Source organism: Mycena indigotica (genome assembly GCF_014461135.1).
Source record: "Mycena indigotica strain 171206Taipei chromosome Unknown Mind.scaff0014, whole genome shotgun sequence".
Taxonomy (NCBI): Eukaryota; Fungi; Basidiomycota; class Agaricomycetes; order Agaricales; family Mycenaceae; genus Mycena; species Mycena indigotica.
In genome coordinates this window covers 956,911-1,072,773 of record NW_023503013.1, presented here as the reverse complement: position 1 = coordinate 1,072,773, position 115,863 = coordinate 956,911, and the positions used below count along the sequence as shown (strand labels likewise).

The window sequence follows — 115,863 nt, the reverse complement described above, 5'->3', positions numbered from 1 at the left end:
CACGCCGCTCTCTCATGGATGGACTTTCGCGGCACACTGACTGTGTCCTCAAACTGGAAAACAGGCAATATCGCACTGTCCCACCCTGTGCACCTTCAGACATATGAGAGTCGATTGAAACTTGGTACAAACAAGAAGCATTTACACAAGAACGCTGAACGCAGGCGAAACACTGTTGAAGTTGAAGTCATATCCGCTTACCATACTTGCACATGACCGCTTGGTAATAACCAATGCGCTTGGTAAGGACTGAATACTCGCTCAGTCATCCTCTACCTTTACTTACTCATCATACTTATAAATCGTAGTCAATGTAGTGTAGTCAGCATAGCTAGCCTGAGTATATATACTGAGTAGTCTAGCTCGTCGTCTCTCCAGTCCTGTTGTTATTCACACAGTTCTGGTGAGTTACTTACATGCTTTCCTCTATCTTACATATGCTTATGACTCTATGTAGATATCGTCTTGTCAGGTATATACTCAAACCAGTCCTGTTGTTATTCACACAGTTCTGATATCGTCTTGTCAGGTTATGGGCCCCGCCCCTTCTCCTGCATAAGGCAAGTCCTTCTTGCTCGGATCGGTGCTGCCTCTATTGTACTGTCCTTTATTGGACATGGCATGGCACTTTGTGTCAAGGCTAGTGTTGCCCCTTTACCTACACAAAGCCCCCTCTTTTTACCTATTATTTCTTAACCTAGTATTGCCATTGCCGGCCCTGCTCTCACTTCAGGTTCAAGCGCATAGCCAGTCCTTCCCCAGTGGGGTAAATTCATAACAGCAATATGACGGTTCAACACCGATCATTCTGGCTAGCGACCAGGCCCTGTCAGTGCATGTCAAACTCGATCAGACCTCTGCATAGAAGGGATTGTTGGGGACATCTCCTTAGGGAGTTGCGAGGCTGTGAGATGCTGTCCTGAACAGAAAAGGGTGGACCTCTGTCCTCGTGTGGCAGATGTGTCAAAAGGGAATGATTGCCCATTGTGGTCGTCATAAACACCCTTCGGCGGCATATACTATACTTAGATAATTACGTAGTCCTTGGGACAAGCCACCTAAAACAGTTCTTGGACGAACTGGACCATGTGGGCAACACAACTGCGTACATGGGGCATCTGGGTCCCTTGGATAGATAGACTTTATCTTTCTTCTGGGGCATTACATATTTGGGGCACACTATGCTAGGCCTTTAGTACTTGGCACTCTGTTGACTGTAGGGTCACAGAGCACTATCCACCTCTCTCTATTGTTTACAACCGATCTGACTTCCTTTGAAGTATCAGATTAAACTGGATCCATCGTCTACACCAATTCTTTACTGGTACCCCGGTGATTACGACGAAGAACACTCTTACTACAACTCTTTGAACACCAGTGGAGGATATAACTCTGCTGAGCTTTACGCTGTAGGAGACCACGAAAATCCAGATTTCGACGATTACGCCGAAAATTACTCTCCTGAACTTCATCGACTCTTTGGTACTCCTTACTATCCAATCCCACCAACTCTCCAGGAACTAGTTGCACTAGAAATGTCGCTTACTGGTACTGTTTCAACTGTCATCCCAAAGTTGGATGGCACCAATTATCAGGTCTGGGAGGAGAGTATTTCGAACCTCCTTATGATCCAGAAAGTGTGGGGGCATACTGAAGGAACCATTCATCGCCCTGCAGATGACCAGGTAGAAGCCCTAGCCAAATGGGACGAAGCCAATTGGGTCGCTGTTGGTCTCATGAAGGCCCATATGACCAATACCTTGCAGAGAGAATACGGCTCCAAGGTCAGCGGCACTACCAAGGTCAAGCGAAATGCCAAGGAGCTTTGAGATGCTCTAGCAGAAGCTTTTAGCAAAACAGCTGCAGTAGAAGGCTTTTTGCATTGGAAGCTGCTCAACTCCTACAAGTTTGTTGCGGGGGAGACTCTGGAGAAGCAAATCGACCAGATGGACACCCTTCGTAACTCTGCTATCACTGCTGGCATGGAGGTCACTGATACCCAGTATTCTCTTATGCTTTTGTCGGCACTCCCTGCTTCTGAAGGCTGGGTAACTTCCTACCTTGCTAACACTGCAGCCGACAAGCTCAAGCCTGGTGTGGTCAAGCAGACGATCTTGACCACAGTCAAATTCAACACTTCCCAGGGCGAAGGATCAGCCCATAATATTTCCACAGTCACTCGTCTTCCTGGCAAGAAGAAGTGTGAAACTTGTGGGGGTAATCATCCTTCGAACCAATGCTGGGTCAAGTACCCTGAGAAGCGCCCTAAGCATCATAAGGGCAAAGGCAAGGGTAAAGGCAAGGGCAAAGGAAAGGCCAATGGGGGTAGTTCAAATGTAAACAATGCTGTTGCTTCTGGTTCCGGTACCAATACACCTGTTTTCTCTGCTTATATCAGAGTGAGCGCAAGTGAAGCAGTAGCAAACCACGATCATATTGATGATCTTGTGGCTATATCAGAGAGAGGTTTCCTTCAGGATTCTGGATGTACGAACAATGTGTCTAGTTATCCTGAGGATTTTTACGAGAGGCGTGGGGACTTCCTTAGGCCTTATGTCGGAAACCAAAGCAGGGACGGAAATTGCTCCATAGCCATTCGATGGCCCGCCCCCGCGCAATACTGCGTCTAGACTCCGATCCGAATTCCATCAAACTCGGCTGATCGTCGTCCTCCGCAATGCCAAGATATCTTGGCAAGCCCCATGCTGATGAGGATAAGGCCCGTACACTGCCGAGTTTGACTTAGGCAAAGTTCAGGCCATGTCGGAGTCATCGCTCAGGTTGGCCGGCCCCGGTGAGAGCAGTTTACGGCGCCGGCCGGCCCCCGCCAAGCGCCTTCACCCCGGTCGACATGTGCGGCAAACAGCAGTGCAGCTGCAATGTTAGCATTGGCACCTGCCGCCACCTACAGCCCCACCTGGCCTCTGAAAAACCTTAGGACAGCAACCATACAGTGCTAGTAGTTGGCGCGCCGACCGGAGTGCTTCGCGGACCGGCCGGTGAGGCCGGCGGTGTGGAGTCGTGGACTCGGCCACCCGCCCTGTGTCACGACTGACGGAGGAGGGCTGTTGAGGGATTTCAGGCGCTCAAAAGACCTAGGAATAGGCATAAGACTTTGGGACTTGGGGTTATATGGAAGCCCACGCCCGTTTGTCGGGCGTGCCAAGGGGGACAAACGGGCGTGCCAAGCCGACCAATGGGCGTGGCACGCCTGATGGATGGGCGTGGGCTTTGATCGCCCGCCAAAACCCACGCCCACGCCCATCCACGCCCGTTGGCGCAAGCCCACGCCCATCGGGCACGCCCGAAAGTGAGCTCTCTGCGTCTGCTGAGTACCCGCTGTGGGGCGGGTTCTGCCGCTACTCGCCGGCGGGCGCGGGGCTCGCGCTGGGGTGGGCGGTCGCGTGGGAGAACGCGGAGCACGGGGACGCGCATTCGGCGAGCACGTGGGCGGGGCAGGCGTTCTTCGGGGCAAGGCCGGAGGACGATGTGATCACGACGCGGTGGCTCCTGGGGGTGAGCACGGCGCCGGAGAAGATCTGGGCGGCCACGATGCTGGGCGGGGATGTCTTCACCCGGGCTCGCCCCACGCCTGTGCGCTCGGCGGCCAGGGCAGCGGCTGCAGGTTCGCATCCCTCAATCGAGCAAATTATCAAGAAGGGCGAGGCGGTTGCGCAGTTGTAGGCTCCGTATAACAATTTAACTGGGCTATTTTACTCTTTTCACGTGCTTGATGTCTCTCACATGTACACTCAAAAAACCTGTGACAAAGCTCTGAGATCAGCCCGGATCATACCGGCATAAGAGTACCAGGTGTCTACGCTGAGCTGGGACTCGGAAGCAGCACATTGCTCCCTCCAATACTGCCAACGACAGCAGATGCCAGTGCCACCGCAGCTGCAGATGCAGACGCAGTAGCTGCACTCGCGGTCGCCGCCCCTGGGCCAGCGACGAGCGTCGCATGTATCTTCCGAACGAGCAGCACCAGGATCCAGTATCCGAAAGTCGCGAATATGTGATCTGCACCAGCACCTCGACCGGCCCGGGGGGCGGCGGGGGGCGGCCGTCGGGCAGCGACTCGGACTCGGGCTGTAGGATGCTGGAATCGGCACCCGGGCCGGAGTTGTCGGCGAGGGTCTCCGTGTCCGAGGCCGCATCGGCGTCGGCGTCGGCGTCGGCGCCTTCGGCCGACGGGCTGGCCGTGGGCTCGGGCCCTGCGGCTGGCGGCGCGGGCTTCTCGGGGAGAAACACCAATGTATGCGTAGCGATCGCTGCACCAGGAAAAAGTCTCAGCACAGGTCCCGGCCGCGGTCGCAACGTGCATGTACGCACCGCAGAGCATCTCGAGAAAGCCGAACGCGAGGATGATCCACTTGACGACGTCCTGCTGCGGGTCAAGGCCGGTGGCGATCGCGAGGAGCGCGAGGCGCAGCCAGAGGAGCGCGAGGCAGAGCCCGAGCACGTGGGCCGGGCGGCGGCGGCGGCCCCAGGCGCGGGGGCCGCGGGCTGGGGCTAGCAGAGCGGGGACGAGCAGGTAGAGCGCGAGGAGGCCCGACAGCAGCGCCTGCGCGGCGCCCATGTAGGAGAGCACGTGCGCGGGCGGGTTCAGCAGCGCGAAGACGGCAAGCGTCGGGAGGACCCCGAAGAGCACGGACACGGTCCGAAGACCGCGAGTCGAAGAGGGAGAGGGACGGGACCGGCGGCCCGGCCCGGGGGCCACCGTGGCGTCCGAGTCGGCGGCGGCGGCGCCGAAGCCCTTGAGCGCGCCGTCCGCGTCTGGGTCCCAGGTCGGAAGGAGGGTGTGTGGGTAGGTGGGCATCGGGAAAGATCGTTGCAGCGGTGATGAATTTCATCATCGGCTTTTAAGGTCGGAGTGACCCCTTGATCGCCAAGATCCAGGCCGCCCCTGAGGCCCTGCGCCGGTGCCGTGTTGATCCCACATGCCCAGCCCGGCGCGATCAGGTGTGTACACGACGCGCCGATCCTTGCCCGGGCCGGGGAAGTATTGTGCACTCCATACCGTCGTGGCGTGCGGCGTGCGCTCCAGATGCCGCTGACGCCGGACGGTGGTGAAGTCGAGGCTCCTGTTGGGTTGAGGACGGACGGTCACCGAAGCTCTGGCTAGGGCGGAGCTCAGCCAAGGAACAATCATGGTGCGTGCGTGTCACACACCTATGCCAAGTTGACCTTGCTCACACCGCTGTTTGCCGCATCGATCGTCCTGTGGGGTGGGCATGACGAGCGGCCATGAGAGCTGGAGGAAAGGAACGATGATCGCTGTCACCGTGACGTGGCAGCACGTGTGCCGTTGATACGCGATCGCCGATCACCTTGGTTGCTTCTTACCACCACCTACTCACGCCGGCGGTCCGACTTCAGTCACATCGCACTGTGCTGGAGCGAGGCTCCCTGTATCGGTCATGCCTCGACAGACACACACCCTGGGGTGCTTACTAGACGACATCCATCATCGACGGTGTTCAAGTTGCGAGCTGTTTTCCGCCGCAGGCCTAAACCCTTCCCGGGGAATCCCAGCTTTTTTTCGTTCATACAGCTTCTGTTGGACAGGGACACGATAGGTGGCCGTTGCGCGGGGGATAAAAGGGCCGGGTGCGCGTGTTCACGGTGGGCTGTCTTCTGGGCGAGCCCGTAATGCCAGTGGTTTCAGTTCCAGAGAGGTAGGTCACCTGCGCCTGCCGCCCGTCGTCCCAGTCATCCTCCTCGAACGGCCCGCAGCATCCACACCTGCGCTGCAGGCCGTGCGCGGGCTTGCTGGTCCGCGACTACTGCAGCGTTAGTACGGCGGCCTTCCGCGCCAGCTCCGCGGCACCCAGCTGGCACGCGACGACGAGTATCTGGACCGTGTGCCCGTCGAGCTGGCCCAGCTCCTCGAGGACGGCCAGCAGCGTCTCCTTTCCCGCGGTGACGTCGTATTTCTAGCTGTCCCGGAAGTGCGCCAGGAAGACCTGCTCGGCGGTCATCAGCGGGTAGTACGCGCCCACTGCCGGGCGCTTGTCCGGGGGCCCGGCGGCTGCCGCGGGTACAGCAGGAGGAGCACCGTGCGCAGGACGGCCTCTTTCTCCGGCAGCAAGACGAGCGGGAGGCCGCCCTTCGTGGGGTTCGCCCCCGGCCCCGTCGGGGACGGGAACGCGAACATGTGCCGGAAGAACGGCGAGCCAAACGCGAGGATGCGCTGGTGCGCGTAGAAGTCGACGCTGTCGCCCGATCGGATGACGACGTCCGCGGGGTTGTCCTCGTGCGAGTCGGGCGCGAAGGGCGGCGCGGCGTTGACGACGGTGTCCCCGCGGGGGCCCGCGTAGGAGTGCCAGGGAGGGGAGCCGGGCGGTCGTCGCGGAGGCGAAGGCTAGCGCAAGTGCCATGGTGGTGGTGAAAGAAAGAAAGAAAAGTGGCACAGCCGCAGGAATGTCATCTCAATCACGTCATCCATCGATGACACGTGTCATGCCACACTTTTACTCCTGACCACCACATGCGCCTCCCGCGGGGCCAGCGCGGTCCTGTGTCCAGCGCTCTTCGCCAGCGTCAGCGACCCCGGGGCCACTCGGCCTCACGGCTTGCTCACTGTCTACACTGGCACGGTAGTATCGAGTCGACCCGAGCAGTGGGACAGGTCACTTTAGTCTTTCCCACGCTTCCGAGTCTCAGGCTGACATTCCCCGGCCGGGCGTATACGTACGCGTCTCGCTGGTATGCGACCTCCTCCTCGGCACGTGCTCATGGACGTGCACAACACCCCCTCTACGGCTCACTCGTCAACGCGCAGTCCACCGGCGTCTTCCAGGTCGGCCCGGGGGGAGAAGAAACGTTCTGTCGCCACCGGCTGCCCGGGCCGGCGGATGATGGGGCACTGTCTGAACTATACAGTATCCGCCAGATGGTGCTGTGTCGCGGCTGCGTCGCCTCCAGGAGGTGCCAGTGGTGGACCCGTGTACCGAGCATGCGGTGGAGTCGAGGACGTGTCGGGACTGGACGATGATGTTTGAGAGTATCACGACGGTATCCTGGGTGAGTCATGCTGCAATCCATGTTCTCACTGTGAAACTATAAAAGCTTGACGTCGACATGTTTGCTTTCGCGCCAGCCTGAGCAACACACCGAAACCATAAATAGCATAGACACTCCGTGGGTCATGCTGCCAGGCATCACTTGACTTCCCGCTTCTTTCTCGTCACCGTCGGTATCTTGCAACGCCGGAAGACATGGAAGGCTGATGATCTCTGAGCAGCCTGCCTGCTTGTGTTCTGCGCTATTGGACTGCCAGCTAGTGGTTGTAAGGCCGCATCAACTCCACCGCTGGCTTCCTAGTCGCCGTCTGCAGTGTGTTCTCCATGCCGTCCCGCTGTCATGCCCACAGCCCTGCGCAACTCTCTCGCTCCGGGCGACATGGCCTCGCAGCTTATAAAAGCAACAGGGAGACAAGCGCACTCTACAGCAGCACGCTACAGCACTCTACAACACACTACAATCTTGACTACAATGAGCTTCAACGACCTCAACGGCGTCTGGCGCACCACGGACCCCGGCGCGGCGGGCGACTACAACTACGTCCTAGAGCTTTCCGCGGGGACGGACGGCGCGCTGTCGGGGTACATGCGCGCTCCGCAGGCGCTATTTTACCTGCGCGGCCGGATTGATCCGGAGCCGCGCCCGGCGGCCCGGCCCGACGGCGGCATCGCGTTCGGGTGGACCGTCTCGCGCCGGGCCGAGCAGGTCGTCGCGGAGTCCACGACGGGGTTCGCCGCGCAGTATTTCCCTGAGGCAGACCGCATCGTCGCGCAGTGGATTATCGCGGAGAGCACCACGCCCGCGGAGACGTGGAACAGCGCCAACGTCGGCAGCGTCGTGTACACCCGGTCCCGCGGGGGTCAACTCGAGGAGCCGATTGGCAGTCCGGAGCCGGAGGCACAAGGTGTGACGTGCCACGTCACAGGCCGAGGTGTTTACTGATTCAGACTTCAAACAGCAGCGGCCGCATATGACTACACGCGGCTGACGGGCACATGGTACAACGAGCTCGGGTCCTGCGTCGAGCTCGCCGCGGACCGCCTGTTCGGCCTCTCGGGCAAATACAACTCGAGCGTGGGCGAGGCGGCCTCGGAGTACTTCCTCGGCGGGACGTTCGACCGCGCGCTGGCCGCCGGCGCCGACGGGGGCAGCGGCAAGGGCGTGACGCTCGGGTGGAGCGTCGGGTGGAACAACGCGGCGAACGGGGACAGCCACTCCGCGAGCACGTGGGCGGGGCAGGTGTTCTTCGGCGGGGACCCGGCGGGGGACGTCATCACGACGCAGTGGCTCCTCACCGTGAGCACCGCTTCCACGCGCGTCTGGGCGTCCACCAATGCGGGCGCGGACGTCTTCCGCCGGACGCAGCCGGATGCGGCAACCGTGGCCCGGGTCAAGGCGGCCGGCTTCGGCGCGGCGCATCCGAGCGTCAGCGAGATCGTCGCGAGAGGCGAGAAGTATGCCAAGTAGCTTTCTTTTTTCGAATATGTAGTCGACGCAGACACGATTGCAGCAGTATGATGCACCATCCATTGAATGTAAAACCCGAAGCAAAGATTCTTTCATTCAGACCACACATAGTTCCTTACTTATTCTGGGTCGGAAAGAGAAGCGGTACGGGGCTCCGAGTCTCTGTGCAGGTTCCAGATGTAGATTGGATTGGTAATGGATAAGATCATTTGGTTGTGGCATTACACTTACATATTCGCGATCGCCTCGCCCTTCTCGACAATCTTGTCGATGCTAGGGTGTGCGAGCACGCTGACCCTAGGCACCGTCGCCGCCAACGCAGCCTTGGGCGCGCCGCGGGTAAACACGTCTCCGCCGAGCATCGTCGCCGCCCAGATCTTCTCCGGCGCCGTGCTCACGCCGAGCAGCCACTGCGTCGTGATGACATCATCCTCCGGCGTCGGGCCGAGGAACAGCTGGCCCACCCACGTGCTCGCTGAGTACGAGTCCCCGTGCGCGGCGTTGTTCCACCCAACGGCCCACCCGAACGACAGGCCCATGCCCTCGGCAACCGGCGCGGACACGTCGAACCGGCCGCGCAGCTCGTACGCCGCAGAGGCATCGCCCTTTTTCGAGTTATACAGGCCGACGAGTGAGCCTTGGGGCCACGCCGAGAGCAGCATCCACGAGCCGAGCTCGTTGTACCACGTGCCCTTCAACCGGGTGTAGTCCAGCGCCGCGGCCGCGGTCTCCGGATCCGATGCCTCCGGATCCGACCTCAGCATCTCGGCCGGGACGTCGGTCACGTGCTGCTCCTCCGTCTGCGCGGCCTCCTGCTTACTCAGCCCTGTGCGGCCACGTGTGTACACGACGCTGCCGACGTTCGCACTCCCCCACGCCTCTCCGGGCGTCGTGCTCGCGACGACGACCCACTGCGCGACGATGCGCTGTGTGCTGGGGAAGTACAGCGCGTTCCACATGGTCGTCGAGTGCTCGAGCCCCGTCTCCACGCGCGGCGCGAGCACCCACCCGAGCGCGTACCCGGCGTCCGGCCCGGCGCTGGGCCGCACCCCCGGGTCGATGCGGCCCTGCAGCGTGATGGCGGTCTCGACGTGTGTGTTTGGGGAGACGGCGGTCATGGACCCCGTGAGGCTGCAGCTTTGCAGGGCGTTGAGGACCAGCGTGTAGTCCGCGCCGCCGGCCGTGTCGGGGTTGGGGGCGGTCCAGGTGCCGCTGACGGTGGTGTAGTCGAGGCTCATTGCGTGGTGGGGACTTGGCAAGGGTCAGACGGTGTTTATGAGGCATTTATAGTAGGGTGGTTGTTTTTAGATGAGGGGCTGGGCAGATGACAGGTCGACGGCATATCGAATGGTGTAGAAACACATCTGCCAGTTTCCCTCCGGGTTAACTTAATCACGAGAATTCATTGCGAGAAAAGGCAAATTCTTTCTTGGCTCGTGTTGACGCCGGGCAACATCGAGTGTAAGATAAGAGCCGGTCCAAGCCTGCGCAGACGATGCTCACAGAGCACATCATCGCGTTCGCGCCCTGTCTTCTATGCGAAAATCGGCTCTACGTACCCTGCGTCAGCATCAAATCATCAACACTACAAAGGACGCACGACAAATGTGGGACCCCGGCGGCGGTGTGCCATCTAGCGGTGCGTCAGGCTCGGTGGTCTACACAGCAATCGGGTGGTACGGACTCGGCAGACATACGGGCCCCCCGGGGGCGCGGGGGCCGTGCCCATGGGGCGGCACGGCGTGTGGTGGGCGAGGAGCCGGAGCCGGGGCAGCGGAGGCGGCCAGCGCGTAGAGAACGATCGGAAGTGTGAGGCGGAGAGGAAGATGCATGGCAGGGGTTTTGGGGAATAAGATATCTGATGAGTGGTGGGGGTAAGCCTGGAGCGCATCTCGAAGTTTTATAGCTTGGGAAGGTTGTATTGGTGGGAGAAAGCCTCCGGGAGTCTGAGCGAGCGCAGTCAGCGGTATTCAGGGACGCGTAGTCTTTGCACAGGGCTTCAGGGATCGGGAATTGCCAGATGACGAGCCTGAGTATTTAGGTTATTATCGGGAGTATGTGGGCACCGTTTACACTGTCTTGAGCTTGAAATTGCGCTGGGTAACCAGCCTGGGTCGTTAAGATCATTGTGCAACTGAAACAAGCTGCCCCGGCCACTAGCAAGTCTGGTCGAGTCTGTTGATCCCTTCGGTATTTTGTGCAGACGCAGGGCCGCAGCGTAGGGCTAGTGGCAGTGGAAAACCTCTTGTGCGGATGTGACATGGTGGTCAAGAAGGAAGAAGCGTAAGCGAGATCGCCGATCAGTGGGCACACGTGCTGCCACGTCACAGTGACACGCATCTTTGTCTCCCCCACCCTCCCCCGCATACGAATGGCCTGCTGGGGACCCGCGTGTGTGCTTTGTCGTTTTTTCCGTTTATAGAGCTTCTCTTGAACTAGGCCATGATGCGTGGCCATTGCGCGGGGGATAAGAGGACCGGTGAGCTAAGTATTTTCCGCTGCAGCTTGCAGGCTAAACTCTTCTCAGTTGGTGCTTTGTTTCTATGGACTCGGGACTTGCTCAGGACTCAGAGGTTCTTGGTTCGCCATCCATTCTTAGTGGTTCGCTAAACCACTTTCAGTTGCTCTTCAAAGTCATTCTCAATCGCCCAGCCATCGCAAGAATGCAGACCACACACATTCGTCAATCATGATATTGGCTCGCCGCGAGCTTCCCCCGCCTTCCCATTCTTCATGTCGTCGCGCTGTCATCGACACAGCCTTGCCCTCAATCCTCCCCCGGTCGCGACAAAAATACCTTGCGAACCATGAGCTTATAAGCCGCCCCCACCCCGGATCCATCCAGCAAACTGCAAACACCAACCCTCAATGAACCAACAGCAATCCGACTACACCAGCCTCCCAGGCGTCTGGACGGCCGTCGTGCCGTCGACGTTCGGCGCCGTCGACTACACGCTCCATCTGAGCATCATCAGCTACGTCGTCACGGGGTTCATGGTCGGCACCGTCCCGGGCACCACCAACAAGATCTCGCTGTCGCTCATCGGGCTGATCGACCCGAAGCCGCGGCCGAGCGCCGGGACGGAGGCCGGGTACGCCGTCGCGTGGACGGTGGGCGGCCGCGCGGAGAAGGGGCGCGAGCACGCGACGACGTCGTGGAGCGCGCAGTACTTCCCCGGGCTGCGGCCCGGCGGCAGCGCGCAGGACCGCCTCGTCGCGCAGTGGGTCGTCGCGGCGAGCACGGAGCCGGCGGACGCGTGGGAGAGCCCGAATGTCGGCGCCGTGGAGTACAAGCGCGACCGGGCCGGGGACGCCGCGGAGCCGGCCCCTGGCACCGGCGAGGCCGTGCAGAATAACCGGCTCAACGGCCGGTGGTACAACGAGCTCGGGTCGTACATGGAGCTGCACGTGGCGCTGGAGGACGTGCTGGAGGGAAAGTACAACTCGAGGGTGGGCGATGCGTATGCGGAGTATGACCTCCGGGGCGGGTTCGACCGGTACCCGCCCACAGGCGAGGGCGCGTCGCTTGGCTGGGCGGTTGCGTGGAACAACGTCAAGCATGGGGACACGCACTCGGCGAGCACGTGGGCCGGCCAGTTGTTCTTGGGCGACAAGCCAGATGAAGATGTTATCGCGACGCAGTGGCTGTTGGGAGTTAGCACGGCCCCGGAGAAGCTCTGGGCGGCGACAATGCTTGGTCTTCACGCGGGCCCCGCCCGGGCCGACGACCAGCTGGAAGGCCGTGGCCGCGAAGGGTGCGCATCCCAGTGTCGAGCAGATTACCAAGAAGGCCGAGAAGGTTGCTCAGTTTGCAGAGGTGTAGTCCGAGTTTGTAATATGCAATTGATCATGAGCCATGGCCAATTTTTCTCTGGAGACAGGGTCAGTATACGGTAGCTATCAATAAACACAAACTTGAATTGGCAGCAAACACGGGAAGCACTGGACGACGTCCGCTGTCCCGCCTGAGGAAACTCCCGAGATGCCTTGCCGGATTCCTGTGTAGGGAAGAGTAAGTATTTAATGTGCAGGCAACTGCTCATTCCACTGTAAAACACCCACCCAGTCGTACCAGCACAGTGTCGGAACATCGATGAAGCTCCGCTCCGGCCCTCCTTGCAACCACCACACTCCTCTACGCGCTGGCCGCGACCGCGCTCTACCCCCCGCCGTTCCCGCCCCAGCGCCGCCCCCCGCGCGGGCTCAACGGAGCTGCACCTGGCGCGCACCCGAGTGAGGGCATATAATCGTTGTGACGGGGGATACGACTCGGAGGGCTCACGGACTGTCCAGCCAGCGCAGACGAGCCCATCCTGCCGCGCGCTGCAGCTTCAAGTTGAGAATCCGGGAATCGAGAAGCCGCCTCAGAAGCGTAGATAGAATAGCCCTGTTCACGTGGAACGTCGATGTCGTCTAGTGAGCCCCAGTGTGTGTGTCGAGGCACGACCGATACTGGGAGCCTCGCTCCAGCGCGCACAGTGAGATGCACTGAAGTTTACGGACCGCCGGCGTGCGTAGATGGTGGTCAGAGGCAACGAACATTACTATTACCCCGGCACACCGGGCTGCCGGATAGGTGGGTGTCGTCAGCAGGTTTGTTTGACTTTTGATCGCATCGAAACGCGTGACGTCGGTGACTCGGCTCTGACGTGGCGCTCATGTCGAATCCGGTCGCTTCGTCAACCCAGCAAAACCAGAAGCATCAGGCACTGAAGATTCATCCGGACTCTCTGCCAAGATCCGCGGCAACTGCTTATAAGTATATTCAAGTATATTCAAGGCAAGTCATTTCACGAAGCATTCTTCACAGAATATACTAACGATACGGGTATGATCTCGCAGAAGTAAATCTTCAAATACTTTGCCTCGGTACACAGCGGCGCCATTGCCACGCAGTCCGTTCTCCTGACTCGGACCCGATCGACGAGGAGCCTGTGCCAATAAGGGGGGCGACAACAGCTCGATGAGGGGCAGAAATGAGATGGAGGGGCCTAAATGCGGTGCGCACTTCCATTCACTCTATTGGGCCGCTTTAAAACCTTGCGCAGATGCGTAGCTTTGCCCATCTGAATGGCCGACACCGACACTCTCCTTCCCCTGTCCACCCGCAAAGCGTCTTTGGACGCTACGCCCGATGATGTCCAATTCTCCTCTGACAACGGCGACTACAGACCCGTCTGGACCCTCGCGGACGTCGCTCCTGTCGTGCTCAGAACCCTGTTTGGCGTGCTCCCCACGTTCCTGGCCTTCTGTTTGCTTACCTCCCCTTCCATTCCCTCCCCGACGCCGCCGCTGCGGGTCTCCGGCCTCCGCGTTGGCCCGAACTTCGTCTCCGCCGTCATCGCCATGTACATCCTGACCCCGCTCTGGTCGCTCCGTGCTGCACACCCGCCGCGCGTGCACATCACACAGTACTGCCTACTGTGGCTCCGTCTGCTCTTCCTCTCGATTGTGTTCTGCCTAGACCCCACCGAGAAGGTCACAGAGAACATATTCTTGCAGCTCGGCGTCTTCGAGTTCTTCTGCGGTGCGTATCGGGTCCCGTTTCATCATATAAGCACCGGGGACTTAGACAATTTCAGCATCCTGTGCGAATTCGCTAGCCATACTCAGCCCAGGAGTCGACGACGGCACGCCCAAGCACGTGCGGGAACATCGTCTCGTCCGTTCGGGGCTCACGACGTTCCTCATCAGCCCCGCGTACTTCTGGGCATTAAAGCTCCTGGTGCTGTTTTACACGGCCGCCCCTGGCCATGGCCCGCCTGTGTCGGATTGGGCGGCCTGCGCAGTCCTAGCGATTATGGCGGTGGTATTGCCGGTGTTAATGTGGGTGGATCACTCGGCACTGGCGGCAGTGCCAGCAACAGAAAAAGACGTTGTTGCAGATGTGTAATCATATGATAAGTAACGATTGTTAATTATTGAGTTGTAAATAGATGTTACCAGTTGCTTCCAATGAACATCAGGATGTGGAGTATGCCGCAACTTGAAATTATGGACGCCAGCACATGTAATATACACTGTTCCAGCTCAAACTTGACGGCTATCACCAGTCTGATGAGGAACAAAATGGTGTACATTGCAAACAGCGCACACTAACTCATAGCCAACCACATCCCTTAGCGCCGGGCCCTACATCTCAGATTTCATTGCTATAAACTTGAAACTTTGAGCTCTGGTCTGTCCTTCGTGGCATGTGCTGTTTCAATCAGTTTGCTCAGACTCCAGAGTGGTCATGTCGGATGGACAGAAAAGCGATGGGTGAGATGAGGATCATATCTAAAAGCACGGATAACATGATATGATCATATCATCTTGAACTGGGACTGTTGAAAACTGTCACTCAGGCTGTCACTCACAACTGGAATTACATGTAATCACTTCAAGGTGAACAACAAGCGCTGGGCGGCTGTCAGCTGCCACCAAGGATCAGACAAAAGCACCTGCAATCTGTCATGAGGATAGACTTTTCTCCAATCATTGTGATAGAAGTGTACATGTTGCGCCCACTGATCAACGAGTGACAAACTTTAAAACAGATAGGGGACATTCCAACGACGGACAAAAGGCATAAAGGCCTGCTCCAGTTGTTTGACTCTACCTCTCTGGATTACCATGTCCCTCATGCATATCCTCCTTCCTGTTGCACTAGCCATGCTTGCAAAGCTGCTTGGCTTCATCGTCAATGAACTTAATCACAGAAAGTTCTTTGAAAATATCCGCGGACCAAACTCCTCATCGTGGCTATTTGGTCAAAAATATTTCACATTTTCTTCCTGAGATTAATTTTTCTAAATTCACCCCAGGGAATTTGATTGAGCTATATCACTCTATGTCTTTTGAAGCAACAGAACATACTTGGAGAGAGGCCTATGGCAGTTTATACCATATCAAGGGCTGGCTTGGGGTAAGTCACAAATGAGTCTAGTTTAAAGCTTACTTACAGTATGTACAACTTAGTATCCAATATTGATGGTCTCAGACCCTGTGGCCCTGCAACATATCTTGAGCAGCCCCAACTTTGATCATGCCCCTGCCTACCAGACCATGCTTGAGTGTGGCTTCAGCCCCAAATTCATTACAATATTAAATGGTGGGTTTCACATATCATAACTCAATATAATATATATTATATTGTTTTTAATAGGTCAGGAGCACCGTGCTGTTCGGACCTTATTATCTGCTGGATTTGGAACCACTGCTGTCCAAGCATATACCGCACATTTTCAACAGCTTGCTGAAAGAGTAGGATATATCAGAAATTTATTTATTTTTAGTGCTGATACAAGTTCAGCTCACAGGAGATATGGAGGAACTCCTGCTATATTCAGATTCTTCTACTATTGATATCATGCCACTGTTGCAGCAGGCCACTCTGAAGGCTATTCTAGATGGTGAGCAGTTAATTCTGATGCAAATGCACTGATGTATATAGTTCAATCAGCTGCATTTGGCTGTGGAGAAGAAGGCATCTCAGCAGAATCACTTCATGGCACAGAGCACTTTGTGTATGTTTTGATTCATTCCCCATAATTTTTGATTCCTTTTCTGATTATATCCTTTATAGTAGTCAGCTAGTATCAACTCAGTCAAAACTCCAACTTGCCATTGATGGACTGCTGAACATAGGCTTTCTGCCACCAGGGCTTATCACATTTCTGGCTAGATTTCCTCTAAATGGCATCATGAGCTTCTTGCACCAATATCGGGCCATGATGAAGCAAGATGGCTGGAACATAGTCAATACCAAGCTTGAAGCTTTCCAGAGAGGAATTCCAAGTGATGATGTCTATGGGAAAGTGCTTCATTCTATAATATCATGTAAGCCTATTCTAATCCATTAATTATGGGATTTATACTCATTATGGAAATAGCCAAGAAACCTAACATAAATAATCTGGTAGGTCAGTTGGCAGAGCAGACTGGTGCAATCATGGTTGCAGGCCAAGATACTACAGTATGTTCTTTCCCAGTGGATAGATATATACATTACATAAAATTTCAGGCAACCACCCTGGCATGGATTTTGGTGGAATTAGCATATAATCCACAGATCCAAGAATCCCTAAGACAAGAAATCAGCAGTGCAAGAAACACACCTTACAATCAGTATACTTTACTAAATGCAGTGATAAAGGTATCCCTTAGCTAATATTGTATTGTGTACTAAACATAATTTCAGGAGGGTCTTAGATTGTATCCAGTTCTTCCATTTGCACCCAAGATTGCAAAGATAGATACAGTCATCCATTGCACACCAGAACAAGATAATCTGGGTATTGGAAATAATGGACAGCTGCATGTTCATAAAGGCCAGCTTATCACCCTCTCAGTAATATCCTATCACAGGTCAGAAATACAACAAAAAAGTCATTATATTTCATATTATTCACATTTACCATTAGAGACAAGAGTTTGTGGGGGGCTGATGCAGAGCAGTTTAATCCTGGAAGATGGATCAAGGGGCAGGTCCCCAAAACTTCTGTTTCAGGACCATTTGGACATCTGTGAGTGACCAAAAGTAGTGAACGTCATACACAACATATCTCTCAGGCTTTCCTTTTCAACTGGTCCACATCATTGCTTAGGGTATGGTATTTTATCCTATATATATATCTATTACTGACACCCAGATGATTTAGATGGCGATTTGCGTAAGTTAAACATCCTTTTTTGATGTGAATAAGGACTAATCAACCTTATTTTATCAATAGCTTGCTTGAAATACAGGTTATTCTCTGTGAACTCATTACAAAGTTCCAGTTTTCAACTGCACAACACAATGCTGTCACTCCAAAACTTGCAAATACCCTGATACCAACAGATGAGCAAGGAAATAAAGCAGTCATGCTGACTGTAACCAGATTGATATAGATAATAGGTTATCATACCATTTTACTTCATTTATGTAGTAGATTCTACAGTTGTGATGCTCACTCTATGATATTATAAGTGAGTATTTTATGGTGGAATATATTAAAAAATCTGTAATCTGTAATGGCAACCTATAGGCTCCTATAAAAGTCCTAGCAGGGGAGAATCCAAAACAAGGGGGGGTTTCAGATCCAAATCACAAATATAAGGTCAGAGAGTCCTTTTTCAAACCTGCTGGACCCCCCTCCCCTTCCTGCTATATAGGGTAATACTTATGTTCCCATGATTTGCTTCAAACCCCAAGGGTCCGCCTACTAAGACTAAGAATGCCAACTATAGACTGCCTGTCTGACATGCCAAGGAGGTTGGTTACTGGATACAGAAGGCCTATGTAAGGAGGTTGGCTGCGGGATACAGAAGGCCTATGTGACATCACAGGCCTTATTCTAAGGGGACAGGATAGTCTTGATGGATTGGTGATAGTGCAGACAGTAGAGCACTGGGATAGTTGAGGGATGCATAAATCATCCTGTGCCTGAGGTGTGCTTAGAGGGTTAGTGATGGCCAGGTCTGGTTCAGGATTCCGGTTCGAACCCAAACTGGACCGGACTAAATGCGTGTTTAGCATTCAGGTTCACACGGCAGACAACATTAAGTCCTTTGGCTGATCGATGCTGTCCTTTTCCAGTCTGTAGGCTTTGTTGGGGCTTTGTTTAGACAAAGCATACTGCAATTATATTTATGTTTTATTTATCCCATTCAAATTGTACTCAAAAGCCACTTTGTGTCCATTGACACTCTTCATTAATAGGCAGAGGTGATGAGTCACAAGTCCGGGCCCCAGGTCCGCACACATGCCGAGAATTTTCCTTCTAGCCATGGTCCACCATGTTGCACACAGAGGATGACTGCCTCCATGGCCCTACTGCATACGAGATGCTCTCATGAAGCTGTTACTGTTCCAGCTGGGGATGGCCAAGCATGTGCGGGGAATGCTCAGTGATGGGACAGTTGTCGGTTATCAGGAGGTGTTGGGCCGCATCTACGGGTATCAGCGCGCTGCGGCCTGTGCGGGGGGATTGAGCTTTCGCCGGCTGCGGGAGACGGGTCCATCGTCCGAGTTAGTAATAGGGAGGCCGGAGGTATCTCGTTACAGGGTGACGACCAACGGCCAGCTCCGATCGCTTGTCGAGCAAATCAGGTCTCTGGCAAGGACTGATGCTCATTTTGGTATTTGGGGAGGACGCTATCAGCCAGACACACTGGGTATGACTGGTTGAGCAGGTGGGCACAACTATCCCCAGGCCTTCAGCGTCTGATTGCGAATCAGGCGCGAAGGTGTCAGCCCTGATACTTGGTGGCCAGATAGAGTCAAGCAGCGGCGAGGCGAGGCCGGGAGGAAGTCGGTGTGGGTCATTAGACCATTGCACTGGTGCCTCGGCTTACGCGTGCGGCTGGTAAGTGGGCCAAGAGGGTTCAAAATCCTTATCAGGCACATGGGGTAAGGGGGAGGGGGGGGGTCTCAGGGGGGTAAAAAAAAAACTTTTTGTATAGGAAGATTTGGGCCTTATATGGGTGTAAAGACACTGAAAATATAGTGTATACACTCCAATTTCTAGAGTTCACAACTCTCATACTTATATCTATATACTTTCAGGCCCATGAGCTTGGATAGCCCACTCTGTTATAGGTCCATGGACAGGGAATTGATGAGAGGTGAACATGTTGAAGAGTTGATATGGCCTGCCATGTGTGTTTGAAGGTTCCAGGTACATACATACATATACATATACACATACACATATTTCAAAATTTTTGCAAAAAAAAAAAATTCACAAAGATTGAATTTTTTATCCCACTTTTTGATCGCATCAGTGGTCACATGATGCGAATCGTGGGAACATATTCAGCATTCACGTTTGGCAAAATCCCGTTTTGAACCGAACCAGTGGTCTGGCGTTTGGCTGAAAAGGGCCAAGAACTGGACCAAACTGGACTTGGCCATCCCTTTCGAGAGTCTGAGTGTGGGGAAAGTTGAGATTCCCCTGACATAATCAATCATGATCTATCATGATATATAGGGCTCCCCATGGGCCCATACAAGGCCATAGTAACAGCTCAATGGCAGCTGTCCAAAAAACTTTGTCAGTGGAAATTTTAGCTCTAAAATTATCTAAAAAAGGGGAACTTCTCTTTGTTTATCAGGCATATCACAGTTTTTAGGCATGTCACAGTTTTTTTGGGCAACTGGGGTTTTTTGGTCAAATGTCATTCTAGTTAGAGACTAGTTTGGGATTGTTTGACTTTTGATCCCATCGAACGATGTGACACAGTGACGATGTGACACAGTGACCCGGCGCTGACGTGGCGGTCATATCGCTGCTCCGCCGACCGCACCAGGTATTCAGGGAGCGACGAGGGGCGAAATATGGACAGGGAAGAACAGCGGCGGCAGCACGGGCTGAAGTCTCACCATCGAGCCGCTTTCAACACGTTTCGCCCAAGTTTTGCCTGCGGGCTGTCGGCCAAGCGGAGAACGTCCTCTGGCACAGTGTTGGAGGGAAACGTTAACGACGGCAGCTATGGCTGGATACTGGGCCCCGACCTTGCCAATATCGCGCCCAAAACACCGTTTATTCACGGGCACTCAGTCTTGACTCTTCGTCCTCCTTGCATGCATCCACTTCCCCTGAGGAGGGCATCGCCGTGTTCGGTCTCCTCGAGGCCTTCTGCGCCGCCGGCGCGGTTCGCCTTATCTCAAATCCTGCCTCACTGCGTCATATGATAGCAGCTACACACGATGTCTAGCCGCCGACACAAGCCTGAGCAATATGGCCCGCCGTGCGTACCGCAGGACCGCCGTTACGGCGACGCCGCGCTGCTCTGCCCGCGCCGGGCTCCCGGCGTTCAAGCTGCGCGCCGCACGCAACCCAAGCGGGGACCCTTCCCGATTTGGTCCGACTTATCCACGGCGCCGGAACGTTCTCCGCGGTGCTGGGGTTGGCGGGGTGCGAGCGGCACTGACGCATGTTAGGAGGGAATCATTCCTGCCACTGTAGCCGGGCCGGTCGTGGGGATGTGCTATGCCTGATCCTTCCCCTCGCAATTCGAAAGGGACGTTCGCCCAGGTGGAGCGTATTCTGGGGCTCGGGAAGCAGGTCAATTCGAGGGTGGATGGGCGAGCTGGGGTGCCTGTGGCGTGTGCGTCGCACTTGGCGAGTTTCCGTGAGAAGCTGCAGCCGACGCAGGCTCCAGCGCACGCATGGTGCTCTCCACCGCAGCCCTTCGCGAACCTCCCAGGTCTCCACCGTCCGCGCGCCACAGCCGGAGAGCGTCACCGCCGGCGCCATCATCGACATCATCGGGTGGATGCGGTGACGTCATGGCTCGTCTCGCCCTGGACCCAAGCTGCACTGACTTCATTATGACGCCGCGCCACCTGTCGTCGTGGAGCGGAGCCCGGGCCCTGGACGAGCGCAGGGTGGGTATATAAGGGGTGTCTCAGGCGCCCCATTCTGCACAAACACCCACCGCTCCCACTTCACTTACGAACACCCCAAACAAACAAACCACTCTCCCAACGTAACGAACTACTATCATGGTGCGTATGCCTGTGGCGAGGAGCAATACGCGGCTGACTCGCGGCAGGGCTCCATCTTCAGCGCGATCGGCCGCGGGATCAACGCCATCATCGGCGCGATCGCGAACGTGATCATGACGATCGTGAGCGTCATCACCACCGTGCGTCCATTCCCCTCTGTCTTCCCGCCTCGCTCACCCCGGCGCAGATCATCGTGACGATCTTCGACGTCATCCTCGACATCCTGTGCTGCCGCTGCTTCGGCTCGCGGCGCAGCGGCTCGCGGTACAGCCGCCGCCGCAGCCGCCGCAGCACGACCCGCCGCGGCGCGTTGTAGATACCCTGATGACGAATGACGAATATGTATTGTAGTAATACCTGTATTTTGGCGCGCCGAATTGCATACACGTCCGCGATACACAGTGACTTGGATAAGTAGCAAGCTTGCTGCACTCTTTGCAGTGCAACTTGGCTATCGCGGTGTCCGAAACATGATTCAAACATCACGTCCGAGGGGTGTTCGTCGTTAGTCGGCCTTCGACCACATGGCAGGTATGTTGCTGGGAAAACCCGGGCAAAAGACTGCCAATCCGCTCACTGCTAACTGTGATATCAGACACAACTTCACCCAAGTGGTGATGTGTTAATCACGAAGTGTTGTAGGTAGTAGCTTCCGGAAAAATGCAAAATTTCTGTCTTAAGAAGCCGCCTTCATGAGCTGCCCTTCCCAGCCGTCAAGTTGATCCCCCATGACAACAAATGTTGCAATATTTGATGACCACAATCCGGCCATTGTCTCCACTGGGAATTGGGGTCAGGGTGGAGTTACGGATGACTTCCAGGGAACAAACCAATGTCCAGAGGCTGATGGTGCCACAGCAATATTCACATTTACAGGTAAATTAAATTTTCAATACCAGCGGCCATTGATAAAACACATGCATATATAGGCACCTCTGTAGCACTCCATGGTGTGGTCAACCGCAATAACGCAGGACCAGCACCACTCGTTGCGACCCTCAATTTCACACTTGATGATGATACCTCCTCATCAACATTATACACTCCTGCAGCCAACTTCACCACAACGGTAACCCACCACGAGCCATTCTACATGTCTCCTCCCCTTCCAGAGGGAATACACACCCTCAAAGTCACTGCATCTGTCACCCAAAATTGCGTCCTCTATGTTGACTATTTTACTGTCAACTCCAGTTCTATTGCCGCCATCGCAGGGAATACTTTCTATCTGATTGATGATCGGGACTCCCAGGTCCGAGTCACCTACCAGCCTATCACAGGCTGGTCCCAGCTCAGCTCTGAGGCCGATGTGATGCACACATCCCAGCAAAGTACTGCGGCTAATGCAAGCTTCACTGTAGAGTTTGATGGTGCGGTCTTCTTATACATATATGGTAATTTTGTACTCATTGGTTATGTAGGCCGTGAAATATCTTACTATGGATCTCTGGATTCATCAAGTGCAACAGGAATATCAGTGGTCCTTGACCATAGCACACCAAACTTGATTGTCCCTCCCCCAGCCACATCACTGGTCCTGAATGTCCTCATCTATAGCTCAGGCCCTCTAGATGACAAAAGACATACACTGACTATCAGCGCCCAATCTACAGGCACCATCTGGACTGATTACTTCCTGGTTGTACCCTCACTACAAACAAATGGCTCCTCCAGTTCTCATTCAACTCTGAACTTGCCTAGCTGGGGCCCTTCTTCTTCTGCTACTGCATGGCCTTCCACATCCAGTCTGTCTCCCAGTGCAAGCATGCACATGGGGATGATTATTGGTGTCACTATTGGAGCAGTGATAGCTATTGGTATAGGGGCTGCTATCATAAGGCTTGGACTCAGATGTCATTGCAAACAGCAAAATCAGCGCCCTCCAAGCCCAAATATCATTTTCCCATATCCTGATAGTCCACCATCTCCAGCCCAGAGGCCCAATAAGGAAGCTGCTGGCCTTGCCAGTAAATTATATCCAGCAGCAGATATTTCTGACCAGAATCACTTATCCTGGGCCTATTCTGGAGACCACAGGCCTCAAGCGGGTAACCATGATGATCATCAAGAAAGATCCGAGCCATCAGCTCCTCCCACATATTTTGAATAGTTGACTATTATCTTTTGTACCATTAAAATTTTTGAAGATAAGTATAGTGCAGGCCTACTGCTCAGCGCAACAATCACTTTTGGTGGAACAAGATTACCAGCTTTAGCAACTATTTACTGCATACTATACTATTTTGATCAGTTCATCGGTTATGTGTCACACAGGGCTCAAACTGATAAAATTCTTTTTGTCAGTCATATATATCTGGCAGAAATTGGCCCCAAAATTGGTAATTTTTCATCCAATCCAGCACTGAAATTCCCTAATGGGAAAGGTGTGACAAAATTTTAGGTTCACCACAATGGGTATGCATGCCGGAAATCCCCGATATTGGGTTGGAAAAGTGGATTAAGGCCCACCAGACACCCCCCCTCCCTCTGTGATGTCACGCCACGTGACTACACGTGACTTCCCAAAAAGGTAATTCCTTGATTGTGCACCATTTCTGACAGATGTTCAGTGTGCATTCAATGTAGTAGAAGAAGAAGAAGACGAGATACATACCGTCTTGGCCGCGGGCATCGTGATTTGAGCAAGATTCGAGGCCAGAATGTGTGCGCTGGCAGGTGTGACATGGCCACGTCATCACATCCCAAATAGGAAATTATCATCAAATGCTCAGTGTTTCCCCAGAATGCAAGCAGAATGTCCTTTCAATAACAATTATATCTATTGTAAGACTATTGATGACATTCCCAACCACCCGAGAGCCTACAAAAAAAAAAAAAAGTGATTTAAGCCTTCCTAAGCACCCCCCCTCCCCTCCCCCCCGATGTCTCTAGGGTGGAGCACGGGTCCGGGTCCGGGTCTCAGAAGGCTGACCCTGACCCTGACCCTGACTAACCCTGACCCTTCCGGGTACGGGTCCAACCGGGTCCGGGTTGACCCACGGGTTGCAAACATGGAAGCAGAAGATGTATTTAGGACAATAATTTTGACATAATATACATTTTGCTATATGATATTGGCTCAGATATAGTATATGTAACCTTTTCCTCAAGATTTTGAGCATATTCAATCTGATTTACTTCTATGTCACATGTCACATGAGTGACATGAGTGACATATGATTTTTTTTTGTCTTCCAAAAACTGACAAAAATCATGTTTAGATAGGGAATTGTCCCATCACAACAGCTTATTGGACCCTCCGGGTTGACCCTGAAAGGGTCCGGGTTTGGCCGGGTTCAGAAATAGATGTACCCTGACCCTGACCCTGACAGACCCTACCCTGAAACCCTGCGGGTTGACCCTGACCCGTGCTCTACCCTAGATGTCTCGGCTTGCGCCAGCACATATCCCTTGGTTCACCATGTCACACAGATTGGCAGGTGACAACAAACTGATCGAAATAGTATAGTATTGCCATTTTGGGGATTACTGCTGTTGAAGCCTAATTTGTGAGAAAAGCTGTAAAATGTAACCAAGTCTAATTAGAATAACAAGCTGTCAAACTGAAATTACTGTTCTTAAATTATTCATACCATGATGAATGAGCAGTTAATATTATAGCCATCTCTGTGAATATACCCTTGTCATTGTAATTTGTCAGCAGCAGTATTGAATCAGGTTGTTTTGTCAGTGTCAGGCCCGGGCTGTCTTGAATCGTTGGCATCCAACTGCAGGGGTCTCAGAGAATGGATGATTATAGCCTAATAACTACATCCTGTAGGTACATATGGCTTTTATACACTACAGCATTAGGAATAGGATTAGATCCCAGGGCAGATCAGATAGGCACTGTGTAAAAAAGAACTTTTTATATATGAAACAATTAAGCCTTATATGGGTGTAAAGACACTGAAAATATAGTGTATACACTTTAATTTCTAGTTTACAACTCTCATACTAATATCTACATACTTTCAGGCCTATAAGCTTGAACAGCCTACTCTGTCATAGGCCTATCATCAGGTAATTGATGAGAGGTGAACATGTTGAAGAGCCTAGCATGTGTGTTTGAAGGTTCCAGATACATATATACCTACCACATATACGTATACACGTAGTATTTTACTCAATCTGAATGCCATTTTTGGCGTGACAGTGTACATGAAATTCGCAAATCGGATGATGACATCAAATTGCCTAATTAGGCAACTTTAGGCACCACAGGCACAGAAAAGGGTGATACTGTAGTAATTTATTCAATTCGGCGCCCCAAAATGGTGTGACATCAGCGCTGAAATCAAATTTTCAGCGCTGCCTGTCGATGTGTGTGACAGCCGAAATCTTTCGGCCCGGAGGGCCGCCAAAATTTTTTTGATGCTTTGATGGGCATTTGACATTCGGCATCTGGCTGTGGGCCCGTGACACGCCAAAATATTTCGGCGCCGGAGGGCCGGTGTGACACGTGACTGCCGAATTGAATAAATTGCTACAGTAAATTACCATTTTAGGAAGGGATTTTTGAAGATTTGCTGTGAGATACAAAAAAATTTCGCATAAATTGACAGGTGTGATATGTGACATGTGAAATGAGTAAAATACTACAGTGGATGACTTCCCGTAAGGGCAAAGGAATTGGATGGAATTTCCGAGCGGTGCCAATCTGTCACTTTTTAGCTTAAAGTTCATGTTTAAAAGACGGTGGCTTCCTGTAAGAATAAATAATTTTGGATGCAATGCTCGAGCTCATTCCATTATTCAAACAACACATCAATACTTAACTATCATGAAAAGGGGAGTGATGCCCAACGACGAGCTGCACCAGGAACAAAATAGCACATCCTAGCACTAGTAGTAGCAGCCACAAGCACACAACTATGCTATGTTTTCTCATCTCAAGCGAGATGTGGCAGTGTGACGCATGTGACTATCTGTGACAGTGATCATGCTTGTCACAAACTGGTAAGTTTTCGTGATGGAGGCAAGAAAATAGTTTATTTAGGGGGTCCTGACCCTCTGAATAAATCTAACCACTTTTTGAAGTTTATTAGAGGCCCAAATGGGGATTTCAGTCCGATGGGGTCCTGATGGGACTGCCGTCATCTGAGCAAAGGAGTTTATTCATGCAAAAACAATTACTTTTGTCTTACGGAAAGTCACCCAGTATATAAATTTTTTGCAAAAAAAAGTTTCACAAATATTGAATTTTTTATCCCACTTTTTTTTTGATTGCATTAATGGTCACATGACATGAATTGTGGAAACTATCATATGATATAATCTTTCTTAACCAAACCAGTTTACTCCTTAGTTTACCTTTCCACTGCAGGTGTCCATTTGGAAGACTGCTATTGGGTTTGCACCCAGTATTACTACTGACCCATTTCCTTCAATTAGGCCGGTCACGGTCACATGGGATTTTTTGGCCGAAATATTTCGGCGGGTCACGGGTCACAGCCAAATTTTTTGGTCCCAAAGTGTCCCAATTAGGATGATTTTCAAAATTTCCGCGCCTGCGGGCGTGCCGAATTTCCTAATCAGGCAATAGGTCACGCGAAATTGAACATTTCGGCCAAACGGTCACGGGTCACAGGCCCGCTGAATTGATCGAAATAGGTCAGTATGAGAAAGCTTTAGTGAATGTATGGATTCCTTTCACGAGTGACTCTCATTGTATGCCAGTAGCCGGTGGTAGTACCGTGGTACTTGACTGCCAGGCTGGCCTCAGTGGTTTGCATGGCTGAGAACCACAAAGAAGAGTTGAAGTGAAGGAACCCGCTTCATACGCCGCACCGCCTCGTCACTCAGGGGCTCCCCAAGGCAGTGAATCCCTTGGCGATCAAACTTAAAACGACTCCACTCCGCCCATCATCATCATCCTCATCATGGCGCCCCCCATATGCCCACGCCCGCCTCCTGACGTCGGACCCGGACGAGCTCAAGGACCTGCATGCCTTTGAGCTCGACGACTCCTCCCAGCCGCGGCCCTGGCATGCCGGGCGTCCGCCTCGGCCTCACGGCGCTCCTCGCCGTCCTCCCAACGCTCGCTGTCCTGGTGCTGTTCAACCCGGTGCCCGGCCTCCTCTCCGCAAAGGGCCTCGCGCAGGCCTTCCTCTCGCTGCCGCTTGCGGCCTCATCAGGAAGCACAGAATTTCCAAGGTAGGTCTAGGTTGCCTACATTGCACTGATTGGCTGGTAGAAAGGGTGCCGATTAGATTGACGTAGGTAGTAGTCGGTAGCAGACTCTCACATTCCGGTAATGCAACACTTTGTTCCGGTAGCGGCTGGTAGTGACCATAGCTACCGCCAAGACTATGGTAGCAACCGGCCTATATGTTCTACGTAGACGAACAACACATAAGTATTGCGTCCAGTTGATAGTGAGAATGAAATAACAGTGAAACAGAATGTATTCAAAAGAAATAATATTAGAGTAGGGTAAGCCTATTCGTCATCGACATTGCCATCACCTCCGTCGTCCTCTGGCTCCGAATCGGTATCTCCACTCCGGCCTGCGATGTCGGGCGCGTATGCGGGCCTCGACCTCTGCTGTCACTACCATGTCAGCCGCGGGTTCGGCATCATCAACACCCGCGAGCTTGCTGTTGAGCGCTCAGTCATGATATAGGTAAGAGAAAGTAGAAGGCTACACACCGAAGCTTCCTCGACCACTTGTTACGCAGGTTCTTGCTAAACGTTGGGTCAATGTCGTCCCACTTTTTGACATCGGCAAGCATGCCCATATACTTGGCAGCAACAGAGTCTTCCTCGAAGGCAACTTTGACGAGCCGTCCGGTTGACCATTCTTCGATACAGAATTGGACCTGACAAGTATCAGTTTGTACTTCATAAAAAAGTAATACGCACGGCTGTGAAGATAAATGCCATTGTAGGAAGAGTGATAGGCATAAACATGTCTTCGAAGACGATCCCCATGGACCGGACACGTTTACCGAAGCAGGCGCTTTGTAAGATATTGAGGAGGATCGGGTTTTCGAATAAGCACGTCTGTGCTTCGATATCCTCGACAGCCATTAGCGAGAGCAGTTGAATGAATAGATGATCATGAATGTGTACCTTATGTGCAAAGCGCTTATTGCCCGAGAGCTTGGTGTACAGCAACTTGTTTTTCTTGCGTGTTGCCTTGTCGTTGCCGTCCACAAAGCCATAATGGACCTGAGTTTTAGGACGAACATGGTCGCTTACAATATCGCCCCGAATCCGAGATGGCCGTGCCGATATCTAGACAGAATCAGTAAGTGGATGTCGAGAAAGAGAAGACCCACAATTTGCCCAATGGGAGTGGTACAGGAGTAGTTTGTACCCGCTTTCTTGTTGGAATACTCCCAGGCGGCATTGCGAAGTTGACTGAGGAGAACGGCGCCAGGCCGGCTGTCGGTAGCGATTGTCGGCGGAAATGGTTCCCTCGTGATGACCGCGACTTCGAGATGATGAGCAGCAGTAAGGACGACCGCTTTCGGCTCTGGTGCATAATCTTCAGCCTTAGGACGACGGCCAGGAACCCATGAAGGCGAGAAGGGAGGGATAATCTTGCCGTTTGCGTCATGTTGGACAGGATTGACAGGCGATGGTGTTGTCGAGGGAGGAATGGGGGCTGGACTAGCGGGGACGGTGGACTCGTCGCCCATCAAGCTTGTGATATCGCTGGGTGTGAGGCTCGGTCGAGAAGGAGGGAGCTCTACAGACTGGTTATTATAGCGACATGCAAAAAAACTACGCACCAGGTGACGACGAAGGCAGACTCATGCCCCCCGCGGAACCTGGTGATTCCTCTGTCCGTGCTCGCTTTTCGCGACCCATATTGTCATAAGAGTCGGAGGACCTTTTGCGGGAGTAGGAAGCCAAGGGCGACGATGAGGCATGAGGGTCGTCGAAGTTGCTACGGTCTCGCAGGGCAGCATTAAGCTGAACGCGAGAAACCGTCTTGAGTGCAGGCTGGGGCGTCGTAAAAGTTGGGCCACGGACAGTCTATTTGACAGATGAGCAAGGAAAGTACGGACTAAGACACATACTGAGGTGGCAAAGTTGATGAGTGGGTGTGTCGAGCCGGCTGCGCTTGTTACCTCCTCTTCCTCGTACTCGCTCTCGTTACGGAACACATGCTCTATCAGTGCAGGTCAGTGAACCGACACTCTAGAAGAGCATGATACGCACGCTGTTCTTGCCTTTCTTCAAATTCTCGTTGCACAAGATGACGACGAAGCTCTGCGATGCTGATGTTGCTAAGGTCATCTGTACCAGCAGTGTCTTCGACAAGTCAGTAGATGGACAAGGGACAGAGAGAGTGTTACCTGCAGTGCCTCGCCGATTGCTGCGACGAACGCTGGTGGACATGCTGGTGGGGGAAGAGAAGAAAAAAAATAGCGTGACGACGAAAATTTGCGCCGCGTTTCAGGGATGATGATGATGGGCGCGGGTTTCAAGGATTTGCAGGAACCATTTGCTCCAGTGGCGGCCATGCCCAAGTGCGAATACTGCGGCGAATGGAAGGCAAGCGCCAGAGGGATCAAGTCGCACCAAGCCCAGAAGAAGGACTGTCTGCGACGACAAGCTGCGCTGAAAGCACAGTCAGTGGCGATAGACCAGCCCGTAGAGTCCATACCGGATGGTCAAATGGACTTTGACCAATTCCCCTTCGACAACCCATTGCCTGCCCAGTCACCACCGCCACCTCCCACGAACAAGCGTGCATTTGTCGAAGAAGTCGAGGATGATACCAGCAACGATCCCGTCTCATTTTACGACCCAAAATATGTCCATATTGAGGAATACCCTTCATCTAAACGAGCAGGGGAGCCAATCCGGAAAACAACAGTGACGGCAACCGGATTCGAGACGTATTTGGGTCAGCAGCGAGCAGCAGGAAGGCAGCCATGGTCTCCATTTGCATCAGTCGACGAGTGGGATGTCGGGCGTTGGCTGATAACCTCGGGACTGTCGCAGAAGAAGATTGACGAGTTCCTACACTTGAAGACGGTGAGATTTTGAATGGTACAGGCTGTCAATATCGATTGACATACCTCCAAGGTGCGAGAGAAGATGGAGTTGAGCTTCGGAACCACTCGGGCCTTCCTCAAGAAGATCGACTCCCTTCCCCAAGGGCCAGCCTGGCGCTGTACCACCCCCTCACGATCCCAAGCGATCAAGTCGATGCGAGCGGAAAGGCGAAAAGCGATGAAGTTCTTGAGCTTTGGCATAGGGACATTCTCGAATGTATTGCTGCTTTGCTCGGTAACCCCGCCCTTTCTGAGAAACAGGCATATAAGCCATTGCGGATCTTCCGAAACAAGGACCACACCAATAGAGAGTATGACGAGATGTGGACGGGAACCTGGTGGTGGGACACACAGGTCAGTGGTAGTGACGGATAAGAGAGAGGAAACTCACGACATCAGGGCCTTCTGGGTGACGGTGCTACTATCGTCCCCGTCATTCTCTCCTCCGACAAGACACAACTCTCGACCTTCGCTGGCGATAAGCAGGCTTGGCCTGTTTATATCACTATTGGAAACATTAGTAAATCTGTCCGACGACAGTCGTCTGCCCATGCAACGATGTTACTAGGGTACTTACCTATACCCAAATTGGATGGTATATCGAAACCTCGTCGCAAGTTTACGTCATACCAGACGTTCCATGATGGTATGCGGGTGATTGTCGAGCCGTTGGTGAAGGCAGGAAAAGAGGGCATGGAGATGGCGTGTGGAGATGGCTGGGTGCGGTCGTCGTTCCCCATACTGGCCGCGAAAATCATGGACTACCCCGAGCAGTGCCTTGTGTGCTGTTGCCAAGAGAACACCTGTCCTCGGTGCACATGTCCGCCAAACGAGCGAGGGTCGACAAAACAGTTTCCATTGCGGACGCAGGAGGAGACGGTGAGGGTCATGGAAGAGATGTCGAATGGTTTGGGAGACGAGCGCTTCAAAGAACTCAATCTGCGGCCAATCAATCCATACTGGGCGGACTTACCATATTGCGACATTCACTCTTGCATCACACCCGACCTCCTCCACCAGCTTCACAAGGGCGTCTTCGCTGACCACGTTTCGAAGTGGGCGATGGAGGCAATCGATGGCAGTGACGAGGGTAGGAAGAAAGAGCTTGACAGCCGCTTTCGCTCCATGCCCCGTCATCCCACGCTTCGCCACTTCTCGAATGGCATCTCTGTCATCAAGCAATGGACTGGCGCTGAGTATCGCAACCTCTCGAAAGTTTTCCTTGGCGCAATTCAAGATGCTGTCGACCCAGATGTGGTGGCTGCAACACGTCATCTGCTCGACTTCATGTTCTACGCTCACTTCGAGCTTCACACTGATGAATCTCTGGATGCAATGGAACAGGCATTAGTCGATATGCATCGATATCTGCCCATCTTCGAGCAGCTCGGCATCCGCGAACACTTCGACATCAGCAAATTGCACAATATTTGGCATACCGTTGCCAGCATTCGTTCTCGTGGCACCTGCGACGGAACAAACACGGAGAATACTGAACGACTCCACATTGATCTTGCGAAGAATGGCTACCGCGCATCGAATAAACGCGACTATATACGGCAAATGATGCGCTGGCTGACACGGCAAGAATCGGTTCACAACTTTTCCCGCTACCTCGAAGCCGCCATTGTCGGATATCAGCCAGGACGGGGCTATGTTATGAGGTCAGTTATCACAAAAAATTATTTGCTTGTGGTTTGTGGTTTATGACTGATGGTTGTCTTCATTTTTTGTGGTTGAGGTCATTTTTGTGCTTGTGACATACATGGTTGAGGTTTTGATTTTTGTGGTTGAGGTTTCAGGCCTGTATTGCAAGTGTCTGGAAGCTAGAATTCACATTTCCTTTGTCCCCTCCCATCAGATTCAGATCAATTCATCAATGCTCTACAACAAGTTAATACTCTCTACAAAGCTCCAAAGTCTGGAAGGCTATACTTACCAATTGGTTGGTCTGGGAATCTTGCAGTTCAAATGTCTGAGGCTTTCTGAAGCTTGGTGAGACCCAGATAATCTGGATATGTAGAAGGTGGATGCCTTAAAGTGCAATAGCAAGATTGATGGGATTGATCGGCCATCATAATATCAATTTCTACTAAATTTAAATGTGGGTAAGTGGTCTAATGCATGATACCTCAAGCTCAAACATAATAAACATAACCACAGATCTCATAGCAAAACCACAAACCAGCAATTGAGAAGCAAAAACCATGTAGACGACACACCACAACCTGGTCAAAAAAACACAACCATAAAGCTGTACCATCTTCAAAACCTCAATTGACCGAGCACAAACTCAAATAACTAAATTTTTGTGAAAACTGCTCTTATACTATGTACCATCTGCCGCCGTGGTTGCTGAGAGTGTTGAAGATGATGAAGACGAAGAGGATGAGGTCGAGGAGGACCAAGAGGTCAAAATCACTGCCAAATACACCATCGCTACTCGTCCGGCATACCCCAAACTCAGTGCGGCGGACATTGAAGCACAGTTTGGTGTACGGGACTTCCTCTACTACGTTCAAGAGTTCTTTGAAAAGAACGGCCTCCGCGAGCGCAGCCCCATTCTCACATCAACGCTTTTCGATGGCTTCAAACAAGCAACGCTTCAGTTGCCCACTTTCCGTGCCGCGCCGTCAAATCCAACCGACACCATTCATGCCATCTTAGCCACTGAAGGCTCAATGTCCGATAAGGGTATTAAACGAGCAAAAGCAGCCAAGTTCAGCACTGTTCTCGTGCGGGTCGGCGAGCGTGATTGGAAGAAGGGGCCACTAAGTAGTGAGTCTCAGCATTCATTACCAATCCCTCCGATCGAGTAACGGCTCCAGGTTTGCGTGCTGCCCACGTAAAATTCATCTTTCGTCTTCCAGATACTGTGTCCAAGTTCCCACATCCACTCGTATATCTTCATTGGTTCACACCCTTCCGCACCGACACCCTGGCTGAGTTTGACAGCCCGTCTGGCTTCAATCGCGTCACCCATTCAACTTCCCAGGGCCAACGGCGCTCTGGTGTTGTCTCGTTGGCTGATCTCGAGCAGTCCTGCCATCTTTTCCCTCAGTACACGCTTCCAATCAACGCAAACTGGACGGTTGAGAACGTGCTTCAACAAGCAACTACATTCTATTTTCATCCCTACCTGCGTCATCGAGACTTCTACATTTATCGATTCAATACCTATCGTGTGGATCAGTATCGCAAGCAGAAGGCGGCTAGATTAGCCTACACATTGTCGCGTGGTGCTAATAACATACATTTCTAGTTTACCAGTACTAAAGCTTCTTGGAAACTCACAAATATATATGTAAGACCTCTCGGAGACACAGTAGGTTCTGGTTGTAATCTGCAAGAGCAACTAGGGCTTGGTTTATATAAGGGTGTTTGTAAACCGGTTTATAAACACCCCTGTTTTATATGTTTATAAACAGCCTGGCTGGAAACCCCCTGTTTTATGGTTTTATATTAGTAAGCACCCAAAAAGGAAAGAAGCTAGCAAACCAGACTTACTTTACACTAATATTGCTTCTATATACTGCTAGTAGGTTTGATCATATCTTATAGGTTTAGTGTAATATATTGTTTCTTATCCAATAGGATCTCAACCCACTTTTGGCTAATATTGCCATATTGATCATGATTAATCCTAGTAAGTATTGGGAGCTTGGGTGTGTGACTATACTATACTAACCATACAGATTAATTATTATCAAGGTTATCATGATTTTTAAGTGTTCTAAAGGATTCATGACAGGGGTTCTAAAATCTGCTGATAAGTAAATTATACATGTTATATATAACTAATTCATGTTATGCAAACTTACAAGTGAGAGTTGATATAACCTTGCTGTTTCAACCCCTAATGTCTATGAATCTCAAAGTTATGAAGTTAAAACACCAAAATTTGCTGGAAAAAATTTCCTAAAAAGGTAATTTTGATCTCTCTGGTCATATCAGCTCACGTGGTTTATAAAACCTAAAAACCGGTTTATAAACAGGGTTTCAGAGGCTATTTTTATCAAACCGTTTGATAACCTCCAAAATCTTTACAAACCAAGCCCTAAGAGCAACATAAGTGGCTGTAGACATCAGTCAAGCCAATATCGTACTATCGGATGCTACGACCATCTGCCGGAAAGGACATGACAGCTATCATCGGCTACCAGAGGTCCCGTCGGACTACAATTACTTGGCGCTGATCCGGATCGCAAAAACCGTGCTTCCTGATGCTACCTCCTAACGCCGGCCCTGTCTCGTGTTGTCCGCTGGGCCGGCCCGGGCCCGGACGACCGGCGCGTGCTGGCGCTGTCGCTCGTGCTGCTGTGGGTGCGGCTTGCGCTGCTCGCGATGGCGTTCTTCCTCGACGAGCGCGAGGTGGTCGCGCGGTGGCTCATCGGCGTCTTCGCGATCCTCGAGTGCTTATGCGGTGCGTGGATAATCAGACCCCCCCCTTTTTGAGAGCTAACGTTTTGGCGTGCCCAAATGGCGTGCGCCAGCGCCAAGTGGCGTGGCGTGGCGTGGGAGTGGCGTTTGGCTGGCGATCAAAGCCAACGCCAGCCCATCAGGCGTCAACGCCATTCTGTCGGCTTGGCACGCCAGACATTTTGGCGTGGGCCGCCACCGATGCTGAGGGTCGCCGACCCTCACGAGCCTCAGTGCCGCCTTGAAAGCTTCCAGTAAGGGGCCTAGTAAGTCCCAGCAACGCCTAGCAACGACCAGCGTTCACGTCGGACTTTGATCCGAGTCTTCGAGTTGTGTATCCCGGGTGTAGCTACTTGCACAAGAGCCAACAGCGGTGTCGCGGGCCCGGCCGGGGTGCTCCTCGCCCAAGCTCTAGGGAGTCCGGTCGACAGACTCCAATGCGGCCGGCCGGCCGGCGCCACTCAGAGGTGGAGGGGTGGAGGGCTGTCACGGGTTCGATGATCTGCCTGACGCTGCGCGCTGGAGCGACAGAGCACCGCCAAATGAACTCCGGAGGAGCTCCGCGGGCCCCGACCGGCGGTACTGGTGGGCCGTGCCGAGTCCAAGTGGGCTGGCCGCTCTTGGGTAGCGGTACCTCGACGCCCGTCTATGACACAAGGTGTCCCACAATGGCTTCTGAGACGCCCTCTGCCTTCTGAGTGCATACGGGGAAGCATATAGTGGCCTCGCGGCCCTCGCCGGTGGATGCCGGAGGGGCCGAAGTGCACCGGTGGACGAGCCCGAAATCGTAGTAAGCCACTCTGTGGGAAGTGCTCACAGCCAGTGGAATGCATGGTGCAATTCAATCCATGTCGACCGACGATGGGGAGAATCCTCCGCCGGTGTCCAACGCCATCCCACGCCACGCCACAGCCATCAATGGCGTGCACGCCGGCGTTTGGCGGGCGCACGCCATTCGGCCACGCCACTATGCGAGCTCTGCCCCTTTTTAGTGCTGATTGTGAGCTCACAGCCAGTCTGGCGCATGTCGCACTACTACCCGCAGCCGATTTGGCGTGGCTGATGAAGCGCCGCGACGCTGAGACCGCGCCGGACAGAGACCGGCACCGCGAGGTAGAGGTAGAGAACCGCGTCACCGTGATGGTCGGGTGGACGATCCTGTGTACGGCGGTGTACTGCGGGGTTGTAGCGCTCGTCAAGGCGACCCATGTCTCCATCGTCCGCGGCCCAACTCCGGGCTCGGATTAGGTGCCATTGCATCATCGTAAGCCGAGCTTTCAAATAGTAGTTTACCATTTATTACTTGAACCGTTCAATATGCTTGCCAGATAATAGTAGTTTACATTCTTGAACACGGACACCACAACGCTGCCGATCACAACCTCGTTAGTCTTCATGGGTACATCCGCTGCGCCGCGGCCAGGACATCGCCCACCCACCCACGCACCGTCTTCCCAAACGCCTCCTTCCCCGTCCCGAGCCACAGGAAATGCTCCGCCCCCTCGAGATCCACGACGCGCAGCTGCCTCGCGTCCCACCCGTCCACGGCATCGACCACCGCCTGCCGCTGGATTACTTTATCCTCCGTGCCGTTCAGCACGAGCAGCGGGAGCGCCCCGGCCCGGCCGGCCGCGAGGAGCGGGCCGGGGTCCTGCGTGCGGGACAGCAGCTGCACCGTCACGGCGCGCGGCTGCAGGAGGGCCGCGCCGAGGATGCCCAGCGCGGTGCGGTGGTCCGCGTCGCTGTCGGTCGCTGAGGCACACGCAGCGGCCAGGTCGAATGCGGCATAGCACAGCCCGACGAATTCGCGGGAGGCGGCCTGGTAGAGGTCGACGTCAGATGTCTGCGTCAGCGCGGGGAGCAGCGAGAGCACGGCCGGGGCGGCGACGAGGGAGAGGGTCGGGCCCATATATGGCAGGGCGGCGGCGTAGACGATGCCCGAGAGATAGGATGGCGGGTGGGAAGCGAGGATGTCGGTGATGTACGTCCCGCCCAGACTCCTGTTGCAATAAATCAGCAAGTTGAAGGAGAAGAGTAGACAACATACCACCCCACCACAAACGGCCGCGCATCGCTGACCCCAAACGCCGCCATCACGGCATCAAAGTCCTCCGCCAACCGCCCAGACGCCCACGCCGCGTCTGCGGTCGGCTTTCCGCTGCGGCCGTTCCCGCGCACATCGTATCGGATCTGGCAAGAAAAAAAAGGTGAACAACTCCAGCCATAGAGGGGGAACGGACGAGGTGCCCCCAGCTGGTCCACGCCTTGTCCTCGAAGATCCCGTCAAATGCGCTGCTCGTCATCGCGAAGCCGTGGATGAACACCGCCACGGGCTTGCCCTTGTCGCCCGTGGCCTCGGCGTAGATCGCGGTGCCGTCTGCGGACTGGACGACCTTGCGCTCGATAACGGACATGGGGGGTGGGAGAGGGAGGAATGGGGTGGGATAGAGGCTGATCTAATACCCACGCGGGCAGGCGCGTACACAGTGCGCTTCTCTGTCCTCCACGCGCGTCAGTCCTCGCCTTCTCCGTGTGTTGCTTGCACTTCTCGGCGGCCTGGAGCTTGATCTTGACGTTGACAACTTCGGTCGCTTATTCACACCATTCTAGTGGTCGCTTCGACGCCTGATCAGAGGCAGTGGATGGCCGTTACTGTAGAGAAAAAACGATTCCCGGGAGAGGATGAGCAACATGAAAGGAAACGCATACGGCAGGAGACGCCCCGCGTCCTCTCTTTGCCCGCATTCGCTTCGTCGAGTCGCCAATCGGCGGCCGTTAGCCTGATGTTGACACTGTTCCTAGTGTCAGTGGTCGTTCAAGTTTCAAGTTTCGGGTGGTGTTATGACTCAGAGGCACTGGCAGTGGAGGGCCTCCACTGTAGGCAGTCCTAATATGAACAACAAATTCCTGGGAGAAGGTGAGCAACTTAGAAGGAAATGGATACGGCAGGGAACGCACCTGCGTCGTCTCTTTCAACTTTGCATGCATTCGCTTGGCCACGAGGTTCTATGTGACTACGGGTCCAGCGCATTCCCTCCAAAGTTAACCAAAGAGGAACCGCAGCGCAGCGTCAACCCGTGTGTGACGTGGCCGTCGAAAAACAAGGGCGATCGCCAATCAGTCACGCACGTGCCCGCACATCACCGTGACACGCATCTTTCCTCTCTCCTCACATGGCGCAAGCAGTCGACCTCCCGCCGGAGCTCATGGCAGCCATATTCACATACACAACGCCCTTCCTTCCCGAGTGTGCTTCCGATTGTGCACCACTGCTGTTGACACACATCTGCAGCGCTTGGCGGGCGGTAGCACACTCCACGTCGCTGCTCTGGTGCCGCCTGCAAATTCGCTGTCGTAGTCTAGACGCACGGCCGGACCCACTGCTGCATGCGTGGCTCGCACGGGCCGGGAGCCGGCCGCTCACACTCGTCCTGCGCGGCTTCCCGCCGCTGATGGTGGCCGATCTCGTGCGGCGCTTCCCAAATGTGGCAAGTCTGGACTTCGATGGGATGCACGGCCTGCCCTTCCCGAGCCCGACATCGCTCCCTGCACTCGCCAGCCTCGCCCACTTCCGCGTCAACGCCGAGCCAGCGCTGCACTGGCTGCACACCCCGCGTCTGCGCAGCCTCGACTCGACAAGTCACAACAGACGTGAGTGACATCCGCGACCTCGTCGTCCGCTCGGCGTGTGGGCCGACGCTTACACACCTGACGCTGCACATCGGCCGACACACGCCCGACACCGAGCTCGTGGCGCTCTTCTGCGCCGTCCCGATGCTGACACATCCGGTCGCGCCACATCCAGGGCCGCGGGCAGCCGGCCCTCCGCACGCTCGTCCGACCTGGCATCGTCCCGCGGCTCGCACGCCTCGCCATCAACACGTGGCTCGCCGACCTCCGCTACTCTGTATTCTTCGCGGTCCTGCAGCAGCGCCGCCCGCCGCACGGCCCGCTCGCCGCGGTCACGATGGAGCTGTTCCAGGAGATCGACCGTCCCGACTTCTCGGATGCGCGGCCCTTCCTGCCCAACGACGCCGCGATCGCGCAGCTGGAGGCGTATGCGGCGGAGGGGCTCGGCGTGGCGGTATACTTATGGACCCGGCAGTGATGTGGAGACTTTGGGATGGTGGCTGATCACTCTATGGAGGCCCAGCAGGTGGGTTTCTAACCTATATCAGGTTGAGATCCTACCTATATCAGGTTGGCATACCACCTATATAGGTTATTTTCTAGGGTGGTAAATCAACCTATGGGGGTAGTGGAAAACCCACCTAAATAGGCCACTTTCTACCTAAGCTTTACACCCAGAGGAATAGGTGTATCTTACCACAAGTTATAATTTGTATTCTATATGTTAGAGTAAGCTGTACAATTACAAGTATATAAGCTACTACTGGTACTGTTAACTATGTCAACATGCTGTCAAGTATAGGTGGAAATCACACCTACTTAGGTAGGTTTTAAATGGAGCTCTTTGAGGGCACTTTACTAGCAGTAGTCAGGAAGACAAACTAGTAGGTCAACAATATGATATATGACTATAACAAACAGGGTTTATTAGATATATATTTTCTTCAACCTAAATAGGTGGCAAATCAGCCTATTTAGGTTGATTGACTTTTTTGGAAATAAGTAACCACCTAAATTTTAGGTTGAAAAAAATTATCACATAATCTTCACAGAAATGAGCTCTATACAAACCACCTAAAACCAGCCTAAAATAGGTGAAAAGAGGAAAACCCTCCTGGTATTCCCACCTAAGTTGGCCCCATAGTGTCATGAACATTCTGATGTGAGCTCGCTGTAAGGGCAACCCCGGAGGCCTGAGATCAAGGTCCTAGCAGGGGAGGATCCAAAGAGTGAATAGAAGTAAGCAAATACAAGTGAGGCTGACCTAGCAGGGGAGGATCCAAAGAGAAGAAACTCTAAGGGTCCGCCTGCTAGGTAGCGGAACTATATACTGCGCTCTTGACGCGCCAAGGTTGATCGTTGCTCCGTGCAGTATGCCTGCGCCATGTCGCAGGCCAGGTCCCAGGGGATCGCCAGGCGGGGGCGGCGATGCGCCTGACGGAGGCGGTGATGCGATCACCGGAGTCGGAGCCGGAGTCGGACCGGAATCGGAATCGTCTCCGAGGGGCCGAGAGGGAGGTTCCCCTGACATCACCCCCCTTTGAATGCGGCGTCCCGGCGCATAGACCGGAATGGAATCGAGTCGAAGGTTGCAGAGGCGATGTGCCGTGGTTTGCCAGGGTACTTACGATAGAACTCCGCGATTTTCTCCGGGGGCGAAGACGCGGTCGAAGCGGACCCACTGGTCATGCGACGCGTCGTAGCCTTTCCATCTGACGGTAATTCAGCCGTTTATACCTCACCCTTGCGTCCAGGATTTCCTCTACTTCCCACTCCGGGACTCCGTCCTCGAGGTCCGGAGGGGGCTGGTCGTAGCCGGGGCGTCCGTCGAAGGGGTCATCTTGGGCGAGCTCGAGGCTTGACGACGGGGAAGACCGGGTGGAGCTTCGAGTAGCGCGGAGGGAGGTCGAGCTTGTAGGCACCTTTGCTGATCTCCGCGACTATCTTGAATGGTCCGAGGCGGCGGTGGGAGAACTTCTCCGAGGGGCGAGTCGTCCTGATGTCAGAGGCATCCAGCCAAACACGGTCGCCAACCTTAAACTCCGGAGACGGAGTGCGTCTCCGGTCGTAGTAGCGCTTGTACTCCTCTTTGGCCTTAGTGAGCGGGCCTTGGCTTCGGCAACACCAGTGGCAATCCGGTCGCGGAACTCGTTCACGGACTCCATAGCGGAACGGACTCCGGGTTCGAAGCCCATGCGCGGGAGTCGTCCCGTGTCCGTCATGAAGGGGACTTGTTGCGTGGAGGAGTGAACGTGGTTGTTGTAGGCGAACTCCGCGGCCGGAATCAGCTCATCCCAGTCGTCCTGCTGATAGTTGGTAAAGATCCGCAGGTACTGCTCCAGCTCCTGGTTGACGCGCTCTGTTTGACCGTCTGTCTGCGGGTGGTACGCGGTGGACGTGGCAGGCTTGATGCCGATTAGACGCCAGAGTTCTCGGGTGAAGTCCGCGATGAACTGCGAGCCGCGGTCGGAGACGTACTTCTCCGGAGTCCCGTGATGGCGCCAGACATTCCGGTAGTAGAGGCGAGCCGCCCCTACTGCGTCGACCGTGGTGTGACACTCCGAGAAGTGGGCACGCTTCCCAAGGGTGTCGACGACGACCATGATCGCGTCGTACCCATGGGCCTCCGGAAGCTCGACGATGAAGTCGACGGAGACGGTATGCCAACGCTCTGGGGGCGTTTCCGTCGGGTGCAGCTCTCCGTGGGGCAGTCTCCGGAGTGCTTTGGTGCGACAGCACAAGTCACAGGTCGCGACGTACCGGCCAATATGGCGAGACATCTGAGGCCACCAGTAGTTCCGGGAGACCAACTCCAAGGTCTTGAAGCGACCCGCGTGTCCGGCAACTCGAGTGTCGTGGCAGAGCTCGATGATGCGTCTCCGGAGGTCCTTATCCTTAGGTACGACAATCTTCCCACGAAAGTGAAGAAGACCACCGGAGACAGCCCACTCGTCGGAGCGCGAGGAGCGGGGGCCTCGAGCTTGACCTTGGACCTTTAGGAGTTGCCGGGCCGCTAGTGCGACGGGCTCCTCCAGGTCAGGCTCACCGGAGAGGGCATCGCGGATGTCGCGAAGGAGTTCAGAACCAGGGCCGGAGACGGAAACGCCTTCGAGAGCGGACATGGAAGAGTTCGGGCCGCAGAAGGACGACGTCGGAGTTGTCGGAATCGATTCCGTGGTCTGGTCTCCGAGAGAGGGTCAGGTCGGCCCATGTCGCGGCCGGGCTTGTGGTGCAGCGTGAAGTCGAACCGGGAGAGGTAGAGGGACCAGCGGGCCTGTCTCCGGTTGAGGTGCTGCGTCTTCCTGAAGTACTCCAGATTCTTATGGTCAGTCCAAATCTCGACGGGATGCGCGGCGCCCTCGAGGAAGTGTCTATACTCCTCGAGTGCGCGGATGATCGCGAGCATCTCCTTGTCGTGGATTTCGTAGTTGCGCTGGACATCATTTAAGCTTTTGGAATAGAATGCTACAGGGTGCCACTTCCCGTCCGGGGCGGATTGTGAAAGAACCGCCCCCGTCGCATAATCAGAGCTGTCCGCCTCAAGTCGGAAAGGCCGTGCGTCGTCCGGAATCGCCAGGACCGGTTCCGGGTGACTGCGTCCTTGATCGCTTGGAACGCGGAGGCCTCCGCGTCGCCCCAAGTCCACTGCTGGTCCTTCTTGGTGAGCACGAAGAGAGGGCGCGCGAGGGTCGAGAAGTCCCGAATGAACCTGCGGTAGAAATTAGCGAACCCAAGGAACTGCTGAATGTCCTTCTTGTTTTCCGGAGTCGGCCAAGCGGAGACGCCTGCGACTTTGACGGGGTCCATTTCGACGTGGTTGTGGGAGATGATGACTCCGAGGTACTCGATTGACGATTTTTCAAAGTCGCACTTCTCCGCTCGGAGGTACAACTTGTGCTCTTGGAGTCGCCGCAAGACCTCCTGAACGATCTGCCGGTGTTTCCGGAGGTCGGAATGGGCGATCAGGATGTCGTCAAGGTAGATCATGACGTCTCCGGAGAGGATGAGGTCCTGGAAAATGTCATTCATCATCATTTGGAACGTCACGGGAGAGTTTGTCAGGCCGAAATACATCACTAAGGGCTCGAACAGGCCTCGGTTAGTCCGGAAAGCCGCTTTCCACTCGTCACCTTCCTTGATCCGGACGTTGTTGAAGCCCCAACGGACGTCGAGTTTGGTGAAGTAACGAGCGCCTTTGAGCCGGTTGATGAGGTCGTTGATCAGCGGAAGGGGGTACCGGTTTTTGACAGTCATCGCATTGAGAGCACGGTAGTCCTGGACGAAGCGGAGTCCGCCGTCCTGTCAGGGGATGAGGGTCCAGGTGCCTAGTTGATACCAAAGCCGGGGGAACAGCCCCACAGCCAACTACTTAAGTACAGGGCTATCTGCGCACGGACCAGTCACGTGATCAGTCACAGCTGTCACATCACATGCTCCCCTTACACCAACCCCTCCTCAAGATCCGTCGCCTCGACGGATAGGCAGAGTGTAGGGTTCTGCAAACTCGTATTCGGGGTCGCCAGGGAAATAGAGGTTGTCGCCTATAACACGCGATGATTGCGCAGGTACGCCCCCTCGTTGGGCCGTCTGTCGATTGCGCTGCCGACCGTGCGCTACCGCGTCAATCTGCATGGGAGTGGAAGCCACACTGGTATCCATCCGCATGGGAGAGGCGCCTTGGGTATGCGAGACTCGGGTAAACATCGACGGAGTTCCCATAGCCACCGAGGGTGCGAAGGGAGTAGGGTTAGGCTGGGGAGTAGGGAGAGTGGAAGCCGCGGCCCGTATAGGTTGGGTAGTGGCGGCGGCGGGCTGACGGGGTAGGGTAGACGGGAAGAGGGGAGAAGACAGTCGCGAATGCCCAGCTGGCCCGCCGGGCGGCAGTCGAAGCCCTCGGATGAGCGGCAGGACGTGCGGCAGTGGGGGCGGGGCACCTGAGACTGGCCACGGGGCACAGTGGACGAGCGGTGCGGAGCACGGTCGACATCCATCTTAGTGGCGTGGGACGCAGGCACAGGCGCGACAGGAGGAGGGGGAGCAGGTCCCTCAGCAGACGGTGGCTGACGTTGCTTCTTCGCACGGACACGCTTACGCATGAACCGTTTCCCAAGCGCAATAAGCGCTTCACCGATTTGCTGGTCGGTTCCCCGGATAGAGACCCGGCGCTCGCCAGGCGCAGCGCGATCAGAGTACGCGCGCAACTGAGCACCAGAAGTGTCATGAGCTTGGTGGAGACCCTTGCCGCCACGACCCACGATATGCCCGACAGCCGAGTCAGGCACCACAAGCGTACAAGAGAAGCGTGACAGTGTCGGGCGCAGTAGGGGGGAAGGTTTCGGCAAGTGGTATGGAAGTGTGGGCCGCAGCGATGACGGCAGGGGTAGGGGCCGGGATTGTTGGAAGAACCCAGCGACTGCCGTCCCAGACACCGTGGAATGTAGGACCAGGGGAAGGGGGAGCAGGGGGTGGAGCAGGCGTACCATACTCAAGACGGTCGAGACGGTCGGTGAGGCGAGTAATTTCGCTCTGCAGGAGCAGGCAGTACGAATACAGGTCGACAGGGACGCCAGGAGTCGTCATTGGAGGAGAGAAGGCAAGCACAGTAGGGTGAGGACGAATATAGGAGATAGAGAGGATCAACTGGGGCTAGAAGAGTGCCAGAGTCGATGTAGAGGCTTTGGTATGCTGTCAGGGGATGAGGGTCCAGGTGCCTAGTTGATACCAAAGCCGGGGGAACAGCCCCACAGCCAACTACTTAAGTACAGGGCTATCTGCGCACGGACCAGTCACGTGATCAGTCACAGCTGTCACATCACATGCTCCCCTTACACGTCCTTCTTCTTGACGAAGAAGACCGGAGACGCCATCGGAGACTTGGAGGGGCGAATCCGGCCCGTCGAAAGCCCTTCCTCGATGAACGCGTCGAGCTCGCGTTGCTCGAGGGGCGAGATGGGGTACACCTTGCAGTTGGTGGGCTTAGCGTCGGGGACGAGTTCAATGGCGTGGTCCCAGGCTCTCCGTTCCGGTAGCGTGTCGAAGGACTCCTTGTTGAAGACGTCCTGAAACTCCTTAGCCCAGTCCGGGATCTCGGAGGGCGCAGGGGCGGAGTTCCTGGCGAAGGCTTCGGCCAGGCGCTGTGAGACAGTACTGCCAGCGCGTATCTCCTCCGAGGGGCGGAACGAGGTGTAGAAGATGCGGTCACCATCTTCAAGCTGACCATCGTCTTCATCATCGTCGGAGTCCGGCATCAGATCAGGCAGGGCGGAGTCGTCACCGGAGACGGAATCGTCTCCGTCGTCAGGCCCAGAGAGGTCCATGGTGCAGACCGAGGGGAACGGGCCGGAGCGGAGTCGCTTCTGGAGCAGCCGGAGTCGCCGTAGCTCAGTCCGTTCAACGCGTTCTTCCTCGCGGCAAGTGGAGCAACCGCGGGGGCACCGTGTCATCTTGACCTCCTTGGTTTCCCAATTGATTTCCGGGTTATGCTTCCGCAGCCAGGAGTACCCCAGAATAAGGTCTTGTTTACCAAGATGAGTGACGGCGAAGTTGAACACGCTCGGAATGGCCTTTGTAGCGTAAGACCAAGTCCGCGATCTGGTTGATGGAGCCGGCGTCGTTCGGAGTGCCATCAACGTTAAAGACCGGAATCGGTTGCGCCAGGGTGCGGACCGGAATGCCATTCCGAGCGACATAGTTCGTGTCGATAAAGTCGGAGGTGGCACCACAGTCAACCAGGCCAGAGAGCGAGAGCTTAAGCGCTGGTAGTGGACTCTAGCTCCAACGGGAGGTGGAGGGAGTTCACTCCAGGGGAAGCAGCGACAGTGTACTGCTTGGGCAGTTTCTTTTCCCAGGCAGTGAGGCGGCGAAGGACGATGACCGGAGTCGCAGGCGAAGTCGGAGACGGAGTCGAAACGGGGCGGGGGGGGGGTATGTCTTTCGTTTCAGGCTCGTTGTAGGGCAAAGGAATTGATTCGTCATACAAACAAGCGAAACGATTTACGGACGCGAACGAGGGCACACCAGTCACTCGTCGCGGGGGACAAAATCCTCTCCGGCCATCGACTCCGACTGTTTCCGGCAGCGCAGCTGTGTCCGAGTAGCGGGCGATCAACTCCGCTAACATCTCGTCACCGAAGTTGTTGGATCACCTCGTCGAGGATGTCCATTGAGCGGACGTCCGCGGGGAGGGGGCAATCCCGGCGAGATGGTTTGGGTCGCCGCACCTGAAGCAGGCGCGACGAGGGGCACCCCGAGCCCTAGTGCGATCCAACTCCATGGGGACGGGAGCTGGAGGCGCCGGAGCGGGGGCGCGGGCCACGGGTGGCACGACCGGAGCCACCGGGCGGAAAGGGGCCGGAGCCGGGATGCGGTTGACCGGAAACGGAGTCCGAATCAAACCGCCAGGCGTCTTGGGGGCGGCTGACTTGATCAGCTTGGCCCGGACCAGGGCCTCGTATTGACGGAAGGCCCGGGTGCGCCAGCTAAGGTAGTCCCGGAGGTCCGGGGGGTCGTTCGAGGACGTGATTCCGTTGTTGATCAGGGGGTCAAGTCCGTGGCGGAACTTGGTCACCTTGACCAACGCGTCTTCAATCCGGCGAGGTCCATCAGGTCCTCGAAGTCGTCGGTGTACTGGTAGACATCCTTTGTGCCCATGTGATAGGCGGAAGTCTCCAGTTTGGAGAGAGCATGATCTTGCTCATTCTCCTCGACGAACCGGAGTCGGAACTCGGAAACGAACGAGCCCCAGGACGGAAACGGAAACGGGGCTTTGCTTCCGTGGCGCTCCGCCCATTGCTGAGCGGGTCCTTCTGCCATAAACGACATGGCATAGCGGACGGCCTTTTCCTCGCTCGCCTCTCCGTTGACCACGAAGGCCTCAGGGGCAAGGCGGGCGTAGGTGCGGACCGCAGAGAAACGCGCGGCCGCGTTTCCGATCGCCGTTGAAGGTGAACGGAGGGTTTGGTCGCAAGACCAATTTTGAGGCGAGGTTGATGTCGCCAAAGAGGGCCTCGGAATCGCCCTGAACCGGAGTCGGAGTCGGAATCGACGTCTCCGGGGGTGGTGTTTTTGGGGTCCGCCAGCAGTATTAGCGGCGGCAGCGGCAGCGGAAGCCTGGGTGGTGAGAAGAGTAAGGGCCTCAGTTAGGCGGTCGATTTTCGCCTCGAGTGCATCCAGCCGAGTGTCAGCGTCAGGAGTAGCTCCGGAAGGCATGACAGGTGCGGGGATGACAGGAGTGACAGAGGAGGAGGGGACAAGTGGTAGGGGGGGTGACGAGGGCGGAACGGACTCGTATTCCGAGCCTGAGTCAGCGCCGAACCTAGCAATCTTGTCCGGTTGATCCCGTAGAGAGTTTCTTCTGCTGTAAGGGCAACCCCGGAGGCCTGAGATCAAGGTCCTAGCAGGGGAGGATCCAAAGAGTGAATAGAAGTAAGCAAATACAAGTGAGGCTGACCTAGCAGGGGAGGATCCAAAGAGAAGAAACTCTAAGGGTCCGCCTGCTAGGTAGCGGAACTATATACTGCGCTCTTGACGCGCCAAGGTTGATCGTTGCTCCGTGCAGTATGCCTGCGCCATGTCGCAGGCCAGGTCCCAGGGGGATCGCCAGGCGGGGGCGGCGATGCGCCTGACGGAGGCGGTGATGCGATCACCGGAGTCGGAGCCGGAGTCGGACCGGAATCGGAATCGTCTCCGAGGGGCCGAGAGGGAGGTTCCCCTGACACTCGCCACATTGAGGGGGTTGCTTAGACTGTCTATGAAGGTATATCAAGGCTGATATTGATTCTTTATACTACAAACTATCAAAAGGTGTATATATCTGCATTCAAACACCTGAGAAACATGTCTCCATCTACCACATCTACCAAATAATGGACCTTTAGTTTTCTTAAGGATATTGGTCTGGCTGGGGCAAGTAATGCACCATAGATCAGCCACTAGCAGTCAACAAACAGGGAGGGAGAAGATTACACTAGTGCTCACCATGAATAAATATCTTTGAATATATTTTAAATATTATGGATATAATATGATATGTTATGAATCTGTTATATTACTGTCTAGGAATATTCAATTATACTTAAGTATTGAATCATTCCTAGTGTTAGTGTGTGTGTGTTGAAGGTAGTAACTATACAATTTCAATCAATTAATCCTGTCATAGCCATATTGCCATCCTTAAACTAGTCACATGTCACGACTAATTTCCTGGCTCTCAAACTGTCCCAAAATACAATATTTGAATATATTGATATGATATTGAATATCTGTAAGGGAATATGAATATAATATATTATTCTTCCGAGGATACAAATATAATATGGATATAACATCATATGTTATATTTGTCTTTGGCCAGCACTAGATCACACCTCTTCCCAACAAAACATATCAAGAAATGGATAAAAAAAGGATGATTTTTTCTTATTTTCAGCTGCCTTAAATGGTATCCTTATCAAGGCCTATAGGGCCTGTAAGACACTATATGCCCATATATATTATCTTATCCTATGATATTCTATAGCTCTCCTACAGGGAGCTTATAGGGATCCTATCATACTGTATACATCCTTACTAGTTAGTATAGGATAGCTGTAAGACTTATGACCATATAGTGCACTGTCAAACTATGTATTGGAAAAAAGGAATTTGGGCCAAGTTTGTCAATCATCCAAGTATATTCAGAAGAAATAAATGTAAAACTTGACTTATGATCGTACGTCGATTAAACTAGCTAGCAGATGCCACTGCAGCAATGGCACCGGTCTCTGCGCCCGAAAGTGCACCGCGGATCATCGAGATATGTGTTGCCTTGACGAGCGCTACAACCCCGCAGTACACCGCCGTGCATGGTATCGTCCACCCGACCGCCACGGCGACGCGGTCCATAATCTCGTTTTGCCGTTCGGCGCTCTCCTCGCGGCGCTTCGTCAGCCAGGCCAAGTCGGCGGCGGGCAAGAGCGTGACGTGCGACACAGCGGCTGTGATATCGCCATCAGCACGCAAAGCAGCAAGGTTTAGTATGGATCACACACCGCATGCGTACTCGAGGATCGCGAATATGCTGATAATCCACTTAACCACGTGCTCGCGCTCGTCGAGGAAGAACACCATCGCCAGCAGCGCAAGGCGCATCCACAGCAACACTAGCGACACCGCGAGCACACGCCAGTCGTCCGGGCCGGAGCTCCAGGAGCGGACAACACGAGACATGGCCGGCGTCAGGAGGTAGGCTGCAAGAGGCAGCGAGAGGAAGGCCTGCGCTACGCCCTTCGCGGAAAGGAGGCCAGGCACCGGGTTGAGCAGCGCCAGGACAGCTAGCGCAGGGAGGACGGCGAGGAGCGCCGTGAGGCCGAGGCGGACGCCGGCATGACCGTCAAGCTCAGAGGCATGCAGGTCGGCCTTGAGCGCGGCATTGCTATACGGGTCCGACGTAGGCAGGCGGGTGTGGGCATATGGCGCCATGATGATGATGATGATGGGCGGAGTGGAGTTGTTTTAAGAGCGCTCTGATAGGGATTCACTGCCTCGTCAGCCGCCCCTGAGTGAGGCGGCGCCGCACATGTCTCTATTCTGGAACAGCCATGCACACCACTCACTCAAGTCAGCGCCACACCACCCACTCAGAGAGGAGTCCATTTATAGTCCGGTCCGGTTCAAACCCCGGATTCGCCGAACGCCGAACGACGAACGCCGAACGCCGAACGAACCGGTCCCGAACCGGCCTTTTTCGGGCCAAGAAGGCCGAACCCGGCCGAACCCGAGCCCCGGTTCGGTTCGAAATGGGTTTGGGCCGAACACGAACGCCGAACCTTGGTTCGGTCCGGTCAAGTTCGGGTTCGAACTGAAAAGCCGAACTGAACCGGGCTATCACTACAGCCGTTTGCATAATTTCGTGAAAATGTCAAAAGGTTTCTCAGCCGCACGTGCCTGATGGCCGGCGCGGCGGAAGGCGGCAGTTGCTGGCAGAGCTCCCTTCACCTTCGACCGCCATGTAGTCCCCTCCAACCGATGCGCCTCCCATCCCAGAAGCTTCCAATTTACCCAGATGGAGAGAGAAAGAGACTACACCGACATCCCCAGCGTAGGAACCGTCTTCGAAAGTTGGGCAACAAAGGCACAGACAGGCCACAAATTGAGAGTTTGTTTTGCGCTACAGTCATATATAGGCCTCAAGGACGCACTCATCCACTCAACTACCTTCACTATGAGCGACTCTGGCCTTCCTCCTTCGTCTCCGCCTCGCGACTCGTCTTCACCTCCGCCTCGCGATGCACCACGTACCTGGCTCGAACCAAACAACCTCCAACAAGGGACAGCCTTCCATGAACTTGTTGTCGCTCCAACTCTGGGCTATGCTCGTCCCTACTACGACTATATGGCGCGCCAATTTGTCAACATGCCTCCTGAGTCCTGGTATTGCACCAAACTACCAGGCTGGTCTTGGAGCCTTCAACCCTGCTCCTATCAACGTAGGAACTGGTTCTGGTACATGTCTTTGTCCTTGCTAACTGTTTACTCACCATTTTACAGCTCCTACAGACCTTGCAGCCCATCTCACTGCAGATCCGGAGGAGATCATCGTCACAGAGTGTGCGTGCTCATATCTTTTCTTTGCGCCAAAGGCTGACTGTTCCAATAGCCTATCGCCCTCTCTTCGTCAACTCAACAGTGCAATGGAAGGAATGCCGGTAGGACTGAATATCGGATTCCACGAATAAATGTTGCACGATGTACAGCAGGAGTGCCGGCGGGAGAGCGACCATAACTCCTCTGGACTGTCTTGTTGTCGACTGCACTCTCATCCAGTGCCACAAAAAGATTGGGGTTGGTGTATTGTGCCATATTCATCTCCCACATCGCCCGTAAATCCTCGTTCCGCTCCGCCGCATGCTTAGAAAGCTTCTTCCGGGTAAGTTGATGGAGAATGAGGGCTCGACTGAGTGTCGCGAGTGAAATGTGGACGTTCCGGACTGCTGCGAGCTTTGTTTGCAGCTCATCGAGGAAGAAGTTGGGGTTGGCCACAAGCAAGGCGTCCAGAAACTGAACATCATCCGCATTGAGGGTTGGACGTGCCCCGCGACGCCCAGCAAACATGTTCTCCACCATACCCGTCTCACAGAACCGCGACACGACTTTTGAGACCAGCCCCACCGAAACATTCCCTCGTTCCGCAATCATCTCCATCGTGAGCCCGTCACCGAGGTACCATTTGATTATTCGACGTTTCAAGTCGTTTGAGATGGGGGGAGCCATGGGAGAGAAGAGAGTAGTTGGTTGACCATGGCAAATGAGCTTAAGGGACGCGCCAGCCGCCCCCGGCCGCGCCGGGCGATCAAGCACGTGCGTCCAAACAAAATTTGACATTTTCACAAAATTATGCAAACGGCTGTAATTTATTCACTGAAAATCTGTTCGAACTGAATATCATGGGGCAGCGGCAACAGGCTCATCGTGAAGAGATTCGTGGAAGAGAGGAGATGTCACACCTGTGCCAACTAGTCATGTCCGTAATTTTATTCAGTTCGTCAGTCACATGTCACACGCACCTCAATTTGACGAATTTTTTTCATCAGTCACTATCTTCCACCAAAATTTTGCCCCAAAGACGTCCAAATAAGAAAATTTCCGCTCTGTTCTGGTGCCGGAGGCGCTGAAATTGCCTGATGTGGACAGCCTGACAAATTGCCAAGTTTGTCAGGCATGTCACATCCTTCGGGCCATGACAATGACGAATTGATTAAAATGCAACAGTAGTGCCAAACCACATTTCAGATTGATGTTTATATAAAGTTTTTGCAATGAAGGACATACTGAGTAAGCAGGAGCGAGACAAGTGTGATGACAAGGGTGCAGAACTTTAAACTATAAACGGAGCATGGCGGACGTCGGGCGGGGAGCGGACAATCCCGAGCCAAATGATTGGGGTCGCCGCATCTGAAGCAGGCTCGACGAGGGGCACCCCGAGCCCTAGTGCGATCCAGCTCCATAGGGACGGGGGCACGGGCCGCGGGTGGCGCGGGCGGGGCCACCGGGCGGATGGGGAACGGAGCTGCCGAATGAGCGATAGGGAAGGCGCCGCGCGGAGCTCCCGAAGCGGTCCACGGGGTGGCCGTTCCCTTGATGAGCTTCGCTCGCACCAGGGCTTCGTATTGTTGGAAAGCCCGAGTGCGCCAACCCAGATAGTCACGGAGGTCTGGGGGGTCGTTCGAAGAGGTAATACCGTTGTTGATCAGAGGATCAAGTCCGTGGCGGTACTTGGTCACCTTAACCAACGCGTCTTCGAAGCCAGCGAGGTCCATCAAGTCCTCGAAGTCGTCGGTATATCCGTAGACGTCCCGCGTTCCCATGTGATAACCCGCGCTCTCTAGCTTAGCGAGCGCGAGGTCCTGTTCGTTCTCCTCAACGAACCGAAGGCAAAACTCGGAGAGGAACTGGCTCCACCGAGGGAAGGGGTTTTTACTCCCATGACGCTCTGCCCATTGCTGAGCAGGTCCCTCCGCCATATAGGACATGGCATAGCGGACGGCCTTTTCTTCACTCGGCTCTCCGTTGACCACGAAGGCCTCGGGGGCAAGCCGGGCGTAGGTTTTGACCGCGTATAGGAACGCGCGGCCGCGTTTGCGATCTCCATTAAACGCAAACGGGGGGTTTGGTCGTAAGACCAGTTTTGAGGCGACAGTAATGTCACCAAATAACGCATCCGCGTCGGGGGCATTCGGAGATGCCGAAGTCGGTGCAGGAGCTGCCGAAGGTGGTGCGGCAGCGGAAGCCTGGGAAGCAAGATTGGTGAGGATATTAGTGAGGTTGTCAAGTTTCGCCTCAAGTGCGTCCATGCACGCGTCAGTGTCCGAAGCAGCTCCGGTAGACATGGCGGGCGTAAGGACAACAAGAGCAGAGGAGGAGGGGTCAAGTGGCAGGGGCGGTACTGACTCGTACTCCGAGCCTGAGTCCACGCCGAACCTGGCAATCTTGACCGGTTAATCCCGTAGAGAGTTTCTTCTGCTGTAAGGGCAACCCTGGAGACTCCGACGAAAGCCTAGCAGGGGAGGATCCAAAGCGTGAATAAGAGCTACGGGAAATACACGGAGGGACCGACCTAGCAGGGGAGGATCCAAAGAGAAGAAACTCTAAGGGTCCGCCTGCTAGGGCGCCAACTATATACTGGTCGTCCGTAACTGCCGACGTAGAGCGCAGAAGGCCTGTGCGGCGTCGCAGGCCATGTCCCAAGGTGATCGTTGGGAGGGTCTTGATGGATCGGTGATTGTGCGGGCGAAGGGGGCCGTGGACGATGGTCGGGGCAGGTCGGAGCGTCCGAAGGGGCGCCGGTCGGATGCGCCTCGGATGCGTTCGGAGGGTCCGAAGGAGGCCGAAGCGGGGGTTCCCCTGACACACACTTGATAGATCTTGTAGCAATATTTGCTTACTACTAAAACAAACCCTGCTTAGTGCACACCAGTGTTATCATCTCCTGGGCCATCTGATGTTGTTGTAGTCCCTCCACTATTTGTATCACCACCTGAGGCTGAAGTGGGCTTGCTGCTATCTGGCTTGCTATAATTGCTAGTACAGCATGCACTGATAAGAATATTGCCAGAACATGGTTGAGGGGGGATGCTCACTGGTATTGCTGATTGTATTCCATGAGGCTCATTGCTGGGGATGAGGGCCTCGGAGGGTCTTGTCAGTCCGACCCTGGCACCCCAGCTATATAGAGACTCTTACTCATGCCCTTGATGGTGAGAAAGTGCAAGGGGATTGGGTGAAGGTATGAGAATGTTCTGCCAGGAAGTGATGCCGATATCAACGAGCATTGAGAACCTGAACTTAGAACTCTCAGCTCATACTTTCTTATCTAGTTGACACGCACGTTCAAGTTGGCGGCTGATCTGGCGGCCCGAAGTCCCGTTCATGTGACCTTGATATGCATTGCATCAGGTCAGATGTCGCGGCGACGATTGCCCGCTGTCAACCCGCTGTTCCTCTCTCTTTTCCCCCAACATGCCAAGGGCTCAAACCCCGAGGAGCCCATTTACGCCGGGAGCACCGAGATCGACCTCAGAACGATGCCATCGACCTGACACACAATCGGGTTAACACAGGCTGCCGACTGAGTACTGTACTGGGCCTCTATTGCGCGGAGAGACGCCCCACAACGTCTAGGACTCTACGCCGCCAAAAGTCGAGGATGCGTGGCGGGCGAGCGCCGGTATGTGCTGCGCATGGCGCACTCCCGTTGTCGTTGACGATTGTAATCATCTCCCATATAGGCCCCGCGCAGTTCTTCTCTTCATCACACTTTCTCTATTTCCACCCGACTCGCTAATTCGTTCTACTTATGGTCTTCTCGGCCATTCTAACCCTCCTTCCTCTTCTCACCTCGGTGTCCGCCAGTTTTATCCTTCATGAAACACGACCCAGCGCGCCAGCGGGATTCACGAGCCAGGGCAAGGCGCCAGCAGACCAGAATGTAACGCTTCGCGTCGGGCTGAAGTCGAGCAACATGGCCGGCCTAGAGGCAAAGCTGCTGTCCATTTCCACCCCGGGCAGCGCGGACTTCCGGAAGTGGCTGTCTGCTGAAGAGGTGCGTCGTCATTCGACACGGTTGCGGCCGCCACTCATGTTTGTTTAGCTTAAGCCCTACATGGAGCCCTCGCAGGCGACACTCTCCGCTTTTACCTCCTTCGTCAAGACACACAACCTCACCCATTCCGTTCTCTCCCCTCACAACGACTGGATGTCGCTGACACTGAGCGTCGCCCAGGCAAACACCCTCTTTGCTGCCGACTTCCGTACCTTCTCCCACGAAAAACTCGATGCCCCCATTACTCGCACCCTCAGTGTTTCTCTCCCGCGGGAACTAGCGGATCATGTCGAGGTTCTCCACCCCACCACCGCCTTCCTCCTTCCTAAGGGAGACTCGGTCGAGTCCGCCAAGGCCAAAAAAACTTGCCGCCCAACCGCACAAGCAGCTTAACTCTCGCATTGCACGCCAACCACTCCGCAGGGCCGTGCCCGCAAGCTGCATAGACGATTTCCTGGTCAAGCCAGCGTGTCTACAAGAGCTGTATGGTATTCCCAAAACGCCGGCGACGGCCAGCGCGGGCGGCAAGAACAACTTGCTCGTCACAGGCTACGAGGACATGTGGGCCAACGAGGAGGACTTGAAGGTGCGAATGGGTCCACCTCCACATTCAACTCGGACTGACACGGGATAGAACTTCCTGATGATATACCGCCCCGATATGGACCCGAATACCAAGTTTGAATTGTTTACGCTCGACGGCGGCAAGAATCCACAGGAGCCTGAGAACGCGGGGCCCGAGGCTAACCTGGACATCCAATACACTGTCGGCGAGTCCGCTCTTCTCGGGTCGAAACTGCTCTAACAGCCATGTAGGTCTCGCCACAGGTGTTCCTGTCCAATACCTCTCTGTTGGCGGCGCGCTGGTTGACGAGGACCTTTTCCCTGGCATGCTCGACACGATATTCTACGTCCTTGGCCTGAAAACGGCACCCACCGTGATAACGACTTCCTATGGGGATAATGAGGAGAACTTCGGACCATCGGCAGCCACGTATGTTCTCTTTCTCTCCCTTTCCAAGTCGACTAACTATTTAAAGTAAAATGTGCGACGGATACATGGCCATGGCTGCTCGTGGAATCTCCAACCTCTTCGCCTCGGGTGACGGTGGCCCCCGCGGTGGGCATGACCACGCCTGGCAGTGCTCGAACAACACTTTCATCCCCGTCTTCCCGGGCACGTGCCCCTGGATTACCTCCGTTGGATCGACCCAAGATTTCGAACCTGAGATCGCGGCTCCTTACACTTCTGGCGGGTTCTCCAACTTCTTCCCTGTGCCGGCCTACCAGTCGCCGTTCACAGGTCCGTTCCTGAACCAGCTCCCGGGCGACTTCGCCGGGATCTTCAACCGCACGGGCCGCGGCTTCCCGGACCTGTCGCTCACCGGGTCTGCTTACGCGACTGTGGTGTGGAACTGGACGACCGGCCTGGGGGAGACGAGTGCCTCTGCACCTGCGGTGGCGAGCATGATCAGTCTCATAAACGACCGACTGCTCGCCGCTGGGAAGCCCGTGCTCGGCTTCCTCAACCCGTGGCTGTATGGTACCGCGGCGAAGACGGCGTTCACGGACATAACGGCGGGGAAGAACTTTGGCACGTGCCAGAAAAGCGTGTCGTTCGAGGCGACGCAGGGTTGGGATCCAATTAGTGGGTGGTTTTTCCGTGTTTGTCGCTGGTGACTGATTGTCCTCTTTTCAGCGGGGCTAGGGACACCGTCGTTCGACAAGCTGCTCGCGGCTGCGCAGGTGTGAGTGGGACATATTGAGATGTGAAAGCTCCTGTGATATTCTTCGACCTCTAATCTTGATCTAAATAATACGATTTTGAGGGACTAGTCCGATGGACCGATATGCCAGCGACGGCGAAACACACAGTCTGAATCGAACTGGGGCTGCAGAAACTGACGCAAGGACTGTGGCGGTGAATGAAACTGTGGACGAGAAGCGGAGACTGTCACGAGACAACGAACATGGTAGTACTAGTTTTAGAAGGACCCCTGATTATCCCCACAGAGGTCGGATTCTGAAATCAGTAATTGTGAAAATTTGTCCGGATTTTTTGGACGGCAAACCGAATTTTTTTTGACCGGATTTTGAACAGACCGCAAAAATTTGTCCGGATTCACATCCAACCTTAGAAAAACCACTAAAATCGGCCATCCAAATTGCTACCCAAACCAGGAAATTTGTCCGGACTCAGATCCGACCTGTTGAGGGGTAAGACAATTTGTCCGGATTTTTGGCTCGACATTTTTGGTTTGGGCCGATTTTCTGTCCGGATTATGGTCAAACCTCAGGCAAAAATTTGTCCGGATTCCAGAATCCGGCCTCTTGGGGCATTATCAGGGGTCCTGTTTTAGATGATGCACGTCATCGTGACAGGAGGTAACACGGTAACACAGTGTAACACAGTGACAAGTACGACTGATTGCCAGTGATTCTTTACTTTGAACCACCACCATGTCAGTGGCGATTTCAGCATCTTCAAGTTGACACCCACCATGGATGTCGATATCAGAACCGAGCTAAAGTACTTTCACGAGTCTCCTGCTATGGCAAACCGGTAGTCTTCCTTCAACTTGCCAGTTGCACGTGACTTATACCCTACAGAATCGATGATCCCGCTGCTCCGTACGCACACGCTTGCACTCCTTGCCATCCTCCAGATGCTTCCCCTCCCTGTCTTCGTTGTACTGAGGTCTGGTGCTGCTACGCCTGCCGCACGGATGATGGACGCGCCGGCCCGCCCCGGCCGCTGAACAAAAGTGCTCAATTTTCTCAACTCTGAGACATTGTGCTGACCTTCTTATCAGTCCACGGTGTCACGGACCGGCATTACTTACACCCTGCACAATAAAGAAGCAACAAACATTGCTTTTTGTCACCTGTGCTTCTTTGCGTTTATTGTCTCAGACAATAAAAGGACATTGTATAAGTATATCATTCTTTGTTGCTGCCACGCACAAGACGATCATGCCACAAGACCTGCCTCCCGAAGTCCTCTTACAGATTCTAACGCCAGCACTCTCTGTGACGGGCGACCTGTTTGCGGAGTCGACGAGATCTGGGACGTGGGCGCGCTACGGGGAGTCGCCATCGGCCTATCTTCTGGTGTGCAATGCGTGGTACCGGGTCGGAGCGCCGTTACTCTATAGCGTTGTCGTCCTCCGGTCGAAGCCACAAGCAGCCGCGCTGGCACACGCAGTAGTCAGCAACAAAGAGCTGGGCCCGCATATCAAGCGGCTGCGGGTGGAGGGCGGGTACGGCGCATCGATGGAGAAGGTGCTCCTCTCGGCAAAAAACATCGTGGCCTTGTTCCTCTGCTTCAACCACATCCATGGGACCGATAGCACCGAGGGGCTGTGTAGGGGCCTGTCGCACATCAATCCCGCGACGCTCATTGTGGACGACGATGGGCAGCGGCGGAATAAGCATCTCACGGCGCTGACAAATGCCATCGTGGAGACGATCCCGCGGTGGGAGAAACTGGTGCGTGGTCTGTCATATGGGAGCTCAACACCGATGGCCACAAGACATGCTTCGATATCACCCACTTCTACCAACTTGAAATGGACCGCCAGCACACTCTGACAGCCCGCATCAGCACCATCTCAGCGTCAATCAATGCCGCCCGCCGCCTTCGAACCCTCGTCCTCGCCGAGCACCAGTGGGCCGATGCGGCATACGACCTCTTCCAGGACTGCCCGCTGCACACGCTCCGAGTGAAGCGGCCGATTCTGCCGAGCAAGGATCCGGAGTTGCAGGGGCTTCGGGTCAAGTTAGAACGCAACGGGGGAGTGTTGCTGAGGACCTTGTTTTTTCGAAACGACCGCGCTGAACCGTAAGGTATAATGATATGCCATGGAAGTAGGTTGACATGATTCTTAGCGATGTTCCTGCCCAAACGGTGTTCTCGCTTAATCCGCATTTTGTCCCAATGGCGAATGAATCTTCCGATGTCCAAGAAATGGTTTGGTCCCATGTGCTTTCGTTTGTTTTTACTGCAGGATGGGGGAGCTTGAGGCCGCTCCTGGTATGCAAGATGTTTATGGTGCGTTGATGAGCTTCATTTGAGCCCGCTTGACAATGCCGTGGTCGCAAGGAAGCCGGCCTTCCTCACCTGTATACTCGAATCACCCTCCCGACTCGCCAGCATGTCTATGCGCTTGCTCGCTCCGTTCAAGCTCACGCCGAATATGGCGCATATATCCGCGAGCTAACACTGACGCTGTCTACCACTGGCAGACCCTGGGCCGTCCAGGAGCTATTTCGCATGTCGGACGACGAAGCCTCCGTGTACAACGCCAGTCTGCAGTACATCCTCGCTCGCTGTCTCAGGCTCGAGACTTTCGCCTCGGTGGGGCACACAGGTCACGCCGTACGCTGGGATCACATCGCCACGATTACCGCGACCTCTAACACGAGCATGCGCGAACTGATTGTAAACGTGACGGAGGAACCCGAGGCAGTGATCCGTGATGTCGCCCTGGTTTTTGACATGCTGAGCAACCTCCACGCGCTGGAATTGCGGTGCAAGAACGTCCTCCTGCCAAGTGACTCGGACCCGTTGGCTCCGCCAAGGTTCACGCAACTAACGCAGTTGACATTGGACTTTCCGCAGCAGCCGCTGACGGGGCGGTTCATGAAGTGCGAGTAAGTGCTCTTGTTCGTGGGACAGGCGCCACGTTCATCAATGCGATAGGTTTCCTGTCCTCCGCCGGCTGATACTCGGCCGCGGCGTCGATCCAGCCCAGCTCTCACAACTTGTCGTGTCCGGCCCACATATAGACTTCCTCTCTATTGCAGCTGAGACGCTTATCATACCTGGGTTGGGCTTCGGCACGGCCAAGGCAACAATCCTTCACTCGTGTCCGAAGCTCGCGGAGCTGGTCGTCAGCGCGACGCACTCACCCGTAAGTTTCTTCCAAATTTTGGTGCGCGTGTTAACTTACCCGTGACTTTACATATACAGCTCCAGGCATACACCCTCCCCGCTTTCCTGCCGCAGCCCGGAACGGCGCATACATGTCTTGCGATACTCCGGATAGAAATGCCGTTGGATAGGGGGTATGTATTTACCCCCTCCTGATCTCTACAAGCCTCACACTCATGGCGGCAGATATGCGGAACGAATGTGCAAAGAATTCCTCCAACCATTCGCCACCCGGGTTTGCCCCCAGCTCCCGGGCCTCCGCGAGGTGGCGCTCAGCGAACCTGTCACATGGCCAACGACTGAGTGTGTTTTTCATTTGTGCAGGTTCACATTGGCCAGGTCATTAATGAGTATATTCACACAGGCGCGAGATAGACAACAGTGTGTGGGTACAAACCGCAGAGATGCTCCTTGCCGTCGGCGTGGAAGTGTCTGACAGTGCCAAGGTGCGCTGGCGCAAGCGTCTCGGCCCTAGCACTCGAGAAATGCGGACGCCAAAGAGGGGAAGGAGAACGGCAGTGCCGGCTGTCAATGATGCAATGGAGATTGACTGAGCAAGTTGCAAGTCACTTCTTGTGTTGATTATTATAAGATTTCTTGGATGAACATATGTCGGAAATGAAACTTTATTTCTTTGGCAAATTTGCAAGCAGCATTAAAAATTATCAGCAGCCGTAAAAAACAGCCTTCAGAAATTTTGACCTGGCCTCCAGATTTCAGAAACATTTTGAGAGTGCCAAGGCTTTTCTCCAAAAAATTAGCGTTTGGGCAAGGGGGGTTCAAGATTTGAAACATGGATATAGGGTCGGAAAGTTTTTTTCCGACCCTCTGGGGACCCCCCCCTCCCCCCCTCCTACCTTATATAGTAATATATTATCACGATCAACGTCATGTGACCACTGATACGATCAAAAGTGGGATAAAAAAATTTAATCTTTGTGAAACTTTTTTTTTTGCAAAAATTCTATACATGGGTATGTGTATATGTGTAGGTATGCATGTACCTGGAGCCTTCAGACACATATGGCAGGCCATATCAACTCTTCAACATGTTCACCTCTCATCAATTACCTGATGATGGGCCCATGACAGAGTGGGCTATCCAAGCATATGGGCCTGAAAGTATATAGATATAAGTATGAGGGTTGTGAACTATAGAAATTGGAGTATATACACTATATTTTCAGTATCTTTACACCCATATAAGGCCCAAATCTTTCATAAAGTTTTTTTACCCCCCTGGGACCCCCCCCCTACCCCATGTGCCTGATAAGGATCTTGAACCCCCCTTGGCTGTGAATGACAGCCATTCCCAAAATCCGCAAAATGTTTTCAGAGTATATATTTTCCGCAACTTTTTATTCTGCAACATTAATCAATCTGCAACATTATCTATACGTCAGAGACTCGGAGGTTGAGCCAGTGCAGGGTAGAATGGGGATGCCTTGAAAAAAAGCAGGTGGGTTAGGTGTGCGTAGAGCCATCACGGCTACTTGGAGCAACACCGTAGCCAATAAGCTAGGCGTGTGAGGTTGGCTGAGTTGACTCAAAGCCAGAGTGTATACGAAATCAGTGGGACTGGGACTGGGCCAATCCCACTGATCCTGCCCAGTCCCACTGATTCATGTCCCATCAGTAGGATTCGTGCAGTCAAATGTGACACATGCACAAGTCCCACTGATCAACGGGATCATCGCAGGTCTACCGGTTGCGGCGCCGGCTGGGGTTTTCCACCCCGGACCGCAACCAGGGCCTTGCCCTGGACCCGCCCTGCCGGGGGCTTCGCTCGCCGCGGGGAGCATGATCCCCCCTTCTTCCCCTTTTCCACTATTCCTGGGTTCAAACATCTGGTTCCACACTGGGTTGCGGCGCTGGCCGGGGCTTTCCACCCCGGTGAAAAGCCGCAGTCTGGGACAGACCAGGAAACAACTATTTTTGTCGATTTTGTTGCTCAGCACACGTCTCAGAGTTGACATGAGTCCCGAATGGTCAGCTAGGGAGTTATCTGCCAAAGAACCAGTCAAAATCTATCAGATCGCTCTAAGTGATTCTGAAATCTCGACTACGAAAAGTTCACAGGGCCCGTTTCTTGCTAAGATCTATCCAATCCTATGCAAAATACCCGAAGGGAATGTAAACTAAAAGGCATATTCGGTTTGGCGTGCACTGGAGACTCGATATCGACTTCTCCTAGATAAGGGACACCCCTATCTCTGTTGGTATTGACGACTGACATCATTGGAACATGGTTTCGGATCATGCTGGAGGATCGAGAGTGCCAAGGGATGGCTAAACGGGAGAAACCAACTCAATTGATTGGGGCCTGGACCTGCGATCAATGGTGACTCTAAAACACTGACGAGGAACTGGACATCTGAATACTGGATTTGCACCAGGAGAGTTGGGACAAACATCGCTGAGGCCATACATGCAAGATACGAGTTATGTGTGTCATTCAAGAGCTGGACAGCCGAGCTATCAACTTATCCTACTCAAGATTGAGGGATTCTTCACAAGCAAAACTAGATAGTCGTGAACATGGAAGATTTACACAGGTCATTGACACCAATACACACGATACCAGTCATCTGGACCTGGATCTTCGACTCTGGGCCGTATGGCGAAACGATACCAATACAATTATGTGCATGGACTACTTTTCTTACTCATGATCTACCTCATTTTATCATTTTTGTTTTAGTATTTATATCACTATCTTGTATTTGGGAGATTCACGGATTGCCCCGCTCTACTAGGTGCATCTGGGGATCTAGCTCGTCAATTTATCTTGCTAGCTCTTTCGAAATAGTATCATCGCATCGAAGGATCATTGGTTGAGGATTTCGGTTGCTGAATAAAAGAGAGTTCTGGTTGCTGTTTATTGAGTTTTGGTTGCTGGTCGAGAGTTTAAGGCAGTTAGTCCTGATCCAACGAGTATAAACTCTCCGGGCATCGTATTGGCGCTTCTCTATTGCGGAGTTTCGTCGATAGTACGCTTTGGGGAAGGTTTCGGCAAGTGGTATGGAAGTGTGGGCTGCAGCGATGACGGCAGGGGTAGGGGCCGGGACTGTTGGAAGAACCCAGCGAGTGCCGTCCCAAACGCCATGGAATGTAGGACCAGGAGAAGGGGGAGCAGGGGGTGGAGCAGGCGTACCATACTCAAGGCGGTCGAGACGGTCGGTGAGGCAAGTAATTTCGCTCTGCAGGAGCAGGCAGTACGAATACAGGTCGACAGGGACGCCAGGAGTCGTCATTGGGGAAGAGCAGGCAAGCACAGTAGGGTGAGGACGAATATAGGAGATAGAGAGGATCAACTGGGGCTAGAAGAGTGCCAGAGTCGATATAGAGGCTTTGGTATGCTGTCAGGGGATGAGGGTCCAGGTGCCTAGTTGATACCAAAGCCGGGGGAACAGCCCCACGGCCAACTACTTAAGTACAGGGCTATCTGCGCACGGACCAGTCACGTGATCAGTCACAGCTGTCACATCACATGCTCCCCTTACACAGGTGTCAATTTCTGTCTTAGCCGAGCTACGCCGTATATACGGCCACCGTCCCCGTATACGGGACGGCACTTACGGCATCACCAACGTACCATTGCCGTACCGTAAGCTCGGTGCCCAGGGGGCCTTACAGTACGGTTACGGTGCCGTATTACGGATAGTGTCATAATTATCTGGGTAATAGTAATGTTCGTGAGCGCGCGGGCGATTTGCTCTTGTGAGATCAAAACCCATCATTCGTGAGACTGATGGCAGCTGTTAGCCGAACATCTGTTTTCGTAAGATCACAGTATCCGCGTGACCCGTCATGGTGACCCGATCGTTGTGACAACGCCAAGCTACTTCTCTTTCCGAAACCACTACCACCCACCTTCTCTCTCCCAATGTCTTCCCCGACACGCACCGGGATGTCGCTCTTCGAGACCGACCAGAACCATCACCACCACCTCTGTCACGACAGCAAGGGTCTGCGCTGAACTAAGGCAAGAATGCGGCGGTGAGCGCAGGGCGCACAATGGGCAGCCTGGTGCAGCTTCTTTACCCCATTATTGTGGAGTGCTCACAGTATAGATCCCACGCACTGAGAGCTGAAGCTGATCGCCATATGCTGGTGCAAACCCCCACTGCATCACTTTCCGCAACTACTACCATCTCCCGCTTTGCCATTTTCGCCAACATACAACCAAGCATTGCCCTGCGACACTGAACGCACCAACCCGAGGGACCACGCTGAACGACAGTGAGCGAGAACAGGGAGGGGGCGGCGTCTGAGAAGGGCAGCCCTCCGCCCGGATCCACGTTGGCCGAAGCCAAGCGTGATGGGCAAGCATGCTTGTGTGGACGTCCCGGAGCACCTTTCTAATGGTTGTAGACTTGGGTCCGAGACAGGACCATGGTGTCAAGCTGGGCCGGTGGCTTGTTGCTGCGTCATGTGCCAGAGCTCGCATAGTGGCGTGGCCGAAGTATCGCGGTGGTAGTGTGGGGACAGCAAGGCAAGGGTCATCGCACTGGGCATGGCCCGGCGCACTGTCGATGGGGGAGAATGGCTGGCCCTGGAGTGGGTGGACGTGGGGCTCACTGTGCGGGCGGTGTACTCTTATCTTATCCACCTGTAAAGTTGCATGTAGAACATAGAACATCAATATAGATTCAGTTTTTGGCCCTTATGCCCTGAAAACAGGAATTTTAGAACTCAGTTGATGGGATCAAAGTCAGCGACAAATGTGCTAAACTCCCCTCCCCCACAAACCAGCCCCCGGTAGCTCTTGGCATCCTAAATGCAACACATGGCACGATGATGGCCAGTTGACAGCTCACGAACATTGCCAGGGCCCAATTATCTTGAGTAATAGGCCCATCTGCACCCATAAAGGTTTTTAGTTCTTGACAAAGGGCAGGATCACTGGTATTCAAAGATTATCTAGGAGGATTCCATAGTTGCTCATTGTCTGCTGCACTAAGTTGACTATTTTCCTTTGAAGATAGTTCTAGTGCTTCAATAAACCGAAGAGAAATCTGCAGTTTCTCAACTTTTATATTATCAATAGGAATAGAATGCCAAGGGGGCTTTGAAGAAACTGCTGGAGGAGAATGGGGCAGACCAGAAACTGTTCTTATTTCAGACTGTGGTCCTGGGACGGTCCTGGGATATCTGCTGTACCTGGAACCAGCTGCTGGGCAATGAAATCAGTTTCTGAGGCTGCTGGCAGCCCTCGATCTGACCCTGAATCTGAAATCACAGGCAGGTTGACTTGATCAAAGCTCAAATCTTCATCATCTGAGACTGAATTTGGTAATTGGTCAAGCTCAGCATGATCCAAAGAGGTACTATCACTGGAAGAAAACAATGTTACCAACTCTGGCTATGTCATATATATCATATTATATCTGCAATTTAATCTAAGTCTTACCTGTAGATTTTGTAAACTCTCTCCTGGGTTAGACATAAGAGTATTCTCTATGTTGAGAGCAGATCCACACACTCGCCTACCCCCTCTATGTCTCGATCTTCAGTTTATATTTCATGTCTCATTGTTACATAATTCAGTGCTTCTTCATTCCCTCTTCCATCCAGCCCGCCTGTTTCTACAGGTTATGGGCCCCGGATCTTTCCTCTGATACTGCACTCAACTCTCGTAACCCTGCCCGGTACCCTTCCGTGACCCCGCCCCGTAACCCAAACCCATAACCAGAACCTGTAACCTGAACCCGTAACCGTCGAGTCTATACCAGATTAGGCCCGCATGCCCGATCGAGAAATACTGCACATGCAGCTAAAATGCTGCACCTTGCGCAAAACTTCGGCACTCCCAATCCGAAATACGGTAGTCCCACATTTGGCATTTCTGGCATTACGTGGACTTACGTGTATTGTTGACATGACATCTCAGCAAGAAGTGTGACAAGACTCTTCTTCCACAAACCACCACCACCATCGCTTTTCACGCTCATTCTTACCCTGCCCTCCCTTTTGAGCAATTTGACAACCCCAAGCGTCACTTTGCAGTCCTCAGCATCATCGAGATGCACAACAGACTCAAAAGGGAGGTAGTTTTGCAGGAAATGACCGAATGATGACCAGGTGAGCCCCCAATGCCTTCTCAGACCAATTCAATACTCATGGAATGTCCACCAGAGGCTTTGAACACCAGCAATAACATCCGTGGAGAGGGAGTAGGTGGCTTGGCAGGACAAGCGCGTCAACCAGTGTGACCAGCATGCTCGTTTGCTTACCATTGCTGTTTAGATCTCGACTGCTTCAGCCACGATGAGAGCCACACTCATAGACGGTGCAAGTGAAGATCCTCCCATGGTGGAGGACTGTAACTAGGTGTGTGGTTCTCTCCCATGGTAATACTGTCCTATTTCGATCAAGTGTCCGGCACTTTTTCAAAATTTGGGACCAAAAAATTTTCTTTCAATTTATGGCGATTTTTGATGAGGACTTTTTTGGTCAATGTAACGCGTAACGCGGACACTTGATCAAAATAGGACAGTACCACAGTGACACAATCGACAGCAAGCACCGACCAACTGAGACCGGCAACTCCCAGGTATAGTAGTGTTCCCTTATTGACTCTCATTGCTCGCCACTGTAAGGGCAACCCCGGAGGCCAGAGATCAAGGACCTAGCAGGGGAGGATCCAAAGAGAAGAAACTCTGAGGGTCCGCCTGCTAGGTAGCTGATTATATACTGCTTGTCCGTAGCTGCCGCTGTCGGGCACAGAAGGTTTGGGCGGCGTCGCAGGCGAGGTCCCAGGGCAACCCTCGGGAGGGCGTTGATGGATCGGTGATTATGCGGGCAAGATGGAGGGCCGGACCGGAGTCGGAACCGGAATCGGACCGGAGTCGGACATGTCTCCAAGGGGCCGAAAGGGGGGTTCCCTTAACATCACCCCCCCCCTTTGAATGTGGCGTCTCGGCGCATAGACCGGAACAGAATTGAGTCGAAGGTCGCGGAGGCGATATGCCGTGGCTTGCCAGGGTACTTACGATAGAACTCCGCAATTTTCTCCGGGGCGAAGACACAGTCGAAGCGGACCCACTGGTTGTGCGACGTGTTGTAGCTTTTCTATCTGACAAAGTAATTCAGCCGTTTATACCTCACCCTTGCATCCAAGATTTCCTCTACTTCCCACTCTGGGACTCCGTCCTCGAGGTCCGGAGGGGGCTGGTCGTAGCCGGGGCGTCCCATTGAAGGGGGTCATCCTGGGCGAGCTCGAGCTTGATGACGGGCAAGACCAGGTGGAGCTTCGAGTAGCGCGGAGGGAGGTCGAGCTTGTAGGCACCTTTGCTGATCTCCGCGACTATCTTGAATGGTCCGAGGCGGCGGTGGGAGAACTTTTCCGAGGGGCGAGTCGTCCTGATGTCAGAGGCATCCAGCCAAACACGGTCGCCAACCTTAAACTCCGGAGACAGAGTGCGTCTCCGGTCGTAGTAGCATTTGTACTGGGGACCGGCACATCAGGGCTTTTGATGGCCTGATCATCATTAGCACAGCCACCAAAATCGTGTCCGACCCCACAAGATAGATTGTTTGTTCTTCTACAGAGAGATGAGTACTGACATGAGATGGTAGGGAGACTGTGGGCATGCTCTGACTATGAAATACCTTGGAATGCTTATATATAGTATGCATTGTATCAAAAGGCTATGGTTCTCTACTGAAATAGGCCCTAATTTAAATGCTAGTGGAATATTATGCAGCTGGTATAGGCTCTGAAGTGTTGTTACAGTGTTCTGGATCTTGGACTTGAGAAGAACTTGGGGGGAGACGCGATGTGTCACGCGGCTGTAACGCGTCTGATCAGTGCATTTTATAGAAGATTTTGGAGCCTCAGGAAGGCCCAGGTTTCCAAAATAAATTGCTATACTCTTTCAGAGCATTCCTATCTATGTTTTGCTCGGAGCACATTTTCTCTAAACTGATTATTCCTCTCAATGTTGTTGTGCAAACCCGATCAAGGACAAATATCAAAATTCTGCTCCGAGCAAACCAAAGATTGCCATAAAGGGCCCTGATCGGTGCAAAAGTTTTCGTGGCAGTGGCCGGCATGAGGCCAAAAAATGTATTGGTGTTTTGATGCAGTCATTTGGCAGGGAGGTCTTAGAAGGAAACATGTGCAAACAATTGATTGATTTCATCAAACTAACTGTCTGTGCCGGTCCCCATTTGTACTCCTCTTTGGCCTTTGTAAGCGCAGCCTTAGCTTCGGCAACACCTGTGGCAATCCGGTCGCGGAACTCATTCACTGACTCCATGGCGGAGCAGACTCCAGGTTCGAAGCCCATGCGTGGGAGTCGGCCTGAGTCCGTCATGAACAGGACTTGTTGCATGGAGGAGTGAACGTGGTTGTTGTAGGCAAACTCCGCGGCCGGAATCAGCTCGTCCCAATCATCCTGCTGATAGTTGGTGAAGATCCGCAGGTATTGCTCCAACTCCTGGTTGACACGTTCTGTCTGCCCGTCCGTCTGTGGGTGATACACGGTGGACGTGGCGGGCTTGATGCCGATTAGACACCAGAGCTCTTGGGTGAAGTCCGCGATGAACTGCGAGCCACAGTCGGAGATGTACTTCTCCGGAGTCCCATGGTGCCGCCAGACATTCCAGTAGTAGAGGCGGGCTGCCCCTACTGCATCGACCATCATATGACACTCCGAGAAGTGGGTGCGCTTTCCAAGGTGTCAACGACGACCATGATCGTGTCGTTCCCATGGGCTTCGGGGAGCTCTACGATGAAGTCAACGGAAATGGTATGCCAGCGTTCCAGGGGTGGTTCCGTGGGGTGTAGCTCCCTGTGGGGCAGTCTCCGGAGCGCCTTCGTGCGACAGCACAAGTTGCAGGTTGCAATGTACCGGCCGATATGGCGAGACATTTGGGGCCACCAGTAGTTCCGGGAGACCAACTCCAGGGTCTTGAAACGACCTGCGTGTCCGGCGACTCGGGTGTCATGGCAGAGCTCGATGATGCATCTCCAAAGGTCCTTGTCCTTTGGTACGACGATCTTCCCTCGGAAATGGAGAAGACCGCTGGAGACGGCCCACTCGTCGGAACGTGAGGAGCAGGGGCCTCGAGCTTGACCTTGAACCTTAAGAAGTTGCCGGGCCGCTAGTGCGACGGGCTCCTCCAGGTCAGGCTCACCAGAGAGGGCATTGCAGATATCGCAAAGGAGGGGACTGGAAATGGAAACACCCTCGAGCGCGCGGATGTGGAAGAGTTCAGGCCGCAGAAGGATGACATCGGAGTTGTCGGAATTGACTCCGTGATCGGGTCTCCGGGAGAGGGCATCAGGTCGACCCATGTTGCGACCAGGCTTGTGGTGCAGCGTGAAATCGAACCGGGAGAGGTATAGGGACCACCGGGCCTGTCTCCGGTTGAGGTGCTGCGTCTTCCTGAAGTACTCCAAATTCTTATGGTCAGTCCAAATCTCGACAGGGTGCGCGGCGCCCTTGAGGAAGTGTCTATACTCCTCAAGTGCGCGGATGATCGTGAGCATCTCCTTGTCGTGGATTTTGTAGTTGTGCTGGACATTATTTAAGCTTTTGGAATAGAATGCTACAGGGTGCCACTTCCCGTCCGGGGTGGATTGTGAAAGAACCACACCTGTCGCATAATCAGAGCTGTCTGCCTCGAGTCGGAAAGGCTGTGCATTATCTGGAATTGCCAGAACCGGTTCCAAGGTGACCGCGTCCTTGATCACTGCCGAAAGGGGGGGTTCCCCTGACAGTTTTGCTTCGGACTTTTCTTTACTTACATTCAGCTCTTGCACGGCACTTAACAATGTATTATATTGGAATGAAGGAAAGACTTGTAAAGTTGTAAACCTAGTCACAAATCAACACCAAAACTTAAAATGGCAGTAGTCACACTCACAGTCATACTTAACATGTTTTTATATTTATTCTGTTTCTCTTGTTTTGTTGTGTTTCCTGCTACTGTATTATGCAATCCACCAGCATCAAGAGCATCAACTGCCACCAACATGGGTCACTCAAGTCCCAGGAGGGCAATGTTCTATACTCATAGAGAGAAGCACACCTGAGCACTCAGCATAGTGAGGTCTTCATACATACAATCACATAAATCACAAATTTGACATGTTCAAATATCAAAGGAACGTCTCTGCTGCTGTTGCCAACATTTTTGAAATATATATATATATATATATATATATATAATGACACCTTTTATGCCAGTCGAGTCGGCACAATGATTTCCCCCCCGTAATGTAACACTCGACATGATGTAGCTACATAGAAGAAGACGCCCTGACATGGGCTTCCGAGTCCATTGGCTTATCATTACGTTGGATCGGGCACCAGTCTGTGAGGCAATAATGCTCTGATGCTTGCGGTAGTAGCATGCGCAAGTATCCCCCGGTGACGGCGGCGTGGGGCAGGAAGCCGCTGAATGGGAGCGGATGTGCCAGGTTGGACAAAGGGAATGGCGAAGAAGGGGGGCTGGAATGATAATGACCAGCATAAGTCGTCACCAAAGTTTGGATAGTGTTGAACATGACACTACGGAGAAGGGTGACGCAGCTAAGCCGCTGAGCATGCGCAGGGAGAGAGCGGGGCGTTTCAAGTTGCTGCGACGAAAGTCCGCTTCAAACCGAGGACGACTGGGGAGCCTTACGTATCTCGTCAAGCAAATATAGCGCCCTTAATACTTGTATAGGCTCTGGCATCCGAGTTAGAGTTTAATCCACTTGGAACGTCGAACAATACCAAGTCCGACGTCTGTAATGGTCAGGCTCAGCCAATTACGCCCCACCAATTCGTCATGGGATAACTTTGCGCAAGCCCATATAAGTAGGTCGGACTTCCTGTATTCTGGCTATCTCTCAACCTCGACTCGAATATTGATAATGGTACACCAACCTCGCTTTATTCTCTCTGGCGCTGCGGGCGGCAGCACCGCCGGCGCCGATGCACCCAACCGCCTCGACATTTGGAAACTGGTCGATATGCCTGTGCACTTCTCGCTTTATGTCCAGGCGCTACGTGGGTCCTTTGCCTCTCGTCATTGCTTGAATGCTAATGTGGTCCCAGAGAAAATGTTTGTGGATGATCAGGCAGACATCACATCGTTCTTCGCTATTGGTGGCATCCACGGACTTCCGTACAACAGCTGGAATGGCGCCGGCGAGGAGCCGGTCGACCCGAACGCGTGGCAAGGCTACTGCACGCACGCTAACCTCCTCTTCCCCACATGGCACCGGCCGTATGTTGCGCTGATGGAGGTAAGCTGAGTGATAAATATTGTGAGTTTGTGTTGGCACTCACGTTGGAACTACAGCAAGTCTTGCAGCGCACGGCCATCACAATCGCGGAAACATATACCGTCAACAAGGAAGAGTTCAAAAAGGCCGCGATGGAGCTTCGCCAGCCGTTTTGGGACTGGGCCGCCGACGCGCTCCCGCCCCCAGAGGTCATATCCAAGGACTACGTCGACATTATCGGGCCAGACGGCGAGAAAGTGCCCGTGCCGAACCCGCTGCGCCGGTACACTTTTCACCCGATTGATCCGTCGTTCCAAGACACGACCTTTGAGAAGTGGGGCACGACGATCCGGCACCCGACCACCATGGGGGCTGACGCAAAAGACAATGTGGATGGGCCCCGTGGGCTGATCGCGTGAGTTCTGCCGCCTGCGTTGTGTGGATGTCAATACTGATAGTAAACAAGGACGCTGAACCAAACATACCCTAAGCGCAAACTGAACACATACTTTACTCTCACCCGCCTTCACACGTGGCCGGAGTTCAGCAACAAGGCGAGCGGCAACAAGGCACTCGCAAACAGCCTCGAAACGATTCACGACGGGGTGCATGATAACCTAGGCGGGCTGGGACCGGGCCACATGGGGCACCCAGCTGTGGCAGGTAAGTGAAATGTCGTGATTGGTGAAAAAAGAGCTCACAAATGTTGCAGGGTTCGACCCAATTTTCTGGCTGCACCACTGCAACGTCGACCGTCAACTCGCCCTATGGTCCGCAGTTAACCACGGGGTGTGGGTAACGAAGGGACAGGCAGGGCGCGGCACGTGGACCCTCCCCCAGGACGCGCCGATCGACGGCAAGACGGCACTCACTCCGTTCTGGAAATCGGCCGACGACACCGCCACCCCATATTGGACCTCGGCCGACGATGGAAACGCCGGCCTCGCGACAGCCCCGCTGGGGTACACGTACCCCGACTTCAACGGGCTTGACATGGGCAACCCACAGCAAGTTAAAATCCACATTCGGCAGCACATCGAGAAGCTGTACGGCTCTCTCGGCGGATTTGAAATCCCGCAGCCAGTAGCGGCAAACCACGGGCCAGCTGTGGCAGACTGGACCGTGCGCGTCCAGATCAAGCAGGCGGAGGTCGGTCAGAGCTTCGCGGTGTTCTTGTTCCTCGGGCCGGTCCCACCGGCAGTAGATGCGGCTGATTGGCTCTTCGACGAGACGTGTGTCGGCACATATGATGTGTTTGTCAACAGGTAAGGCCTCTTCACACTCCGTCCCAAGTTACGCTGCTGATCTGGTGGTGAAGCCTTTCGGAGCGTTGCGCGAATTGCCGCGAGCAAGAAGACTTGGTCGTTGAGGGATTCGTGCACTTGACTGGGGAGATCATTCAGCATGCGCCGACTCTCGCGTCGCTCCGCCCCCAAGTTGTCGTGCCGTATCTGACCGATACGCTTAACTGGGGCGTGCGCAAGGTGGGTTTTCCGCTGTTGCTCGGGAATGACTGCTTATGCCCCTAGATCGATGGGACGGCTGTTGCTTTAGACACTGTGCCGTCGCTTGAGGTAGACGTCGCGATGACGCCGCTGACGATGCCTCTCGGGGCAGGGCTTCCGGAGGCCGGAGAGGTGAAATACTACCATGAAATTACCCGTGGAAAACAGGGCGGATCGCGCGTTTAGGTGGGGGGAATCGGAATCTGCGATGATGAAGAACCTCTAAAAGCACCGTGACCGTCAATGTACGAGTAAGTTGAAGTAGTCTGGAATTGGAGAGATTGTATACCTACATGAGCCGTTGCAACTTGAGATGGCGGGGGAGAGTTGCAGCAGTAGCTGGAACATGAACGCAATGTCAAAGCCCGTCACTGACGTCACGCGTTACGATGGGATCAAAAGTCAAACAAGGCTGCTTACGACACCCACGACGTTGTCTGGCACACGATATAGCATTCGATCGAGGGTGCCTATGGCCGCTACAGCATGATGCTCAGGCACGTCGCGCGTGCCCTGTACGACTTTGTTTGAAGTTGTTTTGACACCTCACATCGCCCCGCCAGTGAACAACTTTGGTGAGCCATTGGCACTTCTTTCCCTGATTCGAACGCCTTGACGCACTGCCGGATGAATAGTTTCAGAGCCCGGCGCCTAATCTTCGGCCGCGAAGACAACACAACGCGGCACACAAGTCCTCGGGGCGGCCACGTGCCCGTCATGCGGCGTTTTCCATTCTTGAATGCTGGCTTCAAAGCCTTCTCCCGACCGATCGAGTGTGGTGTTACCCGCGGCCCTTTCTCTCCCTGCCTCCATCATCACCACTGCATTTCAACGCACGAGTCACCGCACGGCGACCACACTCCCGAGCCCAAAACGGCGTTCCTCGTCCACAACAACGCTGACTCATCGCCGGCTCAGTGACTCCCGTGAGTGGGTGCCGCGACCAACAGCCTCTGTCTCTCGCCCACCATGTCGCTTTCCTCGCCCCCGCCGGCCCGCCACCACCATTACCTTCTCCTCCTCGAATACTCCCCCCGCCCTTGCCGATGTTTGGCCCCGGATGCACCGCCAGTACCTTCTTCAGCTTCTGTCACAACTGTGCAGTCCCAGCACTTCCCCACCCACCACAGTCTACGTTTCCATCGGCCTACAAGACGAGGGAGCCTTCGCGTTCACGCAGTATGACAGCGTCGAGCAGGCACTTGCGGGCGTCGATTTCGGAGGCGGTGAGGCGCGGCAGAGTCGGGTGACGCCTGATAGGGTATGGGCCGCTGCTCAGGTGAGTCAATTTCCCCAACCAACGCCTTTGGGGCTGACCCTGGGTTGGCAGTTTCTTGCTGGCCAACCCATGCCCTGCATCCGCCACCTTGTTCTTGTTGCTGCATCTCCGTTGCCCGCCAAATCCACCCCAGTTGACCCGTGGCACGCCGTCGAGAGCTTACTAGTCAAGGTAAGCCACCCATTCCTTACAACAACATTGTCTCAACTCTTCCAGGAGCACGTGTATTTGCAGCTTGCGCTTACCGCCAACCTCCAAGAAGGGCCGCTCGTCCGGCTATTCGAGCGCACGGTGATTGTCGCTGTTTATTCAGCAGCAGCACCTCAACTGACATCGTGGCCAGCTTCGAGCACAGCGCCACACGGAGGAGCCGCTCTGGCTCAAGACCTACGCCACGGATATATTTTGCCGTCTGTCGGTCCTGAAGCGGCCGGAGGCACAGGGCTGTGAAGGTTAGTGTGCTCTTCTACTTCCACTTCTTCTCCCTCTCCAAGTTCTACGGCCACATCCCATCTCCGTGCCATTCTATTCTTCTCTTCGTTGTCGAAGTACCTTTCCTTCTGCGTCCGCATTGATTCTCTGTCTTCTAACCTCACTTGCAGTCCTGCGACCGTCAAATGAAGATCCCGCACGGGTGGGTCATGCCTTTTCTTCTTTGCCTTGCTGATATACCTGCCTCTTTAGCACGCCTTGCTACCCGTTCCACCCGACCTCGCTCCGCTGCTGCACCCCAACGCCAACGACCCGATGCCGCCGCTCGTAAGCCGGATACAACAGAAGCACGGGATCAACCGCAAAAAGCACGGGTACTCGGAGGGCCCGGCGAAGATGCTGTTTCTGGTGGATGATGGCACGAGCGAGATGGCTGAGTATCGACCAGAAGTCGGAGGGGAGCCAAGAAAAAGGCGCCGGAAGGCAGCGACAAAGCCGAAAGCTCCACCAAAGCCCAAGGGGCCACCGAAAACCCCCCGGGGCCGGAAGAAGGCACAATCTGCTGCGCCGCAGACTCCGTTTCCCGACCCGTGGGCGTCGCCGTCCGTTGATGCTGTGCCACCTGGGCAGGATGCGCTTGCCGCCATGCAGGCGCTCCCCGATGACCCGTACTTCGTTCTTGTAGAGGGAAGCGGGAGCGGGAGTAGTAGCAGCGCGTATTCGCCGCACGTGCCCGTGACGCCAGATGCTGCCCCAAACGGTCCTCTTGAAGAGCCCGGGCCGGGCCCGGCGGTGGTATCTGACAGTCAGCCCATGTTTGACTATGAACTTGAAGGCAGCCTGCACTACCACTACGGTGGTCACCCAGCACATGGTGTTTACTATGACGTCGATGGGTATGCGCGGGACTTGGAGTTGACGTATGCCTACGCCTATGCAAGCGGGCACGCTGGGTGGCCAACGTCAGAGCTGTACAATGAGCAGTTGCCGCTTTTGGCGCAGAACCCGTTGGATGGTGAAGAGCTTGAACACGCAGACGCAAGCCTGGCACCCAACACACTGGATGAGATGGTCCCGCGGACTTTCGTGCGCGAGCCTGAGTACGAGCTCGATGTTAATACTGGGCTGCCTGCGGGAGGGCACCAAGCTCGGATGTCGTCGTCGTTGGCCGGCTGGGCGGGGTGATTGCGTTCAATGGCGGTGTGAAATATCATCTTTTGGTTCGCTGTTGTTGTTATTGTATCCTGCTGTTGAAATTTTTAGGAAGAAATTTGTAGGAAGATGAACTTGAACTTGACGCCGGGTGTGTTGAAGTTAGCAAAAAGTTTGTCCAAGGTGCTTTCAAGCTTGCTGCTTGGCACATATGTAAGTGACCGATCGATCTCGTTGGAATGCTGAAGACTGCCACCTTGAATCCCCCTATCGCCATAGGTCCCTAAACTCTCTCTCCACGAGCCACACCTCATGTCGACCACTGTCCCCGAGCACGAGAAACTGCCGCACGGGTTACACCCCACGGAGTCCGCTGCCGTCACGGTCAATGCCACTGTTTTGCATTCGCTTAAAGCACTGGCCGTGCTTCCAATCCTTGCCGTATTCTATCTTGTTGCCCTCCCGCCTTCAACCAGCCAAGCGTGGCGCCCACTGGCACTTACCCCGGCAGACGCCCCCCAGGCGATCATCGTCGGCATCCTCCTGCTCTACCTCCTTTTCCCTACGCTGTTCCTCCGGGCCGCAGATCCGCCCCGCATCCATGGCCTGCAGTATACCATCCTCTGTCTGCGCATCTGTACGTTGGCCTTCGTGCTTTGCGTCGACCTGGCCGACACATTTGCTTACATTTCACTGGCAATTGCCTTACTCGCGCTCATGGAGTTCGTCCAAGGTGCATCTCGTCATGATTGCCTACTACGCTGACCGATTTCTCAGCGCGCCTTGCCGTTACGCTGGCTGCCGAGCCCCCTCTCTCGCACAGAGCCTACCTGGAGGCGGGTGTCAGTACTAAGACGAAGACTGGCGAACGAAAACCTCGGGCGGAGGAGCGTTACACTGGCCGTGCCCTCTTCCTCACGATACTGTACTTTGCGCTGGTCATCCTGGTCAGGTCAATCCGCGTCCATGGCAGCAGCAGCCTTAGTGTCGGAGTCGACGCCACGCGAAAACATCGGTGCCTGTGTTTGGCCGCGCCGTAGAGCCTGAGGAAAAGTTGTAAATTTTCAAGTTGTAATGGTTTACTTCGTATTAAGTTATTATTGTGTTTATCGAAAGGCCCGGCAGCTAGCGAAATTCGACAAACAAATGCAATTCACGAATGCTGTGGTCAGCGATCAAGCGGGCCGCACAGCTTTCACTTACTCATGTCTCCCTCCCCCGACGCTGTGGCGAAAGAGCTCCTCCCAGAGTCAAACGACTCGGAAGCTGACTCGAAATCCGAGCCATCTCTACGGCACCGCTTCGGCGCTCTCTCTGTGGCGCTTGCGCTGGTGCCCCTATTCATTGCTAGCGACATCCACGGTGCGCAGACGCTGCTCTTCTGCATTCGTGTGGCGCTCTACTGGCTTATCCCCGCCTCCCTCTGGGTTCGTGTGGATGTTTTGGTGCAGACACTGCTCTATGTCGTCGTGGACACCAGCGCTGGAGTGCTGGCCGTCACTGCCGGCCCTGATGGCCCGCTGGCCCGTGCCACCTCCATCCCGCCCATGCTACTCCTCACCGCCGTGCTGCTCGCTGCGGTGTCCGGAGTGGTTTCCTTCCACCTCGCTGCCGCTACGTTTCCTAACCCCAACCCCGACTCGGACGTCGGCGGCGACCCCGAGCCCCTCTCTCAGGCTACCACTACATTGCCCCCGCTAGTCAAGACGCTTGCCGCCTCCCTCCCCCGTCCTCGCCACCTTCTGTTTCATCAACGTCCTCCCGGACCCCATCGGCCTCTTCTCTGCCCGTGGGTTCGCCCGCGCACTATTCTCGGCACCTTTGTTAGCTTACACGGTCGGCCCGGTCCTTCGCACGCCTTCTCCCACCCGCCGTGCATACTTTCTACTCTGCGCTCGTCTCGCGTTGTTGTGCATGGCCATACAGCTCGACCCTGCCACCGACTCCGACGTCCCCGAAGGCATTTTAGTCGGCCTACTCCTGTTTGAATTTGTGCTTGGTGCGTTCGCCGTTTATTATTTCAGTTGTGAATGCAAAGAGGTGAACATTGACCTTGCTTGCAGCGGGGTTTGCGAATGCCCCCCTGCCCGCCGTTATAGTTCCGGACATGGAAGACGATATCGAGGCGCAGTTGCACGCCGTGCGGCACTTGGACCACCGTGAGCGGCGTGAAGCGATGCAAGTCGTGGTCGGCCTCGCCACCTTCGTATGCACTATCGCGTGGGTGTGTCTCGTAATCCTAGTGAAGGGAATCCATCCGGTCGGACCTCCTGCGATCAGCGGACCTCCCACGTCGAGCGGTGTCGGTTCTTCCGGATTTCTGCTGTCAGCGACAGCGGCAGCTAGCACATTGTAAATACCTGTAACTGACTCATTCCATTCACTGGCACTTGCCATTGAAACAAATTCTTCACTAAGTATTGACTGGGCAAAAAGATTTCGCCGCTTTTGGGGTGGGTGGCTCCAAGGTGGCTCGGAGAAAATTGTGTAGACAATACTTATTATAACTTATGTTTGTGACACCTACCAATTCCATTTATCCTTTTATGGCAGTCAAAGTGGGGAAGTATTAAATTTCCACACACTTTGAGTTTTCCGCAACTTATTGTATAAAAAACATTTTCCACAGCTTTCTTTTCCAAATGGAACAGAAAGCTGTGGACAAGGTAATTAATATATAAAGAATAAACAGATGGCAACAAATGATTCAAACATTAATTCTGTGAGATACTCACTTTGAATGTCTTTGCTCAGGCTGGGGTTTGGAGTTCCTCAGGATAGAGACTTTGCATATGGATGTGGCCAAACGGCGTAGGCCTACGCCAACGGGGGTGGGCCCCGGTGTACGCCTGTGATGGCGTGGGCGTGGGCGTGGCATGGGCGGGCATGGACTAGTGCTGTCCAATTATAGATATAATTATGAAATCTGCATAATATACTCATACCCATATTTATAATCATAGGCTTCATCCATAATCATATCATACTCATAATCACACCTGTGTGTCCCAGTCCCCACCGTGAGTTATCAGGTCCATTGCGCCGCATGGGACCCGATAAGCTCATGGTGTTTTTATCGTTTCCCATAATAATGAATAATTTCTGGATATAAGGATGAATAATGTTGAGTTCAACACTTGTTTTTCGTCTAAGTCCTTATAGTATGAATAATGATGAACAATTTGAGGGGTATAAGACTCGGACTTGACAACTAATACTGGTATGTGACGTCACAAAGGGTTTTCTTAGAAATTGTAATGTAGATATATCATGCTATGGATAATAATGAATAATTGAACCTCCTAGTAACTTGTGTTCAGTTCGGCGCCTGAGTCACGCAGTTACACAGTGTCACATAGTGTGATAAGTTTCCAAAAAAGGAAATTTTCGCCATTTGACAGGAGAATCATCAGAGAATGTCACAGATCGTCACAAAGCCAAAGTTGTATATTTTGTCTATACGAACAACTTTCATTAAGTAACCTATAGTCCCAGCTGAATGGTTATGCCAGCATAAGCCAATCACTAACTGATCCACAACTGATGTGCCTCTATCTCCATAACTACTTGAGATAAATACATGATTCAAGCACTACCAGGAAGGTTTTGAGCAGTACCATCAGTTTACCATGCTATTTGATCACTATCATACCATATTGATGACTGTATTTAGTTCTCAGTCATAACAAAGGGAATATCTGGTACTTAAACTAGTATGTGGTAGGTGACTTATATGTTGAGATACTGCATACCAGGGCTCTGGTATTTCAGTTTCAGATCCTGAGTGAATATGATACTAGTAATGCAATGTATCCACACATCAGTAGTATTTGATCTCCATCAACCCTGAAAGATAACCATGGATCTCTGGCCAGTCAGGGCAGATAAGGCTGGGAGGGTGCTCATTTGAAGGATATACCATCCTACCATGGTCTTATTCATCTAGCCATCTGATCTAGTCTGATCACATCAACCTATTGACTGCCAAGCATGATTGAATACTAAGTTGAGTAGTATTTTGCTGATATCCTGAGACTAAATGCATGGAATCTCATGATCCAAGTTGATTCAATGAGATAAAATGGTTTACTATAATCCCATCCAATTTCTACCATAGAGCAAGTGTTAGGGCTAGTCAATTCCTAGACCTATACAACCCAGGATAGAGATATGCTAGATGGGTAGGGGCACCAGTTTCTAGGAGGTAGACCATACCCCTACCAAGAGATATACTCAGATACCTCAGACTCACAAAGGTCATGCCATGGTGAGCTCATCATCTTTAGGATAGATAACACTGATAATGGTGCTGTGAGAGATCCAGATTAGCTATGAGGTTGATTCAAGTGCTAGACAGGTTCATTTAAAGGTCTATACCATCCTACATTCATGTCTTAGATCATACTTGAAATTATCTTCTGACCAGTTGTAATAGCGAAGACACTCTCTTTTGCTTTATAGGTACCTACCCTCTCTTCAGCTACCTTTAGTGACACATGGCAGAACTATGACTGATTATGTTCCAGAGTCCTAGTAGACATCCAAATATCCTCATACACTCACCTCAAGGTCCAACACTCAGTCTATAGACCTCACTATTCATGCAAACCAGTACTGCATGTGCATGTCTTGGAATGTTCACCCCAATTCATCCTCCAAGGATATATAGAGATCAATCCAAGTATGCAAGTAGGTGTATACACCTCATTTGCCAAACCCTGACATATTTGATCAATAATCAACTACCAGATCATAGCTGTATGGCCAATATGATGTAGAAGTCGGTTCAGGGGGATATTGGAGAATAACAGCATATTACATGTATATAAGATGGCGTGAGGGATATCATATCATCGGAGGACCCCTTTGTATACTTCCTACCATTAATCTATGAGGGGTCCCTCATCTCTGAGTGAGTTATTGGGAGATTGGTATAATAGGATACATGGCATATATATAGAGATATAGGATGTTTAAAAATAGGTGGGGTTCTCCGAGATATGATAGACATTCATTACTCTATAACATAACTTATATTGAGATCATCCATGCATTCCTCACCCAGATATTAAGTCATTATTGTGCTTCATCAAATTTGAAGCAGAAAAGTTATAAGAAAGTGATATAACAGTATAATCAAAAGGTATGAGATCATATTCACATCAGATCATTTCAAGACAGCATGACTACCTGCCTACTAGTAAAACAATCATCTGAATTCATGAAGAACTGGTGGAGATATGGTTAGATCAAAATATCTGATGGACAATCATTAGATAGTGTGGATACACAAATAAGATTAAATTCATGGGAATATGGACCCTACCATTCAGGTATCCTTAGTAGTACTTTAATCAGCTGTGTAGCCTGTCTAGTTATTAAGATATCATCTCATCAGTTATACATCAGCTAGTGATTGGCTTATGCTGGCATTACTATTCAGCTGTGACTATAGGTTACTTAATGAAAGTTGTTTGTATAGACAAAATATACAACTTTGGTTTTGTGACAATCTGTGACATTCCCTGATGATTCTCCTGTCAAATGGCGAAAATTTCCTTTTTTGGAAATCTGTCACGCTGTGTGACCCTGTGTAACTGCGTGACTCAGGCGCTGAAGTCCCCAGGGAGTTCAATTATTCATCATTATTCATAGCATGATATATCCACATTACAATTTCTAAGAAAACACTTTATAATGTCACATACAGTAGCTAACTGGGCAGTGAAACAAAGAACATAATCGGTGAATTATGTGGGCACTCTCTCTTCATTTTTTCTGAAAATTGGCACATCTATATTCAAGTATCTCAGCTACCTATGTACCAAATTTCAACTCATCTGGACGGTCTAACGCCGAGAACGAGCGACATCACTCCATCACACCCAAAATGGGGTTCCTGGAATAATCATAGCAAATGGCGGCCTGAAGTGCTCATATATCAGATCTGCGACCTCGAAGACCCCGGTATACATTTCTTCCCGTTGCTCTGCTCATTCTGGGCCCATCCTCGATAACCCAGCTGATGTGTGACATAACATTGTGACAAAAAGATTCATGCCTAGCACTTGCTGTGGCCGCTGCATGAACATGTAACTTGGGGTACCTAGGTTTTCTTTCCTGCACAATTGACTCACAAAGTAATAATGTGTGGCATTGAATTTAGCATGAGAAATTTGGTGTGTTTCGCTACCTTGGAGTGTTTCGCTGCCCCGTTAGCTACTGTACCAGTATTAGTTGTCAAGTCCGAGTCTTATACCTCTTACATTATTCATTATTATTCATACTAAGATGGAGTTAGACAAAAAACAAGTATTAGAACTCAATATTATTCATCCTTATATCCAAGAATTATTCATTATTATGGTAAACGATAAAAACACCGTGAACTTATCGGGTCCCATGCGCAATGGACCTGATAACTCACGGTGGGGACTGGGACACACAGGTGGTGTAGCCCACAGTTGACTTCCAGTTATCAGGTGGGATACACCAGGTTAACACTTGTCACTGACAAGCCAGGGCTCGATCTAGGGTTCCCATATAAATGAATAATAATGAAAAAAGGAATAAATGATTTGGACTTTTTAAAACCTCTTTTTGCCTAAGACTCTGGTATGTGACGTCACAAAGGGTTTGTTACTAGTTATCATATGAGTGTTTCATGCTATAAATAATAATGAATAATTGAACCCCTGGTGACTTGTGTTCAGTTCAGTGCCTGAGTCACACTGTTACATAGGGTCACATAGTATGACGATTTTCCCAAAAAGGATTTTTTTTTTGCTATCTGATAGTATAATCATCTGAAAATGTCACAGATCATCACAAAGCCAAAGTTGTATGTTTTGTCTATACAAACAACTTTCATTAAGTAACCTATAGTGATAACTGAATGTTTATGCTAGCACAGTAGCACTAGCCAATCAGATCTGCAACTAATAAGATAGTATCTCAATAACTAGACAAGCTACACAGCTGATTGAAGTATGACTAGGGATATATCTTGTAGTACGCCAGGTAATGCTAAACTAGTCAGTGTCAGAGACTTCTAGTATGGCGGTCAAAGTGGGGAAGTAATAAATTTCCACACACACTTTGTGATAATTTGAGTTTTCCGCAACATTTCGAAGAAAAAACTATTTTCCGCAACTTTCTTTTCTGAATTGAACAGAAAGCTGCAGATCACAGCCATTCCCAAAAGCCGTGAAATATTTTGAGAGTACATAATTTCCGCAACTTCAAGTTTTTTTTTACAACATTGATCAATCTGCAACATTATCTCCAATACCTATCTACCCTGTGCTTCCCAGTTCCCGCTGCCATGCGCGGCCAGTCCCGATTCGGTGCCAGTCTGGACCTCGGACATACGCAAACTGCCTACAATGAGTGCGGAGTGCAGACAGCAAATGAGTGCGGAGTGCAGACAGCAAATGAGCTCTCTAACCAACCTAACCAACAAAAACAACCAAACTCCACTTTTTGTAGAGAGAAAGATGTATAATGTTGAGTAGGAAAAGTCACAAAACCCAAAAATCGTCAACTCCTTGTGCGAGAACAGGCCCCTGTGAACAGAGCCTTGGCACAGATGTGCAAGGTTGTAGGGTAGATATAAGTTTCTTGCGAAAAACGTTGATTTTGTGTGCCCCAAAGCGTACTATCGATGAAACTCCGCAATAGAGAAGCGCCAATATGATGCCCGGAGAGTTTATACTCGTTGGATCAGGACTAACTGCCTTAAACTCTCGACCAGCAACCAAAACTCAATAAACAGCAACCAGAACTCTCTTTTATTCAGCAACCGAAATCCTCAACCAATGATCCTTCGATGCGATGATACTATTTCGAAAGAGCTAGCAAGATAAATTGACGAGCTAGATCCCCAGATGCACCTAGTAGAGCGGGGCAATCCGTGAATCTCCCAAATACAAGATAGTGATATAAATACGAAAAACAAAAATGATAAAATGAGGTAGATCATGAGTAAGAAAAGTAGTCCATGCACATAATTGTATTGGTATCGTTTCGCCATACGGCCCAGAGTCGAAGATCCAGGTCCAGATGACTGGTATCGTGTGTATTGGTGTCAATGACCTGTGTAAATCTTCCATGTTCACGACTATCTAGTTTTGCTTGTGAAGAATCCCTCAATCTTGAGTAGGATAAGTTGATAGCTCGGCTGTCCAGCTCTTGAATGACACACATAACTCGTATCTTGCATGTATGGCCTCAGCGATGTTTGTCCCAACTCTCCTGGTGCAAATCCAGTATTCAGATGTCCAGTTCCTCGTCAGTGTTTTAGAGTCACCATTGATCGCAGGTCCAGGCCCCAATCAATTGAGTTGGTTTCTCCCGTTTAGCCATCCCTTGGCACTCTCGATCCTCCAGCATGATCCGAAACCATGTTCCAATGATGTCAGTCGTCAATACCAACAGAGATAGGGGTGTCCCTTATCTAGGAGAAGTCGATATCGAGTCTCCAGTGCACGCCAAACCGAATATGCCTTTTAGTTTACATTCCCTTCGGGTATTTTGCATAGGATTGGATAGATCTTAGCAAGAAACGGGCCCTGTGAACTTTTCGTAGTTGAGATTTCAGAATCACTTAGAGCGATCTGATAGATTTTGACTGGTTCTTTGGCAGATAACTCCCTAGCTGACCATTCGGGACTCATGTCAACTCTGAGACGTGCGCTGAGCAACAAAATTGACAAAAATAGTTGTTTCCTGGTCTGTCCCAGACTGCGGCTTATCACCGGGGTGGAAAGCCCCGGCCAGCGCCGCAACCCAGTGTGGAACCAGATGTTTGAACCCAGGAATGGTGGAAAAGGGGAAGAAGGGGGGATCATGCTCCCCGCGGCGAGCGAAGCCCCCGGCAGGGCGGGTCCAGGGCAAGGCCCTGGTTGCGGTCCGGGGTGGAAAACCCCAGCCGGCGCCGCAACCGGTAGACCTGCGATGATCCCGTTGATCAGTGGGACTTGTGCATGTGTCACATTTGACTGCACGAATCCTACTGATGGGACATGAATCAGTGGGACTGGGCAGGATCAGTGGGATTGGCCCAGTCCCAGTCCCACTGATTTCGTATACACTCTGGCTTTGAGTCAACTCAGCCAACCTCACACGCCTAGCTTATTGGCTACGGTGTTGCTCCAAGTAGCCGTGATGGCTCTACGCACACCTAACCCACCTGCTTTTTTTTCAAGCCATCCCCATTCTACCCTGCACTGGCTCAACCTCCGAGTCTCTGACGTATAGATAATGTTGCAGATTGATTAATGTTGCAGAATAAAAAGTTGCGGAAAATATATACTCTGAAAACATTTTGCGGATTTTGGGAATGGCTGTCATTCACAGCCAAGGGGGGTTCAAGATCCTTATCAGGCACATGGGGTAGGGGGGAGGGGGGGGGTCCCAGGGGGGTAAAAAAACTTTATGAAAGATTTGGGCCTTATATGGGTGTAAAGACACTGAAAATATAGTGTATATACTTCAATTTCTATAGTTCACAACCCTCATACTTATATCTATATACTTTCAGGCCCATATGCTTGGATAGCCCACTCTGTTATAGGTCCATGGACAGGTAATTGATGAGAGGTGAACATGTTGAAGAGTTGATATGGCCTGCTATGTCTGTTTGAAGGTTCCAGGTACATACATACATACACAAATACACATACACATATATAAAAATTTTGCAAAAAAAAGTTTCACAAAGATTGAATTTTTTATCCCACTTTTTGATCGCATCAGTGGTCACATGATGTAAATTGTGGGAACATATTACCCGATATGGCAGGAGGGGGGGAGGGGGGGGGGTCCCCCAGGGGTCGGAAAAAAAACTTTCCGACCCTATATCCATGATTCAAGACTTGAACCCCCTTGTTAATTACCAGTGAACCAAAAAATGATTAAGTATTTAAATGATTACTTATGGTCATATGATCTCAAACGAAAATGATTGGAGTTCTTGCTCCCGCGATAATCAGCAGCACCTCCACCACGAGTAGTCGAGTGCCTGGGCCTCGCTCCCGATGACTCCTGTGGCGCGAGCTTCCATTAGCTCTGCCTAACCCCACTACGTTGTATGCAGCGCCGCCTGTCCCAAGCTTAGTACTACTACTACTTCTAGTTCGGCTTAGAGTCGCACGCTCCCGACACCCGGTCCCACGCGTCTCACGCTCCCGAGGGCCGCTGCACAAGTTTGTGCACTGGCAATGGGCGCGACGTTTGCTTCTTCTACCCCAGTTGTCTCACTGTAGACGGCTTGAACCTATTCGCAATGACACGGGAATGTGTGAGTGACTCGGACTGGGTAGCACATGCAGCATCCGGATGATAACGCTGAGAGCTGGAGATAACTTGGAGATAACAATTTAAAACAATTCGAAGCCTGAGTATCCAAGTCCTCGTGTCTTTGGCGCTTGTCGGATCCCCAGGTGTGGGGTACTAGTAGTCTGCTGCATTCATCCAGTCGAATAAGTAATGTTTGTGGCTTTCAACCGGATCCAGCCGCTTAATTGCGATCAATATTCAACTGAAGTTCAAGTTGGCCCGGCATCAACAAGGTCCCATTTGGAATCAAACTGCAGCGAGCCGGCGGGACCAGTTGCACACATCTTCCTGGGCATAGAAGAGCTTGTAATAGGTCGTGTCGTCGCCGTCGTAGCCAGATGTTGGAGTCGACTTCCAATGAGAATCCTCGCGTTCATGAATTCATTCATGCCTTCAAGTTGGGCTTTGGAGTCTGGACTTGTTTGAAGTTGCCGTGCGGTGGACACCAGCCCTTGATTGACAGACCACGGGCCGATTCGCTGGCAGATCATCCATAAATACGTGGTTACAGCCTGAGACCTCCCGTCGTGCGATTGAATAGATCGCAAATGTATACTTGTAACCGAATGCATTTCCCCAGCGCGGGGTACCCGCGGCCGCGTTATAGCCTATGTATGTGGCTCGAGTTGGCATTCGCCGTGTGGATCTGGGAGCGATTATCGAATCGATATCGATATCGCTATCATGATCGATCCACCCACCGGCCCGGGGCATAGACAGCGTCCAATGGCCGCGGCGACCGTGGTTGACGTCGCCAAGTTTTAGCGCATATTTCCATATTTTATTGTTGCTCGCGACGTCGGGAGGGACAGCGCTAGTGCCTGACGGTGCACAGGCCCGACACAAAACCAACAACACAAAATTTAAAACGCACTCCACGCACTCCACGAAAATTGCGGACATCCCGCTCCCGGTGAGTGAAGTGGGAGCTGGAAATTGATTGAAGCGGTAGCCGGTCGGCCGATCGGTAAAAAGCATTCAAGAAAATTTAGGCGGTTTTTTTGTTCTCTCTTTCTCTTCGCGAGCGGTGGCCGCAAGAAGCGAGACCCGGCCGGCGCCGTAGAGTCCTAGGCAGATTGAATTCCTGCGTTGTAACCTGGGGTAGTGAAGAGTGCGAAGTTGGGGCGGGTAAGTCCCGGGGTGCTAACGGCGCGAGTTGCCAACAAGAGAAGGATCCGAGCACGAAAATAGTCCTGAGTATGATTCTCGTGAAAAAGTTCCGTCTCCTTTCAGTCGAGCCGACGGAGGCAACAATTGTTCCTACGATCAGTGAAAAAAAAATCCACCCGCCGAGCCGCGGCTATGTGTACGCCAAGAACAGTTCTAGGCTCCACGAAATCGGAAAGCCAGGGTCGCGAAATGGGCTTGCGCTGACTGAGCCCAGTCCAAGTCCTCGCATCCTCGCATCCTTGTTTCCGAGCAAGCGTCGCTGCTGCCCAAGCAAGCGATGAGGTCAAGCATGAGCAGGCATGAGCCCGCCAGACTCCATGCCCGGGCCTTCGCCGATGCCTGACGCAGAGCAAATTACGTGGGCTGTGACGTAGGCCGGGTCCCGAGGACACGTGAGCTAGGCCCTTCTTTGCTTCTCCCACTTCTCTCCGTCCATCCGCCAGCAAACCGCTGCTTCGCGAGCTTATCGTGGTGGCTGGCAGGCAAACGCCGCATTAGTGGCTGGCCAAGGAAGCAGCGTTGATGGAAGGCAGGCAGCAAATGGGCACCGGATGATTGCAAATGCGGCCGTCACACGACTTGGCTAGCTCCTGTTCCCGAAAAGGAGTTATGTGGGGCAAGCGGCTTTTTAAAGCAACAGGTTCCATCCCACTCCCCCTAAACCACCTCCCAACGACTTTACAGCTACCACCATGACCCTCGCGACCGTAACGCTTCCCGACGACGTCTGGCGCTGCATCGCCGCCCTCCTGTCGCCACAAGACCTTCTTCCCCTCGCCTCCCTTAACCGGGCCTTCCTTAGTGTTGCGCTGGACGAACGATATCGCGTCGTACGATTGGAGAATCGCGATGATTGGACACTCGAAAGACTACAGTGGCTCAGGTACGTCTTTTTCATGCACAGCGCCACCGCTAACTCACTACAGAACACCGCGTATTGCTGGCCGGGTTCGGCAGCTCGACGTTGGCGCTAGTTTCCTTGAAAGCCTCGCGCAAGATCCGGACAACACATTGGGAGGCGCAAAGACCAGTCGCTGGCAATGGCTTCTCCCCGCTTTCTTGTGCTCCCGAGTGCTCCCGACTCCCAAGGCCTCCCACACCCTCGCCGGCATGACGCAAGCGGTGGACCTCATGACAAACGTTGAGCAATGCAGCTTTGAATTGAGCGCGCTCTCCCTTACTCCCGAGACCACCCGCTTCCTCTCCGCTGCCCACACTTCCTTTGGCTCCCGATTCCGCAAAATCTCCCTCTCTGCCCGCCTTCGCGACTTCCCCGCGATGCTCGCTGGTATAGAGCTGGTCACCGATTTGGAACAACTCGAGATCACTTTCGAGTACGACTTCACTGACGATCCCTCGCCATCTGGAGCTAGCGCGAACACTATCAGAACGACAATCCTGCCGTTTATTGCGCGCTTCAGCCACTCTCTCCGCGCGCTTTCCATCTCGGCCATCTCCAAGGTCGACATTAGCCCCATATTTGAAGATCTGCCCCCTTTCGCCCACCTCGAGAAGCTTGCCGTACAGCTTACGTGTGGCTACCTCGATGCGGCCGCCCTGATGACCATTCTGGATGCCCACACGGCCTCGCTCTCCCGCGTGGAGGTCTGTGCATCCTGCCAGACAACAGCACTTTCCATCTGGCGCGCGCTTGCTCAGCGCCAGCCACTCGTGGACAAGCTCGACTCGCTCATTTTGGGCTACGAGTCGCATGTATTCGAGATTGCCCGTGGCGATGCTGACTTGGAATCCGATTCTTCTTCAACGCTGGACGCGCTCTTCCGCCGCCCGTTCACAGAGTCTGACAACCTCTGGGAGCCCCAACTCGAAACCGTTCTCAAGACCCTCTCGGCACTCCCTCGCACGACTGCCCGCACTAAACTGCGCATCGGCGTGTTTACGCTAACCCCGCGTGTCTTTTCGCTGCTTGTCCGCTACCTCCCTGATCTACACACGCTCAATGTCGTCGTGTACTCCCCCTCGTATCGCATGGACTGGATTATGGGCCCCCAGCTCGAGCAAGTCGCGCGCGACTGGCATCTGGAGGAACTGGCTATTTGGGACTATGACAGTGGCCGGCCATCTGCAGCGCTGCCCCCGCAAATGGAGAGGCTGGTGGGCGAGGTGGTGAAGAGGTTGCCCAGCGTGCGCAAGTCGAATGCGCGCAAGCCGGTGGAGGCCAGCAGCGGGTGGTGGTGCTGAACACTTTCCCAACGAATTCGACGACGACAACCCGAAACTTGCAACGATAATGACCACCCAATCGATGAACTCTACTGTACAACAGTAAACCAGGTGAAATAGGACGAAAGAAGTAGCATACGGATGTATTAGTATATTTGTGTACAGTATAGTTTTTGATACCCAGCAGTTCAAGCGGCACCCAGATGAGTTGCCCATTTCCATGTCCAGACCGGAGGCGGATGGCGACATCGCGTTATCTTACGACATCTAATCTCCGAGAACTTAGAGAAGACATCGCCCGCCCCGGCGGGCAGATTACTGCGTGTCGACGTCATCGTCGATGCGGCGAAGCCTCGGCTTGTTCCCTTGGAAGAATTTCCATGCATGGCTGGTTGCTCCAGCCTGGCCTCAGTGGAGCAGCTCCCAGACGCGGAGCGGAGTCTTCTCTCATGTGTGCGAGCGCACGGAAGGATACGCGGATAAGCGGCGGCGGAAACCTTAGCTGCCAGTGTTGACCAAGTAGCGAGCATCCCCAGTGGCCCTGTAGGCTGCGTCAGCCTTCGGCACACAATGTCGTGACTCTTTGTCTCAGGTAAAGAGTCCATGATTTAGATGGAAATACTGGCAGATGGCCACAGGTTCTCCATGTCTAAATGATTACTAGTATTCAACACTACTGCCTCAGTCTGGTATTCATCCTTCCTAGCTATTACCCCTTGATAGCAATAGTAAGTATTTTGTATATCAGCAACTGAGTATCATACAGAAAATTACCATATTTGGTGGTGCGGATTAGTGCTGGCCATTATTATATTACGATTTATTATTATGCCATATTATTGTTATTATCATGATTATATTATGCCTGGGGGCCAGAACAAATATTATATTATTACAATAGATATTATTATATTATTATGATGCCGCTCCAGCATAATATATTATTCTAGCAACTTATATGTCAGCCCCAAACTTATAAGCTTGGTAAAAAACCAGCTTGTATACTTACTAGTACTACTTTTATTCTTGTCCTCATAGTATTTATATACTGTGAATGGTCTTCAGTCATAAGGCTAATTGTTGCCTGCCAGTGTTGAGTCTTGACTCTTGACAATAATACTGTCAGTTGAAGAAACTTACATATTAGACTATCAACAACTAGAGTAAGAGTATGTTCAGCCTGAATCAATACATACTCTCAACATACTATCACTATTGTGATATGGTCAAATTTTCCAAAAAAAAAAAACTTGAAGGCAATTCACTGCAGACATGTGACTGAGAAGCCTCCTCTAAGCACAATCTAGTGGAGGGTTTGGATCAGCTACTATCATTCTAGAGTATTGCATGATACTTATTGGTACTGAACCATATACCAAAAATTAAGGTTGAATTTTGTTGGGATTATATATATTATTTTTTTAAAAAAATCACTATATCATAACTAGTGTGGATGGTATGATACAATTGTGATAGCTGTTTACAAACACACTATCCCCTTAGGAATTAAAAACTCACAGTGTTTTTAGAAACCTACTTTCTAGACTTTTCTAGTTGGTTTTCACATCAGACCAACTCCCAACTCACAGCAGTACCCTGATCAAATGTTCCTGAGTTGGTACTATTCTACAATCCCAAATCCAGCAATGAATCCCCTGGAATGGGCCCTTTATAAAGTTTGTCAAACAGAACTTACCTTTCATATAAGTTACTGAAGTATATGTAGATTAATGTAATTTAGTTAACATGTCTACTAACTTCCCTGCAAAGAAGTTAGTAGACATTTTTCACACTGGTTAAAAAAGTGGTAGGTGAAGAGTCATATGGTGTAATGGGCTCTAGAATGTCAACTGACACGTTTTCCATATTACTAACATCCTAGATTAATGTAATTTAGATAACCATGTCTACTAACTTCCCTGCACGGAAGTTAGTAGACATCTTTCACACTGGTTAAAAAAGTAGTAGGTAAAGAGTCATATGGCGTAACAGGCTATAGAAGGTCGACTGGCATGTTTTCTATATTACTAAAGTCCTAGATTAACATAATTTAGTTAACCATGTCTACTAACTTCTCTACACAGAAGTTAGTAGACATCCTTCACTACTCTAATTAGAAAAGCAGTCTAGCTGACTCTGACAGAATATATGTGTCATCCCATATCATACAAAGTCCACCAGGCACCTTGCATATTTTTCAAGAGGTCAATCAAAGATATCACTAACTTTCATGTCAGGGAAGTTAGTAGACATCTTCAAACTATAATATCTCTCTCTGATCTTCTGTGCTAGCTAGCATTACCTCAAGCTATCTGCAGCTTGAGGGTGGTAAATAGTATGTGTCCTAAAAAATTAGGCACTCATGTTGGCTGTAATTGATCATTTAGCACTCAATACTTGTACCATCTACTCTGTTAGTGTAGGTCTGACTGGGCTCCTAGAGATGAGATACATATAAGATTTAGGTGAGTATTAGAAGGGAGCATATTTTTGTACTATTTAGAGCACTACTCAACTAAAAGGACTCAATATTGTGCCAGAATGGCAGTTAGTAGAGAGGATGAGTTGGAGAAGATAATGACTGAGATAGTAGAAATTCAGCCCTCAGTTGTCATTCAGGCTATATCTATATGCATAAATGTCTTAAGCCAGCATGTTATATATGTAAGATAGGCTCCATAATATGCACAAATAGCAAATATGTCTATTAACTTCTTACCTAAAAGTTAGTAGACTCTAATTTATCAGACCCATTCTACTATATAGACCGAGCATTTAAGTGCTGTATATGCATGTAGGAACATAGGAAGGACATTTCCTGTGATTTATAGGCCCACATCAAGAGGACGATAGATATACATGCTAATTTCTGGCAGAAGTTAATAGACATATACCATAAAATTAGGTTTCAAGGCAATGCATCTAAAGTAAATTATCTGAGAGAAGTGTTTCTGAGCACCTACTAGGATCCCAAACAATGAATAGTTGTTGTTCTGAAATGTGTCTGAATATGAGGTTGAAGGCAGGTTGGTCCTTGAGTGCAATTGTGCCTAGTCTCAATTGCAAAAATGACATGTCAAAAATTTAAGATATTGACCAAAACTTTATTGCAGACCGTTAGATATACTGGAAATGAACATATTTGGCGCTCAGGTCAGCCTCTCAACTATTATGGATCTTTCACAATATCATGATCTATGTTATCTATCCCAAACATGATGGATGCACCAAGCTATTAACACTCCATATTGGATGAAAATACCTATAGATCTGGTGTCAGGGAGTGTACAGCTTCCAGGAAATCCAGACATGCATGCCATAATAGATGTATATGTCAAGATCTGACCGTGTCAGGCAGAAGTTAGTAGACATATACCATAAAATCAGGTTTCAAGGCAATGTATCTGAAGTAAATTAGATGAGAGAAGTGTTTCTGAGCACCTACTAGGATCCCAAACAATAAATAGTTGTTGTTCTGAAATGTGTCTGAATATGAGGTCGAAGGCAGGTTGGTCCTTAAGTGCAATTGTGCCTGGTCTCAATTGCAAAAATGACATGTCAAAAATTTAAGATATTGACTAAAACTTTATTGCAGACCGTTAGATATACTGGGAATGAACATATTTGGCGCTCAGGTCAGCCTTCCAACTGTCATGGATCTTTCACAATATCATAATCTATGTTATCTAACCCAAATATGATGGATGCACCAAGCTATCAACACTTTATATTGTATGGAAATACCTATAGATCCGGTGTCAGGGAGTATACAGCTCCCAGAAACTTTAGAGATTTCTGTCCCAGCATATCAGGAACAGCAGATATGGTAGCCCCTGTTGCACAGGTATTTGCCTTGCACTCTATATAATTGAGAAATCAGACATAGATTGGAATCATTAAGAGAGTTGTCCTGAGTCCATAGACCCCACACCCATCAAGATCTGCCAAGAATTGAGCTCAAAATAAATTTGCCATCAGAATCTGTCTGTCAGCACTAGGAAAGATGAAAATATCATAGGGAAGGTTAAAGGGGTGAAGGGTATTGATGGTCCAGTATCATATACAGTGTCATATCTTCAGGATGATTGCTTCAGGAGGCATATCCATGGACCTTACACTGAGATCCATTAGTATCATTTACCTGTGATGGGACCCACAAACTACTGATGGACTGTTTACTCACATCCCATCCATGGAAACTTGTTGTAAACTTGCAGGAATACATAGAATGAAGTCCTACAGCATGTAATCAGTTCATTTAGACTATAGGCAAGCTTAGAGATAGCTCTTTAATGGCAGAGCAGCAATATTTTCTATATTTCAAGACCTTAGAACAAGAGAGATGTCAAAGACAACGGGTACAATTGAAGCCATTCACAGAGTAGTTCTGCCTAGACTTCATTTATGCTTGCAAACCCAATCCTTCTTCCCTTATAACATATTGATTGATAGTCTCTTAATATTTAACCACTTATGCAAGCTGATAAGTCAAGGAGATAAATATCAAACCATAGTACTGAATAGTAGGCTCCCCTCATGAGTCATTTATTATGATTAATGAAATACTCCCAAAGTTATAGGATAGTTATATATGATCTCTAAGTATTTGGCTACATATATCCCCAAGGAGTCTCAGGAGAACATCTATAAATACATTGCTAGATGAGATATTTCATTACATACTTCATTCATTTGGATTGATTCAGCGGTTCCTGAGTTACAATGTGTTTAATTGTTGTCTACTAACTTCAGGGTATTAGGTATATATGATTGTTAAAGACCTGTGACATGCATTTGGACTATTAAGTAGCTAATAAAATGGTCTCCTAAGTTATTCAACTTGGTCAGATAATTGGTAATGAACGTATAGCAGTAGGAACTATGCATTCTGCAAGGCCCTGGAGTAAGTTTACTGCCCTAGTTATTGCCAGCTATAGCATGCATGCAAAACATGCTAGTAGATATTCCATAGCCTACCATGTCACATATTCCTGCCCCAGATTCTCCTTGACTAGAGTAGTGGATTAGGACCACTAACTTCCATGCATTTATGGATATGGCATGTATATTATCTTCAATGAATCCCTTGAAAAATGTGGAAGGTACCTAGTAGACTCTCTATGACATTGAAACATACATTAGTATGCTCTGGCCAGAAAGTGATGTCTACTAACTTTTGTGCAGTGGACATTGCATTAGTTCAAAGGGCCTTAGCTGTATAAAAGACATACGAGTAGACTTCCTATAGCCTGCATATCCTCCTAGCTACCTTGTCAACCAACCCAGGGGAAGACATCTACTAATCTCTACTCCAGGGGAGTTAGTAGACATCCTGGATCGCAAGGGGGGGGCCTTGCAAACTGAAGGTGTCCACTAACTTCCAACAATGTAACTATTATAAATTTATAGCATAGAAGAGATCCAAGTAAGCTTTCTATTGCCAGACATGACACATGTCCTCCCCTCAGCCCAGCTGCTTTATCAACTAAAGGGTTGGAAGATATCTACTAACTTCCTGTCTACTAACTTCCGTGCCAGAGAAGTTAGTGGACATGGTCAACTACACTATCACAAATGCAGGACTTCAGCAGGATAAAAGGCATTCCAGAAGACCTCCTATAGCCTTGCACGACACATGTCTCCTCCCTGTCTGCTTTTTCAGCCAGTGGTGAAAGATGTCTACTAACTTCCATGACACAGAAATTGGTAGACGTGCTTACCTATATTATTATGTGGACTTCAATGGTATAAGAAATATGCCAGTAGACCTTCCATAACTTGTCATGTCACATGCCTCTCCAGCTGCTGCTTTCTCAATTAAAGTAGTGGAAGATGTCTACTAACTTCTGTGTAGGGAAGCTAGTGGACATAGTCAACTAAACTATCATCAATTTGGGACTTCAGTAGCATAAAAAAGCGCCAATGAACCTGTCATGTCATATATCCCTCCACTAGCTGCTTTCTCAACCAAAGTGGCTGAAGATGTCTACTAACTTCACAGGCACAGAAGTTAGTAGACATGCTCACCTATATTATGATGAATTTGGGACTTCTGCAGGATAAAAGTACTCCAAGTAGACCCTCCATAGCCTGACATCTCACACTTGTGCATTTTCAGCTGCTTCCTCAACCAAAGTTATAAAATATGTCTACTAACTTCTGTGCACAGAAGTTAGTGGACATGGTCAACTAAACTATTATTAATCCAGGACTTTAGTGCCATGAAAATATGCCAGTAGACCTTCTAGTCTGTAGTGGCAATATTATTCCTCTACCAGCTCCATCCTTAACCAAAGTGGTGAAAGATGTCCACTAACTTCTGTGCTAGGGAAGTTAGTAGACATGATTAACTATATTATCATAAGTGGAGGACTTCAGCAGGATGAAAGACATTCTATGGCCTGTCTGTCAACCCCCCCTCCCTCCCCCCAGATGCCCTCCCAACCAAGGTTAGTGCACATCATAAATTGTAAGCACCCCCCTTGCTAACTATGTCTCAGATCCTCTACTGACAGTCCCAACACCTTCTATAGAGACTTACATATTGATACCCAAATAATAAATTGCCCTACATACTCATACCATATCAAAATCCTCCAAATATCCCATATAAAAGATGTCTACTAACTTCAGACTCATCCATCACTAGATCAAAAGGCTTATATCTCCTTAACTACTCAAGCTATTGATAAACGGTTTGTACATTTGGTATCAGCAGAGCATTCTGCATAACTTTCGTTTTTTTGATGCGCCATCAGATCGGGACGGCGGGCGGGACCATGGGCGACCCCAAGATCAACAGCCATCAGCAACTTTGATGGCAGTGATGGGATGAGGGTGGGGGAGGGCGGGCAGAGGGCGGGACTTGACAGCAGACAGCGATGATGACCTTCGCTGTCATCGTGTCATCCGGTGATCATCCATTGATGCTCCGGCCAGCCCGCTCCCCAGCCCGCTCCCCCCCAGCCGGCCTCCCCCCTTCCCCCCCACAAGACTCCCCGTCTACTAACATCCTGTCCACTAACATCCAGAGGCAAGTTTAAGGAAACACCGCAGATTTGCATTATCCCCTCTAGTTAGAGCTTCACCCCCCCCTGAGGCTCTAACTAGAGGGGATAAGTGGGCAGGTTAGGTGTCGCACGTCGTCCCGCTAGAATGCGCCCTCCTGATAGCTATATCCTTCCAGAAACGCCACATGAACCACACCTGTGCCCGTCCACCGCGCCGCCCAGCCCGGAGAATATGTTTCCAGTGCGCGGACTGGGGACAGACCTGGAATCTCAGGCAGCCGGACAATAAGGCTAGTGAGCTCCCTGAACTTATTCTGCGCCAGCACCCCTGTCAATTCGATGATTTGCGCGGACGTGCGACAACTGCATATGTGGCCGTTCCCCCAATAGGGCCACCAGTCGTTGAGAGACACTTCGATGGCGGCGATGGACAGGCTGGACACGGAGGAGATGGTCGCTGTGAGCGCGGCGACGTTGTGTTGGCTCAGGTAGAGCACTTCGAGTCTGGCAAGGGGACTGAGATCGACTAAACTACTAAGTCAGTACAGGAAATGCGCGGTTAGGAGTAACGTACGGTCGCCCTGGCTGGTATTAAACAGCCGGTCCCCGTCATTGCCAGTGATGTCCTCGTTTAGCTCCTCGTACTTGAGTTGCATTCGGAACGTCCGCAGCGAACCGCCTTGGCGCTTCAGGAAGACGTTAAGATTGTCGGTCGGGCCCCAACCGTTGTGGTACTCAAAGATGGACACGATGTCTAGCGTTTCTAGTCGCAGGCCGTCAACTCCGAGCAACCACACGATGAGGACGTCGACTTCTGCAGCAAGAAACCGGAAGCGGAGGTTCGAGAGATGGCGGAAGGGATGCAGGGGAGATGGATGGATGAATACACAGGGTGGAATTAGGTCGGAGGGCCGTGAATAGAGAGAGAGGCTTCTCAATGCCAGGAATGAGGTCGCCAACGACAATGGGTCGGAGAGGAAGTATGCGGTGCCATTGTAGATGAGTTCTTGAAGGTACGGAAAATGTGGAGCAATCCAAGCAAGTGGGGCCGCTTCTCTGTGAAGGTCGATAAACAACAGCTTGCGAATGGGGGAAGAACCAAGCAGCTCGACAATAGGTACGGTCAGAGTACCGAAAAACATGTCCGAAATGCATCCGAAATGTGCTTCCAAAATAAATCAGAAAAGTTGTATTTCGGATAGTTTTTCAGGATCTAACCTTGACCGTACTCCGGAAAAAGCAATCCGAAAAATTGCATTAAACACACTGTAGCTATCTCCCGAGTGCCCTAAGCGTGATCCTTCTTCCTCCTGCCACCACGGTGCGCCGCAACGAATCCCGCCGCGGGCGGGCAGCGGAGCTCTTGAAGTCCGTCAACCGCCTTGCATCCCACCGACAGCGCGAACGGCAGCGCCAGCTACGCCAGTCTAACTACCTTCGCCGTTTAGGCATTTCTGCGCATACTCTGCACAGCTTGGGACAGCTCTATGCTGGTGTCCTAGCTCCCCGTGGCCACGACGACAATGGGTTTACCACATCATCTCAGGCCGACTCTTCCGTGGAATCTTCAGACGACTCTGACAACACCAACTCAGACTCTAGCTCAGACTCGAGCAGTTCGGATGATGACTCTGAGTCGTCCTCATCCGGCTCTAGCTCCAACTCATCTAGCTCTTCATCTTCCTCATCCAGCCCCTCCTTATCCCTGCACGAGACGCGTCGACGCACCCGCACCATATTTCAATCCTCTCGGCTCTTAACCTGGGTGCAAGCCCAGCTCAACGAGATGTACTCGCGTCGGTATCAAGTGCCGCGAACACGGTTGATTCGGCCTCGGGGCACGCTCCACACCTGTCTGCGGGTCTGGAAGCATCGACAGCCCAATGACTTTCACGGGGAGCTGCGCATCTGGCCCACGACCTTCGACAAACTACTCCACAAGATCAAGAACCACCCCATCTTTTACAACGACTCCAACTCGCCCCAGAAGCCCGTTGATGTCCAACTGGCCGTTGCACTGTACCAGTTTGGACACGACGGCAATGCTGCCTCCCTCCAATCCGTCTCATGGTGGTCAGGACTGGGCAAGGGCACGATTCCGCGTTGCACCTGTCGTGTCATCACAGCCATTTTGGGCAGCGGTATGATGAAGAAGTATGTGCACATGCCAACGCCAGCCGAGAAGGAGGAGGCAAAGGCATGGGTGGAGAAGACATCAGGGTGTCGGGAATGGAGAGATGGGTGGTGCATGGTTGACGGGACGCTAATCCCGCTGGCGACACGGCCACCAGCGGCGTATGGAAATGTTGCGCGCAGAGAAGGAGTTTGGAATTGATGCCGTCCGCAGGCTTTTCCCCGAGTACTACGGCAGTGATACATCGAGCTCAATGTACGGTGGTAGTGGATCAGGCCCAATGTATGGTATTGGCTCGCCTGGCCATTCACAGCACAGCTCTCCAGGAGCATCTAACTTCTCACTAGACCTTTCAACCATGGAGAGCGATGATGGATACCTTGGTTCAGGGCTCTTCGAGGGCGGAAATTTTGATCTGAGCCAGTTTGGAGCTGGGCCCTCATACGGAGAGTCATAAAAGTAATTCATCTCTTTCTTCCAAATAATATCTAGTACTATCCACGAAAAGCATGTAATGAGTCGAGTAGAAAAGATTTTAGTTCTTGGCGCTTTGCCTTGCCCTGCGCCAGACAAGCACGTGCGCCTGATGCATCAAGCTGCGACCGCTGTGTTTGAAGACGCTCACGCCCCTCTGCAATAAACACATCCTCCTCTGGTGACCCATATCTGCCTGAATTCCCTGCATGCAACTTGCGCTCGTGTAAGAGTGCAAAGTTGTGGATGGTAACGCACACCATGATCCATTGTGTCGCATACTTGTGGTCCTCGGCGCTCCGGATGGAGAGGCGCAATGCCTTCAGCGACTGCAGACGGCCTTTAAGGAAGCCGATGGCATGCTCGGAACGAACACGAACATAGGACACATGATTGTTGAAGGTGGTGTTGTCAGGACTGTTGCGCTCCGGCCCTTTGATGGGCGCTACCAGCCAGCGCGAGATAGGGTACGCAGCATCGCCCCAGATAAACTCCCCCTCCCGCAAGAGTGTCTCGATGTTGCGGTAGATTCGTGTCCCTGTCCACGCGGTTTGCGTCATGTGTGCTTCCAACGTAGCCGTAGCCAATGTCAATAATCTGGAGATTGGGTAGATTCACGACCTGGAACTGTGTCAGTCAACAACTGCAAGAATTGGAGAATACATACCTGAAGGTTCATCGAATAGTTCATCTTGCGGTCAAAGTAGCTCACGCCAAACCAATTTGGGCCGCCTTCTCTGCCTTGAAGCGCTGCTTGTGGAGTTTGAGCTGCTCCCGTGGTCCTTCAACATCCTTGGTATGCTGTCGACGTGCTTTCGCTCGCTCGACATCAGCAGTAGCCTCTAGCTTAGCTAAGTCAAGCTGTCGGCATTGGGTCTCGTGCTCTTGCTTGACAAGTGTCTCGACCGTGGCCAGCTTTGCCTTCTTTGCCACACTAGTACTTGAACGAGCATATGTAGACATCGACGGTTGTGGCGCTGTTTTTTTGCGCTTATGGCCTGGCTTGACATCTTCATCCTCATCATCCCCATTCTCAGATGCACTGGATTTATCGAAATCAGATTCTGGGCTATCATCAGCATCTGTCCCACCGCCAGCCGGAGGTGCATCAGACGAGGCGCCATCGCCGCGGTTGACAAGCAAGAAGTCGTCTGTGGCGCTATTTCCGACAGCGACAGGCTCAGCACTGGGACGCCGACCAAGGAGCTCATCGACCTCAAAGTAGAAGGGAAACGAGGCGAGCTGGGATCCTAAAGTCTCTGTTAACAACAAGAACATAGCTGCAAGAACACATACCCCACGCTGAACGCCGTTCATCGTCTTCCGGCAACGCATCAAGCTCGGCTTGGGTCATCTTATTGCCCTCGCCTGTTTGCTTCATTGTCTTACGGATATGCTTGGTCTCCATCTCGAGACTGAAGTGGTTAGATAGAGCCAGTGGGCAAAATGAGGACATACACGCTAAGACGATACTTTACCTTGTCCCCAATCGCCTCGCGGTCCTTGGCTTTTGCCTTGGCCAGCCAGTCAAAGAATGCCGCCTCATCCTTGCCCCAGAGTGCCTTTGCTAGCTCCCAGTGAATAGCCGCCTTTGAGAGCCCGCCACCTTTGGCCGTTGTCGTGTTCTGGCCTTTCGGAGGATACAGCTTGTTCTTCCACACTGTGTTCTCGGCAATGGCATTGAGGAGGGTCCAAGTTAAGGTGATACCACTGGCGCCTTTGAAGCTGCAGAACAACAGTTAAAATGTGTCGATGACATACTCAGCTGCAGACAACACACGGGTTTTTGAGCGCCTTGGGAACAGGCAGAGGCTTCTGCTCCTTCTCTTCGTTGTCACTACCCAACCCCTCCGTGTCTGAGTCAACAACAACTGGCTCCACCTCCCCGTTGTCCTTCTTCACCTTCTTCGTGGCCGGTTTCTTAGTGTTTGTACCGTTGGGCTTGTTCTTTGGGCTGGCCATGGTGGCTGATTTTGCCTTGACTCGAGCAGAGGGCGGACGTGCAGTGGTGGGCTTGCGCGTACCAGACATCTGGGCAGAGGAACCAGCGCGAGACTCGAGAGGGAGGAAGGAAAGAGACTTCACGGCGATCAACTACTACAGACATGTAAGGCTCCAACCAAATACAATACAATACTCAATATATTGAGTTATAACCCAATACAATCCATATATATATACAGGGTGGCAAAATTTTTGTAGTATAGAGTATATACTGTATAGATACTCTATACTATTGAGTTTTCTCAGAGGCCTATATAGACAGTATCTGTAAGTGTTATCAAGTCAACTTCTTCCAGATAAGGTATTTTCTGAGTCTTTGTTATCATACTTTTTGGGACTATATCTGATACTAAAAGTTCAGGTGCTACGTTAACCACAGCTTCTAACTGACCCACAAACTGACCCATCTAAACAACCTCATTATTATATTAAATTTTCAGTTATATTTTTGTCAATAGAAATTTGAATTTATCATAATCAAAAGACTGTAAGTATTATAATAAGAAGAGAGTTTTATAGTTAACTATCAACGCAACATTTATCTCATTACCCAGTTTCCTCTTGATCTGATATCTGTGCTGTTTTACTATTATATTTGACTATTAAAAGCCTTGGTTAACCTCAATGTCATCTTTTTGCAGCTCTAAGACTTTCAGGACCTGTAACTAAGATGTTATTATGGTCCCTAGCATATGACAGAACTATACTAGATAGTTAATAACTATCATGATTGTGATATATAAAATAATATTTTATAACAATATATTATCTACTATATACTCAATATATTGGGTTATAACTCAATACTATCCATATCCCAATACAATACAGCCTTGGAGTGTATATGGATAGTAATTAGTTGGAGCCTTACAGACATGATGTAATCGTACTCTTTTTGTTTTTCGGGACACGTCCGAAATTCTGGATGTCATACCGGCTCTATGAGTCGGTATGCAATCCGGAAAATTCTGACCTTCCGGAAAGTTGCCATCACAAACTTTTTGGATCATGTTTTCGGACGTGTTTTTCGGTACTCTGACCGTACCTAATATCCTTAGTTATTCGTGGTTCCCAATCGGTCCGAACCGCCATGACGACGTTTTGGATACCAGACAATATCGTGCACAGCGGAGAGTGACATAGCTGAAGAAATGGACGGGCAGTGTCGCGAATACGGCCATGGCGGACTCGGAGCAGACTGAGTGTGATGCATTGGAATAGGTGGTAGCGCGTCGCAGGGAGCCATGTGCGGCAAACAAGGCTACTGTTCATAAGGGCGGCACGGTCATCATGCAGGAAGTCGAGGATAGTGGTCGACAAGCTCCTGGGCGAGGGAGGCAACGACGGTCATCGTAGTGACGAGATCAGGATGACTGAATGATGCTGTGATTTTCTTACTGTCTGGCGGCACCCACCATGACATCCTTACTACTTATTTTCACAGGTGTACTAGGTGTTCGCGTGTTGATGGCGCTGGCAGCTGTAGGGCAACGGTGAGCCGTCAGGGTCGCATTCCAGTCATGCGGTCCAACAGCTTCACCTCCGCCACCAGTCTAGTGCCGTCACAAAGTCACGGATAACATCAAACTCTCAACAAAACCACAAACTTGCCACAAACTCTCCCTTTCTCGCTCAGCATCACGGTCATGCGCGCATGCCATCGAAAGACCTGTTTCTAATATACCGTGCCGCATACAGCGACGGCCGTTCTTACGGTCTCTGCCAGTCTAAGTCGTTAATACTAGTACGTTATAGCCAAGGTTATAGCACATGGCATCTGGGCTAACGGAGGTTGGCAATGATTCACAAAACTTCGCTCCAAATCTACAACCAGTACACTTTGAAGAACTCCACACTGCGCCAGCCTACAACGCTCTAACCCCGCACAAACATATTTACATGAACCTGCTCACCCTCCGGCTGTTTGCTGCTACCTCCACCCTCTACACCGGACTACCAGCCTTGTCGCTCAACGACGGCACCGAATCGGTATGTCTGTCATGCTGCGTGGAAATATGGACCGTGACATTCTCTACAGCGGAGCGGTCGTGCAGGCTACCAAGCGGAATGGTGGCGGGCGGCCCGCGCATGCCGCCAGCGGCAGTAGCCTCTACAGTGCTTTGCGACCATGCGCGGCCCTGGGCGACGCGCGCGAGGATTAGCATCGGGGCAATGCCCTAATAAGGCTTCAGCAATCCGAAAAGAAGGAGAAAGAAGCGCTTACCTGCACCTGTCCCAAGACCGGAAACACCAGATTCTGCAGCGCACTGCCCTTGACATACGCGCCAAGGAAAAGGAGGCCTACTCCCGCGTATAGGGCCGCGCTCTCAACAATCATGGCCGCGGCGGAGAAATACTTGCCCGCGTGCTGGGGGCCGAGCGAGCGCTTGATGCGGCGGCGGATGAGGAGAATGCGGCCGGTGATGAGCAGCGTGAGGAGCACGTTGAGCGCAATAGAGAGTGACCAGTAGGCAGTGCCGAATTGGACGGAGCGTGCTGCCCAGAAGGAGTCGGCGAGTTGAAAAGAGGCGACGATGAGCGCAAGGGAGGACACTGAGGAGAAAGTAAGTGTGAATGCAAACCAGAACAGTTGGCTGACCTATCGAGCCCAGAAGCATCAGCGCTGGGAAGACAGCGTATGTGTAGTTGGATCCCCAGATGAGCCAGAAGCGCCACAGCTACCGTTTTTTAGCCCCAGCAACGAAAATCAAGATTGACCAACCACCAAACCGTCTGCGAGCCAGCTCAGCACGACATACGCGATAACCCCCATCATATTCACCCCCGAGGCAAACGAACTGACTTCGAAGCCGCTCGGGCCGCCCGGCGCTGCGCGGTCATCAATAAACGCCTCCTCGTTGATCTTGGTAGCGCTCCCGAACCCAATTGTTGCCAATGTGAAGATGCAGCATGCGCAGGTGACAAGGCCCCACGGCATTTTGGTGCGCGGGAGACTGAGGAAGGAGTACAGGGTTTGCCAGGTCAGGATGACAAGAATGCCTGGATATTTATTCGGTAAGACAAGCGACTGAGGCGAAATTCAGTAACTGACCGTAGCTTACAGCTCCCAGCGCGTACCCATCCAGGAAGGACTTCTCGACAAGAGCGTTGGAGGCATCGCCTGCCGGCGCATACGAATTCGTGGCGTTGTCCATTAGAGAAAGTGGGGCCTTGTCAGTGGCCATCCCCCTCGCCTATATGCGTGCCTGTACCTCCCCGGCGCCCCGCGTTTGCTCATGCTCAAGCTCAGCGACGCCCTGATGGAAAGTGGCCCTCGCGACAAATTGCATTTGCGCGCGCGTCGTGGGTCGCTGCCCACACCTTATTCGACGGGCCGCGCAATGTCCGCTGGTAAAGCCCGTATCCAAACAACGGGCTGGGAAGAGCTGGGCTGCAAAGGGATACCCTTTGTCTGGAATACCGCCTTTGCCGGCTTTCTGCCGGTTGCGCAAAACGGAAATGAACATGAAGAACGATTGCGGGCAGGTCTGCACCCGCATGCGCGGCATTGGCTACCGCTCCTAAGCGATGTCACTTCGCCATGAAGGTTGTTGAGCAGGAACTTCGCACGGCCGAATGTCCATGCGCAAAGACGACGATCCTGTCGGGAACGCCCTTTGTGGCGTTCACGCATCGTGCTCCCCGATCTTCCTCGATCCCACACGCTGTCGTTGAGATCATTTGTGGTGCGTCCCGCCGCTTTATGAGCTGCGCGTCCACCGGGGCTCGAAGACGGCGTGGTAACGCGACGGGCTGCTCGGATGCAAGACCCGCCGAGCCACGTGCCACTGATCAACCGCGCTTGTCTCCCGCGCCGACAGAGCACGGGCCAACCAACTCCACACCTCCCCCCATGAGGAAACGGCCACAGCCGCGAACGGTAAGCCTGTGCCAGGCTGGCAGCACTATCACTACCGAGTAGTACCACTACCAAGTACCTACTGGGGCTGGATACCAGCCGACTCAATGACGCCGCTAATGACAAGCCGGTCAGTTAGAAGCAATCCGACTCCGTTCGGGGCGACTCGGACATACCGCAGGCCAACGACGACAGCGCCGGTAAGCAACAGAGAACAACCGTTCCGTGTCGCGGCTGACAAGCAGTCAGCGGTCAGGTCGACAACACGAAGAACGAGAAACACTCTTAGTAGGTAACGCGGCTAACGATAAGTTAGCAACTCGTCTCAGCAAGATCAGCAACACTCACTTGAACAAGAACGCGCCGACAAACTAGCAACCTGCGAGGTATACTTGACTGAGCAGGTGGAAGAATCGTAACACATCACGCTAACAACGATTTAGCAACCTTGTCGACGGACGAGGAGGAGAAGAATACCTTGCATGGCGAAACCGGGACGGCCGGCTGCAACGACACTAGCAACGATGATTAGCAGGGGCACTGTTTTTGCCCACGATGAGCAAACGCGGCTAACAAGGGCGACTAAGCGGTGGGACGTGGTACGGCGGTCCCATTCAAGAGAACATGGCTAACAACATGTTAGCTACACTGTCAACAACGAGAACGAGGACACTCACTTGATTAGAGAAGCTACGACACTGACAGCGGGTCAACGAGTGTGGCGCAGGCCGAAACGCGCTCACAGTGGTAATACTGGAAATCACGGTCAGCAGGGGCAACGCGAGAAGGAGACGAATGAGCTAACGCGGTAACAGGCAGTTAGCGGTGGCGCAATCCTCACCGACAACGAGATTGAAGACGAAGACGGCTACAAATGGTGGTGAGCACGCAGAGGGAGGGAGAGACGGGAGTACTAACATCCAGTCAGCACGACCAAACCTGCCCAGCGGCGTCAACAACGCTAAAGGCGACGAGCACGAAACTAGGAACGATAGTCAGGCAACACGAGAGGAAGATGGTTCCGTCGTTGCCCACGACGAGCGAGCGCGGCTAACAGGCAGGCAGTCAGCAACATGAACACGACCCTAAAACAGAGGGTTAGCACGCAGAGGGAGGACAAGAGGGGAATGGTACCGTGGGCTGCCACTGGGCTCCATTCAAATTAACAGAGAGGCGGAACTGGGACGACATCGACAAGGGCGGCTCGCCGGCTCCGAAAGAGTACATGGTCAGGCAGAACAACGACCAGAGGCAAAAGGTACACCGAGCTACCGTCGCACGATCAGTAACACGCACAGTGTCGACAGCAATACCGGGTTGACAACGAGCATGAAGACAGTCTGTGAGTGGTAGTCAGCGTCGGAGGAGACGGCAAGCATAAATCGTACGGTTACATATCTGCACCACAAGCCCTTCGCTCACACATTATTCAGCCCCACGGCGAGCACTGTAGGCAAAGGGTCAGCGTAGGCAATGACCAAGCAGTAGGCACAAAGACAACAGACTCACCAGTCCCACCGACGCCGGCCCGTGCGACGCCGACCCACTGCGCCAGCCCGAGACAGGCCCCGCGCGTGCAGCACCAACGACGGCGGCTCAGGGTCGTGAGGGGGTGGGAGTGTAAGCGACCGCCGGCCTGTCGGGTCCGTCACCCGAAGGCACGTGTTGCTTACGAACCACTCCCGCTCCCCATCTCCGCGCGCTTCCCCGACCCGCGCGTCCGCACAGCGCGGCCCCGAGCCACACAAGCGCGGCCCATGTCAAGACGCGCCGACTGCGCGGCCGCAAACGGCCCCGCACCAAGCCGCACTTGCCAGCCAGCCCAACGGCAAGGCGCCGAATCTGTCCACACTGGTTTACAAGACTGACTACTCCTTCCAGCCGTTTGCCGAGCTGCTCTGACGCCTTCCGAGCTACGTTGCTCGCCCCCGCTGTCTTCTAAAGCCGCCAAATCGACACGACAAGCAACAAGGCCGTCAGCGCCGATTTCGACAACGAGAGGATCGGTGGGGAATGGCCAAGAAGAAACGGCGGCCGGCCTGGAACTTGGAACGAGGGTCAGTGTGTGGAGGGAAAGGAAGAGGATGTCAAAAGAGGTGCCCTTGTCGATCAGGCAGTGAAACGCTGACTGACGGTGGATTCAGCGTCGTCAAACGCGCAAGACAACAGGAAACGCACCTTGATGACGACGAGTGTCTTTCCGGCAACAGCACTTTCTCGCCGCTTGTAACGAAATCCGCCATTGAGTAAGTCGCTTGTATGGTACTACTAACTGCTGTTGGTTAGTATCGTCAAGACCAGCGACAAGTCGGCACAAACCTCACGCAAGACAGCAGGATTCGCCAGCGCAAGCTCCCCAGGACCATACCCGACTGCTAACCGCCCTGAATCGAGTCAGCCTGAGCATGTACGACGAGGGCAGAAACAGCGAGAACACATGCAAGAAAGGCGCTGTTTCTGCTGCGCAATCGTTGGCCTCTGTCTTTCTAGCAATCGGTAAGCGCGAACGTCTTCAAGTAGAAGACAATGGACTAACCAAATCAAAAGAGGTTCACTCACGAAAGCGGGAGCGTTCAGGGAAGTGGCGAAGCCAGCGCACTGAGAAATAGGTGAGAGTATTGGGGAACAAATGACGGTACTCACACGATTACAGGTCGTGCTTCAAGTGGTCGCAAACTGGGATGGACGTTAGCAGAGGGCAGGAGAGAACGAATGTAAGTACAAAAATTCATATAAGTATGGGTGTATAACAACGAAAAAAGAGAATGGTATGCGGAAGAGCGAGAGCAGGGAAGACGAAGTATAAGAATGGAATGGCACAAGGAAAGTCAACGACGTGGAGGGAGAAGAATGGTGGGGACAACGACAAAAGGGAGCGCACCGAACAACGACCACCGACAGCACATGGGGCATGTTGACTCAAGCGGTAAAGGGAGAGGATGGGGGGAAAGGAAGAGAGACGTGCGGCCGTGGCCTTATATACGCGAAGCCGGGCCGTGGAGCTCGCTTAGCGAACACTGCCCATGTCATTATCTCGGTTGCGCCGCCGCAAAATGCTGACTGAACTTCTCCGAAATGGAGAGATGTCAGTTTCCATGCCACAAGTGAGCTATTTTGAGCGACGGCGAGTGTGCGCAAAGAGACATAGAGTGGCTCTAAGTGATACTTTGGCCCTAATGCATTGCATCTACAGATTGAAGTACAAAATACCAACAAGATGAAGTGCATTGAAAATTGTCGAGGTTGAACTCTGCGAGACGGAAATAACTGCTGTAGGACTGGGCAACTAGTTCCATCTGTCAAGCGGGAATACCGCGGAGGGTGGCTTGGTAACACGGGCTTCATTAAACAGAAATCAGTGTGGGCCCCAGAATTGATTTGCGAAGATCGTACCATTCTGAACCTGCTGGGTGGATCGGGGGACGGCGTTGAAATGGGTTCATCTATTAATATCGTCCTGTAAACTTAATCTGGCCTCATGGCCATTGCCCACCGGCTTACCGCACGAAATAAGGTTTGTTGTTTTTCCCTGAATTTAAGAGCATCGCGTGCAGCGATAGGCTTCGGAAATTACTCGGCGGATAGAAGGAATCCTTATCTAAAACCTTCCTGAATTAAGTTGATGCAGAGGTGTGGAGGGGCAGGAGTCCGAGGCGGACCGGGCCAATTGCCGGATTTGGATCCCAGCGTGAGTGGTGATGGCTCAGGAAAAGTGAGCGCGCAAGAATGACTGAAGGCCAGAGAAAATTACGCGGTAAAACGCGAGAAACGCGTGATTTCAGGTGTGTTTATGGTTGATTTAAGCGAAAAAAAAAGACAAGGTCAAAATTTGAGTAAACTAAAACAACGAAACACTAGCAGGGAAAGAAGCACAGAGACCAAAGCCAGCTTGAGCAAGAGACTATGAAATCGAGGGCAAGGCAGGTTAACATCACAGCTCCTCGGGCGGCCTCCGGCTGTCAGCGGTTTCCACTGTGGGCTGCTTCTCTCCGCGTTGATAATCCCGGCACCATCCCTGAGCATGACACATTGAACCCTGAGCGGTTATTAAACCCTGAGCGCGCTGCCCGCGCTTCTTGCGCGCTTCCATTCCCTTCCCCGGCGCTCCATCCTAAAATAGTCGAGATGCCGTGTGGCCTGGGCTCGGCCACCGGTATCAATGGCACATCGTACCATCCTCATTCGACCTACCACTCCCCGCCTCGCCCCGGTCTGATGCTTTGTCTTTCCCCTCATGGGTATCAACATCCCCGATGTGTCGCATGCGGAGCCGACCGATGCGCCGCCTGATATCATGGGCGGCGGGCATCATGGCATCACCGCCTGCCTGAGAATTCCCATGCCATCACCTAAACCTGTTCGCCGTGCCGATTATTCCCCGACCCTGACTCGGCGACGGGCACGAGGGTGACGTGATGCACGCGACTTGAGTGCCGTGAAACCATCAAATCGTCAACAAGGTCACGCAGCTCTCTTCTTGTCTTCACTCCACCTCCATCTCCCGCTGCTCGTCGTGCCCGTCGTCCATCCTAGGTATGTTGCTCTGCGTATCCCCGCGCGTTTTGCTCACTCGTCTCCTCCGTGTAGCCCCCCGTTCCCAATCGACTCAAACTGGGCTTTCGACAACGAACGCGAACTTGCTGGCCTCTCTGGTATGTACGCACTGTGCCTCTCGGTGCCTCCTTATGCTGACTTGTGCTTACACAGGACGTCCTCGGGCGTTGGGTCTGCCCATCCTCAACGTGGACTGCGAAGATGCCTCTCCTTGTATGTGACAAGACAAGACAAGACAAATGTGTGTTTGTGTGCTGCCTTGTTCTTTCGCTTACTCTTTCTGTAGTTTCCAACAGCTGGACCCCCCCTCTTCCGGTCCTGCTCAGGCTGCAAGGCACTGTTAACTTGGCGGCGCTACTTCTCCTCCTGAGCTGCTATTGGCTCGACAATGGGGCCGTCGTTGTCCCTCTGCTTTTGCTCTACTTCGATTCGTACAATTCTTGCCAGTGCGTTGTCTTTGCTGTTAGCATATATTATACTAATACTCCAACTCAGCCTTGGTCTTGTCATCACGGTCCATGACCAACCTCTGCTGGGATGCGGCCTTGAACTTGTTACTACTGGTCGATTTGAATTGTCGAACCTCTGCTCGGGCACATTGTAAGCTGTTTCTGTTGTTGGGACATGATGTAGTGCTGATGCCTTACTTAGCTTCTGTCGAGCGCAACCCCCTGCGCACGGAGGGGAACCTCTGCTCCAGCGTTGGTAGGTCGCCGCCGCCGTTGCTCAAATGCCATACTAATATAGATTCTCGGTGATTGTTATGGGGGCGTGGCTACATCGCGCGCAATGCTGCACGGAGGGGGAACCTATGCTCGCAGGCAAAATGGTGGTTCGTAAGTCATTGCCGTCCCTTGTCGATGATCTCATGTTGATACCAAGCGTAGATTTGTCGTGGTCGTCATCGAGCGATGCCTAATAGAGGGGGAACCTCTGTTCGGACATGCATATCTTACTGTAAGTCTTTCTGCTGTTGGCATATGATGTAGTACTGATGACTGGCATAGCTGTCGGCGAGTGTAACTTCGCGTGGAGGAGGAACCTCTGCTCCGGCCCGGAATCCTTACTGGTACGTTACTGCCCTTGCCCCTGCATGGTGCTATATTGATCTCAACTTTAGATTCTTGGCCGTCGTCATTGCGGCGCTACTGACCCTTGTACAGAGGGGGGAACCTCTGTTGGTACGCAGAATTTCGTTCCTGACATGATGTTGATGATGGTTTTAGATTTCTGTCCTCATGCGACCTTGTCCGCTGCTCATCCTTGAACGAAGCTATAGGAAAACTATGCTGGTATGTTCTCGTTTTTCTTGGCTGCGTTGCATGTGATTGATTTGATGTCCCAATGGTGTCCGCTCTTGAATGGCGGGGGAACCAGGGAAACTATGCTGATATGTTATGTGCTTCCTCCATTGCTAATGTCAGGTTTTTGACGCGATACATAGGCGAATTTGGTGTGCTTACAGCGCTTACGTAAGCACATTTTTTTGTTGAACATTTTAGGGCCAAAAACTAACTATTTTTCCCAGATTTTTGCCGCCGGAGGCCAATGAAGCTGCCTGGACTGTCAGCCACTTTCCCCCTGCACCGTGCTCTGCTACTGTGGGCTAGCCGCTTCTCGATCACCTGTCGGCTGGACCCGGCACCGCCATCGGCATTGTTCGGCTGATGCGATCATCAGATTTTGATGGTATTCTGGGGAGCATTCCGGCGGTGTTTTTGCGCAATTTGAGGCTCATTTTCTTGTGGGTCTTTGCTGCCAGAGGCATGAATAACGGGTGGCCTAGCAGCGCTGCGCTGCCCGTTGGCTCAATGGGTGATCATGGTGTTCGGCTGGTAAGGCCCTGATCCCCGCCCAATCATCACTGACTTTGACACAGGAAGCTACGCCGTACTCGGATCACTCTAATCATCAGATTTTGATGGTATTTTGCCGTGCGTTCGAGGCCCTCTTTTTTGCAATTCAAAGCTCAATTTTTCACAGGTCTGGGCCGCCGGAGGCCTACGTTCCCGCCCCGCTGTCAACCACCTCGGCACAGCTGTAACCAACCGGGCCAGCCCCATCTTACTTCTCCTGCGCTGTCCGAGCCACCCCGGCATTCCGTTCCATCACCATGTCCGCCTTGCCCGCTCTCGGCATTCCTTCCCTGTCGTTCAAACCCGACTTCTCCCTTGCGAGTCAGCTATCATGCTGCGCTACCCGTCTTACGCGAACGTTGGGTCCCGGCCTGGCCTCACTCGCTACTTGCGCCGACCTCCTCCGCGCGATCGTCTAACTGTTGCCGCCCTACCGCTTTTCGCGCTCTTTACTGTCATTACGGACGTCTCGGCCCCAATTTGATGGTATTTCTGAGGTACATTTTGCGCCATTTTGACGCAATTCAAGACTCATTTTTTCGTAGGTCCGGGCCGCCGGAGGCCAAGGTGCTGCCCTGACTAGCAACGCTGCCGGGACAGTGTTGGCCACTGTTGCGCAGTTATCGGCGGGATGGAGTTGGGCATTGGATTGGGAGCTGACGCGGCGCGAGACGGATAACTGGCTGGGGCGGCATCAGACGCGTCGCGACGCGTGGTATATTAGCATGTCTGGTAGACTTGGTGAAATATATGACTTTTTACACCACTCTATGCATACCCGGAAAGCCCGAGAGATGACTTTGCCTAAGAAAGCCACCAGACATGTCCAAAACAGTCCCCAAAGTCCAAATTTTCGCCCCCAGTGAATTTATCTCGTGACTTTGTTGAGGTCCGTGCGCGAGCCAGCGAGGTATATTAGAGGGGTCCCTCGCTCGCGCGACTTGGCGAGCGAGCGCGACTTAGCGTTGGAGCGAGGCGTGCAAGGGGGGGTATGGTCTGACATGTGAATATATTACATACTTGCCCGCGTGGGCCGAGCGAGCGCTTGATGCGGCGGCGGATGAGTAGGATGCGGCCGGTGATGAGCAGCGTGAGGAGAACGTTGAGCGCAATGGAGAGTGACCAGTAGGCAGTGCCGAATTGGACGGAGCGTGCTGCCCAGAAGGAGTCGGCGAGTTGAAAAGAGGCGACGATGAGCGCGAGGGAGGACACTGAGGAGAAGGTAAGTGTGAATGCAAACCAGAACAGTTGGCTGACCTATCGAGCCCAGAAGCATCAGCGCTGGGAAGACAGCGTATGTGTAGTTGGATCCCCAGATGAGCCAGAAGCGCCACAGCTACCGTTTTTTAGCCCCAGCAACGAAAATCAAGATTGACCAACCACCAAACCGTCTGCGAGCCAGCTCAGCACGACATACGCGATAACCCCCATCATATTCACCCCCGAGGCAAACGAACTGACTTCGAAGCCGCTCGGGCCGCCCGGCGCTGCGCGGTCATCAATAAACGCCTCCTCGTTGATCTTGGTAGCGCTCCCAAAGCCGATTGTTGCCAATGTGAAGATGCCACATGCGCAGCTGACAAGGCCCCACGGCATTCTGGTGCGCGGGAGACTGAGGAACGAGTACAGGGTTTGCCAGGTCAGGATGACAAGAATGCCTGGATATTTATTCGGTAAGACAAGCGACTGAGGCGATATTCAGAGACTGACCGTAGCTTACAGCTCCCAGCGCGTACCCATCCAGGAAGGACTTCTCGACAAGAGCGTTGGAGGCATCGCCTGCCGGCGCATACGAATTCGTGGCGTTGTCCATTAGAGAAAGTGGGGGCCTTGTCAGTGGCCATCCCCCTCGCCTATATGCGTGCCTGTACCTCCCCGGCGCCCCGCGTTTGCTCATGCTCAAGCTCAGCGACGCCCTGATGGAAAGTGGCCCTCGCGACAAATTGCCACATTTGCGCGCGCGTCGTGGGTCGTTTCCAGTCGTTGCCCACACCTTATTCGACGGGCCGCGCAATGTCCGCTGGCAAAGCCTGTATCCAAACAACGGGCTGGGAAGAGCTGGGCTGGAAAGGGATGCCCTAATACCACCTTTCCCGGCCCCGCTGCCGGTTGCGCAAACGGAAATGAACATGAAGAACGATTGTGGGCAGGTCTGCACCCGCATGCGCGGCATTGGCCACCGCTCCTAAGCGATGTCACTTCGCTATGAAGGTTGTTGAGCAGGAATTTCGCACGGCCGAATGTCCATGCGCAAAGACGACGATCCTGTCGGGAACGCCCTTTGTGGCGTTCACGCATCGTGCTCCCTGCGATCGCGATCCCACACGCTGTCGTTGAGATCATTTGTGGTGCGTCCCGCCGCTTTATGAGCTGCGCGTCCACCGGGGCTCGAAGACGGCGTGGTAACGCGACGGGCTGCTCGGATGCAAGACCCGCCGAGCCACGTGCCACTGATCAACCGCGCTTGTCTCCCGCGCTGACAGAGCACGGGCCAACCAACTCCACACCTCCCCCCATGAGGAACCCCGTTCCCCCGCCGGAAGACACGGCCACGTCAAACGGCCACAGCCGCGAACGGTAAGCCTGTGCCAGGCTGGCAGCACTACTATCACTACCGAGTAGTACCACTACCAAGTACCTACTGGGGCTGGATACCAGCCGACTCAATGACGCCGCTAATGACAAGCCGGTCAGTTAGAAGCAATCCGACTCCGTTCGGGGCGACTCGGACATACCGCAGGCCAACGACGACAGCGCCGGTAAGCAACAGAGAACAACCGTTCCGTGTCGCGGCTGACAAGCAGTCAGCGGTCAGGTCGACAACACGAAGAACGAGAAACACTCTTAGTAGGTAACGCGGCTAACGATAAGTTAGCAACTCGTCTCAGCAAGATCAGCAACACTCACTTGAACAAGAACGCGCCGACAAACTAGCAACCTGCGAGGTATACTTGACTGAGCAGGTGGAAGAATCGTAACACATCACGCTAACAACGATTTAGCAACCTTGTCGACGACGAGGAGGAGAAGAATACCTTGCATGGCGAAACCGGGACGGCCGGCTGCAACGACACTAGCAACGATAATTAGCAGGGGCACTGTTTTTGCCCACGATGAGCAAACGCGGCTAACAAGGGCGACTAAGCGGTGGGACGTGGTACGGCGGTCCCATTCAAGAGAACATGGCTAACAACATGTTAGCTACACTGTCAACAACGAGAACGAGGACACTCACTTGATTAGAGAAGCTACGACACTGACAGCGGGTCAACGAGTGTGGCGCAGGCCGAAACGCGCTCACAGTGGTAATACTGGAAATCACGGTCAGCAGGGGCAACGCGAGAAGGAGACGAATGAGCTAACGCGGTAACAGGCAGTTAGCGGTGGCGCAATCCTCACCGACAACGAGATTGAAGACGAAGACGGCTACAAATGGTGGTGAGCACGCAGAGGGAGGGAGAGACGGGAGTACTAACATCCAGTCAGCACGACCAAACCTGCCCAGCGGCGTCAACAACGCTAAAGGCGACGAGCACGAAACTAGGAACGATAGTCAGGCAACACGAGAGGAAGATGGTTCCGTCGTTGCCCACCACGAGCGAGCGCGGCTAACAGGCAGGCAGTCAGCAACATGAACACGACCCTAAAACAGAGGGTTAGCACGCAGAGGGAGGACAAGAGGGGAATGGTACCGTGGGCTGCCACTGGGCTCCATTCAAATTAACAGAGAGGCGGAACTGGGACGACATCGACAAGGGCGGCTCGCCGGCTCCGAAAGAGTACATGGTCAGGCAACGACCAGAGGCAAAAGGTACACCGAGCTACCGTCGCACGATCAGTAACACGCACAGTGTCGACAGCAATACCGGGTTGACAACGAGCATGAAGACAGTCTGTGAGTGGTAGTCAGCGTCGGAGGAGACGGCAAGCATAAATCGTACGGTTACATATCTGCACCACAAGCCCTTCGCTCACACATTATTCAGCCCCACGGCGAGCACTGTAGGCAAAGGGTCAGCGTAGGCAATGACCAAGCAGTAGGCACAAAGACAACAGACTCACCAGTCCCACCGACGCCAGCCCGTGCGACGCCGACCCGCTGCGCCAGCCCGAGACAGGCCGCGCGCACGCAGCACCAACGACGGCGGCTCAGGGTCGTGAGGGGGTGGGAGTGTAAGCGACCGCCGGCCTGTCGGGTCCGTCACCCGAAGGCACGTGTTGCTTACGAACCACTCCCGCTCCCCATCTCCGCGCGCTTCCCCGACCCGCGCGTCCGCACAGCGCGGCCCCGAGCCATACAAGCGCGGCCCATGTCAAGACGCGCCGACTGCGCGGCCGCAAACGGCCCCGCACCAACCCGCACTTGCCAGCCAGCCCAACGGCAAGGCGCCGAATCTGTCCACACTGGTCTACAAGACTGACTACTCCTTCCAGCCGTTTGCCGAGCTGCTCTGACGCCTTCCGAGCTACGTTGCTCGCCCCCGCTGTCTTCTAAAGCCGCCAAATCGACACGACAAGCAACAAGGCCGTCAGCGCCGATTTCGACAACGAGAGGATCGGTGGGGAATGGCCAAGAAGAAACGGCGGCCGGCCTGGAACTTGGAACGAGGGTCAGCGTGTGGAGGGAAAGGAAGAGGATGTCAAAAGAGGTGCCCTTGTCGATCAGGCAGTGAAACGCTGACTGACGGTGGATTCAGCGTCGTCAAACGCGCAAGACAACAGGAAACGCACCTTGATGACGACGAGTGTCTTTCCGGCAACAGCACTTTCTCGCCGCTTGTAACGAAATCCGCCATTGAGTAAGTCGCTTGTATGGTACTACTAACTGCTGTTGGTTAGTATCGTCAAGACCAGCGACAAGTCGGCACAAACCTCACGCAAGACAGCAGGATTCGCCAGCGCAAGCTCCCCAGGACCATACCCGACTGCTAACCGCCCTGAATCGAGTCAGCCTGAGCATGTACGACGAGGGCAGAAACAGCGAGAACACATGCAAGAAAGGCGCTGTTTCTGCTGCGCAATCGTTGGCCTCTGTCTTTCTAGCAATCGGTAAGCGCGAACGTCTTCAAGTAGAAGACAATGGACTAACCAAATCAAAAGAGGTTCACTCACGAAAGCGGGAGCGTTCAGGGAAGTGGCGAAGCCAGCGCACTGAGAAATAGGTGAGAGTATTGGGGAACAAATGACGGTACTCACACGATTACAGGTCGTGCTTCAAGTGGTCGCAAACTGGGATGGACGTTAGCAGAGGGCAGGAGAGAACGAATGTAAGTACAAAAATTCATATAAGTATGGGTGTATAACAACGAAAAAAGAGAATGGTATGCGGAAGAGCGAGAGCAGGGAAGACGAAGTATAAGAATGGAATGGCACAAGGAAAGTCAACGACGTGGAGGGAGAAGAATGGTGGGGACAACGACAAAAGGGAGCGCACCGAACAACGACCACCGACAGCACATGGGGCATGTTGACTCAAGCGGTAAAGGGAGAGGATGGGGGGAAAGGAAGAGAGACGTGCGGCCGTGGCCTTATATACGCGAAGCCGGGCCGTGGAGCTCGCTTAGCGAACACTGCCCATGTCATTATCTCGGTTGCGCCGCCGCAAAATGCTGACTGAACTTCTCCGAAATGGAGAGATGTCAGTTTCCATGCCACAAGTGAGCTATTTTGAGCGACGGCGAGTGTGCGCAAAGAGACATAGAGTGGCTCTAAGTGATACTTTGGCCCTAATGCATTGCATCTACAGATTGAAGTACAAAATACCAACAAGATGAAGTGCATTGAAAATTGTCGAGGTTGAACTCTGCGAGACGGAAATAACTGCTGTAGGACTGGGCAACTAGTTCCATCTGTCAAGCGGGAATACCGCGGAGGGTGGCTTGGTAACACGGGCTTCATTAAACAGAAATCAGTGTGGGCCCCAGAATTGATTTGCGAAGATCGTACCATTCTGAACCTGCTGGGTGGATCGGGGGACGGCGTTGAAATGGGTTCATCTATTAATATCGTCCTGTAAACTTAATCTGGCCTCATGGCCATTGCCCACCGGCTTACCGCACGAAATAAGGTTTGTTGTTTTTCCCTGAATTTAAGAGCATCGCGTGCAGCGATAGGCTTCGGAAATTACTCGGCGGATAGAAGGAATCC

The 115,863-nt window shown here is 52.6% G+C and overlaps 17 protein-coding genes across 17 annotated transcripts; 10 read left to right on the top strand and 7 right to left on the bottom strand.

Annotated features, from left to right (window-relative positions):
- Window positions 1-3,817: 3,817 nt before the first annotated feature.
- MIND_01313600 (uncharacterized protein) lies at window positions 3,818-4,819 on the bottom strand (the record flags this gene model as incomplete). Its single annotated transcript, XM_037369591.1, has 3 exons — window positions 3,818-3,967; window positions 4,033-4,271; window positions 4,333-4,819. 3 exons carry the CDS (start codon window positions 4,817-4,819, stop codon window positions 3,818-3,820), a joined length of 876 nt encoding a protein of 291 aa, XP_037214089.1.
- A 2,546-nt stretch (window positions 4,820-7,365) lies between these two features.
- On the top strand, window positions 7,366-8,493 carry MIND_01313500 (Structural origins of high-affinity biotin binding To Streptavidin; the record flags this gene model as incomplete). Its single annotated transcript, XM_037369590.1, has 2 exons — window positions 7,366-7,930; window positions 7,985-8,493. The coding sequence occupies 2 exons, from the start codon at window positions 7,366-7,368 to the stop codon at window positions 8,491-8,493; spliced, it is 1,074 nt and encodes a 357-aa protein (XP_037214088.1).
- Window positions 8,494-8,720: 227 nt separating this feature from the next.
- MIND_01313400 (Streptavidin) lies at window positions 8,721-9,731 on the bottom strand (the record flags this gene model as incomplete). The annotated part of the gene is made up of 1 exon (XM_037369589.1): window positions 8,721-9,731. The coding sequence occupies one exon, from the start codon at window positions 9,729-9,731 to the stop codon at window positions 8,721-8,723; it is 1,011 nt and encodes a 336-aa protein (XP_037214087.1).
- Window positions 9,732-13,563: 3,832 nt separating this feature from the next.
- On the top strand, window positions 13,564-14,386 carry MIND_01313300 (uncharacterized protein; the record flags this gene model as incomplete). Its single annotated transcript, XM_037369588.1, has 2 exons — window positions 13,564-14,020; window positions 14,076-14,386. 2 exons carry the CDS (start codon window positions 13,564-13,566, stop codon window positions 14,384-14,386), a joined length of 768 nt encoding a protein of 255 aa, XP_037214086.1.
- Window positions 14,387-29,383: 14,997 nt separating this feature from the next.
- MIND_01313200 (uncharacterized protein) lies at window positions 29,384-33,244 on the top strand (the record flags this gene model as incomplete). The annotated part of the gene is made up of 6 exons (XM_037369587.1): window positions 29,384-29,962; window positions 30,014-30,132; window positions 30,186-30,336; window positions 30,382-31,646; window positions 32,450-32,760; window positions 32,811-33,244. 6 exons carry the CDS (start codon window positions 29,384-29,386, stop codon window positions 33,242-33,244), a joined length of 2,859 nt encoding a protein of 952 aa, XP_037214085.1.
- Window positions 33,245-35,794: 2,550 nt separating this feature from the next.
- Window positions 35,795-36,815, bottom strand: MIND_01313100 (Hydrolase-4 domain-containing protein; the record flags this gene model as incomplete). The annotated part of the gene is made up of 3 exons (XM_037369586.1): window positions 35,795-36,401; window positions 36,449-36,591; window positions 36,642-36,815. 3 exons carry the CDS (start codon window positions 36,813-36,815, stop codon window positions 35,795-35,797), a joined length of 924 nt encoding a protein of 307 aa, XP_037214084.1.
- A 5,829-nt stretch (window positions 36,816-42,644) lies between these two features.
- On the bottom strand, window positions 42,645-43,611 carry MIND_01313000 (uncharacterized protein; the record flags this gene model as incomplete). The annotated part of the gene is made up of 2 exons (XM_037369585.1): window positions 42,645-43,255; window positions 43,314-43,611. 2 exons carry the CDS (start codon window positions 43,609-43,611, stop codon window positions 42,645-42,647), a joined length of 909 nt encoding a protein of 302 aa, XP_037214083.1.
- A 4,143-nt stretch (window positions 43,612-47,754) lies between these two features.
- On the bottom strand, window positions 47,755-48,501 carry MIND_01312900 (uncharacterized protein; the record flags this gene model as incomplete). Its single annotated transcript, XM_037369584.1, has 2 exons — window positions 48,060-48,501; window positions 47,755-48,005 (listed from the first exon to the last, which is right to left on the bottom strand). Exons 1-2 carry the CDS (start codon window positions 48,487-48,489, stop codon window positions 47,755-47,757), a joined length of 681 nt encoding a protein of 226 aa, XP_037214082.1. The 5' UTR covers window positions 48,490-48,501.
- Window positions 48,502-53,362: 4,861 nt separating this feature from the next.
- Window positions 53,363-55,360, top strand: MIND_01312800 (Family S53 protease-like protein; the record flags this gene model as incomplete). Its single annotated transcript, XM_037369583.1, has 7 exons — window positions 53,363-53,608; window positions 53,657-53,947; window positions 53,997-54,194; window positions 54,243-54,382; window positions 54,417-54,602; window positions 54,649-55,256; window positions 55,308-55,360. The coding sequence occupies 7 exons, from the start codon at window positions 53,363-53,365 to the stop codon at window positions 55,358-55,360; spliced, it is 1,722 nt and encodes a 573-aa protein (XP_037214081.1).
- A 1,221-nt stretch (window positions 55,361-56,581) lies between these two features.
- MIND_01312700 (HEME-HALOPEROXIDASE domain-containing protein) lies at window positions 56,582-59,095 on the top strand (the record flags this gene model as incomplete). The annotated part of the gene is made up of 8 exons (XM_037369582.1): window positions 56,582-57,097; window positions 57,142-57,449; window positions 57,497-57,659; window positions 57,711-58,261; window positions 58,311-58,521; window positions 58,581-58,675; window positions 58,728-58,844; window positions 58,906-59,095. The coding sequence occupies 8 exons, from the start codon at window positions 56,582-56,584 to the stop codon at window positions 59,093-59,095; spliced, it is 2,151 nt and encodes a 716-aa protein (XP_037214080.1).
- A 10,304-nt stretch (window positions 59,096-69,399) lies between these two features.
- Window positions 69,400-71,456, top strand: MIND_01312600 (Di-copper centre-containing protein; the record flags this gene model as incomplete). The annotated part of the gene is made up of 7 exons (XM_037369581.1): window positions 69,400-69,547; window positions 69,596-69,786; window positions 69,843-70,180; window positions 70,232-70,428; window positions 70,478-71,030; window positions 71,084-71,249; window positions 71,295-71,456. Exons 1-7 carry the CDS (start codon window positions 69,412-69,414, stop codon window positions 71,454-71,456), a joined length of 1,743 nt encoding a protein of 580 aa, XP_037214079.1. The 5' UTR covers window positions 69,400-69,411.
- Window positions 71,457-72,009: 553 nt separating this feature from the next.
- Window positions 72,010-74,166, top strand: MIND_01312500 (uncharacterized protein; the record flags this gene model as incomplete). The annotated part of the gene is made up of 6 exons (XM_037369580.1): window positions 72,010-72,549; window positions 72,601-72,720; window positions 72,766-72,840; window positions 72,893-73,001; window positions 73,152-73,183; window positions 73,234-74,166. 6 exons carry the CDS (start codon window positions 72,010-72,012, stop codon window positions 74,164-74,166), a joined length of 1,809 nt encoding a protein of 602 aa, XP_037214078.1.
- A 12,167-nt stretch (window positions 74,167-86,333) lies between these two features.
- On the top strand, window positions 86,334-87,843 carry MIND_01312400 (F-box domain-containing protein; the record flags this gene model as incomplete). The annotated part of the gene is made up of 2 exons (XM_037369579.1): window positions 86,334-86,524; window positions 86,568-87,843. 2 exons carry the CDS (start codon window positions 86,334-86,336, stop codon window positions 87,841-87,843), a joined length of 1,467 nt encoding a protein of 488 aa, XP_037214077.1.
- An 8,479-nt stretch (window positions 87,844-96,322) lies between these two features.
- Window positions 96,323-97,426, top strand: MIND_01312300 (uncharacterized protein; the record flags this gene model as incomplete). The annotated part of the gene is made up of 4 exons (XM_037369578.1): window positions 96,323-96,328; window positions 96,382-97,130; window positions 97,183-97,256; window positions 97,317-97,426. 4 exons carry the CDS (start codon window positions 96,323-96,325, stop codon window positions 97,424-97,426), a joined length of 939 nt encoding a protein of 312 aa, XP_037214076.1.
- Window positions 97,427-101,390: 3,964 nt separating this feature from the next.
- MIND_01312200 (uncharacterized protein) lies at window positions 101,391-102,602 on the bottom strand (the record flags this gene model as incomplete). The annotated part of the gene is made up of 5 exons (XM_037369577.1): window positions 101,391-101,624; window positions 101,672-102,000; window positions 102,047-102,125; window positions 102,170-102,447; window positions 102,500-102,602. 5 exons carry the CDS (start codon window positions 102,600-102,602, stop codon window positions 101,391-101,393), a joined length of 1,023 nt encoding a protein of 340 aa, XP_037214075.1.
- A 5,239-nt stretch (window positions 102,603-107,841) lies between these two features.
- On the top strand, window positions 107,842-110,200 carry MIND_01312100 (uncharacterized protein; the record flags this gene model as incomplete). Its single annotated transcript, XM_037369576.1, has 6 exons — window positions 107,842-107,958; window positions 108,014-108,101; window positions 108,147-108,306; window positions 108,356-108,460; window positions 108,512-108,565; window positions 108,748-110,200. Coding segments are annotated over 6 exons (525 nt in total). The 3' UTR covers window positions 108,749-110,200.
- A 384-nt stretch (window positions 110,201-110,584) lies between these two features.
- Window positions 110,585-111,889, bottom strand: MIND_01312000 (uncharacterized protein; the record flags this gene model as incomplete). The annotated part of the gene is made up of 5 exons (XM_037369575.1): window positions 110,585-110,674; window positions 110,737-110,927; window positions 110,974-111,052; window positions 111,097-111,374; window positions 111,427-111,889. 5 exons carry the CDS (start codon window positions 111,887-111,889, stop codon window positions 110,585-110,587), a joined length of 1,101 nt encoding a protein of 366 aa, XP_037214073.1.
- Window positions 111,890-115,863: the final 3,974 nt, after the last annotated feature.